The sequence below is a fragment of the Arachis ipaensis genome, chromosome B4 (assembly GCF_059453495.1).
Source record: "Arachis ipaensis isolate K30076 ecotype BB chromosome B4, ASM5945349v1, whole genome shotgun sequence".
In the NCBI taxonomy this organism is placed as follows: domain Eukaryota; kingdom Viridiplantae; phylum Streptophyta; class Magnoliopsida; order Fabales; family Fabaceae; genus Arachis; species Arachis ipaensis.
This window is the reverse complement of record NC_142439.1, coordinates 137,504,294-137,648,472: the sequence shown is the minus strand read 5'-3', so window position 1 is coordinate 137,648,472 and position 144,179 is coordinate 137,504,294. Positions and strand designations below refer to the sequence as shown.

General features: G+C 32.7%; 10 protein-coding genes, 2 non-coding genes and 2 pseudogenes across 13 annotated transcripts; 6 read left to right on the top strand and 8 right to left on the bottom strand.

The window, feature by feature from the left end:
• Positions 1–2,746: 2,746 nt before the first annotated feature.
• LOC107635125 (ubiquitin carboxyl-terminal hydrolase 2) lies at positions 2,747–5,841 on the top strand. The gene is made up of 6 exons (XM_016338503.3): positions 2,747–2,879; positions 3,257–3,305; positions 3,932–3,978; positions 4,444–4,490; positions 4,638–4,740; positions 4,906–5,841. The coding sequence occupies exons 2-6, from the start codon at positions 3,275–3,277 to the stop codon at positions 5,680–5,682; spliced, it is 1,005 nt and encodes a 334-aa protein (XP_016193989.1). The 5' UTR covers positions 2,747–2,879; positions 3,257–3,274; the 3' UTR covers positions 5,683–5,841.
• On the bottom strand, positions 5,790–10,243 carry PIN5 (Auxin efflux carrier family protein). Its single transcript, XM_016338502.3, has 6 exons — positions 9,279–10,243; positions 8,471–8,556; positions 8,196–8,353; positions 6,558–6,634; positions 5,924–6,183; positions 5,790–5,846 (listed from the first exon to the last, which is right to left on the bottom strand). Exons 1-5 carry the CDS (start codon positions 10,028–10,030, stop codon positions 6,111–6,113), a joined length of 1,146 nt encoding a protein of 381 aa, XP_016193988.1. The 5' UTR covers positions 10,031–10,243; the 3' UTR covers positions 5,790–5,846; positions 5,924–6,110.
• Positions 10,244–23,283: 13,040 nt separating this feature from the next.
• On the bottom strand, positions 23,284–23,387 carry LOC148569397 (small nucleolar RNA R71). The gene has a single exon (XR_015882305.1). It is a non-coding gene; the product is annotated as a small nucleolar RNA R71 (small nucleolar RNA).
• Positions 23,388–55,736: 32,349 nt separating this feature from the next.
• Positions 55,737–58,994, bottom strand: CBSX6 (Cystathionine beta-synthase (CBS) family protein). Its single transcript, XM_016338501.3, has 2 exons — positions 58,102–58,994; positions 55,737–56,823 (listed from the first exon to the last, which is right to left on the bottom strand). Exons 1-2 carry the CDS (start codon positions 58,440–58,442, stop codon positions 55,887–55,889), a joined length of 1,278 nt encoding a protein of 425 aa, XP_016193987.1. The 5' UTR covers positions 58,443–58,994; the 3' UTR covers positions 55,737–55,886.
• An 8,188-nt stretch (positions 58,995–67,182) lies between these two features.
• Positions 67,183–68,203, bottom strand: LOC148569396 (uncharacterized; annotated as a pseudogene).
• A 3,419-nt stretch (positions 68,204–71,622) lies between these two features.
• On the top strand, positions 71,623–74,495 carry CLV2 (Leucine-rich repeat (LRR) family protein). 2 transcript variants are annotated; one of them, XM_021121884.2, is made up of 2 exons: positions 71,623–71,833; positions 72,130–74,495. In XM_021121884.2, the coding sequence occupies exon 2, from the start codon at positions 72,279–72,281 to the stop codon at positions 74,193–74,195; it is 1,917 nt and encodes a 638-aa protein (XP_020977543.1). In that variant the 5' UTR covers positions 71,623–71,833; positions 72,130–72,278; the 3' UTR covers positions 74,196–74,495. The 2 variants fall into 2 exon arrangements, with proteins under 2 accessions (XP_020977543.1, XP_016193986.1); XM_016338500.3 differs by having other exon boundaries at positions 71,623–74,495.
• Positions 74,496–75,134: 639 nt separating this feature from the next.
• On the bottom strand, positions 75,135–79,956 carry ABCI13 (non-intrinsic ABC protein 11). The gene is made up of 10 exons (XM_016338499.3): positions 79,299–79,956; positions 78,974–79,102; positions 78,478–78,573; positions 78,312–78,389; positions 78,166–78,227; positions 77,990–78,065; positions 77,728–77,835; positions 76,568–76,743; positions 76,368–76,452; positions 75,135–75,647 (listed from the first exon to the last, which is right to left on the bottom strand). The coding sequence occupies exons 1-10, from the start codon at positions 79,506–79,508 to the stop codon at positions 75,609–75,611; spliced, it is 1,059 nt and encodes a 352-aa protein (XP_016193985.1). The 5' UTR covers positions 79,509–79,956; the 3' UTR covers positions 75,135–75,608.
• On the bottom strand, positions 77,212–77,298 carry LOC148569395 (small nucleolar RNA Z161/Z228). Its single transcript, XR_015882750.1, has one exon. It is a non-coding gene; the product is annotated as a small nucleolar RNA Z161/Z228 (small nucleolar RNA).
• A 16,295-nt stretch (positions 79,957–96,251) lies between the features above and the next one.
• On the top strand, positions 96,252–103,660 carry LOC110270786 (uncharacterized; annotated as a pseudogene).
• Positions 103,661–105,614: 1,954 nt separating this feature from the next.
• On the top strand, positions 105,615–108,763 carry LOC107635119 (flavin mononucleotide hydrolase 1, chloroplatic). The gene is made up of 6 exons (XM_088485970.1): positions 105,615–106,082; positions 106,838–106,889; positions 107,519–107,633; positions 107,710–107,780; positions 107,895–107,982; positions 108,493–108,763. Exons 1-6 carry the CDS (start codon positions 105,732–105,734, stop codon positions 108,617–108,619), a joined length of 804 nt encoding a protein of 267 aa, XP_088342096.1. The 5' UTR covers positions 105,615–105,731; the 3' UTR covers positions 108,620–108,763.
• A 970-nt stretch (positions 108,764–109,733) lies between these two features.
• Positions 109,734–111,832, top strand: CXIP1 (CAX interacting protein 1). The gene is made up of 3 exons (XM_016338498.3): positions 109,734–110,026; positions 110,781–111,050; positions 111,578–111,832. Exons 1-3 carry the CDS (start codon positions 109,822–109,824, stop codon positions 111,631–111,633), a joined length of 531 nt encoding a protein of 176 aa, XP_016193984.1. The 5' UTR covers positions 109,734–109,821; the 3' UTR covers positions 111,634–111,832.
• Positions 111,833–113,049: 1,217 nt separating this feature from the next.
• Positions 113,050–118,094, bottom strand: LOC148569394 (uncharacterized). The gene is made up of 5 exons (XM_088485823.1): positions 117,960–118,094; positions 115,781–117,601; positions 114,246–114,837; positions 113,700–114,172; positions 113,050–113,617 (listed from the first exon to the last, which is right to left on the bottom strand). The coding sequence occupies exons 2-5, from the start codon at positions 117,599–117,601 to the stop codon at positions 113,291–113,293; spliced, it is 3,213 nt and encodes a 1,070-aa protein (XP_088341949.1). The 5' UTR covers positions 117,960–118,094; the 3' UTR covers positions 113,050–113,290.
• A 14,697-nt stretch (positions 118,095–132,791) lies between these two features.
• LOC107635118 (putative 6-phosphogluconolactonase 4, chloroplastic) lies at positions 132,792–134,640 on the top strand. The gene is made up of 3 exons (XM_016338496.3): positions 132,792–133,080; positions 133,215–133,350; positions 133,819–134,640. Exons 1-3 carry the CDS (start codon positions 132,917–132,919, stop codon positions 134,281–134,283), a joined length of 765 nt encoding a protein of 254 aa, XP_016193982.2. The 5' UTR covers positions 132,792–132,916; the 3' UTR covers positions 134,284–134,640.
• A 242-nt stretch (positions 134,641–134,882) lies between these two features.
• On the bottom strand, positions 134,883–139,974 carry LOC107635117 (uncharacterized). The gene is made up of 8 exons (XM_016338495.3): positions 139,157–139,974; positions 138,604–138,695; positions 137,821–138,518; positions 137,226–137,296; positions 137,015–137,104; positions 136,735–136,929; positions 136,280–136,451; positions 134,883–135,601 (listed from the first exon to the last, which is right to left on the bottom strand). Exons 1-8 carry the CDS (start codon positions 139,523–139,525, stop codon positions 135,438–135,440), a joined length of 1,851 nt encoding a protein of 616 aa, XP_016193981.1. The 5' UTR covers positions 139,526–139,974; the 3' UTR covers positions 134,883–135,437.
• Between the last annotated feature and the right edge of the window lie 4,205 nt (positions 139,975–144,179).

Here is a 144,179-nt window from a genome sequence, read left to right as displayed (position 1 = left end):
GTTGTCCATGTTATCAATAGACTCCCTTCTTCTGTTCTCGGTAACATTACTCTCTTTGAGCGTATTTATCATACTTCTCTAGATTACAGTTCTCTTCAAATTTTTGGTTGTGTTTGTTTTGTTCTTCTTCAACCTCATGAACATAATAAACTTGAACCTCAGACTCGCATGTGTTGTTTCTTTGGTTATGGTACTGAACACAAGAATTATCGTTGTTGGGATCCTCTATCTAGACGTGAAGTATATCTCATCATGTTGTATTTTGGAAACATCACATGTTCTCTAAGTTCTCCTCATTTGATTTCATTCCTCCTACTCAGTCACCGTTTTTTACTAATCCTAATGTTGATCTTTTTCTAGTGATGATTCTACAGGTTCTATCTCCAGTCAACCTCGAGCCTTCTACTCTTCTGCCTTCTTCATCTCTCGATGATTTCAGACGGACGATGATTCTACTCTTGCTGTCATGCCTCCTCCCTCCCATCGTTCTTCTAAGGTAAGAAATCCACCTCCTCATCTTCTTGATTATCATTATTTTTCTACTATTCTTTATTACCATGAACCTCAGTCATTCCAAGAAGCCTCCACAAATTCAAATTGGCAGCAAGCAATGCAGAAAAAAATTCAGACTCTTGAAAAATTACACACTTGAAATTTGGTTGATCCTCATTCTAATCACAAAATTGTGGGTAGTAGATGTGTATACAAGATCAAGACTTGCTCTGATGGTTCTATTGACCGTTATAAAGCATGATTGGTCGCTCAAGGATGTATGCAAGAGTATGGTATTGATTATGAAGAGACCTTTGCTCCTGTTGCTCGTCTCACATCTGTTCGCGCTCTCCTTGCCATTATTACGATAAGAAAATGGTCTCTCAGTTTGATAGATGTGAAGAATTTATTTTTCAATGATAATTTGAAAAAGAAGGTCTATATGAAACTACTCCCGGGATATCCTTGTCCTTCTAGCAAAGTTTGTCTCCTTCGTAAGGCACTTTATGGTCTTAAGTAAGCTCCTTGTGAATGGTTTGACAAGTTCAGCATCGCTATATGCAATCTCAGTTTCACCTGCAGCCCTCATGGGAATGCTCTCTTTATCCGTAAAAGTGAACGTGGGGCTGTTCTTCTACTTTTGCATGTTGATGACATGATCATTACTGGAGATGATGTTGATGGTATCTCTGATCTTAAAGTATTCCTTCACCACATTTTTGAGATGAAAGATCTTGGTTCTCTCCGTTATTTCCTTGGCCTTGAAGTCATATCCTCGGATGATGGCATCTATCTCTCTCAAGCTAAGTATGCTTCTAATCTTCTTGCTCGAGGTGGAATTACAGATAGCCGCATTGAGTATACTTCTCATGGTCTTCATTTTTCTGCCCATTCATCCTTAACTCTTCAAGCATACTTAGATGCTAATTGAGCTGGTGATCCCACTGATCGTCGTTCTACTACTGGCTATTATTTGTTTTTTGGTGTCTCTCTCATTTTCCGGCGAGCCAAAAAACAAATGTTCACTACTCGATCAAGTACCAAAGCTGAATATTGTGCTCTTACTGACACCACTATTAAGGTTGTCTCGATTCGTTGGCTTCTCGAAGACTTGGGTGACCCTCAGTCGTCTCCAACTACTGTTTATTGTGACAATCGCAGTACTATTCAGATTGCTCATAATAATGTTTTTCATGAACGCACCAAATACATTGAGATTGATTGTCATTTTGTCTGACAACGCCTTCTTATTGATGCTATTCGTCTCGTAACTGTTGGGACTCTGGATTATACTACTGATATTTTCACGAAAACTCATCATCCTATTCGTCTCGTAGCATTATTTAGCATATATATATATATATATATATATATATATATATATATAAAATAGAATATTATGTTTTTATTATTTTAATTTTTTTAGTATTTATATATACCCTTATACATTAAATGTAACTCACTCAATAATATACCATATTTTCTCCAATTTAATCTCTTGGTTTTAACAATTATAAATCTCATTAGTTAAAACGATAAGAATAGTAATGTTCTACTAAAGTACAGCGTACATGTAAACCGCTTCCAAAAAAATAAATCTAATTAAATAATATTATAATAGTATAAAATATTGAAAAAATTTCAAATGTACCATCGTATCGGTATTACAGTAATTTTTAATCGTTGATCTTAATTATATATATTATATATTTTATATAAGGGTAAAATATATTTTTTGTCCCTGAAGTTTAGCAAAAATTTCAAAAATACCCTTAAGTTTTATTTTGTTTCAATTTTGTCCTAAAAGTTTTCGATTTGCATCAAATATACCCTTAACGACTAAATTTTCAAAAAAATTAAAACCAATCTAATAATAATGCATGAAAACTATGCTTGATTTGCTTGTGTTAAGGGTTGTTCTTATGAAATTGTTGTTGAATTGGTCTTAAATTTTTTGAAAAATTAGCCATTCGGGGTATATTTGATGCAAATCGAAAATTTTTAGAACAAAATTGAAACAAAATAAAATTTAGGGGTATTTTTGAAACTTTTGTCAAATTTTAGGGACAAAAAATATACTTTACCCTTTATATAATTAAGATCAACGGTTAAAAATCAGTGAAATACCGATATAACGGTACACTTAAAATTTTTTCTAAAATATTAAAATGAAACTCATTTATACCATGAAACTATTAATAATTATTTTAAAGTTTATCTGGTGGTGCTGACATGGCGGTATATTAGCCGTTGATGAGAATTGAAGGAAAGAGCTACTATCACACATTCACACCATGACACCAATTTACAATGCTTCAGTTGAGTGAGTCTTCTTCAACCTCCAAACTCACAAAACTAACCAAGCTAAGTTGCAAAACACAGCTCAGGTGCTAATTTCATTCCCTCCTATGCTTTTTCGCTTTCTACCTTTACTTCTCTTTACTCAATTCCTCCTACTTCGTTTTTTTTTGTGGAAAAACAAATAAAGGTTTAATTTTGATAGTATTTGTTGGATGTTTCATCTAATTTCATTCCAATTGCGAGGACCCATTTGCATCAAAAGAAATTCTGGGGGAGATTCTAAGCTTCTATGTTATTCTTAGCTCAAAGTTACAATTTTTTTTTTTGTATAACAGGGCAAACGTTTTGATTTTTTTTTTTTTGTACTTTGAAGTATTTGATTGGATGCTACGCTATATTTTCAATTATTTTGGGAATTTGGGGTCTCTCTTGTCATCTTTTTCTTTTTCTTGCTTTTTTGCAGCTTATATAATTCTCAGCCATGTCTTGGTGCACCATTGAGTCGGATCCTGGTATGCTCACACATGCTTCCTTTTTTCTGTTTTTTAGATTTTGTTTTATTTTTTCCCTGTGTTTGATTATTTTGAATGAATTTGTGACATCGAATGGAACTATTTGTGTCTTATTTACTTAACATTGTGATAATACTAAAAAGGTTTTCCAAAATCATGCAACTATTGCTCGTCTTGATTTGATAAATTTATCATTGATAGCTACTAGTACTGAATAGTATATTAGTTGATTGAGATTGTCTAAAAAGGATTCTTATTATAACATAATGTACGTGTAATTGTGTATCATTTATCTGTGAAACCGAGTTTGATGTGTGAAGAACCTGAACCTATTCATTGAATTTGAATGGTGAACAATGAAGGGTAGGAGATTATATTCATTGTTTTGCTGAATTTTAAATTCAAATGTCATGATTGAATTTGAACTTATAATGGCTTAAGTTATTAGTAGGGATCAGCAGAAGCTCATTTAGCTTTATAACTTAGCTATCTAAATATATCTTAGTGATGATTAAAAATGTATCTAGGATTGAAGTCTTACCAAGTATCTTATTTGTGTAATTATAGTGTTTATATGACATATTTGGAACTTTGCTTACAGTTTTCGGCTTCTTTTTTTCTCCCAGGTGTATTTACAGAACTTATACATCAAATGCAAGTTAAAGGGGTACAGGTATTCTTATTCAGATATATGTACTTTTCGCTTATATAGTTATGCTAGTAAGACAAATAACATATTACTTTATATCATAGTTTTAGCTTGCGGTATCCTGAAAAGGTATCATCATGAAAAACTCTTACAAATGCTTCATTTAAGTTAGAAGTTGGTAATGCTAAGTGCTAAGATATTTTGTGAAGATACTCACAAGAATCTTGTGAAAGCTTTACTAGCCCGAACGTAAGTCACAGTTTCATCGGTTGTTCCTATTTCTTTCTATTCCAAAACACTACTCACAATCAAAGTAAACACCATGTGCTATATATTGACTGAATTTTCTAAGTTTTATGAGTATGCAAATGCAATTTAAGGGTTGCTACTGGTATATGCTGGATGCTGCGTCCTGTGGGGAATTTATTATGTTGCTTTGTCCTTTTTCAAACTCTGCATTCTACCCTGATGTGTAGATATTGTTGACAGGTTGAGGAGCTGTATTCGTTGGACCTCGAAGCTCTCAATGGCTTAAGGTTGGTGTACTGTCGCAGTCTCAGCTACTCTTGAACTTATGACGACATTTACACCTTATCATATAATTAATTTGCGAACATTCGCCATCCGGCCCACTTTCTCTTTCCCCCTATCTTCGGTTGGGCACATTTCACCCTTGATTACAGGCCAGTATATGGGTTGATTTTTCTTTTCAAATGGCGTCTCGGAGAAAAGGATGATCGTGTTGTGATAAAAGATCCAATCCCTAATTTGTTTTTTGCTAGCCAGGTGAGTTTCCTTCCTATTTTTACATTATAGATTGAAGGTTGCAGTAAGTTTTCATCCTTGTAAAAATTTGTGAAAGAATCACTCATTTTACAAAGACTAGAAGCTTATTTAATCCTAGATTTAATTAATTATGTTACTTTACTAATTTTAGTGGTCCATTTGTAGGTAATAAACAATGCTTGTGCAACCCAAGCAATCTTGTCTATTCTTATGAATTCTCCGGATATCGACATTGGTCCAGAGTTGACGAAATTGAGACAGTTCACCAAGGACTTTCCTCCTGAACTCAAAGGTTTGGCTATCAATAATAGCGAAGCGATTCGTATGGCACATAACAGCTTTGCAAAGCCTGAACCTTTCATCCCCGAAGAGCAGAAGGTTGCTGGCAAAGATGACAGTGTTTATCATTTCATAAGCTATTTACCTGTTGATGGAGTGCTATACGAGCTCGATGGATTAAAGGAAGGTCCTATTAGCCTTGGACAGTGCTCCGGCACACAAAGTGATATGGAATGGCTGAAGATGGTGCAACCTGTGATCCAAGAACGCATCGAGAGGTATTCCCGGAGTGAGATAAGATTTAATGTCATGGCAGTTGTCAAGAACAGGAAAGAGATTTACACTGCTGAGCTCAAGGAGCTTCAGAAGAGGCGAGAGCATATTTTGCAGCAGCTGGCCGTATCAACGTCAGAGAGACTAGTGGACAATAGCAGCTACGAGGCGCTGAATAATTCTCTGTCAGAAGTGAATGCTAGCATCCAAGCTGCTACAGAGAAGATCTTGATGGAGGAAGAGAAGGCGAAGAAATGGAAAACGGAAAATATTCGTCGGAAACACAATTACATCCCATTTTTATTCAACTTCATTAAGATTCTTGCTGAGAAGCAGCAGTTGATGCCTCTCATTGAGGAGGCCAAGCACAAAACAAGTAGCCCTCAGTAGTTTAGTCACAGATTGTCACAGCATTATGATTTCTGTTTCTACCTTGAACAAAATAATTTGATATCTTACCTTTTAAGTTACACAAATAACTGCACAAGATGCATTGCTTCAATCAATAACTAGAACTTTATAAATTAATTATGATGTTTGATTTACACATGCCTCTGAAGTAGTCATTTTTGCATTAGAATTGAATTCTATTTTAAATTATTTATTTATGGCTTATGGCTAACCTAGTAACCTAACTATAGTCACTCAAAACATGGAATCTTTTCAAGGTTTGTGTTACAATTCATGGGAAAATTGATTGGCGACCCTAATAATAATACTACTAAGTAAATTACAAATTGCAACATGGACATAAATAAATTACAAATAACAATTCAACCTTGAACAATTCTCTATTTCAGACTCCTTTTTTTGGTGGGTTAATGAACAAACTCCAATATTGCATAGTAGGCAATTAGAACTGGAAGTGAAACAATCATCCCAAAGATCACCCTGTTGACCATGAAGTAAAAAATATTAGCTCAAAATTCAGATCATAACTATCAGGAACAACCGAACAATACATCAATAATAGTATAAGCACTAAGTTATTTTTTTCTCTACTCTAGTAAAATTTAAGGGTATTAATACTTAAGAGTTTAATTTTAATGCACTATCTATTCTTTTAGATAATCATTCACGGAATTAATATAAAAAATAGTTATTTTTGATGATGTGATATTATGTAATTTGATGCATGTATAAAACCGTTTTACGCTATTTTAATTGAAGAGTGACTTATTTTATCATTTTATTAATTTTCTGGCTTTAGAGGAATTTGACCCGTTATAATATGATTGTAGATTATTAAGAAGAAAAGGACTTACGCAGTGCTGAGAATCTCAGGGTGCAATCCATACTCTTTGGCAAAAATGAAGGAAGTTATGGACTGTGGTACTGCTGCCTGCATGCCACACAATTCAACTACTCAATGATCACCATAAAGATGTATATTAAGATGGGTAATGCTAGGTAGACAAAAAAAACAGTCAGAACTTGTCTTATTTAGCATTAATTAATTGTCGCAACAATTAATGAATGCTAAATAAGGCAAATTATGGCTGTTTTTGACTGATTTTCTTTGGTTACCAAACATTTCCGTAATAAGATTACTATTACTAGAAACTTATATTTTTCTCAATTAATAATCTTAGAATATATGTTAACTTAAACACTTATTTTGTGTGTGCCACTTCCACAGAAAAGAAAGGAGGTTGAGTCATGTTTGAATGCCCTTTCGGTATTTGGTGTGTGTACACTTGTTCCACCTCTCTCTCTCTCTCTCCCTCTCTCATCAAATTTGCTTCTTTGAACTGATTTATAATATAAAACATTAATATTAATTAATTATATTAATCACTATACTATCACTCATACTTCGTAGTGTGTTTTGGTGGACATAGTCACATATCAATATCATGGTTCATGCCACTTAATCATATACAAATTAAAGTTGTGGCGACATCAAAGTAATTAATGACTCAATTACTACTCTTTCATTAATTAAATTATATGTTAGCTTTATAAAACATGTAATATGTTGTGCATACAATATTCAATTAGAATATCAAATATGTATATATGACTCATGCCTTGCTATATATAGATATATATAATGCAATGTCATTCTAACTTATAACCCACCATCTCAAAGTATAAAAATTTCAGATTAAATAACATTGATATTAATATAAACAAAATTATATAGTTTTTTATATCATATATTTCATCGATCAAACAGTTGATGGATCACATGTAATATTTCAAGGAAAGTGTTTTTCTTTTTCCAAAGTTATAAACTTTCATTGATAGAAAAAGAAAGTACAACTTTCAAAGCAAGTGTTTGACCTAATGATAACATAAGGGTAAATTATTCGGTCGTTCCTATAATTGTACTAAATTTATATTTAAGTTATTATAATTTAAAAGTTTATAATTGAATCCTATACCATTTAAAATTTTATAATTAGATTTTTATCGTACTAAAAAATTAGAATTAATAGAATATTTTTTAAAATTAAAAATGCTCATACTTTAAGGATAAATTTCTAAATTTAAAAGTCCTCTCATTTTTTAAAATATCACGTTAATTCTAATTTTTTAAAATAGGATAAAAGTTTAATTATAAAATTTAAAATAGTATAAAGATTTAATTAAAAATTTTTAAATTATAAAAATTTAATTATAAATTTATTGAAATTATAAAAATTGATAAAGTAATTTAACCTAATAATAAAAAAAATAAAATAATTACTCAAGTAAATATATTTTTATATAAAAATAATAAATAAAATTGTTAAATAATTTAATATATTTAACTAAATTACTTAATATAATACAATAATACATACATGTCAATAATACCTTCACATGAAAACATCTTTATACAAATAATGGTATAAGTATAAATGATTGAGAATAAAACAAAAAGAAAAATAAAAGAGTTGTATGTACTATATATGCACCTGAATGATAGCGACTTTTAAAACATCACCACGCAATCCAACAGCAATGCAACTTATAGCCATGGCTGCTGGTCCAGCTATGAACTTTAAAACCAAACCAAACACAGTCATACTTGTTCCACAAGCTATCACCTTCTCTTGTAGTGCCATAAAAATACCTGAAATTGACTCATCATATTCCAACTTTAATTAAAGTGAAGTTATTATTTAATTAGTGATAATTAATTAAAACAAATGTTAATTAATTAATTAAGCATGTGATGTATGACACTCACCCATACTAAACATGGCAGTGCCGGTACCAGTCTTTGACATGATAGATATAGAACCTTCTACTATGCTTGGCATCTCCAAATTCCACCTATATTTATATATATTCATGTAGTTACACCCAACTACTATACATTGCTATTATATATATTCCAACATCATATTTTAGCATCAATTACAATACACATCTAGTAACATATTCTATCTTCTTCAAAAATACTTGCTCAACATAAGTAAGAATATTATTATTTAACCTAATTATTTAATTCATTATCTCAATTTTTTTTTCAAATTATTCATGTTAAAGAAAATTACCTTACAATATATGAAAAATAAATTATTAAAAGAATGTATAGTAATTATTAGTAAACCATTCTTTATTTCTTTTAACCAAAACTTAACATTAACTAAGAAAAATTCTTTCCTCTTACTTTTTTTCAAAATGAAAAATCTTGATATTGAACAAATGTACAAAAACAACAAAAGAAAACTTCTAATATAAATTTTCAACTACTCATCATGCATGCACATATGGTTAATCAAAACATATAGTCAATGTTAATACATATAGAAATGATAATAGCAGGTGCATATTATGATAGTTATATATAACTTTGACATATAACACTTAAAAATGTTATTATAGTTAAGGAAACCTTTTTTATTATTTAAAAAAATAAAAAATATTATTAAATAATAAAAAATTGTAAACTTAATTTTGACCACACTTAAATTATATAATCATCATAAACCACCATAATAATAAACTTCATGTAATAAATAATTATTGTCAATGAAGGACATAGAGTATACCTATTAGAGATGAAAGCCCAAGAAATCCCAATGACACAGCCATAGGAATTTGGATTCATTGCAAGTTTTATCCACACAAGCTTCATCAACTGCCTAAAAGGTGGCCTAGTACCAACATCACCAATCTCTAAGGTTGTTGTTGATGTTGCCTCCAAATCTTTCCCTCCATTAACATCATCAAAACCATTATTATTATTATTGCTACCAATGATTGTAGCACTAGTTGCCTTGGACTTCAAGGCACCATCATCAACAATAATATTCGCGGTAGCACCTTCTATTCCGGCTCGCCGGAACTCCAAGACGAAAAGGAGAAGCGAAAGCCATATAACTTGAACAACGGAGGATTGAACCACAAGGTCCACGCCGGTTGGTCCATACATGGCTTTCAACATTGGTACCCCAACAACTAGGGCATTTGTTAGGGTACACAATGAGAAGCTTGTTATGGACCAACCATAACTACCTTTGCTACTAAACTTAGCCCAAAATACAAGAACCAAGACTATGATGAACTTTGAAATTGTGTCAGCTCCTATGAACAAGAAATTCATCTTGAAAGGATCTATGTGTGCTGTGAACTCAAATGTGAAGAGTGGCATGGTGAAGTAACAAACCAACCTGTTTATTGCATCACACTGTTCCCTAGGGATTATTCTCCACCATTTCACTGAACCATAACCTAACATTAGAGCTACATAGAGTGGAACCATGGCCACTACTACCTTATACACATCTTCCCACCCTATCATTTTTTTTCTCTTCTAATTTCCCTAGCTAGCTCTCTTTAGTTTTGATCTTATAATAAACAATACTAAACCTTAGATTCAACAAATGCTCTAAATAAACAAAAATGAATGATATGAATATATAATTAGATACACCACTTACTAATTGACTGATTATTTTTGCTATAGCTAGCTGTAAACAATATGAATGATACAAACTAAACAGTGAGCAATGTCATGTATTTATATATGCATGCACGCACTCACATTAATTAGAGGACAAAAGGTAACGAATATGTTATTTAATTACTTAATTAGCCATTTTATATTATATATATAATAATTATATTAGGTGTATATAAAAATTGGCTATTAATTAAATTAATCGTCTGTACATAATATATATTAAAACATAAAATATATATTAAAAATAAATTAAATATTATGTGTATTTATATATAAATACATGATAACTAATTCGATAATTTATTTTTTGGTACGCACTTAACATTTTTAATATATGCCAGTGATGCTGAGATCAATTCAGCATATTCTAGCTAGGTTGAAGTAGTAAAATAACATCCAAAAAATAACCTATAAAAATGTTCTCTGTTGGTTAAGAAAAATAAATAAATAAAGAATATTATTTGTATAAATAATATATATACTTAAAGTTAAGACTAATTAATAAATATGATAAACCATCTAATTGTCAATAATAAAAACGTAGAATAACTAAATAATTTGATGAATTTATATCAAACAGAATATAACATTTTAGGAATATATTAGACAAATATTCTCTAGGTAAAATAACCATTCATAGACTATTTTATTGTAATAGATATGGCCAAGGGAAAGTTTAACAATTAATTTTATTGTGTGTGTTAATAACAATATAAATAATAAGTTCATAACTTTAATAAGATAGGACATGTGTTGGTGGATTTTTCAGAATTGGATTCCATGCATATAGATACATAGATTCTTGAAGGATGACATGAGTGTTTATGTGCATACAAAATGGGTGGTTGCTATCACCAATGTGTTGTGTTTGTGGTCAGCAATTTTTTGATATACAGAATAAGGAATTAAGTAGTGCACTTAGCTAGCTAGCTATAGTTATATTATTATTCCAAACCCACCATTGCAAATAGTTTATGTGATTTCAATTCCTACTAATTATTATTGCTCATTTTATTATTCCTTAGCACAATTACACAAAGTGGGTATTTGAAAATAGCTACAATAATGTAAGCATCACAAATTCCTGCTTGTGATTTGGGAATAATAGTATAATGCTCTAAGTATATATTATTATATTTATTTGTCTTTCTATGTTAGATGGTGACAATACCATGAAATGAAAATGTGGAATTTGGTCAGAGGACCATGAAAGTTTAAAGTTTAACTTAATATTGCTTTGTTATGCTTCAGCACCAATCAATCACTGGTTCTCATTATTCGGTCATAGAACACTTTTGATTTTGAAAAATATTTTTAATTTTACAAATGTTTCAAGATTGATATTCATCAGATGATGTATATTCTTTAAAATAATGTACAATAAAAATTACTTATTTATAATAAACCAATAATACAATCTAAATATAATGACAAAATCAACATGAGATCAAACAAAATAAATAAATAAATAAAATCAATACGAAATATACTTATATATTATATTAATATACAATATTTTAAATATATTAAATATATTAAATATCCTCTTTTAAAATTTAAATTCAAATTTTGCAATTTATTAAAAAAAAACTGTGAAACTCAGATGCAGATAGATTATGAGAAGTCAAAATGTAGACGGAATTATAAAAACTCAAATTGCAGACGAAACTATGGAGAACAAGCAAAATTGTTGAAAATGAAGATGTACACAAATGTAATGTTAATTTGAAGGCTAATAATATGGGTAAAAGTTGAAAGTGAAGTTAATAGTTCAGAATCGTTAGATGATAATTTAGTCAAATTTGTTAAATCACGTAAAGTTAACTGCACTTAAACTATCAAAATTACGGTTAAATATGAAAAACTTCTTTTTGTAAATTTAATTTTGTGTGAAAAATGTGTTCAATTTAGAATGTGAAGCAAGTTGAGGCGCGTTAATAAAGAGTGAAAATTAGTTTTCATGAAAAGGCATGTCTCTAAAATATATATTGATTTACATACGTATGTGTTTTGAATTTCTTTCAAACCTTAATAAAAAAAAAGAAAGTGTTCAATTTATATGTCTGTTATCTAATATTTCTTCACACACACAATATATATACACACATATAACTAGAAAAATATCAAGATATGTACAAAATTATATTATTTCTTATATGGTCATATATATGGATATAGTTGGTTAATTAATCATCAATCGTACGTGTTCAAGTTTTTTGTCGCTATCGTATGGTAGGAGTTGCATGTTAGGTTATGATAAAACGTGTCACACCGTGAATATATAAAACTTTTGAATGCTTCGAGTTACTTATTGATGTTAAAGCAATAGTGAGAGATAATTTGACTAAATTATATCCGCATATAAATATCTTAAACGGATTTGTTCCTATGAAATATGGAAAGAAATTAAAGAAAAAGAACATATGGTGCAGTGAAAGGTAACAATATATTTTCATCAGTTGCCATTTGTCTTCGTTCTTGATAAAAAGTTTCCCCTGATGTGAAAATTCATTAAGAAAAATCTAATAAACTTTTAATATATGTTGATGATTTTTAATTTCTCCCTTCTTTTGAGATGTGAAACATTAGGGTGACGATTATATGTACTGTTCTTGCCTGAGTAGGTAGAAGTATAGCCGGGTCCTTGACGGAAGTCGGCGATCCTTTCCAGCGAAGTGTGGTATACGTCGGTAGACCAGAAACAGTGAGATGGGTACTTGCAAAGACACTCCGACGCTCAAGTTAGCAAGAGGATGTATATGTAAAAGTTATTTTTCATGAAAGATATATCATACCTTCAATTGTTTCCTCGCCCCTTTTATACCTGTGTGGACGAGGTTGATCATTCTCTTTCTTAGTTATAATGCCTAAGGAGAGGATTGATTGCATATCCGACGTTACCAATTTGGAGTTAATGCTGTTTATTAAGAATGGTCGGTTATGATTGAGGACCATACGTTTCCGAGCTATAACTCGTAACCGATGTTTACTGGTCATATCACAACCCCCAAGCTTGGCCTGACTTAAAAGAGACAGGTTAAGCTTTTAAATGGTCATTAACGAGTTATAGTTCGACATATGGAGCCCCCAGATTAACGTGGCTCATTTAAGTCCACCTGTAACATATGAAAAGGCATAGAAGATGGAAAGCTAGTAGGAATTAATGCGTCTCATTTTTCGTGGCACGATTTATTTATTATTTTAATAACTGTGCGCAACTTCCAATGTACTTTACCAACCGTTGAAAGTGGTTTATGGTTTAACGGTGAAGATTGACTTATGGAACTGAAAAGGTGGATTAAATGGATAGCAAGTAATCTTGCAGTTTTATTTGGTTGAACTGGGAGATACCAACAGAAGCGCTTAAGAAGAATGAGTACTAGAGGTTAGTGAAATTCCCCTCTTCTGTTACTATCGGAAATAGTTTCCTTGCTTTTGGTTGCAAAGATGAGTGAAAAAAAGAAGAAATCGCTACCTAAGGTCAAAGACAATGAGTCTTACGACTGGGTTGATGGTGATGTCCAGATACGGGCTTCGCTGTTTTCTAATAGAGATAGTGTGAGCAGAGTGAGTTTATCCAGGATAGTGAAACCGGGGTTTCATCTGGAGTTGTTGCCATGCAACCGGACTAATCGGGTCTTCCATAGAAGGAAAGATTTCGAGAGTTTTTATATGTACAGCTGTGTGCTGGAAGAATTGCGTGTTAAACTTCCGTTTTCTAGTTTTGAATGTGATGTAATGACACAGATGAACTGTGCGCCCTCTCAAATTCACCCAAATGGTTGGGCATTAATCAAATGTTTTCAAATTCTGATGGAATTTCTTGAAGTGGAAACAGACCTGGAACTGTTCTTTTCACTATTTCAGGCCAAGGGGGTGTGGAAAGAACTGTGGATAAATCTGAATAGTACTCTAGGTTTTTCTATTTTTAAACTCTATAAGTCGTCCTTCAAGGATTTTAAAGAAATATTTTTAAAAGTAAAGTCGGTAGATGAGGAGTTCCCATTTTATCTTGATGAAAACTTAGGGGAGAAATTCCCGATGTACTGGTGTTGTCAACCACAGCATATACTAGGCCCTGAACTTATCACTGGCCGGAATGAATGCATAATATATTTTTTTATTGAAATGGTGGACAAGGGTGGTTTAGTGTTTGTATCTGACTACTCCCTTGGGAAGAAAATAAATCGGCGGTGTTGGACTATCTAGGTGAGAAAATTTGTGAATGTAGGCATTCTTGTATACGCTTGACATGCTTGTTGTGGTATATATATATATTATTTATTTATTTTCTACAGCTGGGAAGTACCCTGGGGTATCAGCCTCAAGCTTAAGATCTCCTTTCAAAGCAAAGAACTTTGAAGGTTCTTCTTCGAACCCCGAAAAGGTTGATGGCGGGGCCGAGGTCAACCAACCCCACCAAGGAAAAAAGGAATTGTGTTCAAGAAGAGAAAATCAGATTTGATTGGGTTTGATGGTGAACGAAGTAAGGAGGAAATGTTGCTGCTAGAGGATTTGTCGAGCTTTCCCTTGAAGCAAGAAAAGTTGCATGCTTTTAATAATGAAGGAGAGAGTTCTTCTGTTTGGAGTCGGAAGTTTCCGTTTAATGTTGTTGCTGACGAGGTCGTTCAATCAACGACAGATGTGTCTCTGGTGGAAGAAGTCGGGGATATATATAGGGGTCGACCAGTTTCTTCAGGTGAGGTCTGATTGAAGTATGTAGTTTATACTAAAAATTGATACTTATTTAAGTACTGGCTTTTAAATTACAGGTACTGGGTTTCCGACTGGCCAGTATTGGTCGTAGCCAAGAGAAAAGACACAAAAAGGTCTTACATGATGCGTCTGCAACTGTGACTTTAAAGGATGAGCTTATATTAAAAGAAAAGGCTTTGTCTGACCTGAAAGAGAGGCTTTCTGAAATTGAAGGGGAATTAAAAGCGGAAAGGGAAGGTCGAGCAAAGGCTGTTGAATTGTTGACCAAGAAGGAAGAAGATCTTGTCGGTCTAAGCAACCGAATTATTGAGCTGACTTCAAAAATAAAAGAAATGGAGAGTGCCAAAGAGGGTGACATTCTAGATGCATTTGCAGAAGGGTTCGAGCGAGCTGTTAACCAAGCCAAGTTTCTTGTTCCTGATGGGGATTTTTCTACTATGGATCCAGGCAAAATAATTCGTGATGGTGAGCTTGTTAATGATGAGGAAGCTGCTAAAGAAGGCGATGATAATTTAGCTGATTAGATTTTTACTTTGTACTGCTCTTTTTATCATTTTGACTTTTGTTTATGGAGGACTTGTTTTGCCTCTGTCTTTTGGGACATAAACCTTTTTGGCAGTAACTTATGAATTTGAAACTTTGGTTTTGTTTTTATGATGACTGCTGAATTTACATTTTGATTCTGTCTGGTTTTTGCTCTGGTTATCCTTTAGGAAGATATTGTGATTGTATGTTTCTGTTTTAAGCCTTCAGTTTAGCTTAAATATTGCGCACTCGTGTTTGAATAATGCGACTTTGTTGTTTGATCAGCAACCCTTTCATAGAAGGGTATTGTAATCTGATAACTTCGTAATAGCTTTTAACTTGAAAGAATTATGTGGAAAATTCATAAAAGATATTGAAAATTACTTATAAACAGTACCTTGACATCTTATATGTCGGTAAGCTAGCCTCGTTAAAACCCTTCTTGAGCAAAACTTCTTTTGGAAAAAATCTCAAGATAGGAAAAAGAGTACTAGCATGCTATTGTTCTTAACTGTAGTATTGCTTTAGTGAGTGTACATTCCATGTGTTGGAAATTTTATTGCCATCTAGATGCTTTAACTTGTAGGCGCCTCTTCCTAGGACTTCACATGCTCGGTATGGGCCATCCCAATTTGCTGCGAGCTTTCCGTGGGTGGAAGGTTGGTGAGCTTGTTCTGTTTTCCTTAATACCAAGTCACCGATGTTAAATGCTCTGGGAATAACCTTTCTTGCATATTGTCAGGCGAGTTGCTGTTGTAAGGCTCAGTGCCGAACAGCTGCTATATCTCGTACTTCTTCGGCTAGGTCAAGTTCGGCTAACCGAGCTTTGTCATGATTTGTAGCTTGCGTTCACATCGAGCTTTGTGACACCTCAATGGGAATCATTGCTTCAGAGCCATACACCAGACGAAACAGGGTTTCCTTAGTTGTTGAATGTGCTGTAGTATTGTACGCCCATAGTACTTCAGGAATAAGTTCAGCCCATGCTCCTTTTGCGCTATCGAGCTTTTTCCTTAATGCTTGTAAGAGGACTTTGTTCGCTGCCTCTGCCAACCCATTTGATTGTGGGTGTTCCACTGAAGAGAAGTGTTGCCTTATTTTTAAATTCTGCAAAAATTCTTTGAAATTATGGTCGGTAAACTGTCGACCATTGTCAGTAATAATATGGTGTGGTATGCCAAATCTATAGATAATGTTTTTCCAAAAGAAATTTATCATATGTAATGATGTTATTTTTGCCAAAGGTTGGGCCTCGATCCATTTAGAGAAATAATCAATAGCCACTACCAAATATTTTACCTGCCTTGAGGCGGTGGGGAAGGGGCCGAGGATATCAATTCCCCATCTATTGAAAGGCCAGCTTACCACTGAATGATGAAGGTGCTCGGCAGGTAGGTTAATAATCGGGGAGTGCTTCTGACACTTGTCACATGTCCTGACCTTCTTTCTGCTGTCTTCCCACAACGTGGGCCAATAAAACCCGGCTCGTAAGACCTTTTGTGCTAAGCTCCGGGCTCCAAAATGTATCCTACAGATTCCTTCATGAGCTTCGGATAAAACTAGATCGGCTTCAACCCTGTCCAAACATTTCAAGAGAGGTCGAGAATAACCTCGCCTATACAAAATATTATTTAGAAATGTAAAGAAAGATGCTTGTCTTCTGAATTTTTTCTTGTCTTGAATTTTGTTCGGAATAGAACCATGACGGAGGTATTGAATATAAGAATGTTGCCAACTGTCCTTATTTAGAATACTTAAAATGTGCAAGGTATCAATGCTCGGTTTATCTAGAGTTGACTGCAATAGTGTGGCTGTGTGTGCCTGTGTAGTTTCCAATTTTGATAAAACATCTGCTCTATGGTTTTGTTCCCTAGGTATATGGAGAATCTCAATTTTGGGGAAATCTGCTAGCAATTGTTGAACAACGTCTAAATATTTCAATAGAATCTGATCTTTGGTCTGAAAACTTTGATTTACTTGTTGAACAACCAATAAAGAATCACAATATACTTTTAAATCGGTAATATGTAAATCGGCTGCTAACTTGAGCCCAGCTATGAAGGCTTCATATTCCGCCTGGTTATTACTGGCTTTGAAAGAGAAACGGAGAGAATGCTCCAGAGCTATGCCATCCAAGCTTTCCAATATTATGCCTGCTCCAAATCCCTGAGGGTTTGAAGCACCATCAACGAACAATGTCCATGCCTGGCTTTTCTGTTCCGAGTATGAGCTTGTTAATTCAGCTACAAAATCGGCTAACCATTGTGATTTGACAGATCCTCTTGGTTGATATAGGATGTCAAATTCCGAGAGTTCAATAGACCATTTAATTAGTCGTCCTGCCAACTCAGGTTTACAGAGTATCTGACGAAGTGGGTGATCGGTTCTAACGATGATTGTATGGCTTTGGAAATAAGGTCAGAGCCATCTGGCGGAGAAGACTAGTGCCAAGGCGAGCTTTTCAATTCTTGGGTAGCGAAGTTCTGCATTTTGTAATGACTTGCTCACAAAATAGACTGGCTGTTGAAGCTTGTCATTTTCTGCAATGAGAACAGAGCTAATTGCTACATCAGTGATAGATAAATACAAATACAACGGTTGGTCGAGCTTGGGCTTCTGTAAAACAGGTGGCTTTGAAAGGAGTTGCTTTAAACTGGCGAACGCTGTTTCACAATCCTCATTCCAAGTAAAGATCTGTTTATCCTTCTTCAGGCATTGAAAAAAGTTGTGCGACTTAGATGCTAAGCATGGTAGGAATCTGGACAAAGCGGCTAATCTGCCCATTAATCGTTGGACTTCCTTTATGGTCGTCGGACTGTGCATGTCAAGTATTGCTTGACACTTTTCTGGATTTGCTTCAATACCTCGGCTTGTCAGAATGAATCCGAGGAATTTTCCTCTGCGAACACCGAATGCACACTTCTCGGGATTCAGCCTCATGTTGTACTTCCTTATCTGGGCAAATATCTCATCGAGGTCTTGTATATGAGGGTGGCCGACCTTTGTTTTTACGACCATGTCGTCGACATATACTTCGATGTTCTGGCCTATTTGCTCTTCGAAGATCTTGTTCATGAGTCGTTGGTACGTTGCACCTGCATTCTTTAATCCAAAAGGCATAACATTATAGTAGTAATTACCATATTCAGTTATAAATGCTATTTTTTCTTGGTCTGATGGATGCATAAGGATCTGGTTGTAACCAGAATATGCATCCATGAAACTCAAGGTGCCATAGCCACAAGAATTATCAACTAAGGTGTCAATGCTAGGTAAAGGATAAGCATCTTTAGGGCAGGCCTTGTTTAAATCAGTAAAGTCGACGCACATGCGCCATTTACCGTTATTCTTTTTTACCATCACGACATTGGCCAACCATGTTGTGAACTGGATTTCTCGGATGAACTCGGCGTCGATGAGTTTCTTAACCTCCGCTACGGAGGCTAATCGCTTCTCGGTTCTGAGGTTTCGCTTTTTCTGAGAGACTGGTCGGGCAGTTGGACTGATTGCTAATTTATGTGTACAGATGGATCTATGCCCGGCATGTCCCCCGAAGTCCAAGCAAATAGGTCTGCATTTTGGCGTAAGCAACTGATCAGCTTTTGTTTTTCCTCATTGTTGATGGATGTTCCTATAAAAGTGAACTTGGTTGGATCCTCGGTCAGGATAACTTTCGTCAGATCTTCATTTGGTGTAGGGCGGTCTTCAAAATCGGCCCTTGGATCAAGCTCGGTTAGCATTGGTTGTCCAGATTGTATTGAATTGACGCGAGCCTGACTGCTTCTTTTAATGGGCTTAAGGCTGATGTTGAGCATTGCCGAGCTTCATGTAGATCACCATGAACGGTTGCAACTACGTTGTCCTGTACATGAAACTTGATACAAAGATGAAAAGTGGAAACAATGGCAGCAAATCTATTTAAAAAAGGTCTTCCCAATATAACATTATAAGGACTAAAACAGTCGACCACAAGATATTGTATATCTTGTGTTTTGAATAATGGTTGCTCACCGAGTGTGGTTTGTAACCACACTGATCCTAGCACGGGAACGCGCTCCCCTGAAAATCTGACCAGATCTCCCGAGTAAGTCTGCAGAATATGGGTGCTCAGCTTCATCTTCTGGAACGTGGCGAAGAATAGCACATCGGCATTGCTTCCTGGGTCAAGTAACACTTTCCGAACTATAAGGTCTCCCAATTGGATTGAGATAACCACGGGATCGTCAAAGTTGATGTGGCTGGATTTGAAATCAGCACAGCTGAAGGTCATTTCAGGGACATTTGGGGTTGGTTGAGGATTGCTGGTAGTATTTTCAACTGCCAACATAGCTCTGTATGTCCGCTTCCTTGCCAAGTTTGTCTGTCCTCTGCCAGCGTAACCTCCTGAAATACAGTTAATCACCCCTCTAGGCTGAGCCGGGGTTTTATCTTTGTCCTTTGACGACGAAGCTGTCGCAGGCTGGTCAGAGTTTGGGATTTGCCGTTTCTGCATGTGTCCTGCAATGAATTTATCTAGTTGTCCTTGCCGCGTTAAGCGCTCCAGAAGATCTTTAGCGATCACGCATTCGTCAGTGGTGTGGCCATATTTTTGGTGGAAGGTGCAGTATTTGGATTTGTCAACGTTTTTTGGCTCAGGGTAACTGCCAGCTTTAAGGGGGGGTTTAATTAACTTAGAATTCAATATCTCCTTGATAATGTCGTCTCTCTTTGTGTTAAACTGAGTATATGACTCGTAGCGGGGTACGGGTTTGAAACTTTTCTTGCTCTCCCGAGGTTTATCATCGTCTTTTGCGAACGCCGACTTTTCTGCTCTTCGTGCTTGACGGAGCTCTTCGATATCTATCTGCTCTTTAGCCTTCTCCCTAAACTCGGCTAGAGTCTTTGGCTTGGCTACTGCAATAGCTTCTTGGAACTTGCCAGGGCGAAGACCACTTTTAATGGCATGCAAGTGAACCTCAGGATGAAGATCAGGAATTCGCATAGCTATCTTCGTGAAACGGGTAATGTAGTCCTTCAAGCTTTCTTGCAGACCCTGCTTAATGGTAGTCAGATAATCGGAATCATGTAAGTAGATTGCTGACGCTGCGAAGTGGTCTTCAAATTGCTTTGCTAGTTCCTGGAAGCGTGAGATAGAATCTGCAGGTAAAGAGCAAAACCAGTCAAGCGTTGGACCATCTAAAAAGGAAGGAAAACAACGACATAAAATGGGGTCAGATGCCCCGTTAACGATCATAATAGATCGGAATTTTTTAATGTGCTGCTTAGGATCCCCTAGCCCATCATATGGAGTTAGGGTTGTCGGTAACGTGAATTGTCTGGGCAGCTGAAAATTCATGATGTCAGCTGTGAAAGGTCCTGCAGAATTATCGCGCCCATCATTCTCGTCTTCGGGTATATGATGCGTGAGCATCTTGTCTATCTTTTCCTAGTGAATTTGCATCTAATTTGTTGAGTTTAATTAAGAATTAATTATATTTTAGCCACTATGGATGCTATTTTGAGTTTTGTGCAATTTTATTTAATTTAGGTAGCATTCGGATGGATTTGATGAAGTTTCTGCAGAGAAAGAGAAGAAGCCAAGGAGATGACCAGCGAATACCGACGCGGACGCATGGCTCACGCGACTGCGCAAAATGGAGGAAATCGCAATGACGCGATCGCGTGCCTGACGCGATCGCGTGGACTGGAATCTGCACAAATGACGCGAACGCGTGGACGACGCGGATGCGTCACATGCGCCACGTGCAGAAAATGCAGAAAAATGCTGGGGGCGATTTCTGGGCTGTTTTAACTCAATTTTCAGCCCCGAAAACACAGATTAGAAGCTGCAGAATGGACAGAACAAGTGGTTCCCACCCATCAACTGAAGATCTGTTAATTAATTCAAATTTAAATTCAAATCTTAAATTAGGAAAAGATATTATTTTAAGTTTAATTTTAAATATTAGATTTTAAATTTATTAGGATTAGATATAAAAAGGGATCTGATGCCATCAGATTAGAACTATGTACATTTTTACCTGAATCCTTATTTTCTCTTTTCCATGAGCAACTAAACCTCCACTGTTAAGGTTAGGAGCTCTGTCTAATTCTATGGATTAATTTTATTGCTTTTACTATTTTAATTTATGTATGGATTTATAATTTAAGAATTATTTTCGCTCTTTATTTTATGAATTTGGGTGGAACGGAAGTATGACCCTCTTTCTATTTGAGTTCTTGTAAAACTTGGAAAAGCTCTTTACCTGAACAACAGCTTGAAAACTATTTCTCCTAAATTTTAATTATCTGAATTTAATAGGATACGTGACATATAATCCTTTTACCTCTTGGATAATTAGAGTTTTTGTGGCAGATAAACTAGGAATTGATTATCACCCTCTAATTGGAATTAATTGACCAAGGAATTGGCAGTTAATGAATTTTAGAGGAGACTAGGAAGGTCTAAGGAATTAGGGTCTAGTCACATACAGTTTGCCATAAATTAAATCCTGCATAATTAAATTAGTTAGTAAGAAAAGTTAATCCGGAAAAATAGATATCTCTGAAACCTTAACTATCTTCTCCATATATTATTCCCATCTTAATTACTTGCCTTTCTTCAATATTTTTGATATTATTTAATGTCTTTTATATTGCATCTCAACACTATTTTCTGTCTGTCTAACTAATCCTATCAAACGCTATTGTTGCTTAATCCATCAATCCTTGTGGGATCGACCCTTACTCACGTAAGGTATTACTTGGTACGACCCGGTGCACTTGCCGGTTAGTAAGTGTGGTTATAAAAATACCGCATCAAGTTTTTGGCGCCGTTGCCGGGGATTGGCTGTGATTAACAACTATTCGTTGTTTGATTGCTTAGATTAGATAATTTTTTTTATTTTATTATTAATTTTTATTTTGCGTTTTTTTTAAGTTAATTTTTTTTCTTTTCTTTTACGTTAAATTTTTTTTTTCTTTTCCTTTACGTTTATATCCCCCCTCCCCTGTTTCGTTTTTCATTCTTTTTTTTATTTTTATTAATTAAAAAAAAAGTAAAATAAAATAAAATAAAATAAAAATAAAAATAAAATTAAAATTAAAATTAAAATTATATATTTTGATTTATTTTCTCAATTTCTGAATTTAAGTTTGGTGTCACTCAGTTAATTTTATTTTAATTTTTTTTATTTTTTCTTTTTAAATTTTCGAATTTTTGTTATTTATTTATTTAGTATTTTTTATTTTATTATTTTACACATGTTATCTCACAGGGACTTCTCTACACTCTGACGTAGAGAGTCTCATCTTTTCTTGTCTTCTGGTTGTTTATGCGCAGGAACAGAGACAAAGGACATCTCTTAGACTTTGATCCTGAACCTGAAAGAACTTTCAGGCGACGTTTACAACAAGCAAGACTTTGCAAGGCTGCAGAATCCACTATGGCAAATAATAATGCTAATGCCAATGTGGTAAATCCGAATGGGGATGATCAACAGAGGAGAGTGCTTGGCTCTTATTCTGCCCCTACTGCGGATCTTTATGGAAAAAGTATTGTGGTACTTCCTATAAATGCAAACAACTTTGAGTTGAAGCCACAATTGGTCACCTTGGTGCAACAGAATTGCCAGTATCATGGACTTCCTCATGAAGATCCAAATCAGTTCATATCTGATTTTCTGCAGATATGTGATATTGTAAAGACAAATGGAGTGAATCCAGAGGTGTACAGACTCATGCTTTTCCCGTTTGCTCTGAGGGATAAAGCAAAGCAATGGCTAGGTTCCCAACCAAAGGAGAGTCTGAATACTTGGAAAAAGGTCGTTACTGAATTTCTCACTAAATTTTTCCCACCAAAGAAGTTGACTAAGCTCAGGTTGGAGGTTCAAACTTTCAGACAGAAGGAGGGTGAAACTCTTTATGAAGCTTGGGAGAGATACAAGCTACTGACTAGGCAATGCCCTCCTGACATGTTCTCCAAGTGGACCCAACTGGATATCTTTTATGAAGGCTTAGGAGAGATGTCAAAGATGAGCTTAGATACCTCTGCAGGCGGTTCATTGCACAAGAAGAAGACACCAGAGGAGACTATTGAGCTGATTGAATTAGTTGCAAGCAACCAATATCTCTACTCATCTAACAGGAATCCTGTGAACTCTGAGACCTCTCAAAAGAGAGGTGTGTTGGAAGTAGAAGTTGTTAATGCTCTTCTTGCTCAGAACAAGATGATGTCTCAGCAAATAAATCTACTTACTCAACAGATGGGTGGCATGCAAGTCTCAGCTATCAACACCCAAAATCCACCACAGGAAGTCTCCTATGACATGGCAGGTAACTTTATGCAAAATGATAATTATGATTATGCTCAACCTTCTTCTGAACAGGTGAATTACATGGGGAGTGGTCTTAGAAATCCCAACAATGATCCATATTCTAAGACATACAACCAGGGATGGAGGAATCACCCAAACTTTGGGTGGAGAGAACAACCTCAGAGACCTCAGAACTTCAACAATAGTTCTCAGGGCGGTTTCCAGCAGAACAATGATTTGGAAGCAATATTGACAGGTTTTAGACAGGAAACCAGAGCATCCATCAAAAACCTGGAGATTTAAATGGGTCAATTAGCCATAAAGGTTAATGAAATTGATCAGAGGACCACTAATAGCCTTCCTGGTAACACAATTCTAAATCCAATAGAGGAATGCAAGGCTATCACCGTAATAAGTGAACAAGTGGCAAGTACGGAAGCACAAGTTATACAGGAAACCAGAGCCTCTATTAGAAACTTAGAGGTGCTAGTGGGCCAACTGAGCAAGCAAATACTTGAAAAGTCTGCAAGTACATTTCAAGAGGATACAGTGGTGAACCCAGGAGAAGATTGCAAGGCTATTCAATTAAGAAGTGGTAAAGTAGCTGGCTCTGAGACCAAGGTCAATGAAGAGCTAGTTGAAAAGGAAGCTCCAGATGAGAAGAAGGAAGAAGTAGAGCACGCCCCTCCAAAGCGTGCAGACAACCCATTCCCAGACTCTCTTGACACTTATCCTACACTGCCAAAGGCTCCTGAGTACAAGCCTAAGATGCCGTATCCTCAGAGACTTCAAAAGGAGACCAAGGACAAGCAGTTTTCAAAGTTCTTGGAAATCTTCAGAAAGTTACAAATTAATATTCCTTTTGCTGAGGTTTTGGAGCAAATGCCTATCTATGTCAAGTTCATGAAGGAGCTGTTGTCAAAGAAAAAGCGTTTAAAGGGAGATGAGACAGTAGTCCTGACTAAGGAATATAGGGCTGTCATTCAGAATAACTTGCCAAAGAAGATGCCATATCCAGGGAGCTTTCAAATACCATGCACCATTGGGAGCACAACCTTTGAGAAATCCCTATGTGATCTAGGGGCAAGCATAAATCTAATGCCCTTATCTGTGATGAAGAAACTGCAAATCCAAGAGGCACAACCCACAAAGATAGCATTACAGATGGCAGACAAATCTATGAAGCCTGCATACGGATTAGTGGAAAACATCTTGGTTAAAGTGGGTAAGTTCTTCCTCCCAGCAGACTTTGTGATTCTTAACACAGGGGAGGATGAGAATGCCTCTATAATTCTAGGAAGACCATTTCTAGCCACTGGAAGAGCTCTGATTGATGTAGAAGTGGGTGAATTAGTGCTTAGAGTGCATAATGAGCAACTGGTCTTTCATGTCTTCAAAGATGTACATTCAACAGGTGAAGAAAAGAGGTGCATGCAGGCTGAGCTTATTGATCCAAACCTTCAAGAACCCCCTGATGATGCACAGCAGAATTTGCAACTCAAACCTCCTGTGGTGACAACCGATAAAATTTTGCCTGACATCAAACCTAAGTTTGGTGTTGAAACTGCATCATCCACCAAGGAGGAGGTCCCCAAAAAGAAAAAAAATACCCAGAGGATGGAGAAACAAAAAGATCCCCACTGAAGGTTTCTCCCCAGGAATGAAGGTAGTGTTGACCAGCAATCCAGCATGGGTTTATACAGTAATCAAAATCCTCTCACTGGAGCATATTGAGCTACGTTATGGAGACATAGGAAAGAAGTTCAAAGTAAGGGGTGAAGAGCTGAGCCCCTATGATCCTCCTCCTTAGAGGAGCTGACCGTCAAGCTAGTGACGATAAAGAAGCGCTTGTCGGGAGGCAACCCGATAAATTCGTATCCTTAGCTATTTTTCGTAGTAGTAGTTTTCTTAGTTATTTTATTTTATTGTTTTGAGTTCTTACTAATTTTCTGATCATGCAGCTATGTTGTTCCAGGAACCGAACACCTCAAGCTATATTTCAAAAAAAAAAAAAAACACCCGACGCGCCAGCGTCGCTGATGCGAACGCGTCATCTAGGGGTGCGAGAAAAAAAATAAAAAGTTACAGAGAGTTGCGCGGGAGTGGTGCCAAAATGGAGCCTTTCGCACAAACGATCCCACGCGATCGCGTACCTCACGCGTTCGCGTCGTTTGTGATTTTCGTCATTCACGCAGTCGCGTCACTGACGCGATCACATGACCTGCAAATTTGACGTAAAAGAGCGTTTGGGCAGAGAGTTGTGCCAGCTTGGGGCAAGAAGTGTGCTAAAAGCACAAATTTGGTCACGCGGACGTGTGACTGACGCGTTCGCGTCAGTTGCATATATGGCCATCCACGCGAACGCGTGCCTGACGCTATCATGTCATTATGAAGAATGCGCGACGTACGCGATCGCGTGCTGCACGCGAACGCGTCGCTTACGCCGCCCAGTTTTCTTTCTCTCTCTCTCCCAATCCTAATTCTCTCTTATTTTCTTATCCTTTTATTTTTTTCTTTCATTTTAATATTTATCTCTTCTATTTTCAGTTCTTATTTGCTTGAGGACAAGCAAACCTTTAAGTTTGGTGTTGACGCTGCGCTTATAGGTTTTCTAGTACAAAAGGGAGGTGAATCATCTTCGCAAAGGAGCACAACCTGAAGAATAAAGCGACCGCTAGGATAATTAAGGTGGTTGAGTTCCTTTCATTTTTTATTCCTCCCCTCTTTTTCTATGTTATGTTCCGGATTCCTGTTATTTTGCTTTGTTTGTTGCATGATTCTTTATTAGTTAGAATCCTAGGACTAGTTTAGTTTTCCTATTGCTTTAATTCTGAAAAGATGTCTCATATATTACTCACTGAGCTAATATATATATATATATATATATGAGTGATATATTGCATGAGAGAGTGGGTCTATATTGAATAATAGTCTTATTTACTTAAATGTGGTGGTATTTTCTGTGATTCTGAATGCATGACATGAACAGTGCATATTTTTTGATAGTGAAGTTTATGAATGTTAAAATTGTTGGCTCTTGAAAGAATGATGAAAAAGAAAAATGTTATTGATAATCTGAAAAATCATAAAATTGATTCTTGAAGCAAGAAAAAGCAGTGAAAAACACAAAGCTTGCGAAAAAAAAAGCAAGTAGAAAAAGCCAATAACCCTTTAAACTAAAAGGCAAAGGGGAAAAAAGGATCCAAGACTTTGAGCATTAATGGATAGGAGGGCCCAAAGGAATAAAATCCTGGCCTAAGCGGCTAAATCAAGCTGTCCCTAACCATGTGCTTGTGGCGTGAAGGTGTCAAGTGAAAAGCTTGAGACTGAGCGGTTAAAGTCGTGATCCAAAGCAAAAAGAGTGTGCTTAAGAACTCTGGGCACCTCTAACTGGGGACTCTAGCAAAGCTGAGTCACAATCTGAAAAGGTTCACCCAGTTATGTGTCTGTGGCATTTATGTATCCGGTGGTAACACTGGAAAACAAAATGCTTAGGGTCATAACCAAGACTCATAAAGTAGCTGTGTTCAAGAATCAACATACTGAACTAGGAGAATCAATAACACTATCTGAATTCTGAGTTCCTATGGATGCCAATCATTCTGAACTTCAAAGGATAAAGTGAGATGCCAAAACTGTTCAGGATTGCAGTTGTAAACCCCACTATAAGAAGAGACATGAGCTTAATCGAACTCTCATGCAAATTCACATCCTAAGCTTATATTAGTGTTGGTTGCTTGAGGACAAGCAACAGTTTAAGTTTAGTGTTGTGATGCGTGAGCATCTTGTCTATCTTTTCCTAGTAAATTTGCATCTAATTTGTTGAGTTTAATTAAGAATTAATTATATTTTAGCCACTATGGATGCTATTTTGAGTTTTGTGCAATTTTATTTAATTTAGGTAGCATTTGGATGGATTTGATGAAGTTTCTGCAGAGAAAGAGAAGAAGCCAAGGAGATGACCAGCGAATACCGACGCGGACGCATGGCTCACGCGACTGCGCAGAATGGAGGAAATCGCAATGACGCGATCGCGTGCCTGATGCGATCGCGTGGACTGGAATCTGCACAAATGACGCAAACGCGTGGACGACGCGGATGCGTCACATGCGCCACGTGCAGAAAATGCAGAAAAATGCTGGGGGCGATTTCTGGGCTGTTTTAACTCAATTTTCAGCCCCGAAAACACAGATTAGAAGCTGCAGAATGGACAGAACAAGTGGTTCCCACCCATCAACTGAAGATCTGTTAATTAATTCAAATTTAAATTCAAATCTTAAATTAGGAAAAGATATTATTTTAAGTTTAATTTTAAATATTAGATTTTAAATTTATTAGGATTAGATATAAAAAGGGATCTGATGCTATCAGATTAGAACTATGTACATTTTTACCTGAATCCTTATTTTCTCTTTTCCATGAGCAACTAAACCTCCACTGTTAAGGTTAGGAGCTCTGTCTAATTCTATGGATTAATTTTATTGCTTTTACTATTTTAATTTATGTATGGATTTATAATTTAAGAATTATTTTCGCTCTTTATTTTATGAATTTGGGTGGAACGGAAGTATGACCCTCTTTCTATTTGAGTTCTTGTAAAACTTGGAAAAGCTCTTTACCTGAACAACAGCTTGAAAACTATTTCTCCTAAATTTTAATTATCTGAATTTAATAGGATACGTGACATATAATCCTTTTACCTCTTGGATAATTAGAGTTTTTGTGGCAGATAAACTAGGAATTGATTATCACCCTCTAATTGGAATTAATTGACCAAGGAATTGGCAGTTAATGAATTTTAGAGGAGACTAGGAAGGTCTAAGGAATTAGGGTCTAGTCACATACAGTTTGCCATAAATTAAATCCTGCATAATTAAATTAGTTAGTAAGAAAAGTTAATCCGGAAAAATAGATAACTCTGAAACCTTAACTATCTTCTCCATATATTATTCCCATCTTAATTACTTGCCTTTCTTCAATATTTTTGATATTGTTTAATGTCTTTTATATTGCATCTCAACACTATTTTCTGTCTGTCTAACTAATCCTATCAAACGCTATTGTTGCTTAATCCATCAATCCTCGTGGGATCGATCCTTACTCACGTAAGGTATTACTTGGTACGACCCGGTGCACTTGCCGGTTAGTAAGTGTGGTTATAAAAATACCGCATCAGTATAACGTCTTCATTCCAAAGATCTGCATCATCGTCCTGAGGTGTCTCCGAGACATGAGTCGGTTCGGACTGACGTTCGTCATTTGCTTGTCGCTCGCGGCGATCGTTGTTGTGTTCCAGACGAGCATTAGCCAATTGTTGAATTTGTTGTTGCATTCTTTGATTCTCTTTCGTCATGCGCTGATTTGCTTCAGCCATACGTTGATTTGCTTGCTGGAGCTCAGTTACCATCCGAAGAAGAAGCTCGAACATAGTGGGGGGAGGTGCATCGGCCATCGTCAAATGTTAGGGAATTAAGGGCCTACGGAAGAGGATGTCTCAAATATAGGCCCTCCTTCTAGCGCCAATATGTTCTTGCCTTAGTAGGTAGAAGTATAGCTCGGTCCCTGACGGAGGTCGGCGATCCTTCCCAGCGAAGTGTGGTATACGTCGGTAGACCAGAAACAGGGAGGTGGGTACCTGCAAAGGCACTCTGATGCTCAAGTTAGCAAAAGGATGTATATGTGAAAGCTATTTTTCATGAAAGATATATCATACCTTCAATTGTTTCCTCGCCCCTTTTATACCTGTGTGGACGAGGTTGATCATTCTCTTTCTTAGTTATAACGCCTAAGGAGAGGATTGATTGCATATCCGACTTACCAATTTGGAGTTAATGCTGTTTATTAAGAATGGTCGATTATGATTGAGGACCATACGTTTTCGAGCTATAACTCGTAACCGATGTTTACTGGTCATATCATGTACCATGCACGCATATATCAAGAATAAATTCAATTTCATACTGAATAAAGTTTTATTTATATTATTCCATTTTTTTTATACGTAGTACATCATTAGGTAGATAATTTTTAATACATACTACTCAAACACTAAAAATTATAACGGAAAGATTTAGCGATTTTTTTTTACAACAGAACAATTTTTTAGATAACGACGGTTTAAAATAGCCGTTATATGACTACAAATTCTAGGTTTATATAAACCGACGCAAAAACAAACTAATATGATATACTAATATATCGACAGTTATGTACGCTAACGGTTGCTAAAAACTACGGAAAACCTATTTTTCGGTGCCTTAAATAATAGCGGTTATTTAAACACTGCTAATTAATCTATTTTGCAGCGATTATTTTTCATTATAAAAAATGTCGCTATTTTTTGTATTCCTTATAGTGCCTTACTTATATTAGCTTATTAGACAACATAATTATTACGGCTTGTATATAGAAAAATATACAATTTCGCTATGTTACTAACAGCATTTCTACTAATTTCTATCAACTCTTGTTTATAATTGTGTTTAATGGAAGTGTTTTTAATGGAATTGTCTTTGTGGATGTGTCTAATAAAAAATTTTTTATATCTGTGTCTAATAGAAGTGTCTTTATAAATATATTTTCTGAATGTGTCTCTTTATATATATATATATATATATTTAAAATATAATAATTAATTATTGTTAGTAATAAATTGACAGATAATATGTTAGTATCTATACTTTTCCAAAAATATAATGTTTTGGGTTTATTAATGATAATGAAGTTTAAACCACTAATATTATTATATTATATTGTAAACATAATGACCACTATTGAGAGATATATATTTTGAACTTTTGCGTGAATATAGGCATTAAATTGCTAAGCTAATCACTATATATAATATTTTTATCATGTTACGTTTGAAAAATTTTATTTCAACTACAACAAACTATAATCACAATGATCACTACTGTTTCTGAATTTATCTTAAGGTTTATAATCTATCAAGTATTTATCCATTTTAGTTCTTACAAAATTTTGGATCAAATACTTTAGTCTTTAATTAAAATTAATTGCTTGATTGATTCTTAACAATTAATTCTGTCAATTACTTAGGTCCTTTGTTCCGTCAACTCTAAAGAAAGATAAAATAGTCCCTAACAATTCTAATAGGTGATAAAATGGTCTCTGACCTCCTCTGTTTAGAAACGACACTGTTCTTCCTCAATTTTCATCATATCTCGCATAACCCTAGTAGTCTAATACTGTAATTTCAAGCTGCCTACTCAATGCACACTCTACAACTTCAATGTTCATAAGAAGAAAAATTCTCAATCAATTCATAATCAGGAAACTAATGATGATATCTATCAAGTACTTGTCGTCTTCGATGGATCACATGAATCTAGACAACAAGTCCGATTTGTTAAGACCCGTTGTCGTCGTCGTCATCTCCTGCCTCCTCTGCGCTATCATCTTCATGGCCACATACAATGTCCACCGCACCGGTCACTTCCTTCAGTTTCTTCTCCGAATCAATGTTCAGTAATCGCTTCAGTTTCTATATGAGCGGCGACGGTGACATTGCTCGTTGTACTGATAGCTTGGATGCGAAGTCGAAACTGTCTACTAGTTTGGACTCCGGAAAAGAAGGAATGAAGCATTCGGAGTCCATTCCAAATGAGAATTTGCATATGATGTCAAAGAAAAATCTTCTCATGATGTCCTAATATCCAACAATCTATATTGTTTGTCGGAGAATGGAGAAAGGCGTGCCCATGGGGTAGTTCGTTGTAGAACATGGTCTTGAGGATGTGGTGGATGCTGTTGGGATTGAAGGTGATGCTGTTATCGAGAATGTGGAGGTGGATGCTTCTGGTGGGTGAAGGGAGGAGGTGGGTGTAACAGTCACATAGATTTGAGAAGTGTGTGGTCCATGCACATGTTGAGGTAGATGCGACACACGTGGCAATTTGTTGAGTTAAGAAATTAATTAATAAAATTGATGATGACAAACATTTGATTAGTGGGCTAATCACCAAATTAGTTTTGATTATTTTTGATAAGTAATGCAGGCTAAAAACAAGTGTTGCAGTAGCCCAACATCAAACAAAAGATATATGCTAATGGGCTGAATGGTAAGTGAAAATAAAGACAAGCCCAAGTCATTCATCTCAAGCAAAAAGTCTTCCAAGAAGCAAGGCAAGGCACCAACGGGCTGAACTTGAGAAAAACCTGATCCAAGCCCGAATTGATTTTCAATTCCCTCCATCTTGCCTTACCAGAAGCAACGTTCCTCTCCTCTCTAATCAAGTCAAATTAAAGCTTCAGAAAAGTAAGAAAGAGAAAGAGAGAAAAAGCTTCTTCCCTAAGCTAGTAACCAAAGAAGCAAGAGAGAGAAAGTTTAAGCTTGAAGCACAGAAGCTAAAACAGAAAATCCAAACCAAATCAAGCTTAAGTTAAAGGTAATCCATCTCATCTTGCATGCATCAGATCTTCTTCTCTTCTTCCCAACTCTCTGCTCTATCCGAAAATAGCATTCAAGGGAAAGTTGTTCTCTACCCTATTCTGCTTTACATCTACGGTCACAAGTGATACTTGGGGACCAAGTAGTTTCTCAATGGCTAAGATCAAGTTGACCATGAGAAGATTTCTATGGTTACTGCTTTGTGGCTTTCGGTCAAGATGAAGGAGTCAGAAGCAAAGTTTCTACTCTAAGGTTTAATGTGAAAAAGTGAATCTGTGGGTTGGTGAATCTCAAGGCTCAAGGTGTTGATCTTGGAAGAAGAACCCAGCAACATGCAAGGAGATAAATGAAGCTTGCTGTTCATTTAGAAGGCAAGGAGAGAAAACTAGAGTGTGACAACAGTGTTCTGTAAAGAAGTTCCTCTACTTGGATAATGCTTTCTTTCAAAGAAGCATTCGGCCAATACTGAAGAACTCAAGCTGAGGTTTGCGAATCTGGTTTTGCATATAGCAAAGAGGCTGCTGATGAAGTCAATCTCCTTCATGTTTTACTGATTGTAATGTGATTTTCTAAGTTTATCTTTCTGTAATTTCTTGTGAGAAAAGGCATTGTGAGAAAGATTATGAAAAAACCATGAGTGGAAAAAGACTGAGAGAAACACTTGAGAGAGAAGCCTAGAGTTTATTTCAGATTTCTTTAGGTTGATTAAGTGTCTTGTATCTTGTACCTGTAAGGTATCCCTTTCTTAGTTGGGTTAGCACTAAGAGGAATAGTTAGGTATTAGCATAGCCAATGTCAAGTTAGGTTAGAACTTGAGTGTGAAAGGATTGGGTCATTCCTGTGAAATTGGTGTATGTAATACTGTTAACTATAGTGAAATTCTTCCATAGTTGTGGAGGAGACTGGACGTAGGTTGCATAGCACAAGGCAACCGAACCAGGATACATGCTGGTGTTAGCTTTTTTCTTCTCTGATGTGTTCTGTTTTCTGATATTCATGAGACAAAAATAAATTGTCTCATAAATTTCCGCTGCTGAGTACAAACAGAATCAGAATTGAAAGTTTGTTTAAAAAGGATAATAACAGCAACTTAAAAGGTAGGCATAGATTCAACCCTTCTTCTCTAAGCCTACCACAACCTTTACAATTACACCATGTCTTGATCTTGGAGTTGAAGAGGAGAAAGGAAAAGATGGAAAAGAAGACTGTGAAGGTGAAGAAGGAGAGTATGAATGTTAGTGTTATACGAGATATGATGAAAATTGGGGGAGAACGATGTTGTTTTGAGAGGGTCAGGAATTATTTTGTCTCCTGTTAGACTTGTGAGGGACTATTTTGTCCTCCGTTAAAGTTGATGAAGCAAAGGACTTAAGTGACTGATAGAATTAAGTGTTAAACACCAATCATTAATTTTAGTTAAAGACTAAAATGTCTGATCCAAAATTTTTTAGAAATCAAAATAGATAAATACTCTAATCTATCTTTATTTACCTATTTGAGTGCGATCATAACTCAATAATAATTACGGTTTTTTGAGATGAAGTCACGATGGTTTTTTACCTATTTGAAAATCGTATTGATAAAACTATACTGACGGTTGAATTTTGAATTTTGTAGTGTTTGATTTGATTAAAATGTGCGTCATCGTGAATCTAAGAACTGCTTCTTTTGGTTACAGGGTTACACTATCTATAGAGAAAGAGCTAAAAGACAATTTGCAAGTTGCAACTCGAATCAACTCTACTATGATGTATTATCCGCATTTAAGTACGTGGATTGGTTTCTTTAATTTATCGCTTATCACTGAACCCATTCATTAGTTTTTTGGTATCGCTAGAGAAATTAAAAAAAAAAGTCATAATTTAATTTATTTAGTATTTATTAATTATTATAATAATTAATAAATATTAAATAAGATAAAAAAAATTTTGTTATTAAATATTTTTGTTAATTTTTATCGATAATGTTAAAGAAAAAAAATTTAAACTTATCTTATTTAATATGTCAAACCTTAATAAAAAAAAGAAGGTGTTCGATTTATATGTATGTCGTTTAATATTTTTTCACACACACAGTATATATACAAACATATAACTAGAAAAATATCAAGATATGTACAGAATTATATTATTTTTTGGAGTAAAGTATTATTTTTGTCTCCAACATTTCATCGTTCTATTTAAGTTTCTAACATTTTAAAACTGACTCAATGTTGTTCTACCGTTAGGGATCCGTTAACAGAATTGACGGTGGGACAAAGTTGAGACGATTTTAAAACGTTAGAAACTTAAATAGGACGAAAACATTAGGGACAAAAACGATACATAAAAATAAATTTTAATTTAATTTTATCTTTCAATAATATTAATTTTTTACTGTACATAGTATTTAATTATTTTTCAATTAAATCTAAATAAATTACACTTAATCACATTACTTTAATTTTAAATAAATTTATTTTTTTATAATTTTAAAGAATTTTGATACATTAAAGATAAAAAGTATAATTTATATTTTATTGTATATATATATTTTTTTTCTGTAAGTTTATATACTAGTCATTTTACAAACATTTCATGATAACTAAAAATCTTTAAGGATGTGTTTGTTTGAAGTAAAAATGGAAGGAAGGAGAAGGGAGGAAAAAAAATTGAAAGAAAAATAGTTATTTTTTTTGTTTGATTGAATGAAAAAGTCAAAGAGAAAGAATGTAGTGTAAAAAAATAGATGGGACTCATTGAAATTTTTTTCCCTTCAATATTGGATAGAAAATGGAAGAAAAATATATTTGGTATTAGTTTTCCAATATTATCCTCTATTTTTTAATATATTTTAAAATATATAAAGATAAAATTATCTATTTACAACATTATATATTATTTCCTTCTTCTTCATTTTCCTTTCATCCAAACACATCTAAAGAAAATAAAATTTCACTCAATTTTTTTCCTTTCTCTTTTTTCCCTTTCTATTTCCTTCCTCTTTATTTCTTTTCTTTCAACCAAACAAAGCTTAAGAGTAAAATTATAAAAAAAATTTATTTATTTAAAATGAAAGTAATATGATTAAGTGTAATTTACTTAGATGAGATTAAAATATAATTGAATATAATGTATAGTAAAAAATTGATATTATTGAAGGATAAAATTAAAATTTATTTCTATGTATTATTTTTGTCCCCAACGTTTTCGTCCTATTTAAGTCCCTAACATTTCAAAATTGTCTCAATTTTGTCTCGCCGTCAATTCTGTTAACGGATCCCTAACGGCAGGACAACATTGAGTCAATTTTGAAACGTTAGGGACTTAAATAGGACGATTGAAACGTTAGGGACAACTTTAAAACTTACCCCAAATGTTTAAAACAAAAACGATACTTTACTCTATTTTTTATATGGTCATATATATGAATATTATCGGTTAATTAATCATCAAACGTAAGTATTCAAGCTTTTTGTCACTGTCGTATATGGTAGTATAGTTACGTTGCATGTTAGATTATGATAAAACGTGTCACTGTGAATATATAAAACTTTTGAATGCTTCGAGTTACTTATTGATGTTAAAGCAATAGTGAGAGATAATTTGACTAAATTTTATCCGCATATAAATATCTTAAACGGATTTGTTCCTATGAAATATGGAAAGAAATTAAAGAAAAAGAACATATGGTGCAGTGAAAGGTAACAATATATTTTCATCAGTTGCCATTTGTCTTCGTTCTTGATAAAAAGTTTCCCCTGATGTGAAAATTCATTAAGAAAAATCTAATAAACTTTTAATATATGTTGTTGATTTTTAATTTCTCCCTTCTTTTCAGATGTGAAACATTAGGGTGACGATTATATGTACCATGCACGCATATATCAAGAATAAATTCAATTTCGTACTGAATAAAGTTTTATTTATATTATTCCATTTTTTTTATACGCAGTACATCATTAGGTAGATAATTTTTAATACATACTACTCAAACACTAAAAATTATAACGAAAAGATTTAGCAATTTTTTTTTTGCAACAGAACAATTTTTTAGATAACGACAGTTTAAAATAGCCGTTATATGACTACAAATTCTAGGTTTATATAAACCGACGCAAAAACAAACGAATATGATATACTAATATATCGGCAGTTATGTACGCTAACGGTTGTTAAAAACTACCGCAAACCTATTTTCCGGTGCCTTAAAAAATAGCGGTTATTTAAACAATGTTAATTAATCTATTTTGCAGCAATTTTTCATTAAAAAAAATGTCGCTATTTTTTGTATTCCTTATAGTGCCTTACTTACACTATAAGAAAATCAGGATTTTGCTACGCTTTTAAAGCGTGGCGAAAAGCTGAAAAAAACTTAGTGATAGCTTTTCGCCACACTTTTTGAGTTATCGGCACGCTTTAAAAAGGTCACATCTGTTAGGGTGGTTGCTCTATCGCGTTTTTGGTGACCTATCGCCATGCTTTTTTTGTCGTCACGCTTTTGAAGTGTGCCAATAGCTGAAAATACGGCTACACTTTTAAAGCGTGCCAATAGCCGAAGATACGGCTACGCTTTTTAAGCGTGCCAATATCGTTTTTAAATTTTAACACGAACATCACCACAATTAGCAACACCAATAGATAAAAATTAAATAAACTAAAATAATTGAAAACTTTGCATACCTGAATCGACATAATTGAACAACTGCTAGTAGATGATCTGGTTCTCCTTGGAGCAGGAACCGATTGGGATCGAGTTGAATATTCGCTGCGTTTGGAACGCCTTTGAAAACACAACGGTTAAGATCTCGTGTCTTTTACTACTCTTTATACTTACGTTCGGCATAGTAGAAACGGGATAAGGCTATCTTTCAGATTTTTATTAATGGCTATGAAAACGGGATAAGTAATGAGAAACTCATAGTAACAATATAGCACCTCCTAATCAGAATTTCATGTAAGAGGTTCAAATTATTTTCTTACAAATAAATTGTAAGCATAAATATGCATAAATTATACAATATCCATCACACACGCAAAAGACACTTATATGAGCACATTGTCAACTTTAATCCGTTCATTTTCCATAAGGACCTTGAAATTCCTACCACCACCTGCCCAGGGACCAACTCACTGCGACGGAAGCATTGATGGCTGAAGCAGAGCTTGCGACAGAGCGCGATAGAGCAGCGACGGTGACAGAGCGCGACGACCTTGAGTCTGAAACGCCCGCGAGAGAAGCGATATACCGAAGAGATAGAGAGAGGTCGACGGTTCGAGACCATCCGTGAGAGAGGTGAGACTCAGTGAGCTTGAGGGTGAGAGTGGCGAGAGAAAAGAGAAGAAACTCAAAGGAGGGTTAGGTGTTCTTCGTCGCGGTTAGGGGTTCTTCTACGGAGGCATTGCGAGCGCCGACAACTGGCGACGTTCTTCGTAGAGTGCTGTTAGGGGTTTTTCGTCGCGGTTAGGGGTTCTTTGATATGGGATTCTTCGTCACGGTTAGGGGTTCTTCGTGAGACACAATGAAGAGAGGGTTAGGGTATGGTGAGGCACAATAATGAAGACAGGGTTAGGTTTAGCTAGGGTTCTTCATGGAGGACTTTCTGAACTGAGCTAGGGCAATTGTAAAGGAGAAAGACTAAGTCTGGAAGAGTAGATGGTGTTGTGCAAATTGTAACTTAGAATTTCGAAGGGACGACTTTGTAATTTTCTTTTTTTGGAACTTTTTGGTCACGCTTTTGAAGCGTGTCAAAAAAGTAGTAAGAAACGGCCACGCTTTTAAAATGCTCCAATAACAAAACTCTGTCGCTACGCTTTGAAAGTGTACCTATTTCTTTCTATGGCCGTTGACCCCTTTCGCCACATTTTTAAAGTGTAGAAAGAAAAAACGTAGCCAAATCTCTATTTAATCGCTATCCCCATAAAAGCGTAGTTATTGACCATTTTTTGCCATACTTTTAAAGTGTAACAAAAAAAAGTGTGGCCATAGACTTTTTTTTTGTAGTGATTAACTTATTAGACAACATAATTATTACGGCTTGTATATAGAAAAATATATTTTATGTTTTGGGTTTATTAATGATAATGAAGTTTAAACCACTAATATTATATTATATTGTAAACATAATGACCACTATTGAGAGATATATATTTTGAACTCTTACATGAATATAGGCGTTAAATTGCTAAGCTAATCACTATATATAATATTTTTATCATGTTACGTTTGAAAAATTTTATTTCAACTACAACAAACTATAATCACTACTGTTTCTGAATTTATCTTAAGGTTTATAATCTATCAAGTATTTATCCATTTTAGTTCTTAAAAAATTTTGGATCAGATACTTTAGTCTTTAACTAAAATTAATTACTCGATTAATTCCTAACAATTAACTCTGTCAGTCACTTAGGTCCTTTACTCCGTCAACTCCAAAGAAGGATAAAATAGTCTCTAACAATTCTAACATGTGATAAAATGGTGGTCCCTGACCTCATCTGTTCAGAAACGACACTGTTCTTCCCCAATTTTCATCATATCTCGCATAACCCTAGTAGTCTCATACTGTAATTTCAAGTTGCTTACTCAATGCACGCTCTACAACTTCAATAATGTTCACAAGAAGAAAAATTCTCAACCAATTCATAATCAGAAAACTAATGATTATATCTATCAAGTACTTGTCGTCTTCGATGGATCCCATGAATCTAGACAGCAAGTCCGATTTGTTAAGACCCTTTTGTTGTCGTCGTCATCTCCCTCCTCCTCTGCGCTATCATCTTCATGGCCACATACATTGTCCACCATTCCGGTCGCTTCCTTCAATTTTTTCTCCGAATCAATATTCAGTAATCGCTTCAGTTTTCATATATATAAGTGGCGACAGCGACATTGTTCGTTGTACTGATAGCTTGGATGCGAAGTCGAAACTGTCTATTAGCTTGGACTCCGGAAAAGAAGGAATGAAATACTTGGAGTCCATTCCAAATGAGAATTTGCTTATGATGTCGAAGGAGAATCTTCTCATGATGTCCTAATGTCCAACAATTTATATTGTTTGTCGGAGAATGGAGAAAGGCATGCCCGTGGAGTAGTTCGTTGTAGAACTTGGTCTTGAGGATTTGGTGGATGCTGTCGTGGTTGAAGGTGATGCTGTTATCGAGGATGTGCAGTGGATGCATACTAAAAATTAGTATTTTTCGAACGAATTTTGAGACGAAATTGAGATAAATTTCAAACAAATTAGAGACAAAATTTTTTTTTTCGAACAAAATTGAGACAAATTTTTTTCGTCCCAAAAACCATTGTTGCTAATTTACATTTTGTCTGAAAATTCGTCTGAATTTTTTTTCAAACGATTTTGTGACGAATTTCGAATAGGCATTTATCTGCTAGATTTCTAACTATTATGATGTATTTTAGACAAATTTTAGATAGATTAGCCAACATAAATACAATATATTTCAAACAAATTTTAAACAAAAAATATACTTCATTTCAGACAAATTTCTAATAATTTTAGTCAAATATAACAGATTTTTTCGAACAAATTTTAGACAAATCAAATATTTTTTCGATTAAATTTTAGACAAATTTAATTTAATATAATTTACATATTTTAAACAAATCTCATACAAAATAAAAAATTATTTTTCACACAAAATTTTTACAATTTAATTTAATATTTCAAGCAATTTTCATACAAAATAATTTGCTATTTAATATATAAATATTTTAGAAAATAAATTGTATACGATTTGCTTTTTATATTAAGACCATTATAATAAACAAATTTTTTATATTACATCATTGAAATTATAAACATATATTAAAATCATGAAAAAATTAATTACAATAAAAGACTTAAAAAAGATTTATTATTAAAATATTTTTATCCATAAATGTAATCAAACTAAAATAAAAAAAAAATAATTAAACTAAAATAAAGAAAGCCTTTAAAAAGGTCACAAATTATGAATAAATTAAAATGTATTAACTAATTCACCTAAAAATTTCTTAATCTAAATTCGAAAAAACATATATTCCAGATATCAATCACTCATGTTATCGTCCTCATCATCACTAAAACTTGTCCCAAGCTCATCTTCCGCAGGAACAAACAAGGTTGAAAGAAGTGGGAGAGTCAATTTTTCATATAAAGCATGAAGTGTCTTTTCAGCAACATCAATTCTTTTCTGTTGAACTTTTAGCTGACGTCCTTGATCTTTTGACATTTACTCAGCATCATTCAACTTAATTTTTTACTCTTCATGATCATTCCTTTCTCTTTTGCCTTTTTTTTTTCCACATGTGAAGTTTTTACTCAATATTTAGATCGTCTTTGGATGTCTCTTATTTTAAAGAAAAATCTAAATCAAAAGAACCTAAATCAAAAGCAACTTTTTATGAAGAAAGCTCTGCTCATAATAAGAACAAATACTAAAATTAAACTATTTTTATCTTACCATTTTACGTGCATGTTCACCCATAGATATAGAACCTCCAGTGTGTATGAAACTTCCATTCTACATGCATATTTACCCAAAAAATTAAACTACAATTTGATTTAAAATATTTTATTATTTCAAATCATCTATTGATTACATGAAAATTAAGCATTCAGAAAATATAATGCTAACTAATAATAAAAATTTGTAATCGGTGATAGTAGATTTCATAGATTATTCTAAGTTAATTTATACACATATATATTCATGTATATATAGGTCTTATTGTATACATACTTTTAGAAAAAATAAAAGTGGTCTATTTTTAAAATTTGTAAGATAAAAAATTACAAATATATATGCATGGTTTAACATTATTGACTATCAGAGCTTAATTTCTCAACAAAATTACAATAAATGATGAATAATTGAATATAGTAAAAATATATCAATGCTTGATCTAGCAGATATATCCAACTATGCTGAAGAAACTGCAAAGCATATCCTGCAATTGTTAAGATAAATTAACAAAATAAATATTCATAAAAGAGAACTATACTAAGATAGTGTATGTCTTGAAAAAAGAAACAAAGCAAACAAATGTATAAACTGATTATTTAAACATAGTACCTTATGATTAATTATTGCGAAATGTCAAACCACATTAACAGCACAAAATACAAACTAAAGTTGCAACTTACATGGCTATGAAAAACAACTCTAGAAAGAATACAAGAGTTAATTGCCTGAATTAGTTTTCTAACTGCCAAACAAAGTCCATCTACTAAAAATAATACTACAAGAGTTAATTTAACAACACCTATATAGCATGAAGAAGCTTATTATGACGATTAGCTCACTAAGCATAAATTATTTTCTTAAACATATTAAAGATATTTAAGGCATTTTTCTTGACTATTCAGTTAGGGATCAAGCCATAACTAAAATAACGTTCTGTCGCTAAAGCTAAGGTTCATGAGCATTATACTCTTAACCTATTCCAAATTCAGCAAAATTCCTTGAACCATAACAAACCATTAAAGAATCCAAACAGTTCCAGTCATTCGTTCTGAAGTCAAATTGAACAATCAGGTAAAAGAAGACAAATACTCAATCGGATTTAAATTGCTTTAAACAACAACTATTAAACCACTCTTCTATCTTAGCTCATGACAACAATAAAGACGCACTCTTCCACCTTAGCCCATGACAACAATAAAGACGTCTCACGGTCCACAAATTCAGCTCAACAGAATACACAAATTCAATTATAATTTTAGTCTTTATCTTATTTTATCTTTATCTTATCTTTATTTGCTTTTATCTTTCATAGTCCAATACTCTATATATACTTAGTTTTACCTTCATAGTTTATAATTTTCTATCAATCAACAATCAATAAAATTTCTTCATCTTTTCTTTTCTTTCATTATTCTTTCATAATTTTATTATCTTTGCGTACTCTTTATGTACTCTTTCCGTTTTATTAACAACTACAAAGTTTGAAATCAAATCCAGCAAACGGAAACAACAGTAGCCACACACGAATTCTACTTGAAAAGCCAAAGCTCATTCAATCACGCTATTTTGTTTTTGACACTTAGAGTTAAACTATAAAATTCAAGAATCTGACACAATGTTCAAGAATTCGAAATACGATGCGTAGAGAGCAAGAACATTAGGTGGAGAAATGCAGCATTTTGGATCGAGAGAGAGAGGGTGAGGTAGAAGACGAGGTTGAAGGAGCACTTGTGCGGAGGAGGATAGCAGAGAACGATGACGCCTGAACCAACGAACCTGCGAGCGTGAAGCACGAAAGAGGATGGAAGTCACCTGAGTTGTGAGGTCGGAGGCTGGCTGGAGTGCGACCCAGAAGATCGACGGCAGCCACAGGTAGGAGAGCAGTGTGAGTGAATAAGGGTAGGCTCTATGTGAACTGTGAGGCAGGGCATTTTTGAAGAGGAGATAAAAACTGAAACCAAAAGGGCGATTTTGAAATTGAATTTGACTTTTAAAATTTGGCTTTTTGGCGCAAGTAAAGATTTGATTTTAAAACAACTACATATAAAATTTTAAAATTAAACTATATCTAATTTTTATTAATAAATTAAAAAAAATTATAATATTGGTACCTAAAAAATAAATTTTAGGATATTGATATCTAAAAAATAAATATTTAATAAAATCATATCTAAATTTTAATTTTAAATTATTCAAATTAAATTGTATTTTTAAATCTTTATTATATAATCATTTTAAAAGATAAATATTTAATAAAATTAAATTTAATATTAATGTTAGCTATATATATATATATATATATACTTGTCTTCTGAGAAGCTTTAGAGTCTAAAAAGAAGTTTTTATAGAATATCCTCCGCTACTATCCTCGCCCCGGGGACTGGTTCAAGGTAAGCTACTGCCTCTACCGGTGCTCCTGTCTCTCGCCTCCACGTGGCACGCACGTGGCACGCACGTGATGACACACAGTTGGTTGTTCCCATCCCCGCTCTAGGGATATAGAACTTTAGCGATCCAGCATTCCCCTCTCCTCCTTCTATCTAGTCGTTCCCGGCGGGATCACCAAAAACGCCTTAGCAGATACATTTTAATCTGAAGTTCGAGTTGTTATGATTCCGTTCTGATAGTTCGAGGGCCGTGAGAAGCATAGCTAGCATCCCAAAGACAAAGGTAGGAGAAAGATCTTGCTTTGAGGCTCGCTCTAGATCGGATGGTTCTATGGGGCCTATATGGAGCTAGTCTAGCGATGGGAGATCCTCATGGAATCCATTCCATTCATCCCCTTGGAATGAGGCGGAGATATAGATTTCAAAAATAGACGCGAAAAAGAAGCCATCTTTCTCCTATAGTACAAAGAATGGACTTTGAAAAAAGGCGATGAATTGGGTCATCAAAAATTGAGAAACTAATCAGAACTTGTGTGAGATCAAGACAAAGGCAAAGCGCCTAAGATAGAGCGGAAGTTCTTCCCTCCCGTTAATGGCAGAACTCCCGTTAATGACAGAACCATTAATGGGAAGTAATTATATGTCGATAGGTTTCAATTAATATCACAAGTAAATTTTTTTTCAAATTCTTCAAGGTATTTATATAATTCTTATATGTGTGACGCAATCATTTAATCAATAAATAAATTAATATATGAAATTATACTTACATATATATAAAATTTTACTGTATGGATTGCAGTAATTTTTTCTTTTTGAACAAACAAAAATCACATTATTATTCACATTGTTTAACTGCTAATTTTGTTTCAATTCAGTTTATTCATTAAGATCCACTTGGTAACCAAAAAATAGATAAAGTAATATTAATTATTAAGAGACATTATTTTGTTTAAATAAAGTAGAATAGAAATAAAAAAAACGAGTGAATTTTTGCAGATATTTGTAAAAAAAAAATTGTCTATAAACAAATTAATTAAAAAGAATTAGAATAAAGACTTGTTTTTTTTTTTTTGGGAATAATGTTAGATTAAATCTATGAGATGCACATGATAAAGTTATGAACAACTGATTCTTCAATCAAATTATAGATAAATTTAAAATATAAACAATATTTTTATACTAAATGTTATAATTTCTCAATAAACATATGAATTCCGTTTGAAAATTGATGGACTTTCATACGGAATTTATAAATAATGTTATTTTCGTCCCAAATTTGTGGAAAAAAATTTTAGCTACTTCAAAGGGTTAGCTATAGTAAAAATATTTAAGTTTAATTATAGACAAATTTGGGATAGAGTTAACATTTTTTAAAATGCGCCCCAAATCCGTCTGAAGTTATTGTGCATATTCAGATGGAATACGGACAAATTATAGTTTTTGTCTAAAATGTATTGCTAATCTGTATGAAAATTTTGGCACCATCCAAAAAGAATTGGCGCTAAAATTTGGGACAAAATTTAGACAAATTTAGAACAGAATATATTCTTTCAAAACCTCCCCTAAAAGTTGTTCAACATTTGTCTTAAATTTATTCGAAACTAAAAATTCATTCAGACGAAATTTATTCTATCTAAAATTGTTGTCTGAAAAAATCATATTTCTAGTAGTGATGCTTCTGGTGGGTAAAGAGAGGAGGTGGGTGTAACAGACTAACCGTCACAGAGATTTGAGAAGTGTGTGGTCTATGCACATGTTGAGGTAGGTGCGACACACATGGCAATTACACCATGGTTTGATCTTGGAGTTGAAGAGGAGGAAGGAAAAGATGAAAAAGAAGACTGTGAAAGTGAAGAAGGAGAGTATGAATATTAGTGTTATACGAGATATGATGAAAATTAGGGGAAAATGATGTCGTTTTCAAACAGAGGGGGTCAAGAATGATTTTGTTTCCTGTTAGAGTTGTTAGGGACCATTTTATCCTCTGTTAAAGTTGATAGAGCAAAGGACTTAAGTGACTGATGAAATTAAATGTTAAAGACCAATCGAATAATTAATTTTAGTTAAAGATTAAAATATTTTGTCTAAAATTTTTTGGAGATCAAAATAAATAAATACTCTGATCTATCTTTATTTACCTATTTGAGTGCGATCATAACAATAATAATTACGGTTTTTTGAGATGAAGTCACGATGGTTTTTTACCTATTTGAAAATCGTATTGATAGAAGTATAGAACTATACTGGCGGTTGAATTTTGAATTTTGTAGTGTTTGATTTGATTAAAATGTGCGTCATCGTGAATCTAAGAACTGCTTCTTTTGGTTACAGTGTTACACTATCTACAGAGAAAGAGCTAAATGACAATTTGCAAGTTGCAACTCGAATCAACTCTACTATGATATATTATCCGCATTTAAGTACGTGGATTGGTTCCTTCAATATCACTCAGGGCCGTTTGGAAATTCTAGAAGTAACTTTTTTTTAACTTTTGACTTATGAAAAATAGTAATATTAATGTTTGGTGTAATTTTTAAAATTAAATTGTAATTTTCTAAGAAGTTATTTAAGAGCTTATAGAGAAGTTAAAAAAAAAATGACTTCTCTCATAATACTTCTACTTTTCATCATATTTCTATAAAATAAGCACTTTTAGAGTTAAAAATCCAAATACAAAATAACTTATTTATAAGTTACTTTTAACAGAGTCATTTATTGTTTAAGTTATTTTATCAAAAGAAGCTTAATTAAGTAGGTTACCCAAATTGGGCCTCAACCCATTCATTAGTTTTTTGGTAACGTTAGAGAAATAAAAAAATAGTCATAATTTAATTTATTTAATATTTATTAATTATTATAATAATTAATAAATATTAAATATATAATAATTAATAAATATTAAATAGGATAAAAAAATTTTGTTATTAAATATTTTTGTTAATTTTTATCGATAATGTTAAAGAAAAAAATTTTAATTTATTTTATTTAATATTTATTAATTATCACTATAATTAATACTTAATAAGACAAATTTAAATAATTCTAACTAATTTTTTTTATTTTCTAAATATTATTAAATTTTTATATATTTTTTACTGTTTCATATACTTAGCGTTTTTATTTGCGGTATGTGCCAAATAAGACACAAGAAAATACATATACTTGCATTGAAAGAACAGGGATAATTTTTTTTTTTTTTTTGAAATAACAGAGATAAATTAAAAAAAAATTGTGGAAGAATCAAATAATGAAGGATGTAGACAGAGAAAAGAAGCAGAAAATGAGATCATGAATGCATGATGTTAACTTCTTATAGATATTGCAATTTACTTTACAACCATATTTGTGGAAAGGGAAGGAATAATAGAATTTTTAGTTAAGCTGAAGTGAAGGAATAATTTGTGTGTGTGTGTGTGGACGCAACACGCAATTCTATTATTATTATTATTACATGATACAAAATAAAATCAATCATATAGTAGTCTGGTGAATAATAATTGTTGTGTATAAACTTTATAACTTTAAAGTATCAAATTCGATTCCTCATAATAGTTACTTAAGAATTACTCATACTCATTTTAATAACTAATTTAATCAAAATTAACTTGATTATTATCATATATTAGATATATCATTAAAAAAAAAGCGACTACAAAATCTAATCCCCCTGTAAAATAGTTATTATATTATTGCATCTAATTATTTTAGTAAAAAATAATTATATTTTATATTAATTATATAAATAATCATTTAAAAAAAAAAACAAATATGATTTAGAAGGTGTATTTTGTCATCTCATTTTTCCAGCAACTATTGTCCAAAAACAAATACAGTCTCTCCAACACTCCACTTGAATATTCTGGTTTTTGTCTTGAATGATGTCAAAATTTATTTGTTTCTTAAAAGAGCTTTTTTGTGTACATCATAGAAAGAATTGATGCGATTACAATACAGGCACCCATATTGTAAGTAAGCATGCATAAGTTCTAATTTAGAATATAATCTTTTAGTAGATTAATTTGATATCACACATATTTTTAACGGTCTATATAATTAATATTTTAGTGTATTTTACATTAATTATTCTTTTTCATATTTTGAGTTATTTTGTTTTATAGTTTTTCGTTGGTATTTATATATATTGTACTTGGAATATACATAAGAATCAAACTAATTAAAATGTATGGTTGTAATTTTTCTGCTTTTGTGTTGTTCTTTTCCTTTATTTATGCATTTACTTTGTCCTTCTTTTGATTTTCTTCTAATCACTACCTGAAAAATGGCGTTTTGCCACCAACAATTTGCCCACAGATCCATAAAAGTGGCAAAATCATATTACTCTGCCTAAAATTTGCAATAAAAATTGGTTTTATTTGGGAAGCCAAGCAGATTACAATCTTCCCTCCATTTTTTTATTTTTGTTCAATTATTTTTTTCTAATCAAATATCTAATTTTTCATACTTTTTAAATTTTTTGTTTTGCCACTATTTCATTAAGAGTAAACTATAACTTTTATCGATGAATATTCGAAACGCAGATAAATTAGTCCATGATAAAATGAAATGATATTATATTCATGAAGAAAATTTTTACATACGAATAATAAGTTTTAGTCTTTTTTGCCATCATTTGACCAGCACAAGTACTAAATTGTCTTTAACAAATAACTTTTACTAATTTATATCTGCAAACTCTGAAAAATATAGATACAAAATTGTATTAATTTATGTGTGTAAATTCTGATAAATATAGGTACAAACTATATGTTTATTGAATATAATACTTTTATAAATGTAAATGTAAATTATTACTAAATACTGATATAAAATAATAATATTTATTGACCATATAACATTTTTCTATCTATAAAAGATAAATTTTAATTGACAAAATTATCTAAATTATAAATAAATTATTTAAAATTTTAAAATTAACCTCTTAACCTAACTTACACCGGAATCTGTAACCCTTTACCAATACCAACTCAACTCATCTGCAGCCACGACCACCTCATTTCCACCTTATCAGAATTTTCAACATTTGTGAGTAAAATAATAAAAGATACTTTATATGTTTAATTTTTATATGAAAATATTATTTTATTATATTTAGTTCAATTTTGATTATTTTAGTTAAACTTTAAACTTTTAAATTTTTAGTTTTGCCACTTCAATAACTAGTCCGATTTCAGAATCTATTCAAGTCATAGAATGTTCTTAATTTTTTTTAATTTTTTGGAGGACTTATTAGGAATGTTCCCAAACTTGATGGGATCATTATTTTGTTTTATCAAGAAACTTTATATGGGGTGTTGAAGGCCCAGTCCATTTTTATTGGGTTCTTAATGGGCTTATGCCACTCCTTTTACGAATATGACCCATGTTTAGAACCTTGTGACACTTGGACCAATAATTGGATTGATTTAGCAGTTAATTCATTAATCCACTTAAATAAGTGTCGAAAATTTAAATCTCATCTTATGTCTATTGATCAGTGATAAACCCTTAAATCTCATCTCTGAGAGTGTTTTTTTTTTTTTTTCGAAAGAGAGTAAATAATTTATTACTATTTACAAGGGTCAGCCACCTAAAAGGCTGAAACCAAAAAATAAAAAAAAAAGGAGTGGCAGCCATATATAAATATAAGTTCTAGTATTATTCTATATTAAAAAATGATTAAGATTAAACATTATGAAAGATTATGTGTGATATTTTAAATAAATATAAACATCTCGTTTGTAAATGGAATAAATAACAAAATTATATTACTTATTTTGTTTAGACTCTATTTTAATTGCAGTGAAAACAAAATAAATAATCGAGTACAAAAATGTAAATAATTTTAAAAATACATCAAATGGTAAAGAATGATAACTTGAACCCCAAAGAAAATCACAATTATATATATGTATTTGGACGACTTTTACATTATTTTAAGGAAAAATAATATTCTTTATTTTATTACTAATACATTATATTTTTTTTATGTGCGGTTTAGTTATATTAGTCTGGTTTTGTTTTCACTTTTTTGTGGTTTTTAAGGTTATGGTAAGAAAATACTAAAAATAATAAAATAATTCTTTATTTAATTTCACTTTTTATTTTTAAAATTTTTAAAGTAAAAAGTATTAAAAATAAAAACAAAATTCAATTCAGAAAATGACTAGTGTGATTGAAAAAAAGAAAAAAAAGAGCATTATTAATTAGATATTTAGTGTATGAAGATTCCTGGATTTTTTTCAGAAATAAAATTAAAAAAATTCATATTTTCTTAAACACTATTTTTGAATTTTAATTCTCCAAATACAATTTTTCTTTTGGTTTAGAGCAAGTTCGTCGTATTCCCGTCAAACTCCCTTTAAATTTTTTGAATCCTACGTTTTTAATCCATTTTAATTCATTATTATCATTTTTAAATAGTATATAGATCTACAAACAGTATATAGGAGTACACAAAAATACACGGACAACAAGTATGACTTCTTCAAGAATTTTTTTAATTATAAATTAAAAAATAAGTCATATTTAATAATGACAACCATTATCATAGTCTCCAGAAATACACAGGTACATTAGAATAAGCCATATTTCACAAGAATTTTTTTAATTATAAGCGTATTTTATTTTGAAAAAATTTATTTATATTTTTTAAAATTTTTTTCAAAATAAAATACGACTTATAATTAAAAAAATTATTGTTAAATATGACTTATTCTGGTGTAGCGGTGTATTTCTGGAGATAATGATAATGGTTGTCCTTGTTAAATATGGCTTATTTTTTTAATTTATAATTAAAAAAATTTCTTAAAAAAGCCATGTTTGTTGTCTATGTATTTTTGTGTACTCCTATATACTATTTGTAAATCTATATACTATTTGAAGATGATGATAATGGATTAAAATGGATTAAAAATGTGGGATTCAATAAATTTAAAGGGAGTTCGCCAGGATAAGGCGATCTCTATAATTTTTATAGAATTCGCCGGAGGTACGATAAACTTGCTCTAAACAAAAAAAATTATATTTAGAAAATTAAAGTTTAAAAGTAGTGTTTAAAAAAATATGTATTTTTTTATTTTATTTCTGAAAAAAATCCGAAGATCCCTAGCTAGCTTATTATCACTTCTTCGTCGACAGCAATTTTATAGTTTTTTTTTTATAATGACACATCTAAGTATACACAAAAAAGATTTTAAATCTTGACCTGACATTTATCCGATATTTATTTAAGTGAATAAATAAACTAATCACTCAAATAATTCGTCAATTATTCAAAAAAAAATTATGTTAGTTTTAAAAATCAACTTTTATTAAACAACCTTAATTAGTCAATTATCAGTTTTAAAACACTAATATATAATTTCACTTAGGATACTGTCTAGAGAAAACTCAGTGTTTATAAACATCATTGTCACACTCCTCACATCACATGTAAAATAATTGTCCCTTTATATTTAAATAGCCAATAATTTTGCATGAATGACTGAATTTGACACGTCTATCTTTTGCCCCCATGAGTGTCGTGCTATACATGGCTTTCTCCTTTGACTTTAGTAATTTCTAATTATCAAATATCTACTTAATTATTCTTACACACTGAAAATATACTACACGTATACAATTTTGTTCTCCAATTTTTCATTAATAATAACGTGTTCATTTGTATAAGATTAGTGGTGTGATATTAGCTATATTCGATGGTTGAGTAATGTCTCACTGTTTTCATTTATATTGACAGAAATTCTAAAAAACAATTCTCTTCTGCAGATATTAACAACATATCCACTTCTACTTTATACTGTATTTGTATATAAATACGGACGACATGAATTTATTGTACCAAATTTTTGTCCCTAGAGGCCTAGAATATCTTCTGTTATGCACATTCACAAAACTAGTATTTTATTATTTCTAAACCTTAAATTCATGATTTTTAATAAGAAGAATGTTAGGGGCTAGTAACTTTTGTTATTTGTAGCCATTAAATAACTATTAATGATGGTTTTAATAGTGTGAGATTGGTATGAGATTTCATCCAATGGCTCACTTTTCTTTGCTGGTTACATACTGGTCAGAATTTAACAAAGTTATTGGCCCTTAGACTTTTTCTTTTAATAATTATAAATAAATATTTATTATTTTGTTTATATTTTTAATATTATAAATATTTAATAAATAGAATAGTAGATTGATAAATAGGGTAGTATTAATTGATATACTAGTATATATAAAGAAAATTGTACTAAAAATATATATAAAGAAGATTTTTGTGTATTCTATTCAGAATTTTACATTAATTACATCTTGTTTCAAATCTTTTCAATCTACGACGTAGTGCTTGTGAAATCGGATGAGTTTTCGTTAAATACGCATACCTTCGATGATAATGAAAAATTGTAGTTTAGATGAGTTAAATCAATATGAATTGAATTTTTTTTTGTATTGAACGGTAATAAATTAGTGTGAGCTACCAGGGTATTAACTTCGATTACTAGTTGTTTTATGCTTGATATTTGTGTGCTATTTGTATATATTTTTTTTTCTTGATTCTAGTTATTTAGATGATCTTAGTTTACGTTCTTTGAGTTATTGTTTGACAAATTAGTGTTGTTCTATGATTCTGATTTTTATTCTATACATGTGAATTTGTGTGCTATGCTAACTAAAATATGTGATAGGCTTAAATATTTTTGTACTGCGACAAACCAAAACTTATTTTTTATATGATCTTCACTGTACTGTGGCTATATATTTCAGAATCAAGTTTTGTATGGTATTAATGATCAGTATGTGTCAGGATGGGATGATTTATTTTTAACACTTTTGAAGAAGTTGAAACGTCCTAAAAAACGATTGGAATCAAGCACTGAACAAAAAATTGCAAATGCATAAAAGCAAAGAACTCTCACTGAGATAATTTTGATATCCCCTTTTATATTATGATTTGTTTAACTTGTTTTTAAATCTTTCAATTTGATTTTTGTTTTTTTAGGATTTGAATTTGATAGATTATGGATCAATAGTAGAGCCATGTTTAAGTCTTTATCATAGACAAAGTATGAATTTTTAATTTGGAGATTTAATGAGATCGATCAAACATAAATTCATAAACAAAGATAAATAAAGATATTTGTATTTGTTATAAAAGAGATATGTGAATTGTTTTCTTATCATTTTAGTTAGATAATATGATGGATTTGCTACATGCTAGAATAAAACAGAAAATGAGCATTAGTTTAATACATCTCATAATTGTTGTGTTGAGAAAAGACGTTATTGTTCTATGCTTTAAAATTTGTGTGCTAGTCACAACGGTTTTTATGCTATGTAATGAAGACAACAATAAAATAAGATTTAAAGTAATTCTTTTTTTTTGTGCTTATACAAATATTTTGTGTGTTATGCTACACAATTTGTGTGCTAGCTATAATAGGTTTTGTGTTATGCAATGAATGAAGACACAACAAAATGATAAATTTAAGACAATCTTTCTTCTTTGTGCTGACACAAATATTTTGGGTGCTATCATACATAATTTGTGTGCAAGCCATAAAAGTTTTTGGGCTATGCAATAAAGACAACAACAAAACGAGAGATTTAAGATAATTCTTAGTTTTTGTGCTAAATAAAAATATTTTTATACTAGAGAATAAATATTTGATTAAAGAAAGTAAATTTAACCAACGCAAGTTGGCACAGATGGATGAGGGTCTGTGTTCCTTAACCATCTCTCTCGGGTTCAATACTCACTGGAGGATGAGAATGGAGTTTGCTTGCTTGGGAGGGTTGCCCACTTTGTGTGTCTCTGCAGTACTTGAGGGATTAGTCATTGGGCTTCCGGCCTGATGGATACCCTGATGCAAACCAAAAAAAAAAGAGTAAATTTATATAATGAGTTTTTAACCAAATCTTCAAGGATTTTACAATAAGCAAAAAACAAATATTTGTATTCTTGATATTAAAACAGTGAATTAATATTCATGTTCTAAATTTATAGATAAAAATCTTATTTAATGACTAAATCAACTGATTTTAGTTGACAAGAAGGGATTTACAATGCAGTAGAGAATTTAGGTATTCTTCTTTTTTGTGTTCTTTCAATTGCTACATCTCAATATTCATTTAACTCATTGAAAAGAATTGTAAAATTATATTCTTTTCTAAATCTTTGAAGATATGTTAAAATTCTATCAAATTAGCATATAGCAGTACATAAATAATGAATCATAGCACATAAACAATGAAACACAACACACAAATAATAAAACTCATCACACACATACAAAATCACAGTACACAGACAATGAACATCAGCACACAAATACAAAATCACGGCACATAAACAATGAAAATTAATACAAACAATAAATCACAGCACATAAATAATGAATTTTATGACCGAAATAATGAGCACAAAATATGAATTATAGCACATAAATAATGAACATTTCAGCTTCTTTATTATTTCACTTACATTTTTCATAAGTAATTTTTCGAGAAAAAATCAAGTGTGATAAAGTAAGCAATAATCAAACAACTTGAATGAGTGATGAGCATCTTATTACACAAGACTTTGTACTTTAATTGTAGTTGGGTCAATTTAGTTGAGTTTGATTATCAAAAGACTTGTGCTCGTAGCATTGTTATTCAACAAAAGCTCATCTTTAATGAGTTTTATACTGAATTTGTTTGGTAACTTATTATAATATTAGTTGAAATTGACTACCATACTATTGGTCGTTATTATTACTCTATTAAAAATTAAAGCGTTAAACTGGCAACCAAAAAATGCACTCGAATAATTTTGACGCTCACAAAAATACACTCAAATAATTTAAAAATACGATAAAAATATCCAACATTAAATATGTATTCTCAAAAAATATTTTAGAGATTAAATTTTGATGTGGTGTTTTGTAAGCATGATTAAAAAAACAATAATGCTAGGAACTAAGATGGTTCTAGCAAAAAATCAGTCAAATGTCTTTGGGTGAATCTAAAACCTCTACGTGGATAGTGTTTATACTAGGCATTAGGATGTTTCTTTTCTTTGTAAATTGGATGGTTTTGAATCTGTTTTCTGATTTATCATGTTTTAGGCATTTGAAAAAAGAAGGAGGGTGAAAAAACGGAAGCTAATTGAATCAGTTTCTGTGATTCATGTTGCAATGATACTGAACGTATATCCTTCTAATTTGAATGTGGTGAAACATTTAATAACCAATATTTTAAATCATAAATAAATAAAACTAATTACTATATTTATAATTAATTAAGTTGTTCTATTCTTGACTGATTTGGAATTGGTTCCATATACTTTTTCTTAAAAAATGAGATATTTTTATATTTAATATTTGGTATTTTTTTCTAAGTATATACTTTTTTGTGATTTTTTTTCAACAATCAATAATACTTTTAAAAAATAAAATAAAAATATCGAGATCAAATTTTTATCTCTTTTTTTGTGTGTATTTTTTAAACAATTATCTAAATATTCTTATAAAAGTTTGGATCAAATGTATAAGTAATTGTTAAATATAAAAGTCATTTGTCATTTATAAAAAAATATTTTTTTAGCATTTTTGTCGTATTTTAAAATTATTTAAATATATTTTTGTCAATAATAAATTTTGGATACATTTTTGTTAACAATAAAATTATTCGAATGTATTTTTTGTAATTTTTTTTTATTTTTTCGTCAAAATATATAAGTTGAGTGCTATAATTGTTCAAAGACAAAATTATTTTTTTTTTCTCAAAGAACTCTTTATATATTCATTGCAAAAATTTGTGACATCATTCCATTATAATAAATCAAGGAAAAGGAGTCTAATGTTTTATATCTTAGCATTCCCTCACCGCCTCATACCACATGTTTGGAGTATCCAAGGATTTTTTTTATTTGTAGAACAATCCAATCCCAATAGTTGGCTTTGTTGACTAATTTTTATGTAGAAACTAAAAAAAATGAATGATTGTGTTGGAGGAGGAATCCAAAATTAGTATAATGCTAAATAATAATATTAAAGTCATAATCATATCAACCATGGCCATGCCAAATAATTAACCACATTATTTGTGGTCATCAATATTTTCAAAGACATGACCGGCACCTTATTAGGGAGATCTTTTCTCTTCTTATAATGGACAACTTTTTTTTTTCTTTCTTATCTTGGAGTTTACTGAAAAAAGATCATGTGTAGTATATATTAAAATAAAACTTCTCCGTCAATATTTCCATTTATTTATTTAAATATAAGTTATGCTATATAAACAACCGCAGCCATCCATAACTCTTTAATACATATATCTAAAAGCATACAACGTATCTGTAATAAAAAGAAGTCAATTATTTCAGTTGTTTAAATATTATTTATTTCTTTTTTTAAGCTAACCAGAATTTTATTAAAAAAAAGGAAGGCAATCGGATTTTGTATTTTTATTATATTTTTTTATATTAAAAGATAATTATTTTTACTAATGTAATATACACGTGTAAAATAATTTTACACTGACAATGTATTAAAATTAAATTCATATTTTATGTCCCTCTATTTTTTACTTTTGAAGTATAAAATTCATCTTAAAACTTGTTTTAAGAGAACAACTTTGAATTCTGACCCTAATCTCACAAAAGTAACAAAACTTAAATAAGGGAGATGATTACATCAATTGAACTGGGTTATCATGTTACTCATGTTGATCAAGAAGGAAATTTTCATGTCAAACTAAGATGCCAAAATAAAGCAAGAATTCTACTCATTGAACAGAAAGCTATTATTCTTTCATTTTCATTCCAATACTGCTTATTCATGTTTATTATCAAACAATACATACTTGTACAAACAACACAATCCACCTTTTAACATAATATGACAGATTCATAAACATCAACAAATTGAAACAAAAATTTCAACTTTGAATTTCGTTTCCAATCGCTTCTGTCGATCTATTTGCAGAAACGAAGGTCGTTGGTGGTTTGGTTACAGCAGCCATAATATCGGCATATCCAACCACGCCAACTAAAACTTCATCGTTCTCATCCTCGGTCACCCAAATATGAGTCGCCCTGTGAGATAGCATCTGAGCCATGACTGCAGCCAATGAACTGGTAACTTTACATGTCAGAGGTGCGCTTCTACCCCGATACATGCTCCTGGAACCAAAACTATGGCTTGCAGAATTACTGAAGAACCCGATACTCCTGCTACTGAACTTTTTTGGTTTTCTTGGACTGCCACCATTAACTAAATTATTTTCTCCAGCTGCCGAGTTTATGGAGAAATCGGGCAGGGTCCTTGTGGTAACATTGTCTTCAACTCCCATAACAAACTGCCCAGATGAGAGATTGGCTAGAGCCCATGCTGCGGCTAGATAGTCGCATTTCCATAACCTGCATGATGAAATTTCTCCAATGATTTTACGCTGGCCATCTGGCATGCTTTCAATGACTGCCACTGCAGTAGGGTCTTGAGGAAGCTTTTGAGTTGCTTCAATGGCCGGAGAAGAGGATTCGATATAGCTGTAGTTAGAATTAATTGCTCCAAGAGCAGCAATGGAAGTGAGAGGAAGAGGGGCGAGAGCACCAAGGCAACCAATGATAAAACGGAGTACATCTTCTCTAGAGAGACAGCAGAACTTGTCACGGATAGCAGCACTGGAAGATGAAGAGTTTCGATTCATGTTGGCAGGTAGGTTGTTGCTGCTGCTGCTAGGAGTTTCAGAATTCTTGAGCCACTTGCCATAGTAGATAACCGAGAATCGCTTACTCATGCCCTTCCACACCACACTCTTTGGAACAAGAAGACGTTTCACACCTTGCTTCATCATGTCCAGTGCATCTATCAACCTAAATGAAACATTAAGGGTGTGTTAAGCAAATTAGAAAACTGATCCAAGAATATTACTAGTTACGCAATCTACCTAAATTTAAACTAGCTTCAAGAGACACATATTTGTCTTGAATTTGTTTTGAATTTAGATCAACATCAATTCATTTTTGTTAAACTAGATGACTATGCATTTTTTTTTCTTATAAAAAATGGGGATGGAAATGTGGAAACCTTTTAGCTCAAAACCAATAATTTATTGGATTTTTACCATACATGTCTAACTTCAAAACCAGCTCCAGATTAGTTATTGGATTTTTGAAGCTTAATAAAACCTCAACATTTTCATTTGTTACTATGTTTTTATTCTTTTCATAAGACAAGATGGCAATTCCCTAAAATATGAGCACTTTATCCTGAGATGGTGACTTTTACAACCAGAGCATATATTGGACACCATTTCCCAGGGCCGATTTGGTAACCAAGCAAAAACAATTATTTCCAAGAATTCAAATAGTTGATAAACTTTAAACTTCATTTTCATATGAATATAAGAAAGCAATAAATTCACATTTAGGACAGAACTTCAGATAACACGATATAATTCTGGATACTTCTAGGCGGTATACAGGCGTATTTACTTCCTACATAAGTACGAGAAACCATACGTGGGTACCTAAGAAACATGTGCTCGGCATAAGACTAAAGTTATGAAACAATTACTTGGGAATACAAATCTGCCACTTATGTTTTCAGAGGCATGAGATACTTGTAATTTGACAGAATCATATTCCGGGGAAGGATCTCGAATACTAGTATTGGATTCATCTAATCCTAGATGCCTATAAGAATATGATGTTGCAACAACATTCCCCAAATATCTCATCTCTATTAGCAATACAAATCATACCAAAAACACACACACCCTCCATCCATGTATGATGTAATAAAGCATTCTATCAGTATGATCAGACACAAAAACACACGCAAACATTAGAATCTTATCCCATTGCACACTCGCAAAGAATTGTCACCAAAGCAACCTATAGAATTGCTATAGTAATAGCACAATCATCAGTTCAATTCAGCACTAATCCAGCTCAACACAAGTCAACGAAATTCTTGTCGGTAGAGACACTGGACAAACTTACCTGAACCAGATTAACTGAGTGGATTAGACTAAGCAATTCAACAAACACATGGTAAGCATACCAACCCAACAAGTATAGTTTAATTTTTTACTTATTTTCATATGATCGAATCTAAAAAGTATTAGTAGGGATAGGTTGCTTGTTTACCTTGTTGCAGGATCAACCAATCTAAGCAAAGAATTATTAGGAACAACCACATCAGAAACAGGTGTCTTCAATGCCTTGTCCTGATCCTCAAGACACTGATTCTTAGCCAAGAAAGCAACTATATCAAATGAATTAAGGATCCCAACAAACCTCTGCTGCCTCATCTCACTGTTCTCAATACCAACATGAGATCTCTTCTTCCAAATTGGTATGCTCCCTTCAGGGGATTCACCAATTGCCCTGATTGCAGTCTCCACAGTCTCACTCTCATGGAACTCCACTATCTCTGGCTTCCCCACAGTGAGATCCCCAACAACATGGTACAAGAACACCGATGCCATACTCAGAATCCAAAAGGGTAACCGGATTCACAACAAAGATTAGATTTTTCAGAAGGGGGAATTAAAAAAAAGCAAAAAAAAAAAAATTAGGGGAAAAACCCTAAAAAAAAGATGAATTTTTTAAAGGTATGAGCTATAAGAGGGTATGGAGGAAGATGAGGAGAAGATCAAGTGCTGTAATGGGTAGTCTGAGGAGGATCAAGTTGAGAAGGAGAAGTGAAGAGAGAGAGGTTAAGGAGCAGAGACCCTTTGCTTTTGCCATTGCCATGGAAGAGGAATCCTCACAACAAGGTTAAAGCCCATCAATCAAGTAGGGAAAAAAAAGAAAAAGAATATCCGAAAGGTTTGTAATATTAGATTAAGAATTGGGTTGTTGATAGAAGATTATAGAGAATTTTGAGTGGCCTATGGAAGAAAGGAAGAGGCAGAAAAGAGAAGAAAAGAAAATGAAGGCATTTAAGATGAAGGTCTCACGCGGTCGGGGACCTGAGAAAGTGACAGTGATCATCAGCTCCCTACCTCCACATTGTAGTAACCCAATTATGTTGTAACAGGACATTAACCGAGTAAATATCCTTGATGGCTTCCTAGACTCATCCAAACATTGGCTATTACTCATCCATAGTTATATGTAATTAAGTTGGCCAAAATTCAAACAGAATCAGACGCATTAAATGGCGAGTGAAAACACACGCTAGAGACAAACGAAATTCTTCCTTTTTCATTCGCACTTCATTATGAAAAAACGTTACATCTTCTTTAACACGAAACCAATACACGAAATGACTCATTCTCTTCGAATCTCTCTTAACATCACTCAAACTTCAATCATGTTTTCTGCGGAAATCACTACTAGAAAGGAATCGGGAGAAGATTTCGCAAGCAACAACCAGAAACGAACAAAAACTGCAACAAAGACTACCAAAGGTATGAGAAAACTATTGTTCATTTGAAATCTTGCAATGTCGCGCTTCTTCTACTTGCATTTTAGGTTTACTAGATTGATTTGTTTCGCTTAGTAGATGGAACTATTGTGAATGCATTTTTACAGTATAACTAGCCCTTGGAATGAAATTTATTATTATTTTCATTCAATTCAGTGGATAGTGTAATTAGGGCTTTGAGATTTGTTCGGTTCGGTGACTTTTGTAATTTTGGTTCACCAAGTGAATGATGTTCGATTTGGTGGGTTCCTTTTGTGATAGCATGCAGCAAATCATTTCCTAACTGTTTCATTATTTATAATGTTTGATTCTGTGCATGAATGAGTTTCGTTAAGGCTGTCCTATATAATGCTAGTAAGAATCTTCAGTTTGGATCCCTTTGAGAAGCAAATAGTGTATTGCCCAAATGTAAATTTTGTTTAGGACAATTGACATTAGAAACAACTCTTTAACTTTGATAAGCCATACTACTGTAAAATTGTCTCATTATATTGGATAAATTTCAGTAAGAGTTTTTAAAGAAGCCAATTTGCAAATGTCATTTTGAAAGAACACCTAATTTATGAAATTTGAAAAACTTTTCTTTTGGAAGATATTGATTTAATTAAGATATACGTGCTTGTTCTTATCGATGTGGATAGTTTAACTAGAGCTTTGAAATTGGTTGTTACTATCTTCAGTACTTCTTTTGCATGGAGGAATACTATTCTTATTGATTGAAAGTTGATCACCATTTATTAACCACATGAATGTTGTTCGGTTCGGTGGCCTTTGTGATTTTGGTTCACCACATGAACGTTGTTCGATTCGGTGACCTTTGTGATTTTGGTTCACCAAGTGAATGTTGTTCGATTCGGTGTCCTATGGCATTTTAATTGACTTGATTAAGATATACATGTTTGTGCTTGTTGATGTATTGAGTGTATTGACCAAAATTTTTTATTAAAGCAAAACAGAACAAGACAATGGCAACAATGAAGGAGAAGCCGCACTATAACGTAAGTAGATTAAATATATTTATCCGCTTTCATTTGAATAATATCTATTTTGTATTATAAATATATCCTAGCATTCTGTTTCAAAACTTGCAAAAAATTCATTATTGCAGATGCCAAACAAAGTCAATAGCAACAGTGTACAGGGATATGAGTCAAGAAAAGAAAGATAGAGTGGAAGAAATGGGATTTGGTGCCCTGGCAAATGTCCCAGAAATGTTAGATAGTAAATAGCATGTACTATGATTGGCTGATTGTAATTAACAATATTTTGTTTAACTTGTTTAAAAAGCAAAAAATGCTTACTTTAAATGTATATATGTCAATATTAATCTAAATGTTAATGTTAATATTTATATTTGATTCAAGATGGATTACTCATCTGAGATGTTAATTTATATATCTGTTGAAACTGTCTGGCTGTTGTTTTATTCCAGGTTCTCAATGATTGCAATCATTGTATTTACCAATACATTACGAACTCCAAAAGAACACAGTAAACCGACATTAATACATTGGACGAACCGAAAGTTGAAAACATACTGAACCCCTAAACCCTGAACCCTAAACCCTAAACTCTAAACCATGAACCCTCAACCACTAAACCTTAAACCCTAAACACTAAACCCAGAACCCTGAACCCATAAACCCTAAAACCCTAAACCCTAAACTCTGAACCCTGAATCCTGAACCCTGAACCCCTAAACCCTAAACCTTGAATCCCTAAAACCCTAAAATCCTAAACCCTGAACCCTGAAACTTGAACCCCTAAATCCTAAACCCCTAACCCTAAACCCTCAACCCTGAACCCTGAACACAGTGAACCGAAATTAATACACTAGGCGAACCGAAAGTTGGAAACACACTGAACCCCTAAACCCTGAATCCTAAACCCTAAACTTTAAACCCTGAACCATGAACCACTAAACCCTAAACCCTAAACACTAAACCCAGAACCCAGAACCCTGAACCCTGAACCCTGAACCCATAAACCCTAAACTCCTAAAACCCTAAAACCCTAAAACCATAAACCCTAAACCATACTCTGAACCCCTAAACCCATAAAACCCTAAACCCTAACCCCTAAAATCCTAAACCCTAAACCTTAAACCCTGAACCCCTGAACCCCTGAACCTTTAACCCTTAACCCTTAACCCTGAACACTGAACCCTAAACCCCTAAAATCCTAAACTCAAAACCTTAAACCCTGAAAATCCATCCAAGAAAGAGTTTTAAAACTCCACCAATGTAAGTTAAGAATAATTATGTTACTCCACCATAACTTTGGAAATTGTCCAAAGACCAACATCCTTCATTATGTGTATGTAAATTCTGGCCGGACAATTTAACCCAGCTGAAGGGTTTGTCTTCAAAGTTGGAGATATCTTGGATTTTCACCTCCCCTCTCTAGTGCATACAATTAGTTGATTCTTAATCTTGTCTCCGTCCCGAGTCGTGTTCCTTATTTTCGTAGAAAAACCGACAAGTTTGGAATAATGTTTGTAGAACTTTCCAGCTTCTTCTAGTATCTTGAAAATCATTCCCACCTTTGGGATGAATTTTTCATCCACAACACAGTTGATCTGCACGGTGAACTGAAATCTTAAATACAGTGAACCAAAATCTTAATTACGGTGAAACAATTATATAGTACTTAGGGAACAAAACAGAATATATTCGTCTAATTTTTTTAGACTCCTTTCTGCATACCGAACCGAACACATGGATATGGTGAAACAACTCTATAGTACTTACCAAACTGAAAAGTTACTCACAATGAACGAAACCATTATACATATTATCAATTCAATTCAGATACAGATCACCTCAGTCCATTCAATTCAATTCAAATAAAATTAGCAATTGCATTCAATTGAATTCGATTCAAAATTCAATAATCCAAACCTCATCAAATTGATGCGTTTCGGAAGAATTATCCAAATCACACTCATTCAACTGATTTAAAGTTGATTCATTCATTGTTTCAATTCAAAAGTGTAGATCGACGAAGAAAACGAAGAATAAGAAGAACGACGAAGCTAATTATGTTGAAGTCAATCCAGATCCATAATGCAAAGAAGAAAAATGCAAATAGGGGAGAAGAACGAATTTAATTAGGTTGAAGAAGAAGGAGGAGAAGAGGAAGAAGAAAGAAAACGTGAGAATAGAACAAGGTTTACATTGAGAAAGGTTGATCACGCAAAAGAAGGATTACGTTATATACGTTATATGAGGCACGTGTAAAACAAACGAGTGTAAAACGCGTATAGTGGAAGGTACTTGGATAACATTCATGTAATTTTTAAATGGATGTAGAGCTTTTCTGATTATTTAAATGGTCTTTGAGATTTAAATTTTTTTATAATAATCTGTTAGATAGAGTTTTAATTATAGTAGTCTTTCAAATTTCTTTCAAGATTTTCTTTATTATTTTCGGTACTAAATCAGTTATCAAAGTGCTAATGTGATTAGAGATGGTAATGAATATTTATAGGGGTAGAAACTCTCTCCTTTCTCCATCTTTTTCCTCTAGTTTTCGCTCTATTTCTATTACAGATCTCATTTATTTTGTTTATAGAACAGGCATATATCTGTAGATATCCGTGAATATTAAATTTTAATAATAAAAAAATTATGATAAGATTTTATATAATTCAACTAAAATATAAAGACAATTAAAATAACTAACTTGAGTTGGTTGAGTGGTCAGTTCACTCGTCTGCTTAAACAAGTAGCGGAGCCTTGTATATGTAGTAACCCGTTGACCAACAACAGACTATTAAATAGAGCTCAGATCTGCGACGAATTAGTCTTTTGACCTGTCAGGCTGGGGAATAATGTGGACAACAAAAAACAAGACAATTTAAACATATTCAACATAATAACTGTTCTTGTGCGAATGGATTGGATGTAACTCGTCTTCCAACCATCGGCACCGAGTTGTTATCCTCAATTCTGAGCTAGTGGCTTAAATGTCCGAGCTTTTCGTCCAGAGAATATACCACATCACGGTGAGAACAAAAAGGAGGGATGCACCTGCAAAAGGCACTCCGATGCTTAAGTCAGTATTGTGTGTATTTTTTGTGCTCGTTCTGCCGAAGATAACATGTCATACCTTTTTTATGTGAGGTGAAGCAGAACAGTTACATTTTTGGCAATCATTTTCATTGAAGGATAGTTGTTGAGTTAAGAAATTAACTAACTCAATTGATGATGAAAAACATTGATCTAATGGGTTAAACACCCAATTAGCTTTTAATTGTTTTGAATAATGTTGCAGGCCAAACTTACAACAACAGAAACCCAATGAGATAGAGTAATTGAAACAAAGATTATTAGTGAGTTCTCTAGCTAACAAAGCCCAAAAATAATAGAACAAAGAATTCAGCTGTGCCAGATGGAACATATATCCAACCCAAGTCCAAGAAGCGAGCTTCCACCAAGTTGAAGCTTTCCAAAGCCAACGTTCACATAATTTGCTTCAGTCAAAATCAGAGAGAGAGAGAGAGAGAGAGAGAGAGAGAGAGTCGTTCTCCTTGTTCATTTCACCAAGAGAAGAAAGAAAGAGAAAGGTAAAACTCAAAAGGTAGTGTCTAATTACCCAAATCAAAGTAAGCTAAGCTAAGTTAGAGGATAAAGGTGATTTATTTTCATTTACATGCAATTTACTTTATTTAATCCTTCTCCAAATCTGTACAACTCCAATTTGGGATAAATGGAGAAAGTGTTCTCTGATAATCATTGTTGTGAATCAAAGGCTAAAATTATTTCTTGGGGACAAAGCATTTGCTCAAGGGTTCAGATTTGGGATTACAATGAAACATTTCTCTTTACTGATCTGAGATCTTCGGTCAAGCAAAATGACCAACTTTGAAATCCCTAATTTGGAGGTTAATTGAAGAAAGTGAATGACAAGCCTGAGAAGCACACAGCTCGAAGAGTTGACTTAGAAGAGATCAATACAGCAACTTAGAAAAAGGTACAAAAAGAAAAATCTTCATCTTTCTAAAGACAAGGAGAGAGAACCAGAATCTGAGTTTATTTGAGAGCTTCACTGTGAAGGGTTCAACGTTTTGGACAGTGTTTTCTAAGTTAAAGAAGCATTCCGCCAAGATGAAGAACTAATTCTGAGTTAGCTGAATCTGGTTCAACCTATAGCAACAGAGGCTGTTAAAGCATCAATCTCCTTCATGTTTTACAGTCTGTATTTCATTTTCAATGTATATCTTTCTGTAATTTCTTGAGAGGTAAAAGGGTGAAAGAGAAAAATTAAGAAAAAGCCTATGAGTGACAAAAGACTGAGTGAAACATTTGAGAGAAAAGCCTAGAGTGATTTCAGATTTCTTTAGGTTGTTTCATATGTCTTGCGTCTTGTAACTGTGAGGTGCCCCTTTCTAAGTTGGGTTAGCACTTAGAGTGAAGAGTTAGGTATTAGCATAACTAAGTCAAGTTAGATAAGAACTTGAGAGAGAAAGGATTGAGAGAATCTTGAGAAATTGGTGTATGTAATACTTTAATTATAGTGAAAATTCTACCACTGTTGTGGTGGAGACTGGATGTAGGTTGCATTGCACAAGGCAACCGAACCAGGATACATGCCTGTGTTATTCTTCTTCTCTTTCTCTATGTTCTGTTTTCTAATATTTATGAGACAAAATAAAATTGTCTCATAAAATTTTCGCTGCACAGTTCAAACAGATTTTAAATGAAAGTTTGATATTAAAGGCTTGATCCATCAAAGCAAAAGAAGGCCATAGATTTAACCCCCCTTCTCTAAATCTTCTGTAACCTTCAATAGTAATACTGTATTAAGTCGTTACGATACTTATTTTGTGTGAATTCGAATTATGACGTTTGAATAAGTCATAACGTGTGGGGCCGAGCTAAACGTATAAGGCCGATTTATTGCTTTTTAATTAAGTTTTACCGACCATATCACAGCCTTCAAGTTTAGCCTAACGATGTTTTAATAGAGCAGGTTGAGTTTTTGGTGAGTTATAGCTCGGCTAGTGTGGTGGTTATGGTGAACTTTTGGCTTGATGATGTTTTAAAGAGGATATTTTAGTAATTTCACACTATTGGGAATTTAGCGAGTCTTTATGGGCTGGGTACCTCAATCCCCACCCCGTTTCCGTTTATTCGAGGGACGGGTTCCTGTCTCCATGTGGATTTCGTTACTCTCAACATACAATGCTTTGTTTTTTGCAAAATATTGGTTGAAGTTTGTTTTTCATTTTTCTCGCTCTACTTTATTAGTGAATCTTTGGGAGACGTTGGTTGATTATGGTTGTTGGTGATGGTAGGGTTCTTGTATGCTAGGGTTTGATTTTTTTTTATGTATATACATATGATCAACTGAATCTTTTAATTCTTTGTCCGTTTGAGCAGTCATTGATTTTTCATATTCCATTTTAAAATGACAATCTTATTCCTTCATATCCCATTTTAATTCTTTGTCCATTATTTTTCAGTTGAAATTATATATATTTATTATCGGAGCAGCCATTGTTAGAGCAATTGTATTACTCTTTGATCAATTTAAAATGACAATCTTATTCTTTTATGGTTCTCTAATACAATTACTGTACATAACAGAAAAAATATAATTACATATATGAATAATTGACCATTTGTACCCATGATAGTTCAGAACGCTGACAAATGTACCCATCGTAGAAGGAAACTGACTTTGTAACCATGAGAGATGGGCTCCGTGTGACAAAAATAGCCTGGCTTGGGTTGGCACCTGCTTTGGGTTTGTATAGTCCTACATGGCAATCCGAACCTCCCAAAGCCTAATCCACGTGGATCTGAACGTTGTATACGTAGATAATGGTTGAAATGAAAACCCTAGCAAGCTCTCTTCCCCAATTCGAACCATAACCCCAAATCTGAAATTTTGTTGCAATTCGAACCATAACCCAGAGTGATCTCAGAACCCCAGCGATGTCATCACGCAGATTTAACTCAGATGGAAATTTTGGAACTCGCAGCAGTTCTTCAAGTTCGAAGAAGATGAAGGAGAAGAAGCTCGACGGCAAATGTTTCTGTGGGATAGATGTTGTGTTGATGGAGTCTGGAACGATTACGAACCCTAACAGATGGTTCATCAGATGTCCTCTATGGGCGGTAAGGGACAGCTGCTGTTGTTGTTGAGGTTAGACAATGATTTCTGAGTTTTAGTTGACAAATTTGGGATTTTTTTTCTCTTAGACAAGAGATTGCAGATACTTTGTTTGGGTGGATGAACTCGAACAAGGATGGGAGGGTGTGGCAAGATGTTTAGCCAAGAGGAAGTTCGAGCATTGTTATGCAACACCTGATGATGGATTGACTCTGAATTCAGGGGGGAAAATCTGCAAGCATCCTCAATTATGGCTAAGAAGATAGACAAATTTAGGGTTGAAATTAGGGGTGAAATTAGGGAAATTAGAGTGATGATTATTACTGTTGCACTGGGGGTAGCATTTTGTCTGTTTTGTGAGTTGTATTTGGTTATGAAATCATAAGACTTGTAAAAAGAGAGGTCTTTGTTCTGTCATAGTTAAAATTTTTGAATGATATGGGTTGTTCCTAATCTATACTGGTTTGCTTTTCATGTGATACACTGATGTAGATACATAATGTTTGAAGTTGTTGCTGCAATCTAAAATGATGACCAGGACCTGGTTAACTGGAGCAGCAGGATTGCTCTGAGGAAAAACTGGAGTTTGTTCGGTATCGTCGTCACTTGCTATGTTATGCAATTCCTCTGATTCATAGCAATGATGACCAGGATTTTCATCAGAGAAATCATCATCATCAACGGGGACGTAGAAGGTTGGAGGCTTGTCTGGATCGGGGTTTGGAATGAAAGACTGGCCTGTATGGGGGGCCTCCTAGTTGATCTCCTCTTATTCACCTTTGGCCTTCCCTGAACCTCCTCTGAAGGATTGCTCTGATCATTCTGGGGAGTCCTATTCGTGTCAGAGGGTGGGAATGTCTGAGGGATTGATTGTGAGAGTGGATTCCCATATGGATGAGGGGTGTATTGGGTTAGTTGTTCTGGTTCAAGAGGTGTAGAGACATTGGGTTCAGAAGCAGGGACTGAGTCTGAACAAGCAGTATGTGTTGGTTGCTGATCTTGTTCAATAGGTGGCTGGGAAGGTTGGGACTGACTTGATGGTGGTTTATCTGGTATGCCAGGTGTTGGGGGAGGCTGAGAAACACCTGAGAGTTGTGGGTCTGCTGTCTCCTCTTCCATAATGATATTGTCCTCTTTTTGGGCATCCAAACCAGCCTGTGTATGTGCTTCATAGGCCCCTTCCCTGCTCTGGGTCTCATTCCTTTTTCGGTCATCCATCCCAACTTGCAGATTACTTACAATATCAGCATCATCCTCATCTTCCACTACTATCAACCTTCTTTTGGGACTCTTTTTCGGAGTTGGAACCCTTTTAGCACACCGCTTTACTCTCCTCTTTGATGGAGTCATGTTGTTCTCCTCTACTAACACGGGCTCATCCACCGGATGCTCTGTATATACATTTACTCTGTTACTGTTCTTCACAGCTGCCTCATACATCCTAACTATATCCATGTCAACCTTGAGCTCCCTCAACCCATCATCAAGCCCTTTCCCAGGTTCCAGCCAGAAAAATTTAGAAACAGATGTATATCCTATGTCCTTCACCAAATCAGATACGAAAAAGCCATTCAAGGTATCAACATTAACCCTCTCTATCTCTGTGACTTCACCATCAACATAAGTAAGCTTCCCAGACGGCCCTCTCTCAAACCGTCCTCTATGATTAATACATAGTGTTATATGGATGGTGGCCATTCCTGAAACTGAAATAAACCAACACATTCTAAGATAACAGTGCATGTTACTACACCTAACACAAACCATAAATCAACTACTTCAGCACCTAACAGAAACCCTAAATCAATTAATCAACTAATTTAGCAACTCTCAGCCACGATTTCATATGGTAATGTAATCTGTCCAACTAGTCTCAGTGACATTTGAAATAAATTAACACTGGCAATGACATACCTCAGCTCTCTGCCGAGCAAAGGGGGTGACCTCTACACCGTCGGCGACGAAATCCCAGGGTTCGAGCTCCGCTGCCTATTCCTTGCAAGTTCCTCTACCACGTTCTCGTTTTGATGGCTCTGTACTGCTCCAAATGCCTTTTCCAACTTCCGAATGACAACGTTGAAAGCCGTAGCTTCAGATTGATGGTTTCGGAGTGTTCCCGGCATCTTCTCCGGCTAGGAAACAAAAGGACGTTCTCTGCTAGGGCATAGTCAAGGTCCGCGAATTTTTCTTCAATGTTAAATTTTTTAATGTTAAATTCCACGTGGATTGGGCTTTGGGAGGTTCGGATTGCCATGTAGGACTATACAAACTCGAAGCAGGTGCCAACCCAAGCCAGGCTATTTTTGTCACACGGAGCCCATCTCTCATGGTTACAAAGTCAGTTTCCTTCTACGATGGGTATATTTGTCAGCGTTCTGAACTATCATGGGTACAAATGGTCAATTATTCTTACATATATTTAGATAATTGCATGATTGAGATTGGATTTAAATTAGACATTTTTAATAAAATACTCTGCTTTAAATTTTAAATTTTAACACTTTTTTTAATGGTTGTCAAAATACTTTTGATTGATTGAATTATTCAATATATTAAAACTAGACTCTAAATAAATTGTCTGTCATCTAAATTACTTTTTTTAATATATTAAATTTAGTATTATTTTTAACTATTGTGTCATTTTAAATTTTATTTGCAAATAAATGATGGTATAACGATTTTGTATTATTATAGAGAGAATTTTGTCACCAAATTAAATGACAGTTTGGTTTATGACAAAAACAATTCACTAGCTGGATGTATTCTTAGTTAAAGGCAGGACTACTCTTTCTCCGGACTTATATTGATATCTTGGGCTCTAGATGAATTCACAGTGTTAATTGTTGCCTCCAATTGCAATATGAGCAGCTTATATGCCGAAAACCAAAAATCATAGTAACTTATTCTAATACAAATTATATCAATTGCCTATCTGTAACTAATAATTGTGAAGTTCCAAAGTTACAACAATGTACACCCAGGAAATGAAGATGAGATGAGGGATCCACATATGGTTCCTTCACATTTGCAGCACAGTTTGCTGAGATATTCTGCTAGTATAGACAATTTAACGACTCTTCCATCGCCTCAAAATGTGATATTTTGTAGAGTCTTTTTAAATTATACTCTTTCCATATTTTAAGATTTTGTTATGTAAGATATTGTGTTTTGATTAGGATATTTTAAAACTGTGTTATGTAGAATATTGTAGTATGTTATAACAGACACTATTACCGTTAATGTTGTTTATCACTAATAATAATAATTAATTACTATGAATTAATAAATTGCGAACTATCTTTTATTTTTTTTATAACTTATTTTATAAAATTTTATACCTCTTTCATGTAATATCAGTTTTAAATAACTTTTATAGGATACATTATTACTCAAAAGGACATAAAATCTCATTTCTATTATATCATCAACTTTCAGTTATATGAAAAAAAAAACAATCAAATATATAATAATATTTTATTCACATAATTAATATCAGATTTACATATATTTCATTTCATTTAATTCATAGACTACAATCACAACCCTAAAAATAATGACAAACACAAAAAACGTAATATTCCACATTCTTAAAATTTTAATTTCAATTTCAACTGTACTAATTTTTTATTCTAGAGATATTTTTCAATAATTTTTATTAACTGGAGTTTCATTTCTTTCAATTATGACTTCTTCTTCTTCAACATCTGCCCATTTAAAAAAATCACATCATCTCTTAACGATAGTCTACAACACCAAATACCCAAAAAATTTGAGAGAAAGAACAACTACAAACCAACAAGAATTTGATAAATAAGACATAGAATCAAGTTGCAACAATTCAACCAACTCACATTATTGTTAGGGCATCCATAAAATAATCTCTCTGAATTAGAATCCATCTTAGGCCATTGAAGAACAGGTCGCAACCCACAACCGCACCAATGCAGCTGTTTGTGCGTTCTTCACCCAAACACCATGCGAACGAACTCTACTAAAACTACTTGAATCTTGGCTGCTGCTCTCCAACATCCTTTCCAACTCTTGAAGATACTACTACAATTTGGGAGAATTGGGGTTGCTAGGTTTTATGTTCAAATTATAAGTGATTAAATTGATATTTTGAAAAATTTGGCCACGTCATCTAACCGTTAAAGTGTTAGTTAGGTATCAACTAAATGTGCCAGGTCAGCTTTTCGTGATGAAAAATAACAAAAAGACCAAATTGAGACATAAGTCAAAATTTCAGGGTATAATTAGAGCCAATTGAAAATTTGAGAGCTAAATTAAATTGAAAGTCAAACTTTAGAGGTCATCTTGAGTATTAGCATTTAGGAAGATATAATAATTTGTACATCATATAAATTCTTCTTCTTTTGTTCGTTTTTGCCTTGTTTAAATGCCAAAATGAAACGACGCTGTTTAGCCATATATCCAGCGTGACAAGTCAGAGCCAATTCAGCATTTAGTTCGCTAATTCAATATTAGAAAGGGTTCAAGGACTAATATTGTGCCCAGAACTGAATCTTGGGATTTAGTCAATGAGATAAGACTTTATTATTGTTGTATATTATTATTAGGCTTTATCGAGATAATTTTATAATTATATATTGCTATTTTTAATATTTTTTTAAGAAAAATTTTAAGAGTTTAATTTTGATCGAAATATTTTACAAAAATATTGAATTAAATTGATTATTTATGTCATGTAATTAATATAAAAATTTATTTTTGTACTATACATAATTAAATGTATGTAAAAAACTTTTTATTGTAAAACATTTTTTACAACTAGAGTATACCAAAATTAAATTTAATTTTGAAGTAGTACTTGAGTAAAAATAATGCTAGTTAAAATTTAAATTTAACTATTAAATTGTTCTCTAAAATAAAATAATAATAATAAAAAATGTAAAAATTTAAATGCAGTCAATTTAACGTGAAGTTGATAATTGAGAATTGTTAGATTATTTGATTGATTTGGCTAAATTTTTATCTAACCACTCTCATTTATCAACTTCACGGCGAATGCACTTGAGTTTTCAAAAAAAAAAAAACAGTGAAGAGGAATATAGCGGGAGCAGTGGCAGTAACACTCAGAACAGGAACATATGCCACATCTGCAACTGCAAGTGAATGGGGAAAAATATAAAAAAGAAAAAAAGAAAAGGGTAATGCTGATGCAGATGAAGCAAGCACGGCAAGAAAAAAAAGCCACTTTATTTTTCTTTCTTTGATCTAATCTAATCTAAACCCTCCCTTTGCTGTGGAATTAGGCACCACCACTTTTCCTCATTGCAGCACCACCCAACACAACACACAAACACCAATGTAAGTTTCTTCCTTCTTTTTCAATCTTCTCTCTTTCTCTCTACTTTTCTGTTTTTTCATTCTATTCTTCAAGTTGTTGCCTTCAAGTTCATGTTTTTACACCTAGTTTCTGTTTAGAACTCTTGTTTCCATTCCTAAAGATTGCAACTTTACAATGGGACACACATGGGGTTATGCTATTTCCTCCTTTTTTTCCTTCACACCCCACCATTGTTTTTTGCATCCACTCACACTCTTGTGTATGATTTTTCTTCTGTGTTCAACCACTTGTCACTCAATTGATATTCACCCACAAGACAAAGTTTCACTTTTGTGCTTCAAGTCATGGATTCAAGACCCTGACCAGGTTTTGTCCAATTGGGGTAGCTCCAACAATAACTGCACTAATTGGAATGGAATCACCTGTGACAACACTGGCCATGTTCTTTTGGTTAACCTCACAAGTATGAACTTGTCAGGCCAAATCCACCCGAGTTTTTGTAACCTTTCATACCTTGAAAAGGTGGATTTTTCACACAATAACTTCACATGCCCTCTACCTGTATGTTTTGGGAACTTGCTTGGTCTTCGAGCCGTTGATCTCAGTCACAACCGGTTCCATGGTGGGGTGCCAGATTCCTTCGTGAGGCTTAAGCAACTTACTGAGCTTGTTCTGAGTGGGAACCCTGATTTGGGAGGGCCAATTCCTGGTTGGATTGGTAATTTCTCTGCTTATTTGGAGAGATTGCAGCTTGGTTTCTGCTCATTCAGTGGGATGATACCTGATAGCTTGGTTTACTTGAAGTCCCTTAATTATTTGGACCTTGAGAATAATTTGCTCTCTGGAAATCTGGTTGATTTTCACCAGCCACTGGTTTTGCTTAATCTGGCTTCGAATCGGTTTTCGGGTACTTTGCCTTGCTTTTCGGCTGCGATTAAGTCTCTAACTGTATTGAATCTGTCAAACAATTCAATTGTGGGGGGAATACCTGCCTGTATTGCATCACTTGAAGTTTTGAGTCATCTGAACCTATCAGGGAACCACTTGAAGTATAGAATATCTCCAAGACTAGTGTTCTCAGAGAAGCTCCTGGTTTTGGACTTGAGTAATAATGGTCTGAGTGGTCCAATTCCAGGTAAAATTGCGGAGACGACAGAAAAACAGGGCCTGGTTCTTCTTGACCTTTCACACAATCAATTCTCTGGTGAAATTCCTTTGAAAATTACAGAATTGAAAAGCTTGCAGGCTTTGTTCTTATCTCACAACCTTCTGTCCGGAGAAATTCCTGCTAGGATTGGAAATTTGACTTACCTCGAAGTCATTGATCTCTCACACAACTCACTATCTGGCACTATTCCGCTGAATATTGTTGGGTGCTTTCAGCTGCTTGCCCTCATACTTAATAATAACAATCTTTCTGGCGTGATTCAACCGGAGTTCGATGCACTGGATAGCTTGAAGATACTGGACATAAGCAATAACAGGTTCTCAGGGGACATTCCACTCACTTTGGCTGGATGTAAATCTCTAGAGATTGTTGATTTTAGTTCTAATGATCTTTCTGGATCCTTGAATGATGCAATAACCAAATGGACAAACCTCAGGTATCTGTCTCTAGCTCAGAACAAATTCAGTGGAACTTTGCCTAGTTGGTTGTTCACATTTCAAGCAATAGAAATGATGGATTTCTCACGCAACAAGTTCTCTGGGTTCATACCTGATGTTAATGTTAAGGGTAGTTCATTGTTTAACAACAGAGACTTAACTGTTAAAGAGCCAACAGGTGCAACAAGAAATGTTCAGCTGAGAGTATCCGTGATTGTTTCCGATAACAATCAATCCAGTTTCACTTATAATCTTTCCTCAATGGTTGGAATTGATCTATCGAACAACTTGCTACATGGGGAGATTCCAAGAGGCTTATTTGGCCTAGCTGGCCTACAATATCTAAATTTATCATCCAACTTTCTTGATGGGCAGCTTCCGGGTTTGCAGAAAATGCAGAGCTTGAAAGCATTAGATCTGTCTCATAATTCGTTGTCGGGGCATATCCCAGGAAACATTTCTAGCCTTCAAGCTCTGGACACCTTGAATCTGTCTTACAACTGTTTCTCAGGATCTGTTCCCCAGAAGCAAGGGTATGGGAGATTTCCCGGAGCATTTGCTGGAAATCCAGACTTATGCTTGGAATCTTCTGGTGGCAGATGCGAGGATGGAAGGGTTTCATCAGAGCAAGGCAGTTTTTTCGGGGAAGATAGAATGGATGGACCAATTTCTGTTGGAATTTTCTTTATTAGCGCCTTTATTAGTTTCGATGTTGGTGTCGTCGTTTTGTTTTGTTCTACTGGAGCAAGAAACTACATTCTCCGGACAAAAGTTTGATTTAGTGCTTGTGAGAGTGATAAACGTTAACCTGTAAATTCCATTTTTGTAATGTGGTAACTGTCTTGTTACAAGAGATGAAACTGCTAATCATTTACTGAACTAGTGTCCAGAAATGACAGGACTTTGGTCATGATGTGAATCACAAAAGGTATAAACAACTCTTGTGCCTTTGCCTCATTGATCTTGTTTAGTAGAGTGAAGATAGAATAGTCCTGCATTATTCAGCTGGAAAAGAATATATGTATATCGTGGAAGTTTGATAGGTGAAGTAATTGTAGATCATTGAATGGTTCTTTTTTTGCTGAAACTGGTTATTTTAGCATTCATTAGCATCTCCACTCAGATATAATGCTATGTATAATTGAAGTAGGTTCAGCATGATAAAATGCTTGTTTGTCTAGTGCAGCAATGATGAAAATTTGACTCTAGGCATCAAATTGTAGTTTTACTAGTTGGAGAACTAAAAACCTGCCTTGATTTTGGTATTGTTTACACTAAACTGCAAATTGGCGCAGTTAGAAGCAGTAAGTTTAGACAAAATTCAATTGTGTGTTTACCAGGCTTAAATAGCAATTAAAGTACCAATCTTTTTATCGGATTTGGATCTTCTAAATTTTGAGTTTTACTTTAGAAGAAAAAGTGTAATCTCTCATCATTTATTTCATAAGTGGGACTAAAAAAAAATATGACAAAAACCATTCAAAGGTGAGAAATTATACTTTACCTTCTAAAGTGAAATTTCAAAATTGAGAAGATCTAAATTCCTTTTTATCAACCCGATCCAAAAGATGATGAATAAGGAAAAAAAAAAAAAAGAGAAATATCTAGTATTAATCTGATCGAGGATCAGGGATTGTGATTGACAAAACAAAATACAAACTAATATACAAAGCAATAATTCAAATTTCTCATTGAGTTGCTTGCAGCCTTGTTCAGAGGGAATATAAAATCATGAAGCAGATTTATTTTGACTACAATAATGAATAGTTTACAATCAAGTGGAAACCCATCAAAAATTAAATATAGAACTATGTAATAATACATTGAATTCTACCAGTCCTCTTGTTCTAAAATCTACTAATTATTACTATCATTATTTTTTCTTTTGGGGAGAGGGGGGCAATCCATTGTGCATCTTCCAGAGGCAGCAAGTTTAATATAATTTCAATAGCCAGCAACAATTTATGCTGTTCTTCCTAACTTCCAATCCAAGTTTCAAAATTGAGGTTAGATTGGAAATTACTACCAAACCCCTGACAAACCCCGCACAATTCTTTTAGCAACAAAATTACTGCTCTCACATAAGTTGTCAGTTGAAAGCTATATCCATTTTCCATTCCTATCTGCACAATCTGGGGTAGCCAAGATCAGCCATAAACCCATTTCAGCTACTCTACCATCATTAATGTTCTAGTATTTGATAGGACCCTCCAGGCTCCCAGATGCAAACTGCAATAACAGAAAGAAAAAAAAAAAGGGGGTCGAAAACAAAGTCCAAGTTATTCACATTATAAAATTTAAGCTTGCCTGCAATATGCAGTCCTGTGATAAACTCAAAAAGGCCAAATAAATAAATATAAGGGACTTAATTTAGTCAAATCGTCCAAGATCTAAGCCAACTCAATGGTCTTATCAAACTTCAATTTCTCTTGATATAATGTAATCCTTTGAGGCTCCTTCAGCCTAGTTTCTGTTTCTAAAATCCTGTTATTCTTATGTTTTTCTGGTTCTTGTCCAAGACTGTGATCTGCTTTCAGCTTCCCTTAATCTCGGACAAAGGCAAGAGATGCCTAGTCAACATGTATTGTTTCCATACTAAACATGTACCATAACTGAATGAACTATTGCAAATTAGTTTGTTTGAATGATCAGAAAATATTTTTTTGATTTCCATTTCAGATTGTGCCCATGCTTTTTATTAATGTGGAAACATATAGCATATAAACTTAAGACCCACAAAAATCAGGACTTCGATAGATAATCACAAAAGTAAAGAAGGATCTCCAGAAAAGTGATTGTACAATGATACGAATCTGATCAAGAAAATTTCATGAAAGAAAAGTACTTTGACATAATAAACTATGGTACAATTCCCTACACTTGTTACATTTACATATTTATAGCCCCTAGACTCCGAATTCTTAAACAACTCAATTTGTGTTCACTTACCTGTTGAACAATTGGATTTGTTGATGTTGTAAATTCATGAGTCATTCCTTCCCAAACAATCTTTCCCTTGTGTAGAAACACCAACCTAAATTATGCAGTAGCTTCTCAGATACGTGTTTGTCAATCCCAGCAAAATTACGTGACTTGAGGGAATGGGAAGAAGAAGACTAGACATGCAACATTATGAAAAAAATGCTTACCTGTCAATGGCTCTTTTAATGGTACTATGTTGGTGAGTGACGACCACATATGATGCAATGTTCCCGGGTTTCCCACGTGCATCTTGTCCTTTTATGTGCACTGAACGAATTAGATCCTCAACAACAGTTGATGCAATGGGATCTAGTCCAGCAGTTGGTTCATCATATAAGAGAACCTTTACAGAAGCACAACACCATTTATAAACAGAAGAAAATAAGGTTTGGAGGAAAAATTAAGTGGTGTAGAAGAAAGTGATGCGTTAGCTTAAAATCACATTCTCTCTTTGATAGAAAATACATAACAGGTAATTCTGGATCAGATAAGAACTCAATAAGTATAACCGGAGTCAAAAAAGTTTATTGTCACACTACATAGCTGAAAATTCATCTAGTTTTAGCAACGTAAAGTAACTAGAAGATGAGAAGAGGATCAGTATAGAACAGAAACTCCTCAAAACAATATCTCTATCGCTTTGAGTGAGTCAATACCAGAAATCCTAGGTAAAGCCATTAACAGAGAAACGGCTACAATGTGTTTGTACAGACAAAAAAATGCAACAGGAACCCAGCTTATCTTTGCTATAGATTTCACATTGTCTACCCTAGAGTGGAACAGAGATAACTTTTTTACAAGATTGCAATCAAACCATCAGAATTATTGGATTGTTGCATCAGAGAAAACCTCAGATGACCATCGTGAGAATTTACTATCCAAATTCATCATATGGTTTACAACCAATCCAAGAATAAAAAAATCAAGAAAGAAAGAAAAACCAAAAGATGGATTGACAATGAAGTCATCACATAGCCCCACTATTCCAAATTCCATTGGAGGTCCAATCAAGAGAACATTACAAGGAAATAACTTTTTCACTCCAAATTGAAGCCAGAGTCACTGACCTACTGGATTACATATGGTTTCATACATGCTGATATCAAAGACAATTTTAGTAAATCCAAAATGCAACAGATGTCTTTTTATGGTTCTTGAATTTATAGGTGAACCCATATCTAAAGAAAATTGGTCAATCATACCTAGTAGTAGACATTTCAAATATTAATTAAGAACTTGGAAATACCAGCAAATATTTGCAAATCTGGGTAAAGATGGGGGACTTAAGAGAGAAAAGGGAAGTTGTATTCTAAAAGCTATATTGTACCTCAGGCTCAATTGAATCCTTTGAATTGTCATAAATAATAGATCGAGCTAAAGCAACTCGTTTTTTCATTCCACCTGATAACTCAGAAGGCAACCGATTCTCAACTCCCTAAAAAAGTAAGAAAAGAGAAAGTGATCATGCATTCTAGCCGCATGTATATGGAAAAAACTTTCTTAAGACCAAAAAGAAAAGGTATACTTTGCTAATCTTAACTGCATCGGTAATGCCTAAAATTAACAGTAACCATGTTTATGATGAATACCTTCAATCCAACAGCAGCCAAGGTTTCCTTGACAACCTCTGATATCTGGTCCTCAGGCATGCTTGAGTGTTCATACCTGAAAAACAAACACATCAGAAACAAACAAGACAAATCCATCATTTAGACAAGATTAAAATGGAATCAATATTTCAAAGGCAATGAAGGTTGCATCTTACAAGAGAAAACCAACATTTTCACGGACAGTCAAAGAATCAAAAAGTGCTGCACTTTGGAACACCTGTAAACCAATAAATAAATTCCATTACAAAGGGAAATTAATAGAACTTAAAATGAGCAGGTTGCTGATCACTCGAAAACTTACTAATCCAATGCGAAGACCATGTAGCTCATCATCGCTTACCAGACCAACTCTCTTTCTACCTCGAATATAAACTTCACCCTGTTCGTTTAACAACAATAAGATTCAACAAGTAGAACTCAGGTATTTCGAATTGACATCAAGATCAACATCACAATCAACTACTTACCTTATCTGGAATAAGTAATCCTGCAATAATCTTTAAAACTGTGGATTTTCCAGTCCCAGAAGGACCAATTATTCCAACTGCTTCCCCATGTCTAATCTATTTGTAATGTAAAGGGGAAAAAACATAAAATAAAATTAGTGAGCTCCAAATCAATTGAATCCTCCAATTCTAGAATAGCTAACTTTCCTTGAGAGATGTGGAGGAATAGCTAATTTTCATAAGAAAGGCATTGATCCAAATTAAGTTATAAAAGAAACTTTGCTTTCACAGATAACCAAGAAGATACTCTAATCCGTGTAACCAACTAATCCCACTTTCCAAAGCTTGCAATAGCTGTCATAAAAAATATGCCTTGAAATACTATAAGTCATTCATTATTTCATTTCATTTCATAAAAAACATCACAAAAACAAGCATAACAACAAAGTAAGAGATCAAAACGAAACAAAAAATATGCAAAAGGATCATATATACGCAAGTATAAACAATGAATCACCTTGAAGCTAACACCATTGAGGATTTTCTTTTCCCCAAATGACTTGTAGACGTCTCTACACTCAATAAGAACATCAGAGTCACCATCTTGTTCCCGAAGTGTGCTCAATTGCTCCGATTTCGATGAACCCTAGACACCAACAACAACAACCACCACGTTGACGTCAACAACTCCCACGTGAAATACTTTACAAAGATCAAAACTTTATAGCTACTTATCAACCACAATTCCCAGAATCTAACACACAACTCAAACACAAAGGAAAATTTGAAAGAAAAAAAATTGGAAAATCGCAATGATAAGAAGAATGATGAATAATAATTACATTGAATCTGAGCGCGGAAGAGTCTTCGCTCTTGAAGTTCGTTGGAGGAGCGACGCAAGCACAAACAACCTTTCTATGATCTTTATTATTTGCGTGGAAAGAATTGAACTTGGTTGAAGCCGCGAATCTCGAATACAAAGAAGAAGAAGAACGAGACGCAGCGTTTTGGGTGGTTAGAGAAAAGAAGGGGTTCGTTGACAAAGAAACCATTGCTTAACGAGAACAAAATGAATGAGTCAAAGAAAGAGACTTTGATCGAATTTGTAACAATAGAAGAAGAAAAAGAAGAGGAAGAGTTGGAATTATGAGGTGGAAACCATAATAATAGAAATAAACTAAAAATTAAAAATAATAAGCATGTGAATCATATGGTTGGTGGTTTTGAAAGTTGAAAAAGCGTGAGTGTGTATGTAATGATGATGGGGAATTGGTCGGTGATGGTGAAGGAAGAGGAATGAATCTGTGTAGTGTTATGGTGGCGGAGTGTGGAAGATGATGTTGTTATCGAAAGTGGGAAGCACAATCAAGAAATCAAAGGATATACCAAAACCCAGGGACTCGTTAACCTCACCTCTCTCTTTCAAGGTTGTGACTCTGCAAATCATGTTCAATTTCTTATGAACTAAAGATGCCATGGTTGTGTGTTAAGTGTTAACATAATAATTAGAGAAAAGGACAAATAGGTCCTTAATCTTTTGATCTGGAGACATTTAAGTCTTCGAAGATTTGAAAATACATTTAAATTTTTAACCTTTTTAAAACTTGGACATATTGATCCTTCATGTTCACTTGGGTCTCTCGGACTTATCGAAAAAATCAAACGTGACTTCTGTTGTACTGACCTGGTTGATACGGATGCATACGTGAGAGAGTTTTTAAAATTGGACAAATTAGACTCAGGGATCGATATGTCCAGATTTTGAAGAGGTCAATGACTTAAATGTATTTTTAAATCTTCAGGAACTTAAATGTCCGCGGACAAAAAAGTTAGAGATCGATTTGTCCTTTTCTCTAATAATTAAAAAAAATTTCGGGATTTTTACGGTATCTAGGGGTGGCAATGGGTAGGGTATGGTAGGATTTGGATCCAACCCTAACCCTATCCGCGGGTTGAGATTTTTATATAAACTCAACCCTACCCTACCCGCGGTTGAGAATATCCCAACCCTAACCCTACCCGCTCTTAACCCGCGGGTACCCGACCCTACTCACGGGTTACAAAAAATATACAACATTATTATATAACTTGATGATAATTTAAAATAGAACTGATTTTTTTTAGTGGTTAAGAATCTTTTGCATTTAGTGAGAGGTCTTTAATTCAACATCCACTTAAAACATATTTTTATATAAGTATATAACATAAACATATATAGAGTGCAGGTTGGTCGGGTAGGGTTGAGGCTCAACCCACACCCTACCCGACCCGCACGAGAACCCTACCCGCACCCTACCCTACCCGATGCGGATCGGGTTGGCAACCCTACCCAATCAGGTAGGGTCGGATTGGATACTCGCGAGTAGAGTACATATTGCCACCCCTAACGGTATCTCTTAATCCAACAGAATAAAGATTAATCTGTTACGATGTTAAATTTTATTTAAGAGTTTATTATTAGTGTTGTAATATGCACAAAATAATATTTGAATTTCTAATACTTATTTAAGCATCTTTGCTCTTGATAATTTTTTTAAAAACTAGGAGTTCTCAATAAAAAAATTCATTTCAGTCTTTAATGTTGTGGTTATGGTATGAAAAGATGACAAAATCTTATATTTGTGTTATGGTTTCAAGGCACGATTAGATCGCTTTCTTTAGAGAGATATTTGTCCCCACACTTAGTTGCTATAGGGTTGATGACAATACTCTCTCAAGATACAATGAAACCAATGAATTTCTTAGTTAGCAATAATAAAAAATTCTTAATTCTCTTGAACAAAGAAAACTCTCAATAATTAAAATTACATATACACTTAGTACTTGTTATTTTCCCTTTTGTTACACACTATTAAATAGTGGGTAATTCATATATATATACTGTATGTATTAGAATCAAAAGTCATGTAAATCAAGAGTATATATATATGCTGTATGTATTAGAATCAAAAGTCATGTAAATCAAGAGTCACGTAGCTTTTGAACATATGTAACCTTTGGTTATTGAATAGTTACATAATGAAAAGATATGACTTTTTGATTATTTCTTGAATAGGTACAAAGTACCGTTAACACTTAACATACACTAACAAGCATTCATAAAATATATATATGTAGGTACACAACCATTAGAGAAGGAGTTAAACCATAAACGGTAATTATTTAACCGTTTATATTTAATATTAATATATTAATTTGTAAATACTCTTCAATCCCCCACTATTTACAAAATTTAAATATTATACAAGTATATGCATAAAAAATGTATCACTAAGATTAAACATTCTATTAGTGTAAATTTTAAAGTTCTAACGAAGTTATAGGTGACTCCATATGCTAATATCAAAAATCACACACATTACTTACACCCTCCAAGTTCAAGAGTTTATAATTTTAAGTACTTATATGGCCTTGTGCTCATCCTGGTTTCATGAATATTTACGAGAATAAAACTTCTAAAATTCTCGATTAGAGCGGCACCACTCCTATATTCATATAGGTGGAATCTTTTGATAAATAATATTATCATTCCATTAAGAGTTTTAACTTACCCTCCTAATTTATTGTAAATAGCACTAAATCCTATACCTTAGTGCTCCAATTGCTAAATAACTTGTTGTTACCCATTAAACCTTGAAACTAGTGGTCTACTAGAATAAGGTTGGGTTCCCATCATTTAGCAATAATAGGTTTTAATCCCATTTTAGCAGTAGTCTCTTTGATTTTATCCCTTGACAAACCTTTAGTCAAAGGGTCTGCTAAATTTTCTTGAGATCTTACATAAGTGATGGTAATTACACCATCATCTATTAGTTGCCTCACAAATTCATGTCTCAAACTTATATGTCTAGACTTTCCATTATAAACCTTATTATATGCTCGAGACATGGTTGATTCACTATCACAGAAGATTGAAATGGCTGTCGTCTGCTGTGGCCACAGCTTTATATCATATAACAAATTTCTTAACCATTCCGCTTCATTACCTGCGACTGATAAAGCTACAAACTCAGCCTCCATAGTAGAATGTGTAATACATGTTTGTTTCTTTGAGGCCCAACTTATTGCTCCACCACCTATGGTGAAAATCCATCCTGAAGTGGATTTGTTATCACTAAGATTTGTAATCCAACTTGCATCGGAATAACCTTCTAAAACTGCGGGATAATCACTATAATATAATCCCAAGTTTATGATTTTCTTGAGATAACCAAGAACACTTGTTATAGCTTTCCAATGTTGATTGCTAGGCTTTCCTGTAAACCTTGATAATTTGCACACAGCAAATGCTATATCAGGTCTAGTACAATGCATTGCATACATTAAACTTCCTATAGCACTAACATATTCTAATTGTGCTATAGGTCTTCTCATGTTTCCTTCTAATTTAAGATTAGGATCATATGGCATATTGGATTCTTTAATTGTGAGATGATCAAACTTTTCCAATACCTTTTTAATATAATGAGATTGACTTAAAGTAAAGCCAACTTCATTCTTATGCACCTTTATGCCTAATATTATATCAACTTCATTCAAATCCTTCATCTTGAATTTAGAAGTTAGATACTCCTTCGTTATACGAATTCCTTCTAAATTTGTTCCGATGATTAACATATTATCAACATATAAACAAATAATTACTTCATAATCTTTAGTAAATTTTGAGTAAATACATTTATCCGCACTATTATGTGAGAAGCCATTTGATAACACCACTGAATCAAACTTCTCATGCCATTGTTTAGGCTCTTGTTTTAGCCCATACAAAGATTTAATTAATTTGCAAACTTTCTTTTCATTTCCGGGTAGCACATGACCTTCCGGTTGCTCCATATAAATTTTTTCATCAAGATCTCCATTTAGAAAAGCCGTTTTAACATCCATTTGATGTATATGAAGCTTATGTATGGATGCTAATGCTATAAGAGCCCTAATAGAAGTCATTCTTGCCACAGGTGCGTAGGTATCAAAATAGTCTAGACCTTCTTGTTGTCTAAACTCCTTGGCCACTAACCTTGCTTTAAAGGTTTGTAATGAACCATCAGTATTATACTTTTTTCTAAATACCCACTTACATCCTATAGGCTTTGATCCTGGAGGCAAATCAACCAAGACCAAAGTATTGTTAGATAATATTGAGTCCATTTCATCATTTATTGCTTCTTTCAAAAAAGCAGAATCCCTTGAAGTCATAGCCTCTTTGAATGTTTGAGGATCACCCTCTATGTTCATAACAATAGGAATCTTGTTTGTTACAGAATTCCTAGTTCCTTCTACTAAAAAGGTGATAGCCTGAGAAGAAATAAAATCTGGACCCAAGTCCTTTTCTTTTCTTACTCTCAAGCTCTTCCTTGGTTTAATAAACTCTTTGTCGCTTAGACGTTTATTATTTTGATTATTTATTTCTTATGAAATATTAGTATCATTTTGGGATACTCTGAATTAGAAGTTGAATCATTGATAAATTTATTTTCAATAAATTCTACTTCTCTTGATTCAACAACTACATTAGACACTAAGTCTACTATTCTATATGCTTTAGAATTTTGAGTATATCCTATAAAAGTGCCTTTTATGACTCTTGGCCCCAATTTGGTTCTCTTTTGATCAGGAACTCGATAAAAGGCTAAACACCCCCACACTTTAAGATAATTTAAATTAGATTTCCTTCCTTTCCAAATTTCATAAGGAGAAACATTTCTATGTCTTGATGGTATCCTATTATGGATATGACATGATGTCAATAATGCTTCACCCCACAAATTGTAAGGCAATTTTGCATTTAGTAACATTGAATTAACCATATCCACTAAGGTACGGTTTTTTCTTTTCGCCAAACCATTTTGTTGCGGAGTATATGGAGCGGAAGATTCATGCACAATACCATGTAATTCACAAAAGTGATCAAATTCATTAGAAAAATATTCTCCACCTCAATCACTACGAAGAACTTTTATTTTCTTATCATGCATATTTTCTACTTCCATTTTATATTTCTTAAACATTTCAAAAGCTTCATCTTTATTTCTAAGCAAATACACATAAGTAAATCTAGAACAATCATCAATGAAGGTTATAAAGTATCTTTTTCCTCCTCTAGTAATATTGCCATTTAGCTCACAAATATCACTATGAATCAATTCTAATAAATGTATATTTCTTTCAACCTTAGGAAAAGGTTTCTTAGTAATTTTAGATTGTATGCAAATATCACATTTCTTATTAAAATCTTTGTTACTAAGATCAATATAGTTATTCTTTTGCATATATTCAATTGATTTGTAATTTAAGTGTGCTAATCTACTATGCCATAAATCACAAGAATCAACAACATACAAGGAAACATTCACTTTATTAATACTAAGTTTAAACATGCCTTCAATACAATATCCTTTTCCTATGAATACATCATTCTTAAGCAAGATCACTTTATCGGATTCCATTACAACTTTGAATCCTTTCTTACACAAGAGACTAACAGAAACTAAATTTTTTCTCAAATCTGGAACATGAAGTACATTTATTAAACTTAATTTCTTTCCAGATGTAAAATTTAATTCAACACTTCCTTGACCACAAACTTTGGTTGAGTTGTCATTGCCCATCAAGACTTCTCTATTGTTCACTTCTTCATATGTTTTGAATTGGTTGCGATCATTGCAAACGTGAACAGTAGCCCCAGAATCTAACCACCACTCAAGTGATTTTCCTTGTGTTGCTATGTTGACTTCTGTAACCATGCCGATATGCATGTTTTGTACTTTTTCTACAACCATAGCAATTAGATCCTTCTCTTCCACTAAGTTGGTCTTTGGTGCTTCCCTTTTCAGAAGTCTACATTCTTTGATATAGTGTCCTTTCTTGTGACAATGATAACACTCTCTTTGTCTCTTCTTATCTTGCTTTGAATCTTTAGAGAACTTTCTTTTCTTCTTATTGGTGTTGTTTTCACCAATATGATTCACTTTAGAACTTTGAGAAAGATACACAGCATCACGTTTTCGAGTTTCCTCCTCTATACGTATATGCCTTAGTAATTTCTCAATTGTGAAGTCCTCACCAAGATGTAAAAGTTTCTTCCTATAACCATTCCAAGATAAAGGCAATTTTGAAATAATTGCTCCAACTTGTAATGATTCAGGGATCACCAATTGTAGATCACGAAGTCTACTTACAAGGATTTGTAATTCATGAATTTGATCCATGACAGGCATAGTATCATTCATAATAAATTCAAAATATTTCATCATAATAAACTTATCTGTTCCTTGTCGTTCGGTATTGTACTTTTCTTCCAAAGATTTCCAAATCTCTAATGGTGATTGAATTGACATGTAGAGATCATAGAGTCGGTCGGATAAAGTATTGAGAATATGACATCGACATGCAAAAGTATCTTCATCACGTTTCTTTTTCAATTGAACAATCTTTTCTTTCTCTTCCGGTGTGGAATTTTCAGCGGCATCGGCAATTGGTGTAGTCTTTGGGTCAATCACATATGCAAGATTGAGAACTGAAAGAAGAAATATCATCTTGTCTTTCCAACGGTTGAAGTTCGTTCCATCAAAGCGATATAATTTGACAAACTCTTGATTCATGACCTTGAACGTAGTGTTTTGATCTTGTACCATCTTCAAGAAATATCTCTCTAAAATTGTTGTGGTTATGGTATGAGAAGATGACAAAATCTTATATTTGTGTTATGGTTTCAAGGCACGATTAGATCGCTTTCTTTAGAGAGATATTTGTCTCCACACTTAGTTGCTATAGGGTTGATGACAATACTTTCTCAAGATACAATGAAACCAATGAATTTCTTAGTTAGCAATAATAAGAAATTCTTAACTCTCTTGAACAAAGAAAACTCTCAATAGTTAAAATCACATGTACACTTAGTACTTGTTATTTTCCCTTTTGTTACACACACCATTAAATAGTGGGTAATTCATATATATATATATATATATATATATATATATATATATATATATATATATATATATATATATGCTGTATGTATTAGAATCAAAAGTCATGTAAATCAAGAGTCACTAGCTTTTGAACAGATGTAACTTTTGGTTATTAAATAGTTACATAATGAATAGGTACAAAGTACCGTTAACACTTAACATACACTAACAAGCATTCATAAAATATATATATGTAGGTACACAACCATTAGAAAAGGAGTTAAACCATAAACGATAATTATTTAACCGTTTATATTTAATATTAATATATTAATTTGTAAATACTCTTCAGTATATTTAATTTTGTAAGATTAATTAATCCTTCTCTCAATAATTTTTTTTTAAATATATTTATATGGCATATTAATTAGTAATTTATTTTTTATTTAACTTTTATAAATAAAAACAACTTAAAAATTATTAATATTTTTTAGTTTTATATAATAAATTTAGTTAACATATTTAAAAAAAATAAAACAAAAAAATTAAATAGTCCTAACAATGAAACTCCCAACAAAAAAATTACCAATCTTAATTGATTTTTAATGGATAAATCAACAGTTTAACATGTCATGTAACCTTATTTTGTTAATACAAAAAAAAATATTGATAAGAAGACTAATCTATCTCACATAAATAAAGATTAAGGGCCGAAAAAAAATTATTTTTATTAAAAATCCCGTTATCTTTTGAAATATTTGTCAAAATTAGTTTAAATTTTTTTCTCAAAAATTATTAAATAATTTAATTAAATATAATTAAATTATTTAATATAATATATAAATTATTTTTTTTATTAATTTTTGACGTAAATACGAAATCAATATCGAAGAGATTCATGCGCTTACAAAATAATGTTTAGAATATTTATCAACAAAATGGTTTCTCATTAATTTTCAAATTTAATAAATGTGACCATTCATCATTTGATTCAGTTTTTATTGACAAAAATGTTAAATTGGCCAACAAATTTGATAAAATTCCTACTTTATAGTTAGTCACATATCCTAATCTCATCATCTTCTAACTCCTTCTCTCTTTTTCCTTTCAATTTTTATTGTTACTAACCTCTCACTCTATACCAATTTTACTATCATTCTAATTTCTCACCACATAACTTTATCATCATTAGATGTTCTTTATCAACAATAACAAAAATGCTCAGGCATAATTTGGGTGAACTTTGTTAGGCTCTTCTGCGAGGTTGTTTTTATTTTTCTTTTTTTTTATTGTTATTTAATAATGTGTTTTGTTTTAGTTATATTTGATTGTCGTTATTTCTATTTTTTTATTACGTTGTTGCTATTTTTTTTTTCTTCTTCCCCACCTCTCTGTTTTTGGAATTATTATGAATGATTATAGATAGAAAAAATTGATTCATTTATAAATTTTGATTATTATATAGTTACTAAAGTTTTAATCTTTCTCCCAAAATATAATGAGTTTGGCTTGTTGATAATGATATTACAGAGTTGATGGTAATGACCTTTCATTTCCATATGGGAAGAAGAAAGAGTTTTTGAAAGAAAAAGAATGTCAGTAGAATTAAGGATAAATTAGAGATTTCATCAATATTTTTTGTCAATTTCACATTTTTAGTCAACAAAAACAGTGTCAAATAACGGAAGATCACTTTTGGTAAATTTTAAAATTATTTAAGAATTATTTGTCGATTATATCTTTTAGGTATTAGTTTAACAACGCTTAAATCTTTTAGGTACTGAATTGATATTTACTTCTTAATTTTTAATAATTATGTTTAACTTTTAAGATACTCATTATTTTCAATTTTTATTCGAGTTAATTACTAATTTGATGTTTGAAAAATTTAAGTGCTGATAAAAAAAGTTTCTAAAGATATTATTGACAAAATAATTTTTAAATGATATAAAAATAAGACAAAAATAACTAATAAATATTATATTTTATAAATAAAATAATCTTTAGTATTTAACAAATAATTTATCTATTTGGTCCGCATTTTTTGTGGCAATATTTAAATAAACATTTAGAAGGTGTACTAAAAATTTTGGAACAAAATTTAATCTCTGTATTTTTATTTTTCAAAAAAATTTTGTCATTCACAATGAAATTTAAAAAAAAAAACTTGATATAAAATTATCAAAATTTAAGAATAAAAAAATCTTATTTTTTTAATAATTTATGTAAAAAATTACATCAAAAACTAATTTCTAAAGTCTTTTTTTAAAATATATATTTAAATAATATTATATGTACAAGTGTTTTTGTAACTAAATCCAACCAAGTTGGTGTACGCCCACCGAAAAAAAGCGGACATACATGAGACATATATACTATTTCTCATTTTCTGTGCTTTCTATATAATACACAAATTTTTGTTGAAAAGTACAAAAACTTAGTGATATAACACATAAATTTTTGAAGTATAACACACAAAATTTTGCACATAACACTCTATATAATATATAAATTTTTGTATATAGCTCACAAAGTTTCGCACATAGCACATAAATTTTTGCTGTAAATATATTTTATTAGTTGGATGAGTCAATGTTTTGGGTGGTATTTTGCTACACATCAAAATCAAAATTTATGTGTTGTGCATATTTTGCTGGTATAGTATACAAATCTTTGCATTATACATAAATATTTGCATATAGTACACAAATTTTTTCACATATGTACAAAAAAATGTATGCATAGCACACAAATTTTGCTACAAATGTATTTTGATTGTTGGGTGAGTTAATGTTCTAAACGTATAATCCTTTAGAAATTTATGTGCTGCACATCAAAATTTTTGTGCTATGTATCAAGATTTTTGTATTTTACACCAAAATTTATGTGTTGTGTATATTTCATTGGTTGGATATCAATGTTTTGGACATGTGGTCCTTAAAAATATTTTATGTTGTATACTAAAATTTGAGAACTATGCACTAAATTTTATGTGTTATGCATCAAAATTTCTGTGCTCTAATTTTCTTAACATTTATAGGAGAAGAGAAAGATGAAGACGATAAGGACAATGATAATAATAATAAAAGAGGATGAGACGAAAAAACACAGAAGAAGAAATTAAACAATAACAACATCAAGAAAAAGACATTGGTGGCGATGACGATGGTGGTGGTAGCGGCCATGACGACAATGACAACGACAACAACGTTAAAGAAAGAAGCACGCAAGAGAAGAAGAAGACAACGACAACAATGATAATGAAGGAAAAAGAAGAAGTGCCCGTATGTATATGAAAGAGAAGAAGCGTGCGGATTTAATTAAAAACTTGATTCAAAAAATGTTTGAATGCCTAGTATTTTTCTATATATTTAATATCTATTTTTTTTTGTAATTTTTTAAATCTTTCGAGAACTTATTTATCGTTAGCAATTTTTAGAGTTATTTTTTATCAGCAATATAAATTTTCTGATATCATGTTAATAGTTTGCTCGTTTTTATTTCCATCAACTTAAATTCAGTATGTTAATGGATAATATTATAGATATATAGAGTCGAATGAATCTGTACATTATGTCTTCTATATGATCTGGTGAGATATAAATATGAATAAACATGAGAGAACACAAATAATGTAAATACACAAAATGTATATAATATTTTTAAGCGGATTTGGATTCTCTAAAGTTTGAATTTCACTTTAGAGAGTAAAGTGTGATCTCTCACCATTTATTTTATAGGTGGGACCAAGAATAAATATGAAAGAGAAACCATTCAAAAGTAGAAGATCACACTTTACTCCCTAAAGTACAAATTTAAAATTTAGAGGATCCAAATTCTTTTTAAGCTAAGACACTAAGACATAGACATAAGATACTCATTTTTTTTCTTTTGTTCTTTACTACTATTTAAATTTCAATTTTAACCTCAATCCTAAATTCCTAATAACTTTTCATCCTTTTTCTCTTCCTCCCTCTTTCCTGTTCTTTCATCCATCTTCTTCTGTCACTATTCTCTCTGATCCCTCCACCATTACAACTATGCCATCGTCGTTGCCACCACTCATTCAGATTTGTCATCCAACACGTAATAGTCAAAGCGCCATCGCGATCCCACCCTCACGACACAAGACAGTTGTAACACTGTCGATAGTGATACAGCAACAACAACACCGTCACCTACTCACCTTCCTCTATTTTGCAACCACCATCACCTTCTTCCGTTTCGCAATCGTCGTGGTCTTCTTCTGTTTTGCAATTGCCATTGCCTTTCTCCATTCACAAACAAAGGCGAAGCTAGGTAATATTTAACAGGGGCCAATAAATTTTTTTTTTGAATATTTTATTTTAACAAAAAATAATTATATATATAACAAAATTTAATTGAAAATAATAATCACGACTTAAAATATACTCTTTACAAGATAATTGAACATATCATAATCAAAAAATTAAATACAAATATCTCAAAACTAATCTTAAATATTATAAAGATATATTGTTGCATTTAAAATTTATAAATACTATTCAATTCCTTTTTAGATGTTTCCTACAAAATTATAAAAAATTATCAACAAATGTAGCTATGCTTTATATAAATAATTTAAATCACAATTATAACATATGTAATGAAAAAATTAATAACAATATTACTAGAGTTTAAATAAATTAAAATTTGCAACTTATATAAATAATTGGGCTCGATGTTTTTTCCTTGATTCAAAGTCATCTATTGTTAAATCCGTATTGAAAGTAGCTTATGTTTCTTTCTCAATATAAATAATTAAATTATCTACAAAAAGTTATTTATCATTTTACTTTGAAGGCTTGTTTTAACAATTTTTAATGCCAAGAAAATTTTTTTTGATGTTGCTATAGATACTGAAAAAGTCAAGACATTCTGGATCAATCTATCAATCAAACAATAAGTTCTTGATTTTTCTATTTCTTTCAATATTTGATATAATTCAAAAAATATCTCGACATCTTTTAAATATTTTCAGTATATCAAATGCATAATGTTGTAATTGAGCATTTAAATTAATCCTTTCATGATTAGAAAAAATCTGAAGAATAAAGTGTTTTAGCTAACTTGCATATATTCTGAATATTAAATAACTTAAAATTGTCTGTAGAAACCAAAGCAGTACTTAAAGTAAAAAATTCCATGATTTTTTCATTGAATCTAGTATTTAACTCTTGTATTTGAGAGTCAATTGCCGCAAAAAATATATATACTCGATAATGATGCTCAACTGTTATCTTTAGTAGACGAGATCGATCTCTTCTAACCGTGTACCGTGCTCATATTAAGGATGTCAATTTCATATTTCTCACAAAACTTCTTAATCATCTCAAGTAAATTGCACCCACTATTATCCCTCAATTTTTGAAGTAATTTTGATGTGAAAATAATATGCATTGCATTTAAAATATCTTGGAATTTTTGTTGTAATGCTTGGCACAAAATATTAGTAATTCGCATAATTTCCTTCATCAAATGTAATGCAAAAATAAATTCAAATGAGGATAGCACTTTGTTGACACCATAAGTCTCACCTCTTTGAATAGAAATTGTATCATCATCAATAGCGTTCTTAAAGTGTGAACTTCCATCTTGTATCTCCAGTTCTTTGCAAAGTACCGGCTTGATTTGCACATTAACCTGTTTGTAGTTTATCATTGACAATTAATTTTGTATTTTTAATTTTTTGAGCTTCTTGTAGTTGATCATACCATTTACAAGATATACCAACAATATTGACAACAATAGTCAAATGTGTAAAAAATTCATGAATTTAAAATACTTCTCTTGAAGTAACTACCAGCGCTAGCTACATTCTATGAACAAAACAATGGATATAATATATTTGTCGACAATCATTTAAAAATAAAGTTTGTAAACTATTCAATTCCCCTCTTATATTACTAGTACCATACTACCATCATATTTTTTGACTTCGAATGTTTTTAATTTAGAGATTATAAATAAAAAGCAGAAACACTAATTTTTTTTTTCAAAATTATGATAATGGTACTAACATGCAGTGACGGATCCAAAAATATTAAGTTGTGGGAATAAATATATAACACTTGAAAATAATAAAAAATTTCTTATAAATATATCAAAATGTATTGAATTAAATAATATAAAAATATTAAATATTTTTTATTTATTTACTATCAGTATTTATATATTAATAAGTACTAATGTGACTATTAATTCTCCTTTTTATAACTTAAATACATGTAATAATAATAAATGTGAAATCAATCAAGATAGTAAAGAGATTAATTTTTAACTAATATTTTTTTAATTGAATTTTAAAATAGTGAAATATGCATTTTATGAATTATATATGATAAAAAGTATTTTATAAGAAAAAATTAACCACTAAATCTTTCATATCCCAATTATATAGTTTAGCTCTAGAAATCTTTATAATTTTACTAAATTTTGATCAGTTATTAGATTCTTATAGTTTAAAATTTTGTAATTAAATTCCTATATTAAATTAAAACTTTCATGTAGATATCCTTTTGATTATAACTACTTTTTGTGTTTATTATAAAATAAATAATAAAATATAAAAAAAATATTTTAGAATTAATGTATTTTTTTCAACTAATTTTTAGTGTCTTTTAACTCGATTTATATTTGAGAATTAATTAAAATTAAATAGAAAAGTTCAAGAATATAACTTCAATTATATAAATTTTTTAGTTAAATAGTATCACAATATTCCATTTTTGTTAATTTGATTTAATATATATATATATATATAGATAAATTTTAATAATTTTTTTTATTATTGTGCGAGATTAAAATAAATTTTTGACACAAAAGTTTAGCATATTTTTTATTTTAATGTGGGATTAAATATAATTTTATAATATGGTGGGTACATATATTCATAAATATATATTTTCTAATATTATTATATTATTCTACAACGAGTAGTATTTTAGCGTCAAAAATACTGATGTGACGTTTTTTGGTATTAGTATATATCTCTCTTTTTTCTCAACTTATTTTAAAAAAGTATTTTTTTTATAATTTTATAAAAATCATCATTTAATACACAATCATATTAATTATCAATCTTTAATATTTTCAATAATTTTAATTATATTAATAATCAATCATTCTAATATAATTTTTAATCAAATATAATTGGCCATAAATATGATATTAACATTAATAACTTTTTTACTATTTTCTATTATGCACGTGTGTATCTTATTAGTATCAAATTAATATTGATATCAATAATTAATTCCTATAATTAAATTCGTGTTACTAAAAGGTATATATTATTTCTTTTGTAATTGATGAGTTTAGATTTAAGAACTAAAATATTTTATTTAATTTTTTTAATTTATTATTCTTTCTTGACTACTTCATAGAATAAGAATGTATTTTTCATTTTTTATTAAAGTTGATCATTTTAAGGCACACGATACAATTTTTTATAATATTTTTTGATGTTATCATTCTATTATTCATTTGATAATTTGATGATTGTTCTTACTCAAACTTATTCTTTTCCTCTAATTTTATAGCGTGATTGTCCTTTGCAGCAATCATTTATAATGCACCACATCTATCAAATACCATCTCAAGTTGTGTATTCATTAATTCAGGTTCTACGTACTTACATGGATGTAAGAGTTTAACGAATAAATAGTGAACTCTATTTTATTCAAGGATGATTGGATCTACTCATATATTATAAATTTATAACCAACCTAATAAAATGTGGATAAAGTTAGTTTTCTTAGAAGGAGTTTAATCTTTTATTGAGCAATATCTTCTAATCATCTCCTCCATACTTTTTACATCTATTAAAAAATCTTTAAAGTGAAGTATATAATGAGATTGAGTTTTTTTAATTTAGGTTTAGTTTTCAAAGAATTATGTTAGACTTAGAGATATAATTTTAAAGATTGGTACTCTATTTAATTTTTTTCTTTTAAACCGTTTGTAATAAAAAAATAATTTTATAACATATTATAATTTGTTCTCCCGAAACTATCAGCCTTTTGGTGCGTCAATACAATAACATTGATAGGAATAACGGTCAATATAGTTTCTCTTGTGGTTATTCTATACTTTATCGGTTCTGAATTTCATAAGGAGGTATTTGGTAAAGATAACTACGGAGAAGTCGTTGATTGTTTTCCTTCCGAGGATCACGTTATAGGCTGTGGAGTCTTTTAGGACTACGAATTCAGATAGGATTGTCTTCTTCTGGCTGCTCGTTCCTATGGTGATGGGAAGTGTGATTGAGCCATCTGGTTTGAGGAGGTTGTCTCCGAGTCCCGTGACGCCGTGGCGGTGTGTTTGGAGGTTGTCGTTGCGGAGTCCGAGTTTATCGAAGGCTCCTCGAAAAAGGATGTTTGAGTCTGCCCCGGTGTCTACCAGTATCCTTCGTACGAGTCCTGTTCCGATTCTAGCTGAGATGACGAAAGGGGCATCCTCGGCTGAGGTGCCGTGTTGGCAGTCCTCTGGTAAGAACGTTATCGTATTGTCGGCCGCGGAGATTGGGACTTGGTTCCTTACAGCCATTACCTTGAGGTCTTTCTTCATTGTTAGTTTTGACTTGTTTGATACGTCCTTGCCTGTGATGACGTTTACTATGATGGTTGGATCTTCCTCTGGGCTTTCCCTGGGGGGTTGTTTTTGGGTTCTCGGGTTACGTCCTTCCCTCTCTGACGACCTGTCTCTCTCCGTGCGTCTCGGTTCTCTGATGACTTTGGCAAACTCTGGGAGTTTGCCGTCTCGTATGGCTTGTTCAAGGGCGTCTTTAAGGTCGAAACAATCTTGTGTCCTGTGACCGTAACCTCGGTGGTATTCGCAGTAAAGGGTTTTGTTGCCTCCTGTCCTTTCTTTGAGTTGCCGGGCTTTCGGAATGATGCCTCGATCTGCTATTTGGTGGTATACCTCAGTAATTGGTGCTGTCAGGGGCGTGTAATTAGAGAATTTGCCTATTCTCGGTGGTCGGCTAGTCGGCCTGGGGTGGTCCCGTTGATTCTCTTTGAGTGTTGGGTTTTGGTGAGAAGCCGAATTGCCGCGCTGGGCGTTGCCGTGCTGCCGTTTGTTGGCGGCGACGACCTGGCTGACTTCTTCGTCGTTGATGTAATCTTTGGCGACGTTCTGGATCTCATGCATGGTCCATACCGGTTTGGTGGTGAGGTGTTTGCAAAAATCTTCGTTCATTAGCCCATTGGTCAGGCAAAGGCTTGCGACGGAATCCGTGAGTCCGTCGACCGTTAGGCATTCGTCGTTGAAGCGGTCGAGGTATTTTCTTGTGGATTCTTCTTGTTTTTGCGTGACCCCTAGTAAGCTGATGGGGTGTTTGGCTTTGGTGATCCTAGTAGTGAACTGGGCCATGAACTTTCGTGTAATATCGTGGAAGCTGGCTATGGATCCGTTCGGGAGGGCGTTGAACCATTTGATCGCTGGCCCGGCGAGGGTTACCGGGAAGGCTCTGCATCGGACCGCGTCGGCCGCTCCTTCTAGGTTCATTCTGGCCTCAAAAGCCGTTAGATGTTCTTGGGGGTCCTTAGTTCCATCGTACTTCATATCGGTAGGTTTGTCGAAGCCTTTGGGGAGTTTTGCCCTTAGGATTCTTTCTGTGAAGGGTGTAGCTCCCATTATTATATGGTCGTTTCTCGTGCGTTTGGTGTTTCGGTCCCTCCGATCTTCGTCCGAGTAATGTTGATAACTCAGATCTCGAGAAGCGCTGCGATTATGTTTCTTGTTGTATCGCCGTTCTGGCGATTTCTCGTGTCTGTGATCGCGTGATGAGCTGCGACCGTCTCTTCTGTCGTGTCGTCGGGTTGGCGACCTACCGCGGCGAGATCTTGATCTGGAGGTTGCATGGCTTCCATGCTCGTTGTTGTGTTTTCCTTTATTGGTTATCTTGCCTTCGAGTTCCTGAACTCGGAGGCAGAGATCTTGGATGATCTGCGCTGCTTTGTCGCTGGCTTTCTCAGGATGTCGTCGGTCCGTGATGTCGTGATCGTTCGCGTTTTGGATAGTGCTTGCTATTCTCGCTTGGTTCGTGACTTCACGTTGCTCGGGGGTTGGGTTAATCGGTTGAGAGTCATCCTGGCTTGAGGGGGTTTCCTCTAGGACGTCCCCCATTGGGCCCAGCTGGCGCAAGGTCCCCACAGACGGCGCCAATGTACGAGATGTCTCTGGTACGGTTTGAAGGGTGGATCGGGAACCCGTGGGCGAAGCTGGAACCGGATTGCTTGACTGGAACAATGGGGGGTGGTACCTGCAAAGACACTCCGACGCTCAAGTCAGAATGGATCTAAGAGGTAGAAAGTGTGTGGAATGGAATGAATACCTGGGGGACCTGGGTCCTCTTATTTATAGGTGATGGTGAATATCTTATCTTATCTTATTTGGTTAAGATAAGAGAGATATTTAGGTTAGAGGTTTTGAAGGGCCGGTGTTTGGGCCTTCGGGTCGAAGTGGGTTGTCCCCGGGTAACCGAGTATGCGGGATCCGTGGGTCGGATCCGTAACAAGTTTTTTCAATTTAGGTTTAGTTTTCAAAGAATTATGTTAGACTTAGAGATATAATTTTAAACATTGGTACTCTATTTAATTTTTTTCTTTTAAACCGTTTGTAATAAAAAAATAATTTTATAACATATTATAATTTGTTCTCCCGAAACTATCAGCCTTTTGGTGCGTCAATACAATAACATTGATAGGAATAACGGTCAATATAGTTTCTCTTGTGGTTATTCTATACTTTATCATAGTATATAGATAACAGATGATGAAACTAATTTATTAATAGGATAGTTTAAATTTATACGGATTACAAATATTCAAGCTGATGACATTATTTCAGTTGGTTGTCGTTATGAGAATGACTCTAATTTATATGTGTCTAAAGTCTAGAATAATTTAAATATTATTTAAATAATTAGTTCTAATATTAGCATTAATTAAATTAGCTTTAGAGAAATTTAAATTGTTACCTCAATTTATATATTATAACTATTATTTTTTGTTATGTTATTTTTAATATATTTTTTATTTTTAAATGTATTTTCATTTTTATTGATTCCTAGTATAACTAAAAAAAAAATTAAACTTGCTAAGTTAAAAAATATGCTAATAATATATAATACTTTTAGATTATTGTTCAAATAAAAATTAGAGTAAAGTATCGTTTTTGTTTCTAACGTTTGGAGTAAGTCATATTTGTGTCCCTAACGTTTAAATCGTCCTATTTGTATCCTTAACGTTTATAAAAGTGATTCAATGTTATCCTACTATCAATTATACTAACAAATCAGATTATATTTTTCAATTATTTTCACTTTGATGTATTCATTCTCAATTATGTCTCACTTGGATGTGTTCGATTTTAATATTATACCCACTATTTATGTTTAGATTCAATTATGTCCCTAGAAAAGTGAATTATGTAAATGTTGTAGGAATTAGTTTCAACATTTGATGAGCTATTTTTCGGAGTAGATCATCGATTCTATCCCAGACATTTATATTCTAACTTCAAGAAGAGATTTTTAAAACTCAAACTAAAACACTCATGATGTGTAATTGACGGCAAGATAACATTGAATCACTTTTATAAACGTTAGGGATACAAATAGGACGATTTAAACGTTAGGGATACAAATAAGATTTACCCAAAACGTTGGGGACAAAAACGATACTTTACACTAAAAATTAAATTCTGTATAATACTATTAGTTGTATTAAAACAATTTATTGATATTGTATAAAATATTTAATAGTTGGGTTAAAATTTATCAACAACTATAACGTTAAAAATTTTAGCGATATATTTATTTGGGTTAAAATTTTATTAACGTATAATTAATAGGATCATTGGGTTAAAATTTAGATGTCGAATAACATGTATTTAGATATATAAAAAAATAATCACGAGTCTGAAAAAACTAAGTTAATAACTATTATTAATATATATCAAATTAATTTAACATTACTTAAAATAAATTATTTTAAAGTAGATCAAGTCTATCATTATTATTGTTAAATAAATGCACAATTATAATTGATAATACTTTATAAAATCATAATATTTTACATAATGGTAATTATTATTTCTCTACTATACTACTATTTGCATGAATGCATTATTAAAAGAAAATTATTATTGTATATTAATTAGATTATTCACTAATTATACATAATTAAAATTATTTATTTTATTATACAAAGTGATAATTAATTAGTCTAATTTTTTTATTAGACACAATTAATCAACATACAAGTTATATATTTAACAGTGATTTATAAAAATTATTGTTATTAATGAAGATTACCTTGATTTACGAAGATTACAAATTTACGTATATAATGATATTAAAAATGAAAAATGAAAAATATTATTAAATGATTGTAGACTAAAAAATAATTTTATATATATATATATATTAAATAAAAAAATCAAAATCAGAAAATATATAATTATATGTGATTTAAATATTTTAATTTTATCTACAATTAATATATATGTATACTTAAATAAAAAATATTAAAAATTATTTAAACAAAAGAAATATATCTAAAGAATCTACTCTTCGTACACTAAAAAATTTATTAACCTATAATGAATAGAATTATTAAGGTAAAATTTTGTTGTCCAATATTTAGATATATAAAGAAATAATCATATGTATAAAAAATAAGTTAATGACTATAGTTAATGAATATATATATATATATATATATATATATATATATATATATATATATATATATAAATTTAACATTAATTAATTTTTTTTAAGTTTTAAAACAAATTAATTCTATCATTATTATTATTAAATAAATGTACAACTATAATTAACATTATTTTACGTAATTATAATACTATCCATAATATTATTCCTATTATACCACTATTTGCATGAATGCGTTATTAAAAAAAATTATTATATATTAATTACATTATTCATTAATATGCATAATTAAGATTATTGTTTTATTATATACTTTTAAAATAATAATTAATTAACATACAAATTCATGTCTTTAGTAATAATTTATGAAGATTACCATGATTAACGAAAATAATCGTAATTTATAAAAATTACACATAAAATGATATTAATAATAAATATAAAAAACATTGATTGGTTGTAGATTAAAAAATAATTAATATATATGACTTAAATATGTTTTCGTACAGTTAATATATATATAAGAAAATATTTAGAGTTGTTTAAACAAAATAACTGAATAAATAGTTAAATTAGTTTTCGAAAGATAACTTATTCTTTAAATTAGTTATCGAATGATTTTTTTAATAAATTTGTCATTCAAATATTTTAAATTAGTCATTTTAGTTCTTCCATCATTTTCATTGTTAATGTAGTTAAAATTTGTTGATGTGTTACTTGAAGTGACACCACAATACACACTTCTAGTAGTCCTAATTGGCAACTAAAATGATAAGTTTATGAAATTAAATCAAATAAACTCCAAATTAAAGGATTTCAATGCTTCAAGTTCTCCCCTAAATTAGATTTTGATTTGATCTAATTTTATAAATTTATCATACTAATAGTCGGTCAAGACCCATGTGTGTGTTATAGTATCACTTAACGTGTCACATTAACAAATTTTGACACCATCAACAAAAAAAATGCAGAAGGACTAACCGATTAATTTAAAATCTTTAATGGAAGAATTTGATTAAAAACATGTTTTGGGAACTAATTTAAAAAAATAATAGTCTCTCAAAAATGAATTTGACTATTTACCCTAAAATAAATATATCCTGAGAATACGAAACCTATTAATTAAACAATTAATATATACGTATACATAAATAAGTAAATTATTAAATAAAAGTAAATTTTTAATTTTTAAATCAATTACGTATAATTAAAATTATTTGTTCTAAAAATCAATAATCAGATTAATTTAACATTGAATATTTCTATTCCTAATTTAAAGTAAAATAATCCTACGTCCCTATAATGTATTATGTGATTGCAAACTTTTATATTTTTCTTAACAATTGTTATGGTTATTAAGTTATATTTTGGGTTTAATATATTATTAGATGTATTTTTAAAGTTTTTTATTTATATTTGTTTGTCTTTTTATTTTATCTTAATTTTTTTATAAGTATGATTTTATTAAGAGTAAAGTATTGTTTTTGTCCCCAACGTTTGGGGTAAGTCTTATTTATGTCCCTAACGTTTAAATCGTCCTATTTGTATCCTTAACGTTTATAAAAGTGATTCAATGTTATCCTACTATCAATTATACTAACAAATCAGATTATATTTTTCAATTATTTTCACTTGGATGTATTCATTCTCAATTAAATCTCAATTGGATGTGGTCGATTTTAATATTATACCCACTATTTGTGTTTAGATTCAATTATGTCCCTAAAAAAGTGAATTATGTAAAAATTGTGTCCTATGTAAGAAGGAAATGAAATTTGTTCATCATTTGTTTTTTTTATGTGAGTTTACATGGCAGGTGTGGTGCGCCTGGTTGAGGTGCCTTGGTAGTGAGTGGGCCGTCCCAGGAACCATGAAAGCTTTGTTTGAGAGTTGGACTGGCATGCATCATAGAAAGGAGGAGAAGAAGATGCTACTAATTGGGTTCTTTGCAGTAATCTGGAATATCCGGTTGGAACGCAATGACATGATTTTTAACAATAAAGAAGTAAGTGTTGAGGTCATCCAAGGAAGGACGTTTTTGAGTTACAAGGAGTGGACTGGTATTGATCTTTTTGGTTGTTGATAGTTATGTCGGAAATGGCAGAGGTTTGATAACCGTTGTGTTTGTTTTGTCTTCTTTTATGTCTTTTGTTTATTGCTCCATTTTAGTGTGTTGAGTTTTCTTTGTTTCAAAAAAAAAGTTTCAACATTTGATGAGCTATTTTTCGGAGTAAATTATCGATTCTATTCTAGACATTTGTATTCTAACTTCTAGAAGAGATTTTTAAAACTCAAATTAAAGTGCTCATGATGTGTAATTGACAGTAGGATAACATTGAATCACTTTTACAAACATTAATGATACAAATAGAACGATTTAAACGTTAGGGATACAAATAAGATTTACCCCAAACGTTGAAGACAAAAACGATACTTTACTCTCTTATTAATTAAGAATCTTAAGACAATATTTGGACACAAAATTTAAACATTTAAAATTAGGATACTTCGATACAGAAAAAGAAATACAATATGTAAATATATAATGATCAATGTTAGAGATATAAACTCAAATTTTGATTATTTACAAAAAAAATATGTGTACATATTTTTTCATAAAAATTAAGACATTGATTTATTATATATTATATTTTTTTAATCAATCTAATTATTTTGTAAATTTTTTTGTATGTATTTTTGTTTAGTATTTATATGAATAAAAAATAATAAATTAAACTTAATTTAAAATTAAATATATATTAAAAATACTTTAAAAATAAATAAAAAAGTAAATATTTCTCGGGCTATACATACACTTGTTTTTTAACCATTCTAGTGAGAACAGTAGAGAAACACTTATCCCCACACCACAATGAATGAATCAGTTCCTGAATGTGAGAGAAAAGGTGGGTGGAGAGAGTTAATGAGGGGGTGAATTTAAAATCAGTAATGACAGAATGTTGTGTATAAATCATGGAAGCATCGATCCCACGTTCTTCATTTTTCTTTTTTTTTTTCTCGTGTAAATTATTATGTCTTCTGGCGGAGCTTAGTTGAGACAAGAGGGTCACCAAAACTTTTGTTAAAAAAATTAGTAGTACTTCTTTAAAAAATAAAAAATAGTTCAGTTGGCTCAAATACTTTATTATGACTTAAAATAACAAAATTCAATCTTCATCTCTATTCAATAAGTAATACTCCTTCTATCTTTGAGTTCAAATATAAAAAATTGGATATTTTTTATTTATGTAATTTGATATTATTTTATATTTTACTGTTTATTTAATTTAATTTTTTATATGATAAAAAATATTAGAATATTCAATAAGTATTGATATTATTGTATTTGTATAAATTGATAAAAAAATTTAATAAATATTATAAATTTTAATATTTGTTTTTCTAACTTCTTTTTTACATATTTTACAAGATATATATTCAAATTTTTATATAAAATAATCATAAAAAATTATAGAATTAATACAATTTTTTAAGAAGAAGGCTAATATTCAAGAAGGAGAACATATAATGTAAAATCCCTACAATACCCCTTGTTACTCTTTTTTTCAAACCAAATCCTAACCCTCTTCTAAGACACTCACTCACCTCTCACTACTGCACAAACTCTCACTCTCCTCACACCCTCTTCCTCACAGCACGCACACCCAGACTCTGATGGAAAAAAGAAAGAAAGAAAAAGGAAAGAGAGAAAAGGGGAGACTGCGAGAAGAGAATGGAGGAGGAAGGCGGGAGCTGTCCATGCCGAGCTACCATGCGAGGAGAGAGAGAGTCGCACCTCATCACCACCGGCCTGGAGCACGCCGTTCGTGTCCCATCGCGTCGCCATCAGAGGCCAGAACCGAGAGAGGTGCGTCCGAGAGGAGGGACGAGTGCGAGAGAGGAGACGCGGAAGAAGGACTGCCGCCGTTCTGCCTCGCCGCTGTCGAACTGCTATAGCCGCCGCGCCTTGTCTCTGTCGCCGCTAAGCTTTAACCGCCGCCATCTCTGTTGGGGGTCACCGTTATTGCTGAATGAAGAGGGAGAGTTTGAGTCGGCCAGTGAAGGGAGGAAGAAAGAGTCGCGATGGAGGAGCCGTTCACCATCGTCGCATCTGCTGTTGCCATCAACGGAGCTCGTCATCAGGGGAGCATCACCGACGTCACTACTAATGAACCGTCTCCGTCCCTGTTGTGATCTTGCTTAGCCCTATACCCCCTTCATTCTTGTCTCTAAATCAGCACAATTTTTCCCCTGTTCTGACTCCATGTATGAAATTGTAACGCTTCCACCTTTACTCTGCTATATTTCCTTCTTTTCTTACATGCTCTGGTTTTAATTGCGATAATATATCTCTGTTTTAGTACTATCGCCCTACTTTTGTTGCGTTTCTGCTGGAAATTATCTTGAGTACTGGTATTAGTGCTATCATGGAACGGTTGGAGCTGTTGATGTTATGATTACATCTGCGATGTAGCCGTGGAAGTTGCTGCCACCGTCTCGATCCAAATTCTGCACTCATTCATTTCATTTTACTTCAATCCTTCTCACCTTGGATTCTGGCACTTCGGGTTCGATATCTTCGGTCCCTTAAGACCATGTTGTGAGTAGGCTTTACATTTATAATGGTTTGGTTTTAGGTCTATAATTATTTTGATATACGGAACTTTGAACTTAGTTATACTCACAAAAATTATTATCAAATGATTTTAAATTAGTTTTACTAATTGATTTATTAGAACTAAATATTTATCCTTGTAAAGCTCATTTTAATATGCACATGAGACTATATATATTTTTATGAGACTATATGTATGTTTGAAAATAAAAGTTTATATTATCTTAAAGCATTTGGTTTTATTTGAATATGTATTTTTGAAGTATTGAAATTTGGTTGGTACTCACTTATTTTAAAATTGTGAAATTTGTTTGAAATGCCTTAAAGATTGAGAAAATATGATTGAATATGATTCGGATGAGAAAGTATTATCTGATTTGATTTGATTCGATATCTTGTATATTTGAAAGATCAAAGATTTGTTGTATTTGAAATTATATGTTTTGAATTGGTTTGGGAGACTTGTATTAGAAAACCGTAGTTAATGGCGGTTATGACGTTAACCTAGATGCATCTGGCTCAGATCTCAGCTAGCAGGGGCGTTGCTAGCCTAACGTGTAGGCCACACGTTGGATCTGTTATTCCGTACAGACACACGAGAGGAAAGGGCTACCCTTAGAGGTGGAGCTGCAAAAGTGTGGACTATTTGATTTTATTTCTGTATGAGAACTCCCTTATTGATTCACATATTCATATAAATTATTATTTTCTAACTAAAATTATTTTTATGATAATGTTTATATGGTCTCATGTGGATTATAGATGTATTGTCTAGTCACTGGGTTACAAAACTCATTCCGTTTTTTTAAAAATATTTTTCAGGAACAAATACTTGAATGTGTGAGCCTTCTATTCAAGAGTAATGATCTGCAATTGGTACTTCATTTTTGTTAAGTTCTTAGACGTCATATGCTACATATGTCACAGGCAGGATCCATCCATATCTATTTATTTTACCTTTTATTAAAAATATGAAATTATTCATTTTAGAAACTGTAAATTTCTTTAAAATATTTGTAACTTTCTTATTTAATTTATATTTGAGTCTGATAGGCTTGCTAGGAACTGTTTCCCTGAGCGGCGGTCATGGTTCATTTTGGGCTGTGACATATAACTTTTATAATATAACACTTGTGGATAGTTTTTCTACTTTAATAAATCATGAAGAAAGTGAGATACAACCTTCAAAAGTTTAAAGAGTTACATCTGATGAGTTTGACCTTAATTCTTTAGAACGAGACCTTGAAAAACGACTTTAAATTTGGCAATATCACCCAAATCAGAGAAATGAGGTTAGACAAACTTATCTTCAATGGGGTTCATATCAAAAGCATCTTGACAATTATCTTCTATCTGCCCCCAAAATTTTGTTTCAAGATCCGTCACTGCTTCTAACGGTTTAAGGAGTCTTCTTTTTATTTGAAAACCGAATTTGGATTTCATAATTTATATCATTATATGTATACTTCACGTGAAGTTGATAGTTGAGAGCTTTTAGATTATTTGACTGATTTTTCAGCTAACGATTCTCAATTATGAACTTTACCTGAAGTCGATCGCACATCATTTTCACCATATTTTAAACTTGTTGACGTTTTTAGCGAATTAGGACAGAAATCTAAGCATTTTAAAAAAAATTGTAAATAAATAATATTAGAAAAAGTTATTTTATTTAAGTAAATTATTCTAAAAATTAAGGGATTATTTTAATTATCGAATTAAATCAAAAAGATTATTTTAATTATAATTTTATCTACTATATCTAGATTCTAGATAATATTAAAATAATTAATTTAAATAAATTTAATAATTAATTTATTATTTTATTTAAATAAATATTAAAAATTTAAAATCTATTTTATATAATATCGCGCAATAATCTATTAATTTTGAAATAAAGCTCGAATTCACTACTAATTAGTCTTATTCTAATACCGTCTGAAATTAAAAAATTAGAAGGGAGTTATCTGATTTGGCATAAGCAAGATCAAAGAGAAGAACAAGTGTCTGCAAAGTGCAAACTCAGCCTAAAAGCTTTAAATTAATAATGGGAGTGAGAGTGGGAGCACCTTCTTCTTCTTCTTCCTACTCATTCTTCCACACTCTCTCTCTTTTCCAATTCCAAGCAACACCATCGACCCCAAAGCACTTCAATTTCAAATTCAGATTCAAACCTTCTTCTTCGTTTTCTTCATTCTCAATCACAAACATGTCGTTGCCGGTTCCCAACTACAGGAAGGGGAAGCTTCCTATTCTGCTCTTCGACATCATGGACACACTTGTTCGAGACCCGTACTACGAGGATGTCCCTGCCTTCTTCCGAATGTCCTTCAAGGAACTCTTGGATTCCAAGAACCCAACAACATGGATTGAATTTGAAAAGGGACTCATTGATGAGGTATACCTAACTTAACTAAAACTATGTTCCCTCTTTCAATTTTATCCAAAGCTTCAAACTTTGACCTTAATTAATATTAGTATATTTTAGAATTTGGACTTAGCTTAAAACAAAAAGCTTTCTTTTTTGTCAATACTTACTCATTTGGCTTGAACCGTTCCCAATATTTTAGTTTTTGTTTTTTTAGTTGAATTGCATATAGGGAATTTGGAGAATGTTCAAATCTTTTGAGTATGTGTCATATTGATTTGAATTGTTTATTAAGGGTCATTTCTAAGGATTTGGAATCTGTCATTGTTGTTCAGTAGCAAAGTAGAGTGTTTTGTGGATGCAAGTTGTAGGTTTTAGAACCCATCATGCAATATTCTTGATGAGTTCCTGGATCCTGTTAGTTTCACTTTGTTTATTGTTGTGATCGGGGATTGGTATTTCTGTTTATTTCCCTTTTATCAGAATCCAAACAATGGTTTTTATTATGTAAATGTAGGATGTCACATTTCATTCCTCATTAAAACATATGCTTAGGTTTTGTATAGTGATTTGTTTATTGGTTTAGGGAAGAATTTTGGTAAGCTGGAAACCTGGTTCCATTTCTGGTTCCTTTTTTATTTTTTGTTGGGGAAGAGAAGGAAGAAAGAGGGGGGGGGGGGTTGCTTTTCACTACTTGCTTTCGAATTTCTTGTATCTTCTGCATAAAATGGTTAAGTAGTTTCCACTTTCATAACATTGTTCTTAATAATGTTTTTCTCTTCCAGATGGAGCTAGCGAGAAAATTTTTTAAGGACGGAAGGGATGTTGATTTAGAAGGTTGGTCTAACATTTTGTTGCTAGAGCTGATAACTTAGTATTAGTCATGTACATGATACTATTTTAGTTTAATATAATACATTGAAAATCTGACTTTTGAGAACCGCAAAATGCTGATGTCGATATTTTTGTTCATAGATCAAATCATTTCAGATGAATTCCAGATTGGCTACAGTTCTTCCAACCCCACAAAATGTTAGCCTTTTGGTGATCTTTCCGAGGGAAAAAAAATTGTTTTTGTCCTTCCAGAAGTTTTAGCATCCTTTTCTCCTGGAATGCTTTGGGTGTTGATGATAAGTTACTTGATATTAATCTGATATTGGATGCTAAAGGAATTATTAACTCCAATTTGTGTCAATCGAGACAATTTTCAGCTTGCTGTTTATTTTCTAATAGTTGATTGCTTGTTTGTTACATGCTTTACCATGACCTGTTAAGACCGCTTTATATCATCGTTATTCATAGTTTAGAGTCCCTTGCCCTGTAACATTTTAACTTCTTTGTTCTAGAAGAGATTGTTGAGCTTTATTTAGAGCTCTCCTAAAGTACACTAAATGTATTATTGTTGTGTGCTAAGCGGCTGTTGAGTTTGATTAAGTTACTGAGTTTCATGTGTGTTTCCATCACAGGCCTTAAAACTTGCATGACAAGTGGATACTCATACATTGAAGGAATTGAACATTTGCTTCTTTCCTTAAAGCAAAACAACTATGAGATGCATGCTTTTACAAACTACCCCATATGGTAAGACAGTCGTTCTTATTATGATTTTGGTTTTTTTGCATCCCCACAGTCTTCTTCAGAATGTCTTGTATTGTAGGTACCAGTTGATTGAAGACAAGTTAGAACTATCAAAATATTTATCTTGGACATTTTGTTCGTGTACATATGGTATAGCACAACTTGTTTTGATTTGATTAATGAGGGCTGAAGCATAAATTCAAACTATATCAAATCACTGAAAACTTATGCAGTATTGGCCCTATTTATTATAATGTGTTTCAGGAAAGAGGAAGCCTGATACCGAGTTCTTTATGGAAGCTTTGGAACATCTTAAAGTTGATCCAGCAAATTGTATATTTGTAGATGACAGGTTTCTACTCTTTCTCTTTATATACTGTACACTATTCGGTTATTAAATCATACCAGGATGTTTCTTATTGTCATCTATATGAGAATGAGTTTTAACTTTCTTTAGTTCTCGTCCTTTTCGTGTGAATGAATGACTATTTTACCTCTGTATTGAGGAATGTATCAAGGGAAAATGAGTTATTTTTATTGAGAACTGAGAATATTTTTTATGAGATTATATTATGAAACTTAAAAATCTATTGTACTTCCACACCCTTTATGTTTATTTATTTTTTACCCTCTCAGTCGCTATTAAAGGTGCTGATTTCTCTTTTGCAAATTCCTAAACTTAATTATACACGATCATCAAACTAAATTTTTCTTTTTTTATTTTTGGATGACCATAGAAGTATTGGATGTGAAAGTTGGTTACTTTTTATGACATGACAATACATAATTAGAATGTTTTGTATAATGTTTATACTGAAAGTGTACAGAAATTAAATTCCTAATTTGGGGTTTATTGTGGCAGGAAAAAGAATGTGGAGGCAGCAATAGAAGTTGGAATCAAAGGTGTACATTTCAAGAGTGTTGATTTGCTTTGTGAAGAACTGTCTTTGATGGGGATTGAAATTACAGCTGATGCAGATCATCAATAGATTCTTTTATTTGATTTTCTCTGTATACAAAAATCCTTTGCCTGTTGGAATTTGGAAAGGAGACATGATTGCATATTCAATCAACAACTGTTTTTCTTGTTGGTAAATAGATAAAATGAAAAAAACTTTTCTTGTTGATCTCAATTAGGAGAATTGATACAATTTTTCTTTGGTTCTCAAGTTAAGAAATTCCATCAAAGATGAACATTGTCACATGATTTGTCCAATGATTATAAATAAAATGATAACATGAATTTGTAACAATGATTTCTTCCCAACATCCTAAGTCTTAGTATCATTACTCTTAATTTTGTATACAATTTCTAAGTTCTAAAGCCATGAAAAGTATCCTTATTGACAGTTATATTTTGTAATTTGTGAGCAGGATTTTCTTCATTATAACCTTTCAAATGCTCATTTGATCAATCACCTTTTTCCCTTTGGCATTCTCATAGTCATAGGTAACCTTCATTAGTGATAAAGAAACCTTTGCTTGTAATCAAGAGCCTCAGGAATATTCTCTCAGTTGGTCTAGTTTGCATCAGTTGAGTAGAATGTATTATTATTTATTCTTATCTTTATAAACCAAATAAACTAATTTTATAAAATTTAATTGAATTGAATTTTTACAAATCAATAAAAAAAAGTCTTATCTCACTAGTTGAATTTTAAAGAAAATATATAAATAAAACTAACTTTGTACTCATAAAAAAAAAAAAAAAAACTGTCACTTTTATTCATAAAAGTTTAGAATATTGATAAATTTACACATAAATAAAATTAACATTTAAATATTTTTATCACATAAAAATTATTTTTTATGAGTACAAAACTATTTTTATTCATTCACGATTAAATTTTAGTATTTTAAAGTTTTGTGATTAGAAATAATAATTTACTCTTTTTTTAAAGTTTTTTTTTTCTATTATTATTAGTAAAATTTTTTATTTTAATAAATACATAATAATATATTAAAAACTTCATTTTTATATGTTTTCTTTAAAATTTTATCAATTAATAACCTTGAATCTTAAAGAAACTCTATTTCTTTTCCTTCTATGAAATAACACCACATAATTTTTATTAAGCTAATAAATAAAATAAACAAAGTTTACAAAGCAGAACACAACGCAACTGATATTTGGACCAAACACAACAGAAATTTTGTGGTGTCCTGAGATTTTGATACGAAGCACGAAAAAATGTCTTCTTGTTGGTGCATTAAACCTTTCAATTTGCACCCAACAATTCCATCATCATCATCATCGCACTCCCACCTTCGAGGAACACTGTTTCTGCAACCTTCTCCTCCTCTTGCTTTGACTCAAAACAACAACAAGAAGCTCCTCTTTCAGTTCCACCCTAAACAACACAAACGCGCTTCCACAATTGTTCGGTGCTCCTCTGGTACTGATTCTACTTACCCTTCTCTTTCAATTTCAATTTCGTTCATGGGTTTTGATCTGGGCATGCCAAAGTTTCAACCTTTGTCACTCTTTCAGCTTTTCAATCACAATTCACCAAAACCCTCGTTTTGCTGGTTTTATGGACTTGGGATTCTTTTGAATTTTCAATTGTGTCAACATTCATATTGTTAAAATAAGTCTTTATTTAGTATGTCTGAGCTTATTAAACTAATAATCATAGTAGAGTAAATGCCCAAATCAGTGTTTTTAAATCTAAGATTATCGAATTAGCATTTTCAAAGTGTGATTAGTTGCATCAAAATTAGTCTATTTACTTTTCTTTGTTATTGTAGATTGATTTCTATATACTACACTGTACTGTAAATTGTTAACCAAAAGAATTTTAGGAAGATGAGAAATCATGGTTGGTAAATATTTACTTATTTAGCATGTTTTGGAAACTTTTCTTGAATTTCTATTGATTTATGGTGTGAAAGGTTGAGCATTGATGTGATTATAAGGTTACTGTTTGGTCCTTCACAGAGTAAAATAACTATGAAAGGACTGAAACTGTTATCTAAATATACATCAGTGTGATACTGATTTCTATTTTAAACATTGATGACCAAATTGATGTTAAAGCTATTTAGAGGACTAATTTGAGGTTTGAAAAGAAATATGATTAAGTTGAGGATTTTTACTTGATAATTACTGGTACGCCTAATTATATGTTGGGTTTTTGGTTTTATTTGCAGGATTGACTCCTCAATTGAAGTCTACATTGGATAAAGTTGTTACTTCAAATAAGGTAGTTCTGTTTATGAAGGGAACTAAGGATTTTCCGCAGTGCGGATTCTCGAACACAGTGGTGCAGATATTGAAGTCTCTGAACGTGCCTTTTGAGACTATAAACATACTGGAAAATGAGTTGCTGCGCCAAGGACTGAAGGAGTATTCGAGTTGGCCAACCTTTCCTCAACTCTACATAGATGGAGAGTTTTTTGGTGGCTGTGATATCACTGTTGGTATGTCACTCAGATTTCTAGTTGTGAAGGTTAATTTTGCATTGGTTACCTTAATAATGGCTCGATCCATCGGTCCTGGCTTTATGATATGATTGCTTTGTTTTCCTGATGCTTGTAGAATTTGGTTTGTTTCACTAATCATATCATTTAAACATTGATCATAAGGGGTAGTAATAGTAATCATAAATGGTTAAGGGGATAGCTAGATAGTGAATTTTCACATTTTACATTTGACCAAGGAAATACGAAAACAAGAAGCGAAAACAGAAATCAAATAGGCCTGAGGGTGCCATTGACTTGTGTTTTTCATTCTCAGTATTTTCTGTTGTTAGGATTTTGCGAAGGAAAAAGAGAAAATAGTAAAAATAATAAAATTCTATTTTGTTGCTTCATCTCCTGTTTTTCCTTTTTTCTTCACAAAATTCTAAAAATGAAATTAGAAAATGAAAATGCAAACCAAACGGACCCTAATAGTTTCTGCAAAATACTTGTCCTCTTCTAATCTCTCATCCTTTCTTTGGCTGCAGAAGCATATCAAAAAGGGGAATTGCAGGAGCTGGTGGAGAAGGCAATGCTATCATGAATTGAAGCCCTCATTAGCCAATGACATGTGGAGTGAATGAATGATGGATGAGGACTTACCAAGTTATTAATGCTCCCAAGTTTACATTTTGTGACCAAATTTCCTGTTTTAAGTACAAAACGTAGAATTCAATTGATGAAATCACATTAAATTATGTATTCATAGTAATAATAAAATTTTAGCTTTGTTGACACTGTCATGCTTGCAGTTTTACACAAGTAATTCATGGTTGGAAATCTGTTCTTTTTTCTTGGTGTTGTAAATTGCAGGACACATTGCACTTGCTCTTGTAAGTTCGGGGTTTCATTCTTTTTGGATGATCTTGATATAGAAAAAACATTACATAAATAATAGAGTATTTACCCAAATTGGTCCCCAAAGAATTTTGAAGTGGACGTTTTGGTCCCCAACAAAATTTAATTATGTAATTAGTCCCCAACTTTTGTAAACGTCCGTCATTTTAGTCCTTTTGTTGGTTTTTTCCGTGAAATTCTAACGGTAGAGTCCAACGTGTCATGTTAATGTGTTGAGTCAGCTGTTAAATGCCACATGGGATGAAAGACAAAATAGTCCCTAGAAATACAACTACAGATTTGTTCTTGTATGATGCCCTAAATCCTAAAACAATGGTGTGAAGGTCATAATCATCCTCGTGTGCTACTCTGAAAACGTGTAACCATGGCAAGTGGAGGGAATTCAACAAGTTCTTATTGTCAACGAGTTATTAGAGGTAGCGGAGATGGTAGTGCTAGCAGTGCTTCAGGTGGCCCCAAATTTGGAATTGCAAGAAGGGAGAATCCAAGATGCCACTGTGGAGCTTATGCCATTGTTGTGGAATCTGGAACAGATAAGAACCCAAGAAGACCTTTCTTTGGTTGTCCTTATTATAGGGTAAGAAACGTTGGGTATGGTATTTTCTTTATGCATTGTTAAATTCATGGGTTAACTCTGATTTTGTGCATTTTCCCCTTCAATGTAGGAGAATCTTCCACACTGTAAATTTTTTATATGGTTTGACAAAATTTTTTCCCATGAAATGCAAGATAGCCAGCATAATGTTGTACTGGAAGAGAGGGTGAAGAAGTTGAAAGATTTGGTAGATGAATTAGAGAAGAAGACTAAGAATATAAGTAAAAGGAGGGAGTGGAGCAGTCATTGGAAAAATGTGTTCTTTTTCATGCTAGGTTTTTTGGTTTGTATTTTTTTAGGAAAGATATAGTTAGGTAGGAAAAGAAGGGAATTAAGTGCTTATTATGTATGGATATATTGTAATTGAATAATTGATCAAAGTGTAATTGCTAATATTATAGTCTGTCAGAATTGTGTAATGAAATTTCCTTTGCCAAATATTAGAATCATATGCATTCACAAAAATAATGTTTCAAAAACCTGATTTAATACAAATCACATCACTCATAATTATCAAAATAGTCTAATAACCATAATTTCATATATTTGAAATCAAGCATCAAAGTTCTAAATATTCCAACAAAAAACTTACTCCTAGCTAGTTTATATCTGTTGCTAGCATCAAAGATACATTCCAAAAGCATAGCTCAAAGTTGCATAAATGCACTACATAACCATAATCTGTTACAAAAGGGTCTTAATAAACTAAACAACATAACTACAATCAGCATGATATCATAGAGCAATATCATTTCTTCTTTTGGAGGTTGAGTCCTGGTGTAGGCATGAACTTGAATATTCTGGCAGCAGTTCCAGAGCTTGTAGCAGCAACTGTTTCCGGAGAGATTCTTGGTATCTGATTCGGATGGAGTGACCTAGGCACTGGAGCAAATGGGGCTGTAGGTGGAGGAGTTAAAGTTGGTGGAGGTAAAGGTCTTGGAGCCGAAACAAGCTTCATAGGAGGTGTTGGGGCAGTGACTGGAGCTACATGAGGTCTCAGAATTTGTTGTTTAGGTCTTGGAGGCCTAAAACTTGTTGTTGATGCAACTTGGTTGGATGAGTTAGTAGTTTGCTCCTAACACAAGACAAAGTAACAAAACAAGTAAGTACATGAATGGCATACAAAGCATCGAATATAATCCAATTTAGAAAGGTACCTGTGGCTGTGGTTGAGGGGCTGAGAGGGTTACTTGTACTTCTTCCTGTGACCCTGCTGCAATGGTGGATCCATTTCCATTACCCTTTTTTTTACCTTTATTCTTTGGTGGGGGTTTAGGCCTTGGTGGTCCCTTGCATGTTTTTGCATTGTGGCCAGATTCGCCACATTTTTGACAGGTAACCTTGAATGTTCGTCGTCCTTTTGTTCCATCACGCACGTCTTCAACAGGGTCCGCCTTCCTTTTTTTCTTCGTGGGGCGGCCTGCAGGTCTCCTAATGATGGGTGGCTCTGGAGATAGTAGTCCAGTCTTCACCCAATACTCTTCTGAGTTGACAGGTTTCATGACATGCTCATAGGTTGCTCTAAATGCATCCATCTTTAGCCAAGGATGCACATATAGTTCTGGCCTATCACACCTCTTTTGAATAGCTGCTAATGCATGAACACATGGTATTCCTACAAAAGAATTAACTAGCATTGACTTTAATACAGCAGAATGCATATCTTAAACTCATGTAAGTCAAATACAATATGTTATGACTACCTGTCAGTTGCCACATATTGCAGGTACAAGTATGCCTTCCAAGATTAACACCAACCTTCTTTGAATGTGTCTGCACCTCAAACACGTTACGATCATTGTCACCAGTCCATTGAGCCGTCCAGAATTTAGTATCCTTCATAAGGTCCTCCAATTTCCTTTGCTGAACTGGTGCCAGTACTCCAGTGTAGGTGCTTAGAATCTTCTTGTGTTTTACCATTCTCCTCATCAAGTAGCAACGAAGCTCCTCCAACATGGTGAGAATAGGCTTTCCCCTATAGTGGTTAATTTTGGCGTTCCAGACCTCACTCATGTTGTTGGTCACGTTGTCAAGTTTTGGCCAATGACTAAAATAAGATTTGGTCCAGCAAGAAGGTTGAAACTTTGCAAGATATGCCCATGCTTCTTCGTTCATCCTCTTTAGCCTCTGCATATGATGTTGGAACTCTGCATCTGTACTACTCTTTGCACATGCCCACACTATATTTTTTAGTTGTTTATCCTTGAACTTCCCAATAAAATTCTTCCAAATGTGTCTTACACAATTCCTGTGGTGTGCATTTGGCATCACCTCATGCAAAGCAGGCAGTAAACCCTGAAGAAGGCATCAAAATGAACAAACACATATACAGACTTTTTTAATAAAATCATAGATCAGACAGTAAGATCCCCAAAAAATTTATTTATCAGACAAATAAGCCCCTAAGTAAATTATTTATCAGACAGATTAGTCCTTAGTAATATAATTTGACAGTCATCTAGACCCTTTCATCCACCCGAAACCTTATTAGAACACTATTTCATATTAACTTCACCTAAATTCAATTCAAATATAATGACATCAATTCAAATTTAATTACTACAAATAGTACAATTCAAATAAAAGACAAGAGCATAAGAGACTTATAATCAATTACACTAATTCAAATGTCACGCATTCCACTAATAATATTTGCCAATAATATCACATGAACAGTAACATGCTCTTTATATAACATGAATAGTAACATGCTATTGTACATGCTCTTTATATAACATGAACAGTAACATGCAATTATAACATGAATAGTAACATGCTATTATATTATGCAACAATGTACATGATATTATTAGGTGAAGAAGTAACATGCTCTTTATATATGCCAATAATATCACATTAATAGAAACACACTTTTTTGTATGGCACGCTTCCTCATCCAATAAATATGCAACAATATAAAGATTAGCTTGAGACATGATTATATATACGCAGAAAACAAAGTGGAAAAATTAATTTACGACCAAATTTCAGTATAACTTGTGATATTGAAATAAAAGAAGCAGTATTAATTATTAACCAACCAGATTTTAGGATAGAAGAGAAAATACAAGTAAGCGTTAACATTCACAAATATAATCACAGTAAGCATTAACAACAATTATAACAATTCTATGCAACTATTATAACAACAATTCAATTCAAATGCAACCACACCAACCCAAATTTAATCACAGCAAGTAAAATAAAGTCAAATACAATCAGTGCAATGGTTATTTACCTTTTGTTGATCCGAGATAAAATTCCATTCTTCTGTTGAGCAGTTACCAATATCTTCTTGAAGAAGTTGTAAAAACCACTTCCAACTTTGTTTTGTTTCACTGTCAACCACCGCATAGGCAATCACATAGAAGTGATTGTTTGCATCTTGAGCTACAGCAGACAACAATTGCCCCCCATAATATCCTTTCAAGTGACATCCATCCAACCCAATCAGTGGTCTGCAACCAGCCTTAAACCCCCTTTTACACCCCTCCAGACAAATATACAGTTTGCTAAACAATGGCGGTGAACCAGGAATTGTGGGGGTTGTTTCCAGCAATGCAGTGCTGCTAGGATTACTTCTGTGTATTTCAGTGAGATAATCTCTCAACTTTCCATACTGAGCCCTCTCATTCCCAACATACCTTTCCCTAGCAACCCTTAAAGCTCTATAAATCATCTTGTCACTGCACACCACATTAAAGTCTATCTTAATATGATCAAAAGCTTCGCCATGAGTCATGTGAGGTTGGGTCAATAACCTCTTCTCTAATTTATCAGCCACCCATTTCTGATCAGCCATGTTAGACCCGAATTCCCTAGCACAAGTATGTTTAGGCTCATACGTCTTAATCTGGTAGCACCCTCTAGCACTATTCCAGGCACAATAAATCAGCCAGGGACATTCATTATCATCACTGCTAGGGACAATAGCAGTTCCATTCTCTCCAGAATTATCCACTTCTGCAGCATCAGTCTCTTTCCTTTTAGCCTTACATTTAGCCTTGAACTTTGCCTTTGCAATCATAGCCTTCTCTTCCCCACTTGCACACTTGCATCTAACTCTTCTATTATCATTTTTAACATAAAAAATCCTCCTTCCTTCAGCAATAGTATAGTCCTTTAAGGCATGCTTGAATTGATCCAATGTGGCAAACTCCATGTTCAATTGGAGTTGAACATCACCAAAGTCTGCTTCCTCATTGAATTGGGGCCAATCAAAATCATCTCCCTCATTGTCTGATGATTGAGGTGTATCAAACCCCTCTGACTCAAATCCTAAACCATCAGACTCATCACTAAAGATATCATCCCCTTCCTCTGCTATACCCGGTCCAACACCAAATTCTGACCTACCAGTAGTAGGACTAGGCCTAGCAGTAGGAGTAGGCCCAACAGTTATATTGGGCCCATATTTGTCATTGGGCCTAGTAGTCTGTTTAGGCCCACCTTTCTTCCTTGCATTATCCTTTTTTCCAACAGCTTTCTTTTTACCCTTCTTATCTCTGTTGCCACCTTTTCTCTTTGTTTTCTTCATGAGTTCTTCATCTTCAAAGCTATCATAGCTATCATTGGTGTCATCCTCAAATCCTGGAGGTGGGGGTTTATACGCCTCGTCTTCAGCACTTTCATAGCTATCATAGCTATCGTTGTCAGAAATTGGTTCATCAGACAAGACCTCGGCCTCACTATGCTCATCAGTATCATCGCTATCCTCAAAATCAACATCTTCCATAATTGGATGATCAAAGAACAGACACAATTCATCCGTCTCTCTGTCCTCCCTCTTTTTGTCACACATCTCTCTGATTTCCTTATCTCCATATATAGGATGTAGGCCTGCTTCATAACTAGGAGCTGTTGGGTCATACCAATACATCTTTTTGTATGCATGGTAGCCAAGTTCTTCAAACATTTTCTTCAAATCAAAATAATTCACTAAATCAAGATCCAAAGGAGGAAATCTCTTTACATTCCCATTAATGTAAAGTAGTTCACCCTTGTTATCTTTGACAAAACTCCCCCCATGTTGAAAGACAGGGATAACCCAATCAGTCATCTGTAATCCATAAACATGGAATAAAATGTCAAAACCAGAACACAAACTTATACAGAGCAATTTCATATTAAACAACAACTGCTCAAACTTTAATTTCCTAATTGTGATAACTAGATTAATTAATGTATAAAGTGTATTTACCACAAAATATTGAATCTTTTTAATGTTAAACTCATATATGCATGCATTACGTCACTTATCAGTAACTGATTTTCATAATAATGAAGAACTTAAAAACACTTTCTTCAGTAACTAATTTCTTTTGCCAGAAACAGATACACAAGGTAAACACATTCGAACAATTGCAACGATGATCAACTATACCATCCGCATCATAATAGAGAAAAGATATACTAACCTGACCGGTGAAGACCGATAGACCGGCAAAACCTTCTTCTACAATAACTTCGTTTGGTACAAAGTCTTGAGTCAACAATGTCAGCGAGGTCGTCGGAAGACTGACTACCGATTCACGTGGTGGTGGCTTTCTTTGTAAAACCTAGGGGAAGAGAGGGTGCTGGTTGTAATTTCGTTTTGGGGGAGGAAGACAAAAATGGACCTTTAAAACCACTCAGCTAACGAAACGACACACACCCTTATGTCCTACTCCCAAAACGACGCGTTTAGCATCATTCAGAATAGGGACCAATTTGTCTTGATTGAACATGTGGCACTTAACGGCTGACTCATCACCTGAACGTGACACGTTGGACTCTACCGTTAGAATTTCACGGAAAAAACCAACAAAAGGACTAAAATGACGGACGTTTACAAAAGTTGGGGACTAATTACATAATTAAATTTTGTTGGGGACCAAAACGTCCACTTAAAAATTCTTTGGGGACCAATTTGGGTAAATACTCTAAATAATAATAATAATAGTTTATTTATTTATTTTTTATCTAGTAATAATATATAAAAAGAGAATCCAAAATGTTATATTAAAAGTTTAACACATAATATTTTATACTATTGTCACATCATGCTAATCTTGCCATTAGCAATCTCTCATTTACTTATGTTTATTCCATTTTGTCATATTAATAAGGGTTATCTAAGTCAATAGAATTTGATAATTAAAGATAAATATTAGTTCTTATGTTATAACTGATATATCATTTACTTAAGAAATAGAAATTAACAATACTTAAATCTAATTATTCACAATTTATACTTATACAATTGTTTATCGTCGTTGTTATAATATTTTTTTTTATCAAAGATGATTGCATAAACATAATTCAAATAATTCTTTTGAAAAGTTTTTGGGTAAATAAAAGAGGAAATTGCAAAAGTTTAATGAAAAAAGTGAAAGTACAATTTCACTCTTTAATAAGAGTTATAATTATCTTTTTTATTAGAGAAGAAAGCTAAGAAATTACATAAAACCATACAAAATTATAATCAATTGTATAAAGACAACTCAACTAGTTTTTTTAGAAAAGCTTTTTGGGAAAATATAAAGAAAAGATTGCAAAAATTTAATGATAAGTAAAAATATAATGTTATTTTTTGATAAAAATTTCGGTTATTTTTTACTTAATTTTAGAAGAAAAACTACGAAATTACATGAAAACATACAAAATTGTAGTCAACGCAAAAATTTTAGAAAAGATGTTCACCTTCGTTGATAATAATTATAATGATTATTTTTTTTACAAAGAAAACTAAAAAGTTATATGAAAATATACAAAGCTATCTAGCAACTCAAAATTTTACATTAGCTAGTAGAGAAACTTAATATAAAAACCTTTAGAAAAACGTATTATTTTTCACAAATATTCAAATTCGTAATTTACAAATACACATATACTGAGATATAAGCCAAATTAAATCATGTCTTATCTCGTCTAGATATAAACAATTTTAATTTATTTATACTATAAACAAAATATGTAAAAAGATGAAAATTAGTAAATATTTATGCTACAAATTACCTATATCCATAAATAAAATATTTAAATTATTTATTTTAAAAAATCTCCAAATTTACCAATAATAAAAATATTTTAAGATGCATCAAAAGTAGTCGACGGTCAAATATATTCTCAAAAAAAGTAATAGAGATAGAACTTTGATACGAATATTTTGTAATATGATTATAAAAGTGAAATATTTATTATAAAAGTGAAATATTTATATCATTGAAATTCGGTGATTTGACATTGAGTTAAAATTATTTGGTGATTTTTTGGTTAATGGCCAAAAATATCTTTTAAAAAACAAAAAATATAAAAATTAAATTTTGGTTTTTTCATGCAAATTCTAAATAATTATTTAATATTTTTACAAAAAAACTGGATAAATATATAAATAATTTGTTAAATGTAAAATCCAGTTGTCATTTATAAAAGAAATTGATATTTTTATTTTTTTATCACATTTTAAAAATATTTTTATCGTTAACAAACTTAAAAATAATTTTATCAGTCATTTAATAATTTGAAGATATTTTTAACAGTATATTCTAAATTTGAATAAAATTATTTTTATTTTTAGATTTTAAACTGACGAATATACGAAAATCTACTTAGATAACAATTTTGATTCTTTCCTAATGTTTGCATTTGAGAATATGTGTATGTGATGTAATATATGAAAATAAATGCTTAAAGAATTCTAAAATTGTATCAAAATTAACAGACTTTTATTATGCTTATGTTATGAGAAGAGTGACAAAAAAAATAAATGTATTATTCAATATATGGAATAAAAAAAATATTGTTTTAGGTAAATAATTTAAAATTGGAAATTGAAGATAAAATAGGTTATTTTAGGAAGAATAATTTGAAAATTTTGAATAAATTTTTACAGTTTAATTAGTTTTGTTATTAGTTTAATACGTAGTTGTAATTAATTATAGTAGGAGTACATACGGAGTACGTAAGACATACAAATATATATTTTTTTTAAGGTTTAATTACTCTGTTGGTCCCTATAGTTTTACCAAATTTTTAATTAGGTCCCTATACTTTTTTTCCTTTTAATTGAGTCCCTACACTGCTTTAATTTTGTAATTAAGTCCTTCCTAGTATAAAAAATATTAGAGTTAACTGAATATTTTTTCGTAAATTGAAGGTACTTATAATTAAAAACTTAATTAAATCTTTGACCGCATGTATTTTGGTAAAAATATTATGTTAATTTTAATATTTTTAACATGAAAAGGACGTAATTACAAAATTAAAAATACTGTAGGGATCCAATTAAAAAGAAAAAAAGTATAGGGACCTAATTAAAAATTTGGTAAAACTATAGGACCAACAGAGTAATTAAACCTTTTTTTAAAGATTCTTGAGGATATTAGAAAATATCATGCATTATACTCATTTCTTCAATTTTTTTTTTCATCTTACTAATACTTAATGTCTTGTTAATACTTAAGTCTCAGTGATATTGGTGGTGTTGCTTCTTTCTCCTTGAAATTATACAATGAGAGAAGATTCGAACATGTGTGCGAAACTACTTCTCACAAATGGTTAATCACTACGGCATCCAATTATTATACTGTAACATGTTTTATGTAGGCCATCACAGGTGGCAAAGAAGGGAAACAGTTAAAGAATATGAGTACCTTACATTTTTGGAGACATGGATCTATTTGATTAGTTTGTGAAAATATTTTTTATTTTTATTTTTTAAAAATAATTTTTATTTTTATTTTTTTATATTTTAAAAAATACAATTAATTTATAAAAAAAAAATTTATTTTTAATTATCAAAAATAATAAAAATATATTTGATTGGTTTATTTTTAAAATATATTTTCAATAGTTTAAAATCACGAAATTATATTTATTAAATGTACGATTTTAGCTATTTATTTTATTTATTAAATTAACAATGAATTTTTATACAATATCAATATGAAATAAATTAATATTTTATTATATTATTTTAGAAAAATTTAGTATTTCTTATATATAGTTAGTTTTAATTTGGAGAGTACGTATTTAATACTAAATAAAATAAAAAAATTTAATAAATACATATTTTAATTTTAATTAAAATTTTATTTTTTTTTACTTATTATGGTCAAATAAAATAAAAAAAAACTTTCCTTTTCAAGAGATATACGTATAAATTAAAAGTAAACAATAGATATCCTAATAACAGCGAAAGGCGGAAAAAATATTACACGGAGGAATGTAGCATGAAAAAAAACATATAAAAATGAATAGCAAAAATTCAAATCTTTGTCCCAAAACAAAAAATCCAGTGATTTAGTTTAAAAGCATTTTCAAAAGATAGTGTTTTTATTTTTTTTTTAAATATTTAATCAATCATATTTTTATACCTTATTTTCAATGAAAACGCTTAAACCAATCAAGCACTTAAGTTGTCATTGTTCTTTTAAGATGGCCATGGGAGCATGTTTTCTTTTAACTTTTTTTTTATTTTAGTCCCTTGTGCCCAAAAACATAACAAGTTGAATCATATTATCCTCTGCTTTTGCTCTTACTGCACGTTACCAAAATTATTAAAGTTAAATTTTAATGATATGAAAATATATGATCGATATCTATGAAAAATAGTTAAATCCGTGTATAGCAATTAAATTCAAGTTACAATTTTTTTTTAAATAAAAATTGACTACTATTTCACCCCCATATTGCATGTAACAACTATCGACATCAATTAACAACAATAAATCACAGATTAAGCTACACGAATCAAATGAAATGACACATCCTTATATTGTAATCAATCCATTAAAATGATAATACTTTAACAATAGGGATACAATTTTTGTTTTTTTCATTTTTAAAGAAGTAATATTATGAATTTATAGTGAAAAAGGAGAATAGAAACAGGGCCATGTCTTTAGGTTGCCTCTAGAGTTGGAAGTGAGTCAAGCCAGCTCATGAGCTAGCTCGAGCTCGACTCGTTAATAGTTTGATAAGCTAAGCTCGTGAGCTAGTGAGCCAAGCTTGAGCTTGGAATTGAGCTCATAAATTAAATGAGCCGAGCTTGAGCTTGGATAAGCTCAGCTCATTAGCTCATGAGCTGACTCGATTATATATATATATAATTATTAATACACATATCCTATATGCATTTAATCTATACTTTTAATATTATATATATACATATGAAATAGTACTATATATATATATATGATCTTAATTATTTAAAATTTTATATTTAATTTTTACATATAATTTTTACACATAATTTTGATGTAGGACATAAATAAAAATTTATAATTTAATGATAGATAACCATATATAAAATTGATCTTTTTAAATATTTTATAAAATATATAAGTTATAATTTATTGATATAAAATTATAGATTATGTATTTATGTTTCTATTATTTGAGCCAGCTCGTGAACTTTCGGTGAGCCGAGCTTGAGCTTAAGAAATAGGCTCGATTATTAATGAATCAAGCCGTGAGCCAAACTCAATTTTTGTGAGTCGAGCTTGAGCTTGGTCTAGCTCGACTCAACTTGACTCACTTCCAGCCCTAGTTGCCTCCAAGAACAGCAAGCAAATATGCAGCGATCACCTTCATTTTCCTGTTAGTAAAATATCCCACATCAAATTAAAAAAAAAATGTTACAACAATGATATAACATTTGCTGACTCAAAAACTCTAACTACTGTACAACTTTTATTTAGTTTATTTATTGTAACAACATTTCAACAATGGCCAAAATTAACTATGGAGAAGGGAAAAGAAGAATAAGAACCTGAGATGGCGAATATTCTAATGGCGAGTTCAAAGTTCAAACCTGTCAGTACGTCACTCTACCTAGTAATAGATTTTGGTAGTTGCACTAGGATTTTTTTTTTTTTTTTTGGTGAACTGGGTTCGTTTTATTAGCAACAGAAAAGAAAATTAAAAATGAATTTAAAACTTATTCATAGACTTTTTATTGGGCCTTCTTCAAATCCTAAGGATAAATGGACAATTCCTACATTAATATTGTCGACCAAAACAAAAGGAAAGAAAATACAAATGTAATTACTATTTAGTAACGAATTGAGATTAGTTAAGATAATAAATATTTTCCGACAAAAAAAAAAAGATAATAAATATTACGTTAGTTCCTAAACCAGAAGTTTTAAGTTAGTAGTTTAATTAGGATAAAAATATTAAAATCTAAAATCAGATATTAGTTAACAAATATAGTTAGAATGAAACTAATTACTTGCTAATTAATACTATCTTTTACGCCATTTTAGTAAAGTTGTTCATTTTCTTTTTTTTTTTTCTAATAATTATCATGAATTTTTACGTGAGAGAAAAGTATACGATGATCACATGCACCTTTCTATATTGGTATAAAATGTGGCTGACCAGTGATTAATCTCGTCTATAACTACTAATGTCTTTGATAATTTAAGCATTCACACTATTAGCGTTGGCCATGTGCCCATGTCAAATACTCAAAATACAAATCAAGTTGGGTTGATCTAGTGATTAGTTCACTAGTTCGCTTAAGCAAGTGTCGGAGGTTTGAATTCCGCCTTGTGCATACAGCAACTCATTGGCCAACGACAAACCCTTGAATAGAGCTCAATACCGCGACGGATTAGTCCTTGTCCTGTTGAGTTAAAGAATACCGTGGGAAACAAAAAAAAAACTCAAAATACAAAACACCAGCGTTGATATTTTAATTTTAATAAATATCAAATGTGTTTGTACGGTATAATAATAATAATAATAATAATAATAATAATAATAATAATAATAATAATAAGCTTCTGTTGCGAAAACGCACCACTTTTTATTTTTATTATTGAAATTTTGGTGGTACTTTTTAATAATGTGAAAAGTTAGTGTGTGTATTTTTTTTTGTGGATATCATAAATTTGAAAGTTAAATATGTAGTTTTTAAAATTTTTTTTGTCAGATTTATATTTTGAATTGTTGAAAAATAAAATTTAAATTTAAACATACAAATGAGACCCTTCAATTTGTTTAAAAACGAAAAAAAAAATTCATTTCATCACAAATCGGACTCTCCGATTTATGCACTATCAAAATCTGACATTCCGATTTTTTAAACTCAAACGTCTAATTTGTTATTTAAAATAAAATAAAAAATTTTAAATTCATATAAAAAATACACCAATTAACCATAATATTGGATTATACATTATTTTTTTCAATTCTAAAAAATTAGCCAAAACTCACACCACAATTAATATATGAATATGTGCGATAAATATCTAATTTTTAATTTATATATGAGATATTTTTAATAAAAAATTATTCTTTTACATATTTAACTTTAAATTAAGTCTAATTTATTTTTTATTTATGTGAATACTAAATAAAAATACATTACAAAAAAAAATTCACAAAATAATTACATTAATTAAAAAAATATAGTATACAATAATTAATGTCTTAATTTATATGAAAAATATGCGTACTCATTTTTTTGTAAACAACTAAAATTTTAGTCTATATCTTTAGCATTGATCACTGCACATTCATAAGTTTGTATCTCTGTTCTTGTATCAAATAAAATATAAATATTACTTATATTAAAATTTTTATCCAACTATAAAAAAATATGAAAAAATACAATTAATAACAAAAAGATACTAATTGGTTAATCTGATCATCTCAATTTATCGAAAACATCTCTATACACAACATTAATCATGTAATTCTCTGATACCCCCTCATGATTCTGAATTAAAACCTTTATCCCTTACTTACTCTTAACTCTTAAAAGTGCCCTATATAATGATCTATGTATAAAAATCAGTCTCGGTATACAAACCCAAACCCATTATTTTCAACGTTTGTCCTTAAATCTTATTGATTGTCATACCAAAAGACACTATCAATGGTAATTATTTTCTCCAAAACTTGATTGAAATGCTCTCTTTATTTGGAATCATATTCATTCTTAAAATTAATGTAATTCTTCTTATTTTGGTCCCTATTAGTATTTTGCATTCAACCAAGTGAAGGAATGTTGTAGGAATGTTTTACCATAACCACCCTGACTATAAAGGAAAAAGAAAATCCTCTTTCAGACCCGTTCACAGCCTACATAACTCTGTCATAAGCTTCTTTCTGTTTCACAGTCACCATGCACAATATTGATGATGTTAAGGTCCCTAATTAATGTTATTAGTCATGCATCCTGTAATGATGAGTAATTACTACCAGAAAAAAATTGACATTGGAGAATATTCTTACAAGCTCCTTTCATAAGAATGCATCATATCTTCTATGTCTGACAATGCAAAATTTTTGATATCTTTATCAGACAAAATTAAATCTAACACATTTAAAAAAAAGTTAGATCAACAAACTATATATAGCCATAAAATATTCTTTAAAGTATGAAATACACAACTAAAATAATAAAATTATACTATTTATGTTCAAATGTCTTCGATGTCTATACAGAATATCATCTAAAAAGTTGCAAATAAAATTATAAATAACCTCCTCACATATGATGTAGATGTCCAATTACTTGTTTATTTAAGACATCTATAAATTTCTTATTATTGTGCAATAAACAAAAAAAATAGACATCTTTAAAAGTATTATAAATTACACCATTCACTATTTTTGTGTCTTTAAAATTAGTACAACTCTTATAAAAATATTCAGTAAAAGACAAAAATAATCTCTTTCACTTTCTATAAAAATATGAGTCAATCTACTAATAAAAAAAAAATTTTTTGGTGTTCATATCTTTTAAATTTTTTGCCAAACAAATTTTGTAAAATATTCAAAATATATCAATGTGATTCTCTATACATATTTTTTGTTAGCATCCATCCAAATAAAAAATAATTTTCTTATAAGCAACATTCTATGACAGTGAACTCTTTGACAGTAAACAATATTTTCTATATATTCTAAGTTCTCATAAACAATAACTTATTCACCGGATAGATAGAATAGTAGACGGATAATAGTAAACTCTTTGACTTAAATTTCATAACCAAACATCACATATTGATATATATTCACAATTATAGGGCTTTTTTACGTAAATGCGCATGTAAAATACTTTAATTCCCAAAATGCGCACGGTTTGAAATTCATCCTCAAATATGCACTGCCAACTCGCAAGGAACACACACGAAATGGAAATAGGAGGCATATCATGGGGGGTGTCCGCGAAATGGGTTCTGGCGACTGACACAAACCATTTCAATTGCCTCAACCACGAAATGGATCACCTCAGCCATGGCATACACGAAATGGATCATTTCATCTATGGCACACACGAAATGGCCCATTTCATATATGACAACCACGAATTGGCCAAGTCATGGGAGGCACACACGAAATGGCACTCCTCACGTGTGGTAGACACGAAATGGATAGGCGGGTAGTGAAGGCAGCAACTTCCAATATTACAATTTTCGTACGAGCATGCAGTGGGTGGATTGGGAGGCAATTTATTGTACTCTTGTGAGTGAAGCAATATAAAAGGGGGTGAAGGGAGAGGACCAATTCTAAGGTTAAAAAAAAGGAGAGAAGTAGTGGGGTGTAGGGGATAGTTGTGTTTGTTGGTGGGGTGAACAAAAGTTTTTGTGCTGGAGTAATATTTTTTTTTAATTCATAAAAATGAGTGGAAGTGGAATTAATGTGGAAGAAAACCTTAATAGGTTGGATGAATTTCACATTTCTGCTCATTTACCTGTGAAGGTGAGTTTTTTTAATAAATAAATAAAAATTTGTTAATGATAAAAAAAATTGTTGTAAACTGAATAATTGTATTTTGATGTATTTCAATATCAGCCGGCCCATGTGTTGACTCCACATGGCACACTGGTCGATATTTTCTCTGTGGACGAAGCAGATCCGAGTATGGAGATTAGGAGGCAGATGCTTGAACCGTATCTAAGAAGAGCCGGATTCTATTATGCGTCTTTGATAAAGCGTTTTGAGTACGACAACCCATTGATTAGCGCTCTTGTGAAAAGATGGCGTCTTGAGACCCACACATTCCACCTCCCATGGGATGAGTGTACTGTTACTTTGGAGGATGTTGCCATGCATTTGGGGTTACCAATCGACGGTGAGCCGGTGAGCGGCACTCTAAGGTCATGGAGTAAGTTCCACCAGAGGGATATTTGGCAATGGTGTAAGGAACTCCTCGGTGAAGTTCCTGACGGACATGTTGGGACCACGAAGTATAACATAAAATTGAAGTGGCTCAAGAGTAAACTACAATAGATGCCTCTTGACTCTCCCGAGGACGTCCTCGTACGGTATGCACGTTGTTACATTATGTATTTATTGGGTGGCGTTTTACTTCCTGACAAAGCGAACAACACGGTTCACGTACGTTATCTTCCTCTCCTGGCCAACTATGACGCCATTAGTACATATAGTTAGGGCAGTGCCGTGCTCTGTTGGTTGTATAGAGGCATGTGCCTAGCGACTGATTATAACGTCGAGGAAATGTCTGGCTGTCATACATTGCTGATGTCTTGGATATACTTCAGGCTTCCTTTCTGGACACCAGACGTGACGAGCCCATACATATTTTCGTTAGCTACAACGTAATATATTATGTTACACATCTTCCGTATTTATGACTTGTGTTGTTATTTCATTTGCGTTTTTATTTAAATGTGGTTATGATCATGGTGTTCTTTCATAGGTGGTCGGGCAAGAGAGGAAAGAATGACTACGCCAAGCAACGCTTGCAAAGGCACCGTCTGAGGTTGGACAATTTGAAGGTGGACGAGGTAATTATTCTTGTTGTATGTTCTAGCATGAATTTGTTTTCTCCTTGAAAGTTCGTCTACCTGTGTAAATGACATTTGGCTTTGGTAGTTTATGTGGATGCCATACAGGGATGCACGTATTCTGTCGAGGGTGTCTACGGAATTTTTTGGAGCTCCACATGGGGATTTCTCTATGGCGGTCGTGTCACTGATTCTGTTCCGCTGGATCGAGATTGTTAACATCGATAGAGTCATGCGGCAATTCGGTGGCAAAAAAGGTCCACCAAACCCTCCGTTAAACATAGACATCTTCCATCGCCAATCGGCTCGCAACGAAGATGGATGGTGGCCCATCCGCCTGCAGACATGGTTTGAAGTGTGGGCAAACCGACGGACTATATCATATCGGCTACAGATTGATACGGCAGATACCTTGCAACCCAGTCGTGATTATTATATGTGGTATTGCTCGAGGACAAAGAGGTTTTTGTCATCCCCGGATGCCTTGCATGATCCCCGAGGAGATGACATTCCGCGAGGGGCCCCGGCAGAGTGCGGTAGAACCCCAGTTGTTCAGCTACCAGCAGTTCCACAAGACAGGAGACACCATCGTTCCCGCCGTGGAAGACATCAGGCTGTCAAAGATGAGGAGATGCAGGTCCCAGACTTTTCAGTACAGGATCCACCTCAGGTTAATGCTTGGGATCCACCTCAGGATCCACCTCTTTTGGCTTCCTTACTCTTGAAGTTTGTTGCAAAGTTGGACGCAATATGTCGGACACAGTAAACATTGTGTTCCCAGCCACAACCATCTCGCTCGAGTGCAGCCTTTATAGCTGCATGCCTGTCATAGATTAGTAGAACTCCCGGTTGAGTAGCCACATGTCTCCTTAAGTTGGTCAGAAAGAAGTACCACGCATCTGTGTTCTCCCGCTCCACAAGCGCGAAAGCTATCGGAAGAATGTTGTTGTTTCCGTCCTGTGCTATTCCTATCAACAAGGTCCCCGTGTACTTACCATACAGGTGTGTTCCATCAACTGAGACTAGGGGCTTGCAGTGCTTGAATGCCTCGACACACGATGAGAATGACCAAAATACTTGATGAAACATGACACTTTCACGGTCGAGCGTGTTGCCGACATAGTATGGTCGGGTTTGAAGGTCGACAATTGTACCTATGATGAAAGTGCAAATTCATAAGAACATAATAATTGTTACAAAACAAGTATGCAATCCGAAAAAAGGCTTACCTGGAATGAAAGTTTGCAACGCGTTGAAGTATCTCTGTAGCTGGTTATAAGAATTGTCCCAGTCTCCATAGATTCTAGCTATTGCCTTTTGCTTCGCTAGCCAAACCTTTTTGTAAGACACCTTATATCCGTACGCCAACTCCACAGATCCCTGCAACACCTTTATGCAAATGGTCGCGTCTGCCTGAACCATGGGGAATATGTGCTGGCATATGACATTTGAATCAAGTTGAGCATGATCTTGCAACGTCGCAGATGCCAAACAACTGTGAGGCCCTTGGTATTTTCAAACTTTCCAAAATCTGGACGCCCTCGTCTTCGCAACCCTCACCATCCAGCAACATTGGTCACCAAAAAGTTTGCATCGACATACATACCGAGTATGATCTGACTCCACTACTTTGAATTCTGCACTTCGACGGATGTTTTAGTTCTTAATAGCAAGCATTGCTGCATCTTTATTCAGGAATTTCAAGCCAAGCTTTAGCTCCATTTCACCGGTCAAACCATAGTTACTGGGTATGTCCTCCACATTTGTCAAGTTTATTGGACCAAGACTCAGGTGCAGGTAGTGGTCGGGGTGCTGCTGGAAAGACCTCCAACCCTTGCGACATTTATCGGTTCGACACGAGTTGGGATGACCCTTTCGCCGTCAAGCGGTTAGGTTTTCGGAACAACTTCTGCTTCCTCTCCGCTATCATCCTCAATCTCGTCTTCCTCAGAGGAGTCAGCCAACCCGTCGGCCATTTCTTCCGGATATGCGACATGGACAGTGGGGGAGGGACGTCGGTCAGGAATTTCTACATTCTGGGCAGGGGCCGCGAAGGCGTTAAAGGACGAACTGCGAGCCCTACCAATCTCCAAAAAGGAATGCTTTCACCAGCACCGGAATTTCGCATTTCCTCCACGTTATTCAAACTAGATGAGCTGCCCCCCACATCTTGGAGCTTCACACAAAGTTCCATCGAATAGATGCTTCCAATGCTATGATGATACGAAAACATCATCGACACGTACTGGTCAGATTTAATATGCATTTTCTGATATGTAAACGAACTTGCTACCGTAACTGGCATCTTATAAATCAGCGTACTGATCTCCTTTTTTTCAATCAACCCAGTGTTCATCAGAATCATATTTTTTAGTTGTTGCAGACATGATTGTGGGGGAATCGTTATCCAAAGTGGGTCATCACACATAAAGGTCACTCCCTCAGCTGTATACAAAATTTTTTCGTTGGGATATATGACCACATAAATGTATTCAGATGCCATTATCACACCAAAAAATTGGTGAAAGCAGCTTCTATGAAAATGGAATTTTCGAAGAAGAAGGAAGGGTAGAAGAAGTGAGAATTGGAACTGTGGCTTTAGTTCTGCAGGAGAAGGGTTTTTATAGCCTAGCCGTTGTTCCAATTCGTGTGCAGTACACACAAATTTGTCACATTTCTTATGCAGTACAAGAGACATGGAGTGCCCAAACTCACCTCCGCAGTGCCCCCATTTCGTGCCTGGCGCCCCTGAGTTGTTCCTTCCATTTCGCTGCTGCCACCAAGGAAATGGGCTAGCCATTTCGTGGGAGCTGAACCTGATATGGTTTGCCCATTTCGTGGGCACCTGGAGTGAAATGATGTTGAAATCCATTTCGCAGACGCCGGAAAAGAAATGGAAGTGCGCATTTTCAGAAAAATTTCAAACCATGCGCATTTTGGGAATTAAAGTATTTTACATGCGCATTTAGGTAAAAAAGCCCAATTATAGCAGCTTCAAATTTCATCCGCAACCTATATACTTTGGTTAGAGTTTTCTTTATAAATAATTGTAATTACATGATCATTTTTCTTGTGCACATACTTAAACAAATGTTTAATTGCGCTCATGCGACATCCAAATCCTATCTACTCTCCCATTGCCACCCTATTCACCAACCCACCCCAACCCCACTTTCATGTTCCACCAACTTCTTTATCATATAGATTCTCTTCAATCCTATTCTCCTTCTCTAAATTTTTTCTCTCTTCGGTTATTCCAAAACACAAAAATTGACTTTTTTTCACCTCTGAAATCGTCGATGGCAGAGACTCAGAAGGCGTAACTAAAGATAAAAGGCGTAATTAAAGAAGGTTGGCCGATATCATTTACCCGACCTCTTTAAAGAGATCAGACGTTATAGAGGAAGCCCAGCTCTACTTTCCCAAATGAGTAATTGCTTCCGCAAATGTTTTCACCCCATCTAAAAGGATGATCTTAACAAAATCCCAAAGTAAAGGGAACGGCTATCCACCCAAAAAAGATAGAACTACTCCAAAGGTGGTTAATAACTCTACTATAAATACACTGACACCCATTAAGTATAATTTATGTTCTAATCTACTAAAAAATTTGCCTAAAACCCATGCTAACTTAAGTATCGGAGTCTTTTGTAGGTACCACCCCCCACCTCCTCACGAGGAACTCAAACGGCGGCACCTCGACTCATAAATAAGTCAGACATTGCTTCACAAGGAATTTGGACCTCACATTCAAACCCAACTCAACATTTCAGGTAACTCTCAGAAAAAAAAAACTCAACAATTATAATGATTCATTTTTTTACAAAAAAAAAACTAAAAATTTATATGAAAATATACAAAGTTATCTAATAACTCAAAATTTTACATTCGCTAATAAAGACACTCAATATAAAAACTTTTAGAAAAACGTATTATTTTTCACAAATATTCAAATTCATAATTTACAAAATATAAATATTTTTTTTACAAGTGATAATTGTTAATACAATCATGCTTGTTTAATATAAAATTTAGTATACTTTAATTTTATGAATTTTGTAAGAACTTTAGTCATGTATAAAAATTTTCTTTAAATATCTAATTAAAATACAATTATTTTAAAATAACACAATTAGTATATAATTTAATTTTTATTAAAATAATTATAGATCCACACAATTTATATTAAATTTTGAGTAAAATGATAAATAAATATATGAGAATTTATATTTTATATAAATTAATACTAAAAAAAATATCAATAAAATATTTTAAAATAATAGATATAGACACATTACTTTTAAATCAATCTTTATAATCAGAATAAAATTTTTTAACTTAAACTGTTTTATTCATATTTATTATTTTAAAAAAAAATTATTAGTATTTTTTTTTAAGAAATAATCCGTCTAAAATGTAAATTTTCATAATTACTCTGTATTTTTGTTTTTTCCCCAAAATGAATCAAACCCCTTTTCGCTCTTCTCACCAACCCAACCCCACTTCATGTTCCACCAACTTCTTTTTCACTTAGATTCTCTTCGACCCCATTCTTCACTGAGCTTTCTCTCTCTTGGGTTACTCCAAAACACAAAAGTTGGCTTTTTTCACCTCTGAAATCGTCGATGGCGGAGACCCAGAAGAGCAATGTGGTTGTGGAGGTCTTCGAAGAAGAGGAGCTTGCGGTGTCTCTGGCCAAATACGTCGCTGAGATCTCCAACAAGTTCACCTCTGAAAGAGGCGCTGTCACCGTTTGCTTGTCCGGTGGCTCTCTCATCAGTAATCTCAGGTTAGCTCAAGCTCCCATTTTGATGCGTACCCAACATACAAAATGGAAGCAATTTCTTTTAATTTGATGATTCTTTTGTAAATTTTTTAGATTAAAAATTCGGTAACTTTGGAGGTTTATGTTTGGGGTTTTAGGAAATTGCTGGAACCACCTTATGTTGATTCTATTGAATGGTCTAAGTGGCATGTGTTTTGGCTGGATGAGAGAGTAGTGCCCAAGACTCATGAAGATAGTAACTACAAGCTTGCTTATGATGGGTTGCTATCCAAGGTATATCTTTTTTTTGTTCTTCAATATTTTTCACATGTTTGTTTCTTGTTCATTGGTGTGTTCTGCTGTGAGAAATAAAAAGAAGGTTAGTTCAAAGTATGTGTCTGTTCAAGCTGAAAACCTGAAACCAATGTTCGTATGAATGGATCAAGCGAATGGATCCCTTTGTTGCATAGGATGTTCCCTTTATTGGGTAATGGGTATATTTCTTAAAGTCATGTAAAATGTTGCAATAGAGAGACAAATCGCGTCAGTTTTGATTTTGGTTTATATGGTACTTTCTCAGTCTCTCTTATCCGTGTTATTTTTTGACATATCTTTCGATCATAGATATGTTGATCCAAGGATATACCAAAAAGTGATAGTAACAGATAAAAGGATCGGAGGTAGTGTTTTTATGTATAGTCTTCTTTAAAAAGCTCTATCAATCTGACTCGTTGGTGCTTCGATCGTGGCTCTTCTTGACAGGTGCCTGTTCCTTCCTGCAATGTTTATGCAATCAACGATACCCTGTCAGCTGAGGGAGCGGCTGATGATTACGAGACACGTCTCAGACAGTTGGTCAAGAACGGTGTAATAGCTTCATCACCGGTCACTGGATTTCCCAAATTTGATCTCATGCTGCTTGGTATGGGTCCAGATGGCCATGTAGCATCTTTGTTCCCAGGGCATCCTCTTGTGAAGGAGAATAAAAGATGGGTTACTTTCATCAAGGACTCCCCAAAACCGCCCCCGGAGCGTATTACTTTCACTTTTCCAGTGATCAATTCCTCTGCTTACGCTGCACTTGTGGTGACTGGTGCTGCAGAATCGGTTGCTGTTCACTCTGCGCTGCGTGGATCTCAAAATTCTCCTAAGCTTCCTGTTGCAATGGTTTCACCTGAAGGGGAGTTGAAATGGTTCTTAGACAAGGACGCAGCCTCAAAGCTGTAGATCTTGCAGCCGAGTAGTGCTGATCGTGCACTTTGAAGTTGATCAATGTTTTCACAATAATCTAACCGGAATGAGATTTCCTGCAGCTGAGTAGTGTTGATCATGTACTGTTAATGTTTTCACATTAACTTAAGTTGGATGAGATGTTTTTCTCTCTTAATAATTATATATTTTCCTCTCTTGCATCCTTTGAGGAAGCAAATTGCAGAATGGTGGTGTGAAAATTTAGTAAAAGTAATCCAGAAATATTTAGTGATACCAAGAAAAGTACCTCAGAGGAAGCAATTGATTCCAAGTGGCTCATCGGTTCTCCAACATGTTTGAATGTCTTCTTGAAATACAAATCTTGATTTTAAACTTTCTATGCCTGCATAAAGCATGTAATTGTTATCTTTACTTTCAGTTATTGTTTCTATCCTTTCTTCTCAGAAAACAGAGCTTGAAGCATTGTATAATTAAGCATCAGCTAAAGCACATGTCAACAATTTAGCAGAAGAAATTAGATCATGTGGTGGACAGAAGCTCATAAGCCAAGTAAACTGAATGTATAAAATGTAGTGATATACTGTGCAACTGCTACATAACTATATACAGTATACTATTATCTCAATTTTTCCATTGACAAATCTTTCATTACTCATGTTCATTGCATATTGTCAAGGGGCTATGTTAATCAACAGAGCTTGATATTAAATAACATTAAAAAAAATTATACATTTTAATCCCGCACATTGCATGGATCTAGGTCTAGTAATAATATAATAAGTGAAAACTGTGTTACATCCTCAAGAACTCAAGCCTCACAATTGAAGTTCAATATCACTCTCCACTGCACAAAATAAAAGCATTGGCTATACAAAGTTATCATGACATGGAAAATCACTTGTATAAGAGTATGAATGAATCACTTGTAAAACCAAAATCTCTTTAAGACATGGATTCACATAGTTTGTCTAAACTCAAGCAGCTTTGAACGTGGGAAAGAATATCCGGCCAGAAGTTTTGCGAGTATTTCTGTCCATGCCGCAGATTCTCCGACCATTAGTTTTCCTTGATCGGAACTCCATTGTAGGATGACATCCATGCTTGTGGAAATCATGGAACAATTTGAGAACACACGGATAAGGACTCACATTTACAAAGATGGGGTATGGCTAGGTTCCGTTACTTCGAACTTTAGAAGATTGTGAAGATGAGGAAGAATGCAGCAGAGACTGTGCTGCTACTAACTTGTCCCTCAGCATGACATTGTACTCGTACAAGCTTTGGAGATTCTTCTGAACATCGGACATGTTCATTCTCGAGCCGTCCTTGCATTCTGCATTACATTTGCACACAGGTTATATAGGCTTGAAAGAGGTAATGGTAAATAATTATATTCCAACAAGTTAGAAACAAGCTTCACAAATAATGGATGATAATGAAAATTCTAATAGCTATATAGAGACTAAACTAAACAACTTAGTTGCATAATGTATGAAATTTCTAATTTTAGTATTGAAATTGGAAATAATGCAAAATATTGGTATATTAAGTTTTAGGCATGGGACTTGCTTTGACTAAATGTTACAACAAAAAAAACTCAAATAAATAGCATTATTACATCAAGTTAGTTATAATAGTTATAACAGATGATTTAGTTATATTAGTTTTTTTTTACACCCATGATCTGTTAACCAGCTCAACCAAATAACTTATCCTATGAAAATTAGATATGTTATAGAACAGCTATAAAGAAGCCTTTGTTTCTATTAGGTAGGGTTAGCTATATGAATCAACTACACTGTGGTATAATATATTATGGATAGTGTCAAGCTATTATAATATAAAGTCCTTGATCGCAATATTTATGACATTGCAACAGGTCATAAGAGTATATTAATATATTACTATTATAGTTTAATATGTGCACACCATATTGTCACAATACCACTTCTCCTAAACAAGGGTGTCAATGTCGCCTAATAAGTATGCCTGGTATGAAATGAAATTTTACCTAGTGAAGGTGGAGGAGGAATGAAGTTATCATCAACAATTGAAGACTCGTGCGATTGAGAAGATTGAGGCCGATGAGGATCATTGTGTATATCAACATTATGCTGTTTTTCCATATTTTCAGGTTGCAGGTTTGAACCATTTGCAGATCCAACTGGTCTGAAGCTCTGTGACTGAAAGATGAAATCAACAAATCCTTGAATCAATGCAGGGCTACTTTCCTCTTCTTTTTATTATATTTTATTTATAAATAGAGAAAAAGATAACTGCATAACCTATACCATATGCATTGAGAGAATAAGTCTCAATCAGTAAAAATTGGATATTAGTAAAAACACCTCGATGCATTAGGATCTCGATTATTCATTTAAGATTTAAGATCCAATGTGAAAGAAGATGCAGCTGCAAAATCAAACAAAACTGAAGATTGTGCAATGTGCATGGTAAAAGCTTTACCATGGTAGCAGGTTGGTCAGGTTTCTTGTAGAAACTTATAGAACTTGTTTTGCTTTGCATCCTTCGTTTACGCGACGATGCACTACCACGAACTGAATGCAGCATAGTCCCGCTACAACAAGGATCTGTTTCGGAGTTCTTGTAGTCATCTTCAATTGTAGGGCAGCCATAAGTGAACATCACATATTTCCTCAACTGATACCAATTAAGAAGGCTAAAATTTAGCAAAAGAGAAACAGTACAACTTCAAAGAACTTTCACTATTCAGCAAAGAATTTACTTTGTCCCAGTGTTCTTGTGCTTTACGCCGATTTCTAATAGTCCGCATAACGTTGTCTTCATTTCTGAGTTTCTTTATCCTATACTCACACTAGATTTAAACAAAAGTCAGGACTACATTGGAATATAAGCATGAAAAAGTTATGAATTGACTGCTAAGAAATAAAGAAATAAAACTAAAATTCAAGAGGATACAGGATTGAAAATTAAACCTGTATCAGCAGGTAGAAAAAGATCCCAATGCTAATGCAATACAGGCCACCAAGATCCGCAAGGAAGCTCACTGCAAATGGAAACGAAAAATAATGAAATTATTAATATATTCTGAAGCTACATTGAACATTCAGACAGAGGGGAAATGAGAATTTGATATTGCCTCCAAAATAGTTCGTTTAGATAACAAAACTTTTCAGAGCAGTTCAGTAGTGTCTTTCGAGAAAAAAGTCAAAGAACCATGTCTCCATTAGGTTATCTTTATTCATGCATGGCAAAGTGATGTATTTGCTGTCGATTAGGCCAAACCAATACATAATACACATAGCTAAGTAGTTTGACATGAGGGCAATTTCTCTTTTCAGATTATAGAGACAAATTATTCTTTGTTTAAAAAATAAGATATCAAATGAAAAGGAATCTTAAGTGGTTGAACTTGAAGGCAAAGAAGTTGATAGCATCTAGTAAGACAAAGAATTAGAAGAGATACTATTGATAATTTGAGTACTTCAAATAAGGAATTAGAGAGAGTAAGTCAAGTTTAATTAGTTTCAAAAGTAAGTTCTTACGAAAAATTGTAAACAGATAGCTTACCAGGACCCAAAATATTCTCCTTGTCGATTTCCACAACATAAGCAGAGAGAAAATTGATGTACAATGTAGTGTTAACTAGGCCATCAACAGAATTTTCAAGTGATGCTTGAAGTTGATTTCTGTCACGAGAAACCGAACCTGGGAGGAACTCGTGAAATAAAGGCTGTATGAGCTTTAGATCGTGTAAATTACGGTATATTCTAGGGAACAAGTTAAACTTCAGAATATTTGATTCTCTCCCTCTGAATGTAACAGGGCTATTGTCAAAATTGCTTCCATTCTTTAGTGTTCCATTAACAAAACTAACATGTTTTTTAGTATCATCAGATGCAGATAGCTTGAACTCAAAACCAACAGCAGTGGCAGGAGAACTTGGAAGATCAACAAACTGCCATGAAATATACATGTTATCAGGGATAGCTCTGCACTTTTCACACTTTAATGCTATAGTTGGCCCCTTGCTTGAGTTGTAACAAGTGTAGTTCACTAATGTTGATAGTGAAAGAACTCTCTCATCAACGAAGCCAGGATTCCCCGTAACTAAAGTACCGAGGCCACGTAGATTTGCACAGCTCATACTAGATATTGTTGTTATATTGAAATCCAAGTGACTGATAAATGAAGCTAATTCTGGTCCATTTGTTGCTCTTATATTATGCACCTCAATTGATCTCTTTGATATGATCTGGTATAGCAACCTGATAGAGGATTGAGTCAAAATGAAGACTTCACTAAGACATGCTAAAATTTTTTGGAATAAGCTATAAGTTATCAGGGACTCACGCAGCAAATAGACCAATAAAAAGTATCCAACTTGCTATGGAGAAAGCTCCGCCAAGTTCTGTTTTGCGTTTGGTAACTACTTTTTGATCGTCCTACAAGGGAAAAAATAGCACTAAATAAAGCAACTTCCAATTTTTTGTACAAAAAGTTAATACTTCTATATGTGCCTTTGATGACTAGAGCACTAGAATAATGGTTAGTAGCATCAAAAATATGATATAGCTATCAAATTGACAATGAGAGCATGCCTATTTTGTGATGCTGATCCATGAATAGCTGCAAGTAGTCTTGTCATGAAGCTAGCAATTTTAGAAAAGATGAATTAAAAATTTGAACCAACAAATTTAGCTTATCCCATAGATAAGTACATGAAAATATGAGGTACACCCCAATAGAATACCAGCATAGCAGCATCAACAAGAATAAAATTAGGCATCCAGACAAGGCTAATATATTCCACTTACTAGAAGTAGTAAATAAATCATCTCCAAATCAAATCAAATAATCACTTTTTTTCCCCACCCCCAAATAGAAAAAGGAACTCAAAACTAACCAGCCAGTGTCTTGTGGCAAAGCAAATATCCAACCGGCTAATCCACCACCTGATTTGGAACCACACATTGCGGCCATCACCAAGCTTCATGAACCTAAGGAAAAAGCACATAATTAGCCAAGAAAGAAGCATCACAAGTGTTCCTTCCAAGAACACAGCTTGTGACTGTGTGAACTTCTTGATTCTGTCAAAGGCAAAGAGTGTCTCAGGGAAGCTGAGAGCATAGTAGTCAACACCAGAATTTGTTGTTATGTCGGAGCCTGAAGAAAAAAGGGTGCAACTTTTTGCAGTGTTGTTCAGAACATAGCCAGGGATGCATGCACACAAGCTGCCATTGTAGGTAATTGAATTTGCTGGGCATGACGCCATTGAAGGAGGTTGAAGAATTTTGAGATTTGAGATCTATCTAACTATCCAGCTACCCTTTTGTAAAGATAAGCTTTTTATATTTATTTGTGGGTACCCAAATTGGGAAGCACCATAAAAAAGTTGAATTTAAGTAGAATTTTGTGTTTTAAGAGGAAAAGCGGAAAAGGGGTTCATGATGATGATGAAAAGATTGTGTCTTTATTGTTTGGTTGCTGCAACTGAATAATTGGTAAACAGAACATAACCAAAGCCAATGAATGTGTCTGTTTTTGTGTTTGCTGAAATGAAAACAGTGTGTGGTGGTGAGAGAAAGGGAGAAGAAGTGAATGGAATGGGGAAGAAAGGAATTGAAGTCTCTTGAGTTTATTTGTTGCTTTTTAGTTGGGTTTTGTTGTGTTATTTCTTTTTCTTTTATTTACTTTTGTTCTTGTTCTTGTTCTTGTTTAGCTACCTACAGTGTCATAAAAGAATTTTATTTTTATATTTCAAGGTATTAAAGTTTTTAAATTATTTGGGTATCAAGAATAATTTTTTTAATAAAATATTTTTACTTTTAGCTTCTTAAGTGTTAAGCAATAGTTAGTGTTTCTTTTGCTTTTATTTTTTAATGGTGGTTTAGGATGTATTTGGAAAGACAGTAAGATTTGAATTGTTTATATAATAATTTTTACATAATTAATTATGTTGAAATAAATTTATATTTAATCAACTGATTTTTTTTTTCAAAATAATTGTTTCTCTTTGGAAAAAATTGATAAAATATAATAAAATAACTTTTAAATTATATTTAATATTTTAACATTTAGAGTATTTGATAAAATTTTAATACATATTAAACTAATTAGTTTCTATTCAGTATTAAAATATTGGCTATGCTTTAAAGTTATTAAAATTATTAATTTTAAAGTATAATCTGTGTTCAATGTTTATACTGTATCAACAATGGTGTCAATATTTTGATAAATTATAATTGGATTTAGTTATTTTATACCTTAAGAACATATTTTAAGAAAATGATAATAGAAATTTTTTTTTACTTTTAATATATTTAATATTTTAAAAATATAAAAATATTTATTTTTTAATAATTTTTAATAAATTATTTTTATTTATGATATTCTTAAAATGTACTTTTAAGACACATACCAAAACCCATTATAAGTACGTGTTAGCAAAAGCCAATAATGTGATTTGGTCTTAATTTGGCACCAAATTCATTTACTCTGTTTTCGGAACACACGTCTTGCCCACGGAACATGCTGAATTAATCAATTTGTCTCTTTCAGGTCTTTTTTTTTTTTTAATTTCCTTTTCCTCTTACAATGAAGACGTAATTTAGCGTTCGAATAATTTTTATGATATTTGCACAATCAAATTTTATCGCTTCTACATATATATATAAATTTAGTGTGATAGAAATATAGATATTTAGATTAGATAAATAAATGGCCAATCATATTAACAGATTAAGAAATAAAGATATAAAAAAGTATTTATTGTTAAAAAATAATAAAATCTCATCCCATGTTATTTGAATGTGCAAATAGAAAATTAATAAATTATCCAATTTGAAGAATAAATCAAAAAATAGGTAACAAAAATAAAAGAAAACCTAAAAAAATTATATACAAAATAAAAAATATTTACACATAAATAATTTCATTATAAACATGATATGATAAAATATAATATCATCATTTAATCAATATAATAGATTTTACTTGGTGAAATTAGACTTTGTTATGGTGGTTGTACCGATTCCAAATATAATTTACACAAGGACACAACAAATGGCTGATTATGCCCACGACTTGCTGCTTTCCTTTCTAATTAGTTGTTCTAGGAAGCCGCAATATGGCGATTTTAGACCCTACCAAATAGATTAGATTATCTTTTTCGTTTGATTTTTGTTAATTTTGAGGTGTCAAATTAAATTTGTATTAAAATTTTAATTTGAGAAGTAGATACAACTTTTTTTAAAAGAATTAAATTTTTAAAGTAGTTTTTCAAATTCAATTCGTATACCAATTTAACTTTTAAGATTTTAATTGCACTAATTTAATCCTTTAGATTAATTTTTGAGTGACATACCAATCCTCTAGCTTATTTTTAGCGAGAGTCAGCAATCGAATTGCTGATGTGTAGGGGTGGCAATGGGTAGAGTATGGTAGGATTTTGATCAAACCCTAACCTTACTCGCAGGTTGAAAATATCTCAACCCTAATCCTACCCGCTCTTAACCTGCGGATTGCAAAAAATATACAACATTATTATATAACTTGATGATAATTTAAAATAGAACTTATTTTTATGTAAAAAAAATATTAAATTATCAATTAATAATTTTCTTTTAGTGGCTAAGAATCTTTTGCATTTAGGAAGAGGTCTTTGATTCAACATCCACTTAAAACATATTTTTATATAAGTATATAATATAAACATATATAGAGTGCAAGTTAATCGGGTAGGGTTGAAGCTCAACCCGCACCCTACCTGACCCGCACGAGAATCCTACCTGCACCTATCCTACCCGCTGCGAATCGAATTGGCAACCCTACCCGAGCGAGTGGGATCGGATTGGATATCCGCGGGTAGGATACATATTGCCACCCCTATTGATGTGGCACAACTAATATCACGTGGCATCATTACTAATCCCTACATCATCACTAATTCCCACATCATCATCATCCTCATACATTCCTTCTCATCTCTAATTCCCTAAACCATCACCACAACCATCATTTCTAATCTGCCACCACACTTTCCGTATCCACAACCTCTACTCGCTTTTGTTCCAGCTTCAGCATCCATCTCGATTCGGCTATGCTTCTTCTACTTCCATTACGACAGTTCTTAATTCTAATCCGAAAACACGCTTTATTTGTTGTTCTTTTTCAATGACAAATCTGATGGTTATATCAATTTTGTTCTTTTATTTTTTATTTTAAAAAAATGAATAATGTTCTTGTTGTTCATCAATGATGGATCTGAGTACACCAACTTTGTTCTTTTTTGTTTTTTATTTTGAAAAAAAAAAATTGAACGATGTTGTCCCTATTAGCTTCCGCAACTCTTCATCTGCAATCATTTTGTGGAGCCAATTTCACTTCTAGGACAGGTGGAGAGTCACGGGAGGTTGGTGGAGAGAGCGGCGGCGTTGTCGATATGGGTGTGGGAGAGGATGGTGGAGTCGTGGAGGCGACGATTGAGGGTGTCGAGGAGGAAGTGGAGGTCGCACTTGAGCTCGCCGTGAGAGGGGTTGGGGGAGTGGCAGTGTTGGAGCGAGGGAGAGAGCGTGGTGGAGCGTTTGGGAGAGAGAATGGATGTATGAGGATGATAATGATGTGGGGGTTAGTGATGATGTCACGTGTTATTAGCTGTGTTATATCAGCAGCTGACTGCTGATCACGTCGAAAATAGGTTAAGAAACTAGTGTGTCACTCGAAGGTCAATTTAGAGAATTAAATTAGTACAATTGGAATCTCAACGGTCAAATTGGTGTAGGAGCCGAATCTGGAGGACTATTTTGAAGATTTAGTTTCTTAAAAGAGAAAACTCCATCCAAAATTTAGTAAGTGTGTGTGTCAAACAATTACTTGTGTATAAAATGTATGAAATATTAGGTGACATTAAATTATAACAAAGAATGTAAATAATTATAAGCCAATGAGTAATAGCTCAAATGGCATAGTCTCCCCATACTCAATTAAGAGGTTGTGGGTTCGAATCTCCTATCTTTGGTAAAAAAAAAAAAAAATAATTATAATGCATGGACATACAAAAGATCACTTTTTTATTTTACATATTGGGAAGAAGACGGTGCATAACACGGTTATGGACATCCATGGTGCTTCACGCAGATGTGACGGCTGCGATGAAGAAATCGAACGGTCTGATTAAGGGCTGGGAAGGTACACAAATCGGGCCGTCCGATTTGTTCCCCCAACCACGTGTCGCGCATGCAAGTATCCCCTCTACCAAGATGTATACACGCCTTTACTGATTGAATGCCCCCCATTCCCTTTCACTTTCAAGCAGCAACGAAATTCTCTTCTCCTCCAACCTCACCACCAGCTTCATTCTTCCATGGCCCTCCATTGATGAAGCTTTGAATTAAAAAAAAAATTAGACTACTCTTTTTTAGCAATGCCTAGAAGAAGAATAATAATAGATGTCAATCGTTCGAAGTTCCACATTGTTAATTATCTTGATCATCCTAACTATGTAAGTTTTTATTTTAGAAAATTTTATTTTAATTAAAATAATAATTATTATGATGTTAGAGATTAGTAGTTTATTATAATGATAATGTTAAAAATTAGTGTAGTAATAATTTTTGAATATTTTAATCTAATTAAAATAATTTTAAGGATTAATAATAAATTATAATGCAAATGTTAGAGATTAGGAATTAGTGTAATAATATTGATTAGAAGGAAGAATTATGATACATTATGATAATAAATTAATTATTATTATTAATAAAATAATTGCAATAATAATAATAATAATATTGTTATTAAAAATGGAGATATGATAAATAAAATAATTAATATTAATTGTTATTAATGAATTTATTGGAATAATAATAATAATAATAATAATAATAATAATAATAATAATAATAATAATAATAATTATTATTGTTATT

Excerpts from the sequence above, each read along its gene's own strand:
- LOC107635125 (XM_016338503.3), top strand. The coding sequence starts at position 3,275 with ATGTCTTGGTGCACCATTGAGTCGGATCCTG. Across the intron at positions 3,306-3,931 it reads CACCATTGAGTCGGATCCTG|GTGTATTTACAGAACTTATA; the intron begins GTATGCTCACAC and ends TTTTTCTCCCAG. Across the intron at positions 3,979-4,443 it reads TGCAAGTTAAAGGGGTACAG|GTTGAGGAGCTGTATTCGTT; the intron begins GTATTCTTATTC and ends TATTGTTGACAG.
- PIN5 (XM_016338502.3), bottom strand. The coding sequence starts at position 10,030 with ATGATAGGGTGGGAAGATGTGTATAAGGTAGTAGTGGCCATGGTTCCA. Across the intron at positions 8,557-9,278 it reads TGGGCTTTCATCTCTAATAG|GTGGAATTTGGAGATGCCAA; the intron begins GTATACTCTATG and ends ATATAAATATAG. Across the intron at positions 6,635-8,195 it reads TAAAAGTCGCTATCATTCAG|GCAGCAGTACCACAGTCCAT; the intron begins GTGCATATATAG and ends TGTGGCATGCAG.
- CBSX6 (XM_016338501.3), bottom strand. The coding sequence starts at position 58,442 with ATGGCATCGGTGTTCTTGTACCATGTTGTTGGGGATCTCACTGTGGGG. Across the intron at positions 56,824-58,101 it reads TTGGTTGATCCTGCAACAAG|GTTGATAGATGCACTGGACA; the intron begins GTAAACAAGCAA and ends TGTTTCATTTAG.
- CLV2 (XM_016338500.3), top strand. The coding sequence starts at position 71,988 with ATGGGACACACATGGGGTTATGCTATTTCCTCCTTTTTTTCCTTCACA.
- ABCI13 (XM_016338499.3), bottom strand. The coding sequence starts at position 79,508 with ATGGTTTCTTTGTCAACGAACCCCTTCTTTTCTCTAACCACCCAAAAC. Across the intron at positions 76,453-76,567 it reads ATTAAAAGAGCCATTGACAG|GTTGGTGTTTCTACACAAGG; the intron begins GTAAGCATTTTT and ends TGCATAATTTAG. Across the intron at positions 75,648-76,367 it reads CAAATCCAATTGTTCAACAG|TTTGCATCTGGGAGCCTGGA; the intron begins GTAAGTGAACAC and ends CTGTTATTGCAG.
- LOC107635119 (XM_088485970.1), top strand. The coding sequence starts at position 105,732 with ATGGGAGTGAGAGTGGGAGCACCTTCTTCTTCTTCTTCCTACTCATTC. Across the intron at positions 106,083-106,837 it reads AAAAGGGACTCATTGATGAG|ATGGAGCTAGCGAGAAAATT; the intron begins GTATACCTAACT and ends TTTCTCTTCCAG. Across the intron at positions 107,983-108,492 it reads TGTATATTTGTAGATGACAG|GAAAAAGAATGTGGAGGCAG; the intron begins GTTTCTACTCTT and ends TTATTGTGGCAG.
- CXIP1 (XM_016338498.3), top strand. The coding sequence starts at position 109,822 with ATGTCTTCTTGTTGGTGCATTAAACCTTTCAATTTGCACCCAACAATT. Across the intron at positions 110,027-110,780 it reads AATTGTTCGGTGCTCCTCTG|GATTGACTCCTCAATTGAAG; the intron begins GTACTGATTCTA and ends TTTTATTTGCAG. Across the intron at positions 111,051-111,577 it reads TGGCTGTGATATCACTGTTG|AAGCATATCAAAAAGGGGAA; the intron begins GTATGTCACTCA and ends CTTTGGCTGCAG.
- LOC148569394 (XM_088485823.1), bottom strand. The coding sequence starts at position 117,601 with ATGACTGATTGGGTTATCCCTGTCTTTCAACATGGGGGGAGTTTTGTC. Across the intron at positions 114,838-115,780 it reads TTATCTCGGATCAACAAAAG|GGTTTACTGCCTGCTTTGCA; the intron begins GTAAATAACCAT and ends TGCCTTCTTCAG. Across the intron at positions 114,173-114,245 it reads CAATATGTGGCAACTGACAG|TTAATTCTTTTGTAGGAATA; the intron begins GTAGTCATAACA and ends AGTCAATGCTAG.
- LOC107635118 (XM_016338496.3), top strand. The coding sequence starts at position 132,917 with ATGGCGGAGACCCAGAAGAGCAATGTGGTTGTGGAGGTCTTCGAAGAA. Across the intron at positions 133,081-133,214 it reads TCTCTCATCAGTAATCTCAG|GAAATTGCTGGAACCACCTT; the intron begins GTTAGCTCAAGC and ends TTGGGGTTTTAG. Across the intron at positions 133,351-133,818 it reads ATGATGGGTTGCTATCCAAG|GTGCCTGTTCCTTCCTGCAA; the intron begins GTATATCTTTTT and ends TCTTCTTGACAG.
- LOC107635117 (XM_016338495.3), bottom strand. The coding sequence starts at position 139,525 with ATGGCGTCATGCCCAGCAAATTCAATTACCTACAATGGCAGCTTGTGT. Across the intron at positions 136,452-136,734 it reads CTGACCAACCTGCTACCATG|TCACAGAGCTTCAGACCAGT; the intron begins GTAAAGCTTTTA and ends TTCATCTTTCAG. Across the intron at positions 135,602-136,279 it reads TCCTCCTCCACCTTCACTAG|AATGCAAGGACGGCTCGAGA; the intron begins GTAAAATTTCAT and ends AATGTAATGCAG.